This window comes from Aotus nancymaae, unplaced genomic scaffold (genome assembly GCF_030222135.1).
Source record: "Aotus nancymaae isolate 86718 unplaced genomic scaffold, 86718_ANA_hifiasm-v0.15.2.pri h1tg000090l, whole genome shotgun sequence".
In the NCBI taxonomy this organism is placed as follows: Eukaryota; Metazoa; Chordata; class Mammalia; order Primates; family Aotidae; genus Aotus; species Aotus nancymaae.
The window spans coordinates 5,016,565-5,135,534 of record NW_026988505.1 but is presented as its reverse complement, the minus strand read 5'-3'; the positions used below and the strand labels follow the sequence as shown (position 1 = coordinate 5,135,534).

Here is a 118,970-nt window from a genome sequence, read left to right as displayed (position 1 = left end):
TACTTAATGGTGGGCTGAAGGGGACAGAGCCAGCTGAGGGTGGAAGAAGAAAACAGACACAGAAAGAAAATGGGAAGAGTGTTGCAGGAAGGGGTGGGGGTCAAGTGGACCAACTAACGGGGTGAGGTCAGGTAACTGGAGAGCTGAGAATGTCCTGTGGATTTGGTGACACAGAGGTCATTGGTGGCTTAGAGCTATTTTGGTTAGTGATGTGATATCAGTAGAAGGGAGGTTGGAATAGGGTTAGTGGAAAGTGAAGAAATGGAAAAAATGTGACTATACACAATTCTTTCAAGAACACTGTCTGTGAAGAGAGAGCAGCAGTTGGAGGAGAAAGTGGGTCTGAGAAAGGATTTTTATTGTTTGCTGTTTTTCAGTTTAGGAGAGACCTGAAAAATATTCAAATAATGATGGGAAGGGACCCAGCTGAGCAACAGAGATGCAGTCATGGAGGACACAGGTGTTAGGGATGGACCGCATCCCCATCTGAAGCACCATGAAGGAATGGAGTCCTAAGGTCAGGGATGTCAGCCTCTTGGGGAGAAGGTAGTTGGGATAATGGGAAGTTGATGGAGATCCTATGTTTGGCTTTAGTTGACTTTGTGGATTAGGAGAGGAGGTTATTTGCATAAAGTAAGAGGGAGTGACTTTTGATTGAAACCTAGACATTTTGGGTAGTATGTTAAGAGACTCTTGATTTTATTTATATTGCTGTATTTTAGCAGGCACCATACTGGCAGAGGAGAGAGGTGCTGTCTCATTACTGCAGGCACATGATCAGATGGGCTGGAAGTCCAGGCTCCCTTATCAGAGGTGTGTGCGGCAGGGACACCTCTTTCCTGCTGGGATTCCCACCAAGTCTCCACTGACACCACCCAGGCTGTGTCACTCTCATTTTTGAAAGAACTTTTTTTTTTTTCCTGGGTATAGGATTGTAGGTTGATGGTCTTTTCTTTGAGTATTTAAAGGTACTGTGTCGCTGTCTGTCCGTTTGCATCATTTCTGATGAGAAGTCTGCTGTCATTCTTATCTTTGCTTCTCTATATACATACACTATGTTTCTTTTTCTCTTCCTGTTTTAAGGTTTCCTTTTAATCACTGGCTTTAGGCAATTTGATTATGATGTGACTTGGTGTAGTTTTATTTGTTTCTTGAGCTTGATGTCTGTTGAGCCTCTTGTACGTCACAGTATTGCAGGAAGCTCTGCTGTTTCCTCTGCTTCTCAACAGCAGCCCTCTTTCCTCTGCCTTACCTTCAACCCAGCCACAAATCGTCAAGTGCCCAGCGATGGAAAGTGATGTACAGAGAGAGTGCCCACTTCAGGAAGCACAATTCTCACTAGGACTGGCCCCTGAAATGCTGGCTGCTCTCACAGCTGTCTTGTGTATCATCTGTCTATGTATCATCTATCTGTTTCTGTCTCTCTATCTATCTATCTATCTATCTATCTATCTATTATCTGTCTCCATCATTGATCTGTCATCTCCATCATCACTCTATCATCTATCACATATTATCTATTTATCTATCATCTTTCTATCACTCTATCATCTGTCATCTAATTTATATATTATCAATCTCTTTATCAATCTATCTAACTTATCATCATCATCATCTGTCTGTTCTCCTGCTTATCAGCTAATATGTCCATTCACTTATCTGTTTGTATCTCTTTCTTTCATTACTCTTTGTCCATCTCTGACTCTGTATTTTATCTGGATTGTTCATTGTTCTGGATAAGAATGTTGTCTTACTAAAGCAACTTTATCACAGATACAAGTGCAAGTCTACTTCAGACATCTCACATCTTACATATTACCCACCAGATAGAGTTAGAGTATTAAGACATGCAGATACTCTGAGACACACTAAACACTCAATAAATATTAATTTAAATATACTTAAAAGTATATATATTTTAAAGTGTCTGTATCTGTATCTATCTATATCAATATCTCTATCTATCTATCTTATATAGTTTTAAGCTGAGGTAAAGAATTACTAAATATGGCCTTGCTTTGTCAATTCTGTATATTTCTGTTTAGTTCTGAGCTACTATTAACTATTAAACAATAGTAATTAATTCAAAACTTTATTAATTCAAAACTTTATTAAGCACAGAGAATGTGCTACATTTGGGGAGGAGCAGCTCACACTTTGGTGGTTGCTGTGGTGAGAATGTCTAGGGAAGAGTAAGATGGTGCAGTTGGGGAACTCTTCCCTCAGAAATTGATGTGTAGTTACAATAATATTGGCCTCAAAAGAGGTAGCAGGTAAACTTACGAGGGAATATAAAATAAAGTCAAAATTATGTAGAAAAGGAAAAAGAAGCAAAGGAAATATAAGCATTTATTTTCCTACTTTCCTAGAAAATGGTTCAGAAATGGTGGAAACATTGAGTTTGTTCTAATTCACATCAATAAAGGATTCCTCACTACTGAGCTGCTGCCTTGTGTGGACACGGGTTTAACTGAGTTAGAGTGAAATACTAGAAGGAAGGCGCTTCCTCGAATGTCAGCGACCCATTGCATCAATTAATAGAATCAGCACGGCCTCCAAGAGACATCTATTGAACTTCTTGGAAATTAAGTAGGTGACGATTTTATTTCTCTAAACAAGGTTACCCTCACAATCAACATTTTCAGAAGGTTCACATTTAAACATTGCAGTTAATTCATCTAAGCGGATGTGATTTTCTTCAGGTTTAAATTCTAAATACAGACCTGCACCAGCATAATTAGGAAGAAAGACATTCTAAAGACAGAACAGGAACAGGGCTGGGTATGGTGGCTCACGCTTGTAATCCCAGCACTTTGGGAGGCTGAGATGGGCAGATCACTTGAGGTCAGGAGTTTGAGACCAGTCTGCTCATCAATATGGTGAAATCCTGTCTCTAGTAAAAAAAAAAAAAAAGTTAGCTGGGCTCATGGGACACACTTTTAATCCCAGCTACTTGGGAGGCTGAGGTGGGAGGACTGCTTGAACCCAGGAGGTGGAGGTTGCCACTGCACTCCAGCCTTGGCGACAGAGTGAGACTCCGTTAAAAAAAAAAATAGGAAAAAAGGAACAAAATGTTCTCTTTAAAGTGGGCCTGTTTCCTGATACCAGGTTTTAAGGGTTTGGGAATGAGAGGCAGTGCTGATTCGAGCTGATGCTCTCAAGGGAGTTTTCTGCCGCCGAATTTTCCAGCCTCCCTTCTGCAGCCTGTGACACGTGCTCTGTGGGGAATTGTCTGCCTCATCGCCCCCTGGTTTGGGAGATTGTGGAGGGCGACCACCTGCCCCTGCCCCTCTGTGCTGTGGGAGAGCGTGGAGGGCCGGCACCTGCCCTTCCCCTCTGTGCTGTGGGAGAGCGTGGAGGGCCAGCACCTGCCCTTCCCCTCTGTGCTGTGGGAGAGCGTGGAGGGCCGGCACCTGCCCTTCCCCTCTGTGCTGTGGGAGAGCGTGGAGGGCCGGCACCTGCCCTTCCCCTCTGTGCTGTGGGAGAGCGTGGAGGGCCGGCACCTGCCCTTCCCCTCTGTGCTGTGGGAGAGCGTGGAGGGCCGGCACCTGCCCTTCCCCTCTGTGCTGTGGCTGCAACTGCAAAGCCTCTTTGAGGTGAGCCATCCTCCTTTGAGCCTTTCCTTCTCTCAGAGAGGCCCCTCCCTGGGTGAGACTGTCCCCTCCTGAGATGCCAGGACTGTGACCCAGAGGACTGAGATGCCACCTGAGGGGGTGGGGCACCATCACTGCCCTCCCGTGTCAGCCACACTCAGAGGCAGGAGGGCAGAGGGGCTCAAACGGAGGCCCCTCAGGTCCCTGAGAACTGGATTCCCTAGGAGAGGAGATGCAGATAAGTGGGAAGGAAACACCGCTTGCTCTGGTTTTGCTGTTTGCACCCCCCAAAATACATGGGTTAAAATCCTAACCCCAAAATGATGGTGTGAGGAGGTGGGCCTTTGGGAGGTGCCAAGGCCATGGAGGTGGAGCCTCCTGAGTGGGATCAGTGTCCTCACACAGAGGCCCCAAGAGTGGCCTCACCCCTCGACCCGGTGAGAACACAGGGACCGCGCCATTCCAGAACGAGGAAGGCCCTCGCCAGACAGCGCCTGCTGGTACCTGGACCTTGGACTTCCAGCCCCCAGAACTGTGAGAAAGAAACTCCTGTGTTTTATAAGCCACATAGACTATGGTATTTTGTTAAAGCAGCCTGAATAGACTAAGAAATCACTCAACAAACACTGATTAAATTAAATGTTAGGCCATTGGAATACGGAGGGGAAGAAGACACAGAAACACGTGCCTCCAGACCCGGCATCCAGGGCACTCGGAGGCACGACTGGAGGCTGTGCTCACATCTTTCTAATATCCGATCTTTGCCTCCATCCACCTGCTCGCTGGGTCTCGACTGTGCCCCGGATGCCGTGGAGTTTCTTAAGGCTCCTAGGCAATTCTCATGTAATAGTTTCTCTAATTTCCACAACAAACTTGTAAGAAAGTTGCTATTGCATGTGCTTTAGAGCTGGGGAGCAGGGCACCGTGGGTGGGGCGGCACGCTGAAGTCATCAGCCCAGCGGTGAGGCGCAGCTGGAGTGTGGCTCTCCCGGTTCTCAGGTGGGGATGTCCCCTCGCGGCCCCGCCTCCTGACCAGGCTGCAGTCCTGCCAGGTGTGTGTTATTTATATTTGGACACACGCTGTGCAAAACGACAGACACCCTGCAGTTATCCGAGTGGTGTAGACGCGGTGTACATCTTCGGTAATGGCTATAAATAAGCCCCAACTTGCCGACTAGGCACCACTCCTCTTTCGGGTAGGCAGTTCTTGCTAAAATAGCCCTAAGATACAATCAAGTGAAGACCTGCCACAAACACACGCACTCACAGAAACCCGTGGGTTTGCGCACCTTCCCTCCTCCACAGCTAACCTGAACTCCAGCGTCCAGGCCTGTGAACGGCACAAATGCTTACTGAAATCCAAGTCATCATTGAAGACTCCTTCGGGAGTATCCGTTAACGTGCCAGGGAACCTGCAGGTCAGAAGGATTGAAGGTACGTCTGAGAGTTCACACCTGAAGATTAGAACGAGTGGAGGAGAGTTGCAGGGAGGAGTGTGGGAAGTCAGTGCCCTGCCCTTTCTCGCTGGCTCAGGGGCTGAAGGGTCACGCCGGGTTTCCTGGGTAAGTGCACTTTGGGGCTCAGAAAGGACACTTTCTACTTTTGAATTGTGACTTCCCCCGCCCTCAGTTTGAATAAGAAGTTTTTCCTCCTGAGGTCAGGCTGGTGATTTATGATGCGGCTATCAATGTGGGGAGAGGCAGCCCTGCGTCTATATATAGCAGCTCCTCAGGCCTTAAACGGGAGGGAGGCACCGCTTCGGAGGAGCCAGCTCTGCCTTCCTCAGCTGCAGCGTGGGTGGCTTGCTGAGCCGGAGGCCCGGGCTCCTCTCTCCTCCTTGTGATTTTCCTTTCTGTCTGAGTAAGTGTCTTTCTTTTCTTTCTTTTTCTAATTTGCGGCTTTGTGGGGAGCACTGGTAACTTCTGCAGAAGCTGGTTGCACTCAGGTTTTCTAAGTAGCTCTACCTCAGAGTCAAGAAGAGAGAGCCAGTGCACCCCATCACCCATCACAGGCATCCTTCACCACGGAAAACAGAGCGATTTGTGCTGGGCTCTGTATTTCTTTGACAAGATTTTATGCTCAACTAATATTTTACTTCCCGCAGCTGTGGCCTTTGCTAAGTGCTGTTCAGCACCCTTGAGGCGGGTGCTTTGGGTCTTAACCCTGGTCTCAGCATGGCAGTTAATGAATTGATGTCTGCAATTTTCATGAGATTCTCAGAAATGAAAGCCTCCTCCGAGGAGAGGGCTGACTTGTACAGGTGTGAAATAATAAAACTGCATATTTTCTTAAGGAAAAAAGAGTTGAGGGTCACTCAGCTTAGACCTAGACTGGATTATCCAGGGTGTGGGGAAGAGAACAATCCTTGTCAGGACTTTGAAGTTTTTCCTGAAAATGACAGTGTTCTCATTGATGGCTGTTTTCTTCTTTGTGCTGTTGGGTGCGTTGTGACACTGGAGACTTTTTCAGCTCCCTTTTGCTGATAGAGGCTGTGCCTTCTCAGGGCGCATTCTTGAAACCAAACCTGCCGTAGAAAGACAGTGGGGCTGGGTGGTGGCGCATGGAAGGCACCGGAGGTGACACGGAAGGAAGGGGTTTGCCGTCACTGGGGACACCTGGCCTTTTCCAGTTCTCTATTTCACATTCCTTTCTTACTAAGTAGAAGTAAAACAGGACTCAAAGAAAGCGTACAACAAAGATAATTTAAGACGTCATTTAATAAACCAAGTCCCAAGCTAAAACCTGTCTTGGGACCAAGGGCTCAGTCACTTGGCACACAGGCTGACAGTGTGTGTCCAGGAGTCCATTTCCCCTCTAGAAATACTTTAATTTGGTATATTTGTCGACTTTGACATTTTTAACTGTACAAACAACTTCCTTCATTAAGTGGAAGTCAAGGTTTTGTACTCCAAACATTTTCGCAGATTAAAACCCATCCTGGTGACATGAAGAATGGGTTCCACAGATTCCTCACAGGAAGGGATTCAGATGGGGAGATCGGATGCACAGTCCCCTGCACTTGAGGCCGGGCTCACGTTTCATCCTGGTGTCATGATCCCTAAACGTGTCAGGAGCGTTCCGGGAGTGGCTGGGGGGCTGGGCTGTGGTGGAAAGTGGGCTGGATGCCGTCAGGAGACCCGGCTGGCACCTGGGTTCAGCCGTGGCCCTACCGGTGACCCAGGCGAGTCATATTTCCCTGGGGACGGTCCGTGCTAACAGCACAGCGTGGCTCCAGGATTATTTACACACAGGCTGTCTGAGCTGGGGGAGTGTTAGCTGCCACCTTGCTTAGCACCCCGGTTTTACAGCAGAGCAGGCCGAGGCCCCTGAGCTCAAGGTCAGCAGGTCCCTGCTGGAGTCCCAGCCTCCCAGTGCCCCTGAGCCCCAAGGGACTCACATCAGAAACTGCTCTGCGAGGAAATGCTGTATTTTCTCTCTTTCTCTCTCTCTCTCTCTCTCTCTCTCTCTCTCTCTCTCTCTTCCTTTGGTGTGTGTAGGGGGTGTTGAACACATCTGAGATAGTTCCTTAAAAAGGAAAATAGCTTTCTACCTAGATGGTGGAGGGACGCTGAGGTGCTGATTGGCCCAGGTGCTGCATTTTCTTGATATTGTCATAGATAGTATAGGCTGGTCATTTCAAATCTGATCAGAAATCCAAAATGCTCTAAATTCTGAAACTTTCTGAGTGCTGGTATGACTCTCAAAGGAAATGCTCATGGGAACATCTCAGATTTCAGATTTTTAGATTTGAGTTGCTCAAATCCAAAGTAAGCATAAATGCAAATACTTCACAGTCTGAAAAATAAATCAGAAACTGGAATGACTTCTGGTCCAAGCATTGTGGATAAGGGGCGCTGGACCTCTAGGGTGCATTTGGGTAAGTTCTATCCAGGGTTCCCTGCCACCAGAGCTGCAGTCACCCAGCACATGCTGAGCCAGCGGGGATTTGCTTTCAAAGACATCATCACACCCAGCCAGGACAGGAGGTGGTGGCCCAGGCTGGGTCAGGGACGCTGGGAAAGTTCTAATGTAGGAAGTCCACGGAGGAGTGAAGAGATTGCGGAGGCTCACACATTCAATGTGTTAGGCTGAGCGTGTCATCCTGCTGGTTTTCTGGGTTGGGCATGAGACTGGTAAAAGTGGAATTGAGGGCACATTGGCACTGGAAGTCACGTGCACAGAAGACTTGAGGTTGCTACTCTCCCGAGCCAGTAGCTCTAAGGTGTTTCCATTGCTGAAATCCAAGGGTTCTGATTCAGGCTTGGCTGGTGCAGGGCAGGTGACCCCATGCTTGTGGAAGGAACTGAGGGTGATGGCTTTTGCAGAGCCTCTGACACCTCCTGATTTTGATGGTCCTGAGCATGAAGTGAGCAGGGAATGCATGTGGGGATAAAAGTAGCAAAGTGCCCTATTACCCCCATCGAAAGTCACCTCGGGGAGCCCTCCACAGTCAGGTACAGTGGGAGTGAGGAGAGCAGGAGATGTGCGCACTTGATCCAGCTCTGCCTTGCTAAGCACCACAACGTGTAGCCCCTCGCACATGAAGTGTTTGAAGACTTCCAGGCCACAGGCCCGGCGTCAAGTCAGTGATACATGCGGTGCTGCTTGTGCACACATGTTGGATGGGACGTTCCAGACTGGTTGAAGGGTAGCTAGTCCGTGGGCTGTAAAGACTTGAGCCATTTCACATTGTTCCAGATCTTAGGACTAAGGAGGATGAATTCGATCCAGTGTATTCTCCTTTTTTCAATGTAGCTCATTCTCTCCTTTGACCTAATAGGTCATATTTGACTCTTCCCTTTGCCAAGAAATATAAACACATATGAAGTTTAACTCAGCATAAATATAAGTAAATATTGTGATGAGACATGACCTCCTGGTGCCACAGCAGGTGCTCGGGATTGTTCATGGGTCTGCTGGAGTGGAATTGCCCTGTATTTGTCAGGCCAGTCCCAGAAGAACCTTGGAAAGGAAACTGGATTGAAGCTGAAACGTGTTCCCCAACCTTGGTCCAGCTTCAGTTTGGTGAGCTCTTCCCAGCATCCTGCTGGTGAACTCCAGAGAGAGTAAATGGGCTTATAAGCAGGAAGCATTTATTGAAGACCCACCTTGATTAACTCATTGGAAAGTCCCACTGAGATGCAGCTGGGGAGATTTCAAATAGTAAAACAATACATGGATTTTGTCAGATACCTTTTCCTCTCTGCGGAATTCCTGACCTGCACTAATGGCAGCAGTGTGTCAGAGACAGCTGCCAGTTTGGTTGTGTTACTTGGTGCCGGGGCAGTACCAGGTGTGATGCAGATTCAATATGGAACATCAGAGCAAGAGGAGCTAGAAGCTACTCTAGGCCTCATCAGAGTGCTGGAGCCAGAATTTGATCCCAGGTCTACCAGACGTCAAAACCTGGGCGCCTGACGTCTTCACTATGATGCCGCCTTCAATATCGGGGCGGGCGGAGATGTGCTTTTATCGTGTTCCATCGGGTGCAATGTTCTGTCATATCCTTGGAGTCGAATGCATACTGGCACACTCTAAAACACAGCTGGGCCCTCCAAAGGTGGTGGTGGTTGGTTGACTAATTGGGTTTTAAGAGGCAATATTGAGACAATTAGTGTGGCAGAGTGTAAAAGGCCCAGAATTAGGTGTTGATGGCCTTGGGGCAGGGGCAGCCTCTTTGACATGCGTTTGGGGAAGCAGTTTCTCCTTCTGGCCCTTGTGTCCTGTTTTCTTCCCTGTAGAATAGAAGTTTGGATAATCCCTAGGGATCCTTCCAAGTTCTATACTGTGATTCTAGGACATCACAGAGTTCAGAGGAAACAGATCATAAGCAGCGTCCTTGGGGAAATTTATATGTTGTGATAGGTTTTCTGGCACATGCCCTGGAGATCTGAACAACGACAAACTCATCTCTGAGTGGCCCTTTGGCGTTTTCCACCCAAATTTCGGTCCCATGGCCCGGGATGTGGGTAGCACCCCTGGGGCTGTGCCATGGGACCTTGCCGAGGTGTTCCCTCTTTAAATCAGGACAGATTCTCCTCATTTAAACAGAAAAGACAAAAATTGAGCCCAAGTTGGGAGTCCTTTTGCACTTTGTTTGGGAAATTAATGACTGTGAAGATTGAGGAATACGGTCTCTATGTAACTTTGTAGAGATGATCAAGTAACTCAGCATGTTGGTGTTTTATGTACTTTGGGTGAACGTGTGCAACAAATTGCCATGTCTAATACCTGTCATGCTGGGAGATCCCCGAGAAAAGGATGGAGCTCGATTATTTCTTGTTTGGGGAGAATTTCACCCACATGTTCGAATCTCCCCACATCCCCGAAGCTTTGAGGCCAGGCTCAGTCCTCACTTTCCCGCTCACCTCCTGCCACGCTTGTCTACGTAACCAGCGAGACTTCAGATGCCAGAGTCCAGGGGGCACCTCCAGCCAGGCGCTTTTTCCATGTCCCCCTTTGCATGATGGGCAACTCCTGGCTCCCCAGGCAGACACCGGCTGCCTCCACATGTGGCTGCATCTTTCCAGAGTGATTTCTGGTCACATCCCCTGCAAGTCTCCCACGATCCTGGACTCTCCGCCCCGACATTTGCTCACGGGCCGCCCTCCTTTCCTGCTTCCGCCTGGCAGTCCCACTTGTCCACCACGGCTCCTCTCAAATGTCATCTGCCTTGTGGGCCGCTCGGCTGTCCTCTGCTCCTGCGGTTCCCAGGACACCTTTTATCTCCCCTGGCTCTTGGCTCTTATCAAACCTTCTCTTGCATTCTAAGTGTTTGTTTACTTCTCTAATCTGCTTTAATTATTTTTGTCCTTCCCACTCACCTTGCTTTGAGCTTTGCCCTGAACACACCAGGGATTCTAGGAATACTTGTTGAGTTCACAGTTAAATGAAACACTCAGCCCAATCTTCCAACTGTTATGGAAGAAAACAGAAAATGAAGTTGAGTCCCTGGGAAGTTAATAGGCTTCCTGACTGCTGGTCTAAGGTGATTTCTGCCTATGTAATCTTTCATTTTTTTCCCTTCCCACGTGGGTTTCATTAGCTGGAGTTCATTTTCCCCTTTGGAATGATGCAGAAATTGCAGAGGGCCCACGATGCTTTTGAGGGAGCTCAGTGCTGTGTGTGACTCTCTTTGTAGGAGCACGCCAAGATGTCACTTGTGGCCGTCCCCTTCTACCAGAAGAGACACAGGCACTTCGACCAGTCCTATCGTAATATTCAAACACGCTACCTGCTGGACGAATATGCGTCAAAAAAGTAAGCAGACATTCGCTGATGAGGCTCACAGAGCATTGATTATGGGGGTCTGACATTTACAGGCCTTTCCAGTTCCATCAACCCTGGGAGGCACTGGTTTGCAGGGAGTCAGAGAGCAGGGATGGCAGCATCTTCTGTGCTTAGGTCCTGCTATGGAGCAGCACTGCGTGGAGCTGGTGCCATGTCCTGGCAGGTCCTGCTGGCCCAGCTCTGAGCTCCTGGTTGAGGTGGGGAGGCAGGAAGTCCTTTGTATGAGCTCATTGAATTTACTGCTCATCACATACCTTCCAGAACTAGGATCTAAAAAGCCACCAACAATAAAGAGCAACGAGATTGAAACTAGTGGCAAAGGCTGTTGGTAGGAGAGAAGTGAATGGGTGGCAAAGTAAAGATGGAATGGGGGCGATATTAGTGATTTTGCTGCATCAATCATGGATGTGCCAAGGTCAACGAATCGCTGCCTCTGGGGCTGGTGTGCAGCTGTGCTTTCTGGAAGCTTCTCGGGAGGTCCAGGACGGTAGTACATGCCCCCATGAATGCTGTTTGTGTGGCAGCGAATCTGCAATTGTAATGGGCTGATTGGAAGGCTGTGGTGAAGAATGGGAGGGAACGCGGGCAGGCATTCTGCAGCCCAGGTGCCCGCCTCATGTCACCCACACCCTATATTTAGAAACGCTTAGGGTACTTTCATTTAGTTGCCATCCCTCGTACCAAACAAAGCCAAACATTTGCAGCCCCTCCCAGCAGCCTTGGGGAGTCTCAAATCCCTTAAGATATATATAATCCTGGCATGGAGCCAGAAGGACTGCGGCTGGCACTGGCTGGCTCTGAGGGGAGCTGGCACCAGCCACAATGAGCTCAGGGAGAAAGCACCCAGGGCGGGTGTGTGCGGGCGTGTGGGTGTGGACACACAGGGACACGGGCTTGGGTGTGCCTGTGTGCAAGTGCACTTGCGCGTGTGTAGGTGTGTTTATGTGTGCACACGAGTGTGTGTGTGTGCTGGTGGGCAGGCGTGTCCCTGCGGGCAGCTGTTTCCCTGCATTCATGCATTTATTTGAGTACACATGCGTATGCGTGCATTGTATGTGCGTATGTGTGCATGTGTGTGCACGTACACGTGTGTGGGTGTGTGCATGTGTGCGTCTATGTGTGTAGCTCATGCCTCTCATATGCCTGTGCGTGTGTGCTTGTGTGTGCTCTGTGTGTATGTGTGGTTTGCGGTGTGTAGAGAGAAAGTGATGCATGTCAAGATAAATTTTCGAACTGTGCCTGCGTGTGCGTCTGCTAACGGTGTCCGTGTTTCTGAAGGCGAGCTTCCACCCAGACGTCTTCCCAGAAGTCCCTGACTCAGCAGTCATCCTCGGAGAGAGCCTCCAGCCAGACGTCCCTGGGAAGAACCACCTGCAGGATCTGCGCGAAGCGGATAAGCACGCAGGAAGAGGAGGAGCAGGAGAGCAGAAACAGGTGAGCGCACGGCTTCCCTGACTCTGCCGGTGCCCTGCGTGGGGTCGCAGTGGAGGGACAGTGGGGCAGGGAGGGAAGGGCGACCTTAGCTGAGAGGGAAGGCCGATGGAACACAGGCCGGGTCTGCGGCGAGAGGGAGACCACTGCTGTTTCCCCATCACCTGCTTCTCTTTACCACCATTATCTCAATTAATCCGAACAAGAAAACACTGGGCACGAGCTTCCCACCATTTTGCAGAAGAGAGCATTGCTGTCCAGAGTGCTCATGACACTGCCCAGGGTTCCACGTTTCACGCGTATCACAGCCGGGCTGAGAGCTCCAGGGCCTGTGGCTTCGAAGCCGAGCTCGGCCCCTTTCCACAGAGAGCAGGATGAGCACACCTGACAACATCAAGACCTGGCCACGTGAGATGAATTCTGAATTTCCACTTGCGGCCTTTGCAGCTATGCAGGAACAGCCGTGAAGGTTGCAGATTCAAGCAAGGTCGTCTTCTGAAGTGGGAGCCAGGGTTTTAAACAGTTGTCATGTGGAAACTAAAAAGTTGGGAAGGGATTCTTTAAATTGTCATGCTTTACATTTCAACAGAGGCAGCTCATGGGGTGAAGTGTCATAGGAACAGGGCGGGTTAATAAAAATGCCAGTCTTAAAATTATTTCCAGATGACGGAGAAACAGATGGTGACATTACTTTGATCTTTTAAGGACAAAATGAACGGCTTTGTTTCATACCTGCTGCTTTTCCCTCATCTCCCTACTACTTCTGGGAATTTTCTCTATATCTTCAAAGCACTTGAAGCTGAAGGACAAATGAGATTTGAGGAAACATGTTTCATTTTGAAAGTTTCAGAATGATGAAGTAATCTGTTGAATATCAACAATGTATAGCCAAGAAGATTAACCTTTATTTTAAAACATTTTAACTATGTTTAAGTGTCATAGGATAATTTTGCCACGTAAATAAGTTCTAGTGTAAAGTGAAGATTTCTTTTGTGAAAGAATCTTTGAAAGTAGACGTTCAGACAATCCGGATCTTGATGCATTGGACTACTTTTAAAAGGGTTCTTCTACCTGTAGTTAGGTTTTGGGGGCTACCATAGAACCCTTGAGCTTATCATTTTATTTTTATCATTTAGACATTGATGTGACCTTGAACATATTGCATAAACTTCCTATCGCTCAGTGTCCCCCCGGTAAAGTGGTAACTTGAACGGTCGGTGAGTGGCTTGCTGTGATTCACATGGTTTCCACAGCAGTGACTTTCATGTCAGCCTTGGCTGTTGGAAATTGTATTAAAACATGCTGGACTATGCTCTTACAATACCAAATTTCACTCAAAGAAGAGACTCGAGTAACTGGTGATGGGTTGTGTTCTCACTGCACCTCGGGTGCTCACGTTAAATTCCAGTCTCTTGTACGTAGTAGAGGCGGGGACCAAGGCCAGGGACTGTCCCAGCTTTGTGAGCCCACGCCTCATGCTCTCCATGAGATTGTTGTCAGCAGCCCCACAGCATTGTATTGTCCCAACCCACGTGCATGACTTCCACAGGGAAGATCTTTTTGAAATCAGTTCTTCCCTCCTTTAAAAGTAAACACACGTCGTTGGGATCTCAATGAGTTGGACAAGCACGAATTGAGATTTATTGTGAAGCCTGGTCTATTACCATCGTGCAGAAGGGCCTGGAGGGATGAGTGGGGCCTGTGCTGAGTGACATGAGCAGCTCCATGGATTCCAGCCCGTATTGGAATTCACCACTCTCACTGGCTGCAAGTGTCATCGCCAGCATGTATTTATCCCTGACCTCTCAGGGTGGATATTAATTTAATGCACTGGACAAGTTGGTCCTTTGCAAAAGATGAAATTATGGGCTCACTGATGTGAGTTACAGCTGATGTCCCTGTGTAAAATAAATACTGAAGAGACATCAGTGCACTGAAGGCACTCAGCACATCCTTCTGGAAGATATGACCCATCGGAAACATCCCTCGGACGTCTTCCTTCAGTCTTGGTGAAAAATGGGCCTCCCCGACTCTTGCAAGCCGCCTGTCCCAGGGCTAGTCATTTACAGTCAGTGCAAGACAGATGACGTTACTCTGTGCACGTGAGCTAGCGTCACGGTCAACTGATCACCAGCGGCAGGAATATTTCCTCAATGTCCTGACTTGGGGCTAGGTGTGGGAGGAATTCCAGACCAAATAGTTATTCTGAATCATAGAGGGTTAGGGGATGAGGGAGCTGTTGACTTAAGATTTAGCTGAGGCTCTCTTAACTCAAACATAAACAGCCCATAGAAAGGTAAACAGTGACAAGAGAAGATGTCTGATCCTTTGAGCTCATCACAGCACTGAGTGGCAGTGACCAGGCTTTGTCTTCTTGGTCCCTGCAATTCAGTGGGATTCACTCCCAGTAAGAAGGCTTGTTCCCTGCAGGACCTCTGAGGCCATGTGACGTCTTCGCTCATTCCTTGAGCATGTATTCCTAGAACTCCTTCTGGCACCTGGATACTGGGGGATCCAAGTGGGCATTTTCCCACTTGATTGGGATTCAAAGGCACAGGGCAGGGCTCATGTCATTCAACACGCACACACATGTGCGTACAGCGGTGGCACGAGCTCTGCAAGGGGAGGATGAGGAAGCATGAACGACACTGGGAGGGCTGTGATTTGAGGGGCCACAGGAGAGAGTCTCTGAGGGAGAGACCCTGGGGCTGAAAACGGGAGGAGCAGATGCCAGCCCATTAGGAGTTGGGAGAAATCTGTCCCAGGCAGTGGGCGTGCAGAACAGCTGAGGCCCGAAGAGACGGTTCCCTAAACACTGCGGGGAAAGGCAGTGTGTCTGATCGGGAGCGGGACAGGGAGGTGCGGGGTGAGATCCTGGATTCCTAAGGAGGTCAATCAACATTCCTTGCATGGTTATATTTTATGGTTCCTCCTGCCTCACTTTTGTCAAAGAGGCTGCAGAGTTTTCTGCAATTCTGGTTGCGAACTTCCCAAACGCCTAACACCAGGCCTTATTCTTATTGGCTGCTGGGGAGGCGCTGGACCATCATAGCTGTGTGGGGTTGGGGAAGGACCTTGGACAGAGGCCCCGCACCCTGGTCTGGGACAGGCCTCACCACCAACCCACAGCGGCTCTCCCACTGCACTCCCCACATCTCTGGGCAGCCGTGATGCCACAGTCCCCTCCAGCTCCGATACTGGGACTTTCTGTGCGATGAGGCCTGGCCGAGCAGCCTCTTGGTAGCTCACACAGTGCCACAGGCAGCGCTTCTGCGTGGCCACCTTTCCCTCTGCCACCTCCTTCCCAGACTGGCTCTGCAGCTTCCTGTCCTTGCCACCCGGGAAGGAACCTTCCCCGGCCTAACTTGGACTACTGAGTATTCATTAGGCATCTTCTGTGCACTGAGTCTGGGGAATACAGAGGTAAGAAGTAGCCAGTCCTTACTTCTGGGAAGGATAAAATGTATGCAAATTATGACCATAAAGGCCATAAGAGAAATACAAAGAGGTCTGGGGTTCAAAGCAGAGGGAGGAGGATTAGGAATGTTTCCACGGGAGAGATGGCACTGGAGAGGGGCCTTGAGGGAGCACAGAATGTTGATTGAAAGGGATGACAGCGAGACTTTTCCGACAAGTGGGACAGAATCCAAGAGGGCAGCAGAACAGTGAGCGTCCTAATTTCCATGGGACCTTGGGAAGGCAATGGCGAGGGTGGGAGATGAGGCTGGAAGAGCCGCTGCGAAGTTCCAGAGCATCTCAGAGCATGGAGCATGGAGGCAGCCCGGGCCTGCCCGTGTTGGAGTGCGATTTGTGGGGTTCACAAGATGTCATGTGAGCCATGAGGGATATGAACATTTCTCAGTCCCTATGGAGTGAAGATGCTGAATCCCTTATTTAATCCTTTATTATTATTGCTATTATTTTTGGCATTCAGACATTTCTTATCTGTATTTTTTTAAACTCAAAAGACTTTAATTCCGTCTTAAAATCACTCAGAAACTGCCTCCTTCCCAGGAAAACAAATGGTTTTTATTTACTGCCCTGCAGAGGAAAACTCACACATGGGAGCTCACCATCTTCCTAAATTTTCAAATCATGGAACTGAAGTCAAAAGCATCTCCAGCCCAGCAGCACCTAACTGCTGAATCTCAGACCTCTGAAAGCACCAAGGCCTTTGTTTTGTAAATCCAGAAAGGTTCCCTGATTTCCTGAGTTGCCGGGTTTTTACTGAGCACCTGCTGCATGTGAGTTTCTGTGCACACGAAGATGAGTAACCATGTCTCCATTTTTAAGAGACTCAGATTAACTTCCTGACTCTCTCAGCGCGTGTGGTTACCTGTTGTTTTTTGTGCCTACAGCAATTCTCCAAAGCATCTCTTAGGGCCTCCAAGCGGTTGCAATTGCGCACTCTCAGTGGTGAAAGAAAGTTGGGGGCGTGTGGCTCCTGTATTTTTTATTAATAAATCATGTACATGTTCTTCTTTACAACTTCATCACGCATGGTATTCACACACCAAAACATACTCGTAAAAGGAAGAGAGATACAAATGAGCAGAAGTAGCATTTCTCCTGTTTTCTTCTTGCACACACTTAAGGAAAGCCCAGGGGAGGGGACGGCCTGCTCTTTCCAACCTTCAGGGCTCACGTGCTTTTCTCTGCGATTCCTGAAAATGAGTCTGCTTCTTGGCTCCTGCAGGTACCATTCCCTGGTGGCTGCCTATGGCGAGGCCAAGCGACAGCGCTTTCTCAGCGAGCTGGCCCACATGGAGGAGAATGTCCACCTGGCACGCTCCCAGGCCCGCGACAAGCTGGACAAATACGCCATTCAGCAGATGGTAGGAGGGTCTCTGGGTGGCTGGGTCCCTGGAACGCGTGGAACGGATCTTAGCTTGTCTGCATGGTACAGATCTTAGCTTGTCTGCGTGGTGCCTGAGTGGCCGCGGGCAGAGTGTGTCTCTCTGCCTGAAAACCTGACCATCCTTGCTTCTCGGGGCAGGTGGAGGACAAGCTGGCCTGGGAGAGGCACTCGTTTGAAGAGCGGATAAGCAGGGCTCCTGAGATCCTGGTGCGGCTGCGGTCCCACACCGTCTGGGAGAGGATGTCTGTGAAGCTCTGCTTTACCGTGCAGGGATTTCCCACACCCGTGGTGCAGTGGTGAGTGGCTCTGTTCCCAGGGGGTTTTAAAGAGCTGTTCTGCCTTTTCTTTAAGGAAGATCCCTATTAAGGAGACAAACACCGTTGAGCCTGTGCTGGCAGCCACTTGGCTTGAAACTCTATGCAGAAATATGTTTATAGAAACTCTGAACATCTGCTTTAACTAATAGGCAGACATGTTTATTCTCATGACATTGAATCAACAAATTGTTCAGAAGGTTTTTTTTTTTTTTTTAATTCTTGCTCTGTCACTCAGACTGGAGTGTAATGATGTGATCTCAGCTCACTGCAGCCTCCACTTCCTGGGTTCAAGCAATTCTCCTGCCTCAGCCTCCCAAGTAGCTGGGACCACAGGCATGCGCCACCATGCCTAGCTAATTTTTGTATTTTTAGTAGAGACAGGGTTTCACCATATTGGCCAGGCTGGTTTCGAACTCCTGACCTCAAGTGATCCACCTTCCTTGGCTTCCCAAAGTGCAGGGATTACAGGCATGAACCACCTCGCCCAGCCCACAGGGTTTTTATTTAAAAGTCACTTCCTTTAAATGAATATGGCTCTTGTCCCCTTTGCAAGGGTGAGTGCATGATTGCTGATTGTATGTAAAGCCGAGAGTCTGCTTTTAAATATGGAACACTCCTAAGTGGAAGGCGTAAACTGTAAAGCTTTGGGACTGCAGGGCTGCAGTTAATCAAAGTTTGTGACAATTGAAGAATTATATATTTAAGCCCTTGAGACCCTTTTTATATCCCTGTGTATTGCTAAAGTTACACATATGTCTATGCGCATTTACGTGTGGGGTTGAGACCCTGAGCCACAGCCAGGCCCGTCATGCTGATGGCTGGATGCTGCGGTTCTTTGGAAGGCAGGCTCAGGAGGCTGAGATTCGCCTGCTTCTACTGCGGAGGTGCTGGGGCGGATGTGGTCCTGCCCCCGCCATGGAGCCATGAAGCCACCTTCCTTTCACCAGGGTCGGTGCCTTGGGTCCTGCAGAGCTCCCTGAGACACGAGCTACACTGCAGCTTAAGTAGGGACCCAGCACCCTAGGTTTTCTTATGGAATGACAAGTCCTGAATTCCTAACAAAGCCCAAGCAGATCTTGGATCGAGCAGGTTGGGAATCCCTCGAGAGTCTGAATGAGGCGATGCTGCTCTCATCTCAGAAATCAAAACCAGAGTGAGCTTGGGGCCTCACCCCCAGGGCTCTGCCCTCCTCCCGCCTGAGGCTCTAAGGGAAACGTGCAGAAATGGGGCAGCAGCACTTCAGAGGGCGCAGGGGAGCTGCGGCAGAATTGCACACACACAAAATAGAACCCTGCCTTCAAACTAAAAACATGCTTCCCTCATGTAGGTACAAAGACGGCAGTCTGATTTGCCAGGCGGCAGAACCGGGGAAGTACAGGATTGAGAGCACCTACGGCGTACACACGCTGCAGATCAACAGGTATGGGCGGCCGTGCTGGGGCTCTGGACTCCGGCGTCCGGTTATCAGCACTGCAGACCCCAGGGAAGGAGTCAGATGGGTAACTGAGGCCAAATCACACCAGTCTGTTTGCCCTCTGGGTGGCTTTAAATAGCATTTATGAGTTAATGGAACTGGTGTTGGAAGCTTCCCTTTGTTTTTCCTTAGTGTCTGGCCAGAGGAATGCAAATCCTGGGAATAAAGACCATCGCTAGCTTAGGGAAGGGTAACAGCATCTGTGGGGAGGCTGCCGTGTGGTACAGGAAGGTTTCACTCACACATGCTGCCAGGTTCCAGTAACACACCCCAAGTTCAGACTCTTCAAAGAATGATCACCTTCATTTTCTTTCTAATAACAAATCAAAAAAGTATATGAAATCTAGTCAAATAAAAGAAAAACAATCATCCATACGTCCAGCACCTGGTGTCAGTATGTGGCCGTAAAGCTGGCATTTCTTCATTTCTCATGTGACACACACCCTTCATTTTTAAAGTAAAAGTGAGACCCTGCTGTTCTTTTTCTGTTTCTCTGCATACATGGTTTTTACTTTTCACAGAAGACCCTGCCATTACACAGTCAGCTTTTTTCATCAGTAGTATATCGTGACACTTTCCCACGACGCTGATGTTAATTTTTCCAGCAAACATGACTGCCTGGTATAGTTCCTGATATAGTAGAACTTATGGAGCACACCCTTGTCCAGCAGCCAGAAAGCCACATTTACCACGTGACTCTGGATAAGCCACTAATGCCTCATGAAAACAATTATCAAGAGGCAGATAGTAACAAGTTTATCTTCTCTTTAGGACTGACAAAGGTTTTGTGAGACTTCAATAAGAAGCTGCACGTTATGTTGATATGTTTATGTATCATGGGAGGTGTGGAGTGTGTGTGCTTGTGTGTATAGCAAGTTATGTCAAATCCCTTCTAGGAAAATGCGAGGGATGTTTGTATAAATGACGTAAAAAATAAGTGAGACATTGGAATATACGGTTTCATTGATTTTGTTCTGACTAAACTGGAAAGCAGTGAGTGCATCATGGTTAGGCCTCATTTCTTCAGAGGAAAAGGTGCCCACTAATTCCCAGAGGGAGCTCGGAGGAGCACAGGGCGGTGAACGCAAGCCTTGATCAGCCCTGCCTCTTCTCCCCAGAAGCCTGCTGAGAATGAAAGTCTTGTTTTTTCTCTTAAAAAGCTTTTATATATTGGATCCTGTTAAAAAGTTATCCTGACGCTTGTTAATGACAGTAAGGAAGACTTCAAGACTTCCTTCAGGGACCACAGTGAGGGGGTCTTTCCCGGGGGGAGAGAGACCAGGCTCAGCTCTGAGTGGTGGGGAGACCAAGGAGCAGGTGGGGTGGATGGGAAATTACTAAGGGGAGACATGGGGTGGGGGGGTCCAGGCCGAGCCCACCCTTCAGCAGGGTTCTGGCTGAAGGCAGGCCGTGGCCATCAGACATCCTTGGGAATAGAGGGTTGAGGAGCCCACCTGCTGTCCAGAGAGGGGCTGGAGCTGGGCTGAGCTGCTGGGATTCTTACTCTTGAGGGCCTGCCGAGCACAGGGCATGGTTGAGAAGAGGGTTCAAAGGAGCTGCCTCAGGTTTAGTGGGGAAAGGTGTCTCTGTCCCCTCCAGCCTGGTGTTTAGTGAGGGAGGGCGTCTCTGTCCCCTCCAACCTGGCATTTGGTGACTGGCATTTAGTGAAGGAGGGCGTCTTTGTCCCTTCCAGCCTGGCGGAAAGTCGGGCTCTGCCTGGCTTCTCTCCTTCTGCCTGGCTTCCGCCCTGTGCCCTCCCCCCGGCATCCTCAGCAATTCCCTCTCTTCCTGCCTTCCCTTCCTCCTGCTTCTGACTCTGCCTGGGGCCGTGGCTTGAGCCAGCCCTTCCTGATGCTCACCCCAGCAGCCTGAGCATGGCATCTGCCAGGTGGTGCCCCTCCCTGAGTCAGGGGGTCCACCAGCTCCTCTGCGTGTGGGACCCCTTCCTGCCTCCTCCTCCCAGGAGCCTGCACGGGGCCTTTCTGCTGCTGGAACCGTCACTCCCTCTGCAAATTCACTAGAACCGATTGTTAAAAGGTGATAGTTGAGATTGAAATTTGCAGGGCATCCTACCTCGTTTCCCCACATGAATCTGAGTTTCTCTAGGAAAGCTCTCCTTCCGGCGGGCTCCTTGGCCCTGCTCACTGAGAACCTGCTCTGCATCAGGGGCTGTTCTGGAGGCTTGGGAGGCTTCTGGCCAAGACCAGGACGCCGCCTTCCAGGCCCCACTCTTTGGCATCAGGAGGCAATCGATGAGTGAATGACACAGCCAGCCACAGCAGCAGTGCTGGGCGCAGGGAGGGATGGGCCCATTGCATTGTGAAATAGACAACAGGTGGACCTTCATGGAGATGTCACATGAGGAAGGCCTGAAGGCCAGGAGGGGACCTGGAGCTGTGGGGTGGGGGTGGGGCCTGACACAGAGGCTCTGAGAAGTGAATCAGGGGCCCTGGGCTGCAGGGTTGGCAAAGGACCAGTCATCATAGGCATGGCTTATGGCCCTGCAAATCATGGGGACCCTGCAGGCCATTGTAAGGACAGTGACTTTGCTAGAGGGAGGCCAGGAGACCCCAGAGGGCTGAGGGGAGAAGGAGGGAGCCATCTTCACCTCTAGGGGATCACCCTGACTGCAGACAAGCTGCAGGGCCTGGCAGGCCTGGTGGGGAGTCTTTGCCAGAACCCAGAAAGGACCACAGGCCTGGGAGCGGGAGGGAGCAGGGAAGCGGGAAGAAGCGGATGCTCTGGACGGATTTTGAGGGTAGAGCCAGTGGGATTTGCTGCTGGGCTCGACTGGACATTAGTGAAAGAGACAGGTCCAGGTGTTCTCAAAGCTGTGACCACCACAGTGGGGTAAGCCCTGGGCTAGGAAGCGGAATTGGGCACAGGCGCACGGGGACACCGTGTCCCAGCCTCTCTGAGTCTTTCAGAGAGAAGCTTTCTCTCTTTGGATTTCCCAAGGTTGTGGGAGTTTTCATAGACCGTACGCCATCATCTGGGACAGCTTGTGGATGTGTGGGGCTGTCTGCTTTCTCCCCTGTGTGTGCTGTGACTGTTTAGGGTAAGTAGGTCGGTCTGAGTTCCTGAGCAGCTGGCTCCCAAGCTGTACCGTGATCATTGTTTTTAAAAGAAAAGAACAATTTTCCTTTCTCAAAAATGAAAACTGTCACGTTGACGCTGGTGTTGGCGACATTTAAACTTTACATTGGGAACTGTATGGGCTTTGAAGAGAATGGACGAATGTGTGAAATAAAGTTGTTTAATCCGCCTCGGAATAACACGACTCAGTGATCTGCCAGTGTAGGTCCCCTACGATGGACTTGGATTTTGCATGAATGTGCAAATATTTGGGAAAGTTGGGAAAAGGAAATTTCCAAGACCAGCTTTTCTCTCAGTGTTCTTGTTGGTCCTGGGAAGTTTTAAACAAATGAAATATTAATATTCTTCAGGAAAAGAGCAATGAGATAAACCCACAAATTACAGCTTGTCTCAGCTGTTCATACCAAACTGCTGAGCCACCAGTCATCTGATCTGTGGCCATTTTAAGTGGCGGAATGTGTTGGTGCCCGTGTCTTGATTGGCTCAGGAATGAGCTTTTCCTTCTGTGACATGAGTGACATTTATTCCTATGAATATTTCTTGGCCACTGTGGCTGAATTTTTAAAGTGCCGAAAAAGGAGCTCCCCCTTGGTACTATTTGATTTTAAATTTGTAACTGACACTGCTTTATATGCTCATAAGAGTTTCTCATGGGACTTACAATGTGAGCCCTTGTTCTTCAAAGAATAAGATACTCTCATATTCTTATAAAAGTATCTATATAGAATAATCTATTTGGTTTTCTGTAAGTAACATGCTCACTCCCCACTCACTCCTTGCTGAATGATTTTAGGGCAAAATGTTTCCTGTACTTTATTTTTAGAGTTTGATATTTAAATTTTGATTTAATTAAATTATAAATCCAGTGTCATCACCAGTTATAATTTGAGGACATGAGGCTCCAGCTGCCCGTGAGAATCGATATGGCATTTAGCCTGCATCTCCCCATCTGTAAGACAGAACAGAACAGCTTCATCCAGGGGATTGTTTTGGGGGCCTTTAAACAGAGACTCTGGATGCCAAAGTGCCCCATGGACGTTTGTATAAATTGAGACCAGAAAGACTCTCTATCTGTTCTAGGAAGCTGTCCAAACAGGAAATAAAACCCTTGCCTCTCACTCACTTGCTTGCAAGTTCTCACAGCATGAAGCAAAGGCTGGAATTAGCCTGGGGGTGAGCCCAGTGCTTGTGTGGGGCCTCAGAGAGGGGAGGAAGACCGGGTCTTTTGGGAGGTGCACATGGGGCAAAGCTGTGATTTGCCTCCAAATCCCCAGGGGACAAAAGCTAAGTTGAGGAATTCTCTGCAAGAGTGGCCGCCCTTCCTCCGAGTCTGCTGCATCCTCTGCCCAGACCCCCTTCTTCCCAGCCTTGGGGCAGGCAGAAGGCAAACCCCATCCAACCCCGTTACGCCCTCACCTCCCTCCCTGGGCAAGTCTGTGTGTTTGTGTATAATCTACACAGGGACCTCTGTTCTGACAGACCTCATGCAGCAGAGAACAAGTACGAAAGAGAAATAGAAAAGGGTGAGGTAGCGGGGACCGTAACCAGAAGGCCTGACTTACCCCTGCCCACCCTGGGGGTGACCAAGCTCCTTAGCAGGGCGCACCCTGCACGGATTGGGGCCACCGCCATCAGCCAGTGGGTTGGAATGTTTTCTCGGGTGATGGGCTTCTTTAAAGAAAGAAGGAGCGCGCTCTCCTGGAATCAGTGCTCACAAGCCCCTGCGTTTTGCAGTCCCTGTGGAGGTGAAGCGGGTGGAGGGCTTCTTCCCAGAGTGGCTCCGGCCTCTGAGCATCTAGTGCTAATGGGTGACTTGGGAGCTAATCAGTGCTAATGCGCGAGGCTGCATGCCCCTGGGATCTTAATGCCTTAAGTCAGTTGAGAAACAAGCTCCCTGTCCTTTGGGAGAGGCTGCTGGCTGGCGAGGGGGCCGTGGCCTAGGGAACACGTCCCCCTCCTCCTTCTCCTCTTCTAGGCACCAATGGTCCTGTTTCCTCCATTCTAAAACAAGCTTGCTCCCCTGCCTGCAGCCCTCCTAGCTATCCCCCACCGACGAGCTGTGAAACAGCAATTAATTGCAGTTCTCAAAACGCTTGGAAATTGTATTGCTTTATCGGACTTGGAAATTGTGTTGCTTTATCGGACTATAAGGGCAGGGAGGGGTTTCCATGCAGGAGAGGCCAGAGGGAATCTTCTTTGAACTTTGGTTCAGGAATTCAGCTAATATCTGTTAATTACTAATGTATAAGGTTAACATTATATGATAAAACTACAAAGTGTTTTCAAATACATTTGTTTCATTTAATCATCAAAGTCACCCTAGTAAAGTGTGGGTACTCAATACATGTATTCTAGAAGTTTAAAATATGCATGATATGTTTATTATGAAGTCAGTAGGTAAGGATGATCAGGCTGGTCCCATGAAGGCACAGATTTGGAAGGAGAACCTGAGGCTGGCGGCTGCAGGCGTGTAAGAGCCTCAGCAGCTATTTTCCCCCTAGATTTTCTTCTTCTTTCTATTGCCCAATATTGAAAAAAAAAATACTGAATCACAAGGACAAGTAGTTGCAAATGAAAACATTTTTACCTTGACATCTCAGAATATTATCCAATTCCACAGAGGTGGTGGGAGAAGCTTTGCCTGAGGCCCTGGTGCCCGTGAGTTACGTGGCCATGTGAAGTGTGTGTGTTGGGCTTCGAGGCCTGACTGGTGGAGGATGTGCTGAGTAGACACATCACAGATTAAAAACGGCTCAAACACACACAGAAGAAACGTGCAGCACACGTGGGAGAGCCGAGTTGGAAGGCAGGGAACACAGTGTGGACACCGTCGCCGTCACGTTACAGGCAGCACAGGGTTTTGGAGGGTGGCTCTGGGGAGGACTCAGGATTCAGGGGACTGACTGGAGCCCTGTCCATGTAGTCCATATTCCCGCTCCTGGAGGACGCAGGTGGGTCAAGGCATTCAGCCCTCCTCACTCAGGAACTGGTCATGACGGTGATCTGCTGGGCCTGGGGACAGCCCATGCTCCGGTCCAGCCGGGTCACGTTCCGTGAGTCCAGCATGGGAACTGCCCGTGCACCTGCTCTGTGCTTCTCTGGTTTACGGCTCCCTCCTTGTGAGCCTGAGTCCACCTGGCTTGTGTGTTCACAGCACAGGCTCCACCTCAGCAGATTCCGATCAAGCAGTTTTTACAGACTGCCTTGCTCACTTCATCTACCCTGGCACTGGAATCCTTCCAGCTGTGCCTGTGGGAGGCTGTCACCCTTGTTTCTCTCATCTGCTGTGTTATTGCTAGTGGGGGCGGGATTGCTGTGGAGGAAGGGTTCGTTAGGGTGAATCCCAGAAGAAGAATCTCTCTGGGTTTGGAGAATGCATTTATGAAGACATAATGGTTTTATTATTTAGAAGAAGGAACCCAATCACAAAGTAAACAAGCAAAGTGCAAGCAATGCCCAAGGGTCCTGCAGAGAAGCAGTTTCTCCTTCCACCCGGGCCCCAGGCCCAGGCGTGTTCCGAGAGGCTGCGGCACATTGCACTCCCTATGGGCGTGTGTATGCGTGAGTTATACAGTACATCAGCACAGGTTGTTAACGCTTGGCATTGGAGAAAGCCTTGACCTAGGGGATTTTTGTGTGTTTTACACACACTGTTACTTTGTCCCTGGGGACATGGCTGTACCTGTGGCGAATCTGGAAATTGTATAGCAGAGTAGCTTCTAATGAGTTCAGGCTAGAATTATAGCCTTGCTGATGGGCTTTGTGGTTCAGCTTCTATTCCTCCAAGGTGAACTAGAAGATAATGTTCTTAGTTTGTAAATCGACCCGGCCTGTGCTCTGCTTATGTGATCTGTCCCTTGAGCAGTGGCAGTTAGGGAGGCCAGATGACTTTCTGTGACATCCTGAAACTGGATGTGAAGTTCAGGAGGAGGGGAAGGAGTTCTCGGTAGGTAGCACAGGTCTGTGACACATTCTTTCCCTTTTTGTTGGAGAAATGGAAATTTTTGGTCTAAGAAAATATTTTCAGCTCCTAGTGGAACAAGAAAATAAAATTACTAACAGCTTCCCAGGAATGAATTTTGTCTCTGGAGGCATAGGCTTCTTAATGCGTTTGGAAAGTAAGACTTGAGTAACTCTTGCTTTTCTCAAAAGTGGGGACTTTTTGTGTTGTTTCTTTTCGTAATTAAGATTCTGCCCAGGTGTCCATGGCTGGGAGAGAAGCTACCAGAAAGAATGCCGTTCTGGAGTCACATGGACCTTGATACCTAGCTTCTTACCGTGTTGACTTCTCACCATCCTAGTGGGATAATTGAGTCTATTTTCCAGGCTACTTGAGGATGAACGTGGAACAGCTGATGTGAAGTGACCTGCAGAGGGCTTGGTGTTGAGTAAAAGCTCAGCCGATCTTAGCGCCTCTTCCTTACCCTGTCTTGTCTCCGTTTCCTGGGGAAGCTGGTGGGAAGACAGTTCACAGCAAAGAAAAGCAGCTTTAGTTTTAGCACCATGGGTATGGGGAACCAGAAGACCCATCCCCATAGGGACTTGGGTTTGTGAGCCTGGGGTCTTTTGACTATTCCTAAGTCATGTTTTTTTTCCAGAGATAAGCACACATTAGTGTCTCAGCTGGGGTCCAATTCAGACATTTCAGTACACCCTTAAGTGGGTGATTCGTGTCTGGGGATCGTATTACTTTTAAGATTCTGAAGATTCTGGACGTTGCCTTTTATTAGCATGGTAATGCTACTGGGGAGCTGGGTGGGGTTGTAGAATCTGCTTTTGGAACAGGGCATTTGTCACTTAGAAGTTAATCAGTCTCTATTTGCACCTTGGAACCCTTTGTGTGTGCCAGGCACAAGCTGCGTTGAGGGCTTTGATGGGTTCTCAGTGGCTTCATTCTGGGATTCTTATCTCAGGGGCAGTAAAGGATGGAGAGCATCCAGGTGCAGCCCCTCAATGCCTGTGCACCCCAGGTGGAGAGCATCCAGGTGCAGCCCCTCAATGCCTGTGCACCCCAGGTGGAGAGCATCCAGGTGCAGCCCCTCAATGCCTGTGCACACCAGGTCGAGAGCATTTCAGGTGCTGCTCTTCAATGCCTGTGTGCACCAGGATCACGTGGGAGAGTGAAGCAAAGCTGAAGCTCCGGGACTACCCTAGAACTGGCACGTGATGGACTCCCTGCATGGGAACAACTCCCGTGTGCGATGGACTCCCAGCCATGGCTCAGGGCCTCCCTGAAGCAGAGCTCTGCCTTCTTCTGTGGCAGCATTCTTGCTCCTACACGGAGCAGGTCTGCGGCTCTCCCAGGCAGGCTCTGTATTATCCCGTCGTGAGTGGTTCTGTTGGAGCTCGAGGTCACGGGAGGCTGTTCATGGACAAGATGAAACCCTGCATTCTACAGAGGTGGAAAAATAAGACCAGAGTGGAATCGAGGCTTCTCCTTGAGAATGAGCAAAGGATTTTCAGAAGTGCCAGTACCTTTTTATTCTTAAAGTCAAAGCTGCACCCTCGTCTGGGATCCAGCCTTCATTTTGTCTATAACTAATACCGAGTGCTACCTCGCCGTTCCAAGGACAGAGTTGGCATTGTTCTCGCACAGATCACTCAGGGACAAATGACCCACGTGATATGGTTTGCTTTCGAGGAATCACTGACTTTCACAGAACAGTCCTGCAGACTTTCTCTTGTTTTTCTCTCAAAGGGCAGACTTCGATGATACCGCAACCTACTCGGCAGTGGCGACCAACGCCCACGGTCAGGTGTCCACCAACGCGGCAGTGGTGGTGAGAAGTGAGTGCCAGGCGGGCTCTCGCGGGGCGCCCTCCACCTCCTTTTCTCGCCCGGGGCGCCCTCCACCTCCTATTCTCTATCTCTGCCGCACTCACTCTGCTGTCTTGCAGGGTTCCGGGGAGATGAGGAGCCGTTCCATTCGGTGGGACTCCCGATTGGATGTAAGTGGTTTTGGTTTCCTTTTTGTGCAGTGAAATGTTTAGTGACATAGTGTGCAATTTGAAAAAGAGGTTTCCTAAAGGCCAAATGTATTTACAAAAATTGTATTTCAGAAAACGCTTCCAAGTTTCTCCTGGCCAGTGTTAGCGTGCTGACATTTTGTTCCCATGTAATTCTACGGTTAGGTGGTATTTTTAGACTGGTGAAAACATCACTTGGAGAGACTTTACATTTTTGAATTGGAAAAAAAGAGACATCCAGAATTTTGACCTGAATGCATCATGTTGCTGTGTTTCATGTTTAAAGATACTTTTTTTTTTTTTTGAAAGGGAGTTTTGTTCTTGTTTCCCAGGCTGGAGTGCTGCAATGGCACAATCTCGGCTTACTGCAAACTCTGCCTTCCAGGTTCAAGCGATTTGCCTGCCTCAGCCTCCTGAATAGCTGGAATTATAAGCATGCACCACCACGCCTGACTAATTTTTGTATTTTTAATAGAGATAGGGGTTTCTCCATGTTGGTCAGGCTTCTCTCCAACTCCTGACCTCAGGTGATCTACACACCTTGGCCTCCCAAAGTGCTGGGATTACAGGCGTGAGCCCCCCTGCCCTGCCAGGATACTTTTTTTTTTCTCCAAAGTCTCTTGGTCCTTGTAACGAATGACTTCAGGTCAAAATGAGGGCAGTACAGCAGGCTTTGGTCCAGAAACCTCCCCAGGCCTGGGAACTGCTATGGCCCTGAAAGGAGGCCAAGCCCTCTCTGGCCCCAGGCTGGCTTCATCCTAGCAGTCCCATGTGCTGGGTGACCGATGTCAGGTGAGGCGAGGAGGTCCCCATGAGGGCATCTTGAGGACTGGGGCATGATAGATGCACTTTTAGTGCAGCTTGTTTATGGCTTGGGAGTGAGATTTAGATTGGCTTGAACTTCCCAGGGAGGAACTGTACATTCTGATGGAAGCACTGATTTTACTGTAATGTGAGGCTTAGATGCTCCAGGCTACGTGCTGGGAGTGGAGAGTTGACCAAAGTGAGGATGGAGGGAGGAGCCTTCTGGCAGCTGCTGGCCTCTCTGGGCGTGGCCTCTGTCTGCTATTTCTGTGTGAATTTTATTGCTGTGCTGTGTCCAACACTCAGTGAGCTTCCAAGATCACCAAAGGGCAGGTAGGGACCAGGACAAGGTGAGCCTGGGAAGGCCTGGAGATCTGGGCATCCGCGTGTAGACCCAGGCCTTGGGACAGCATGGAGTCCATGTGGAGAGTTGCCCCAGGCACTGATGAACTGGGCAGGTCCTGGCAGTCACCTGGTCCCATCCCCGGGCCTCTTCTATCTATTAAAATGTTATCCTCCCAAACAAGAACTGTGGCACAGTTACAGCATAGATCACCATGTAAGAATACATATGTTCATCACCCGAGTTTAACAGAGGGAAATATCTTGCTATTTTGCTTCAGTTGTTTTTCATTGCAGTCAAATTTGCATAACACAAAATTTACCATTTTACGGTGTACAGTCCAGGGTAGCTTTGATTATTTTCCGAGAATGGAAACAATCACAGCGATGATGAAAGCACTCTATGCCACTCTGTGCCACTCCACTCTAAGCACCCTGTGCTGCTCGTGCCCATCTCCCACACCCTTGGGAGGAAACCACCCTCCTGATGTTTGCAGTGGCTTTTTGATTTTTTGTTTGTTTTTGAGACAGGGTCTCACTCTGTAGCCCAGGCTGGAGTGCAATGGTGAGATCTTGACTCACTGCAGCCTCGATCTCCCTGGCTCAAGGAATTTTTTGGCTTCAACCTCCCAAGTTGCTGGGACTACAGGTGTATGTCACCAAACCTGGCTCATTTTTCTATATTTTGTAGAGATGAGATTTTACCATATTGTCCAGGTGGTACCTGGGATCAAGTGAACCTCCTGCCTTGGCCTCCCAAAGTGCTGGGATTACAGGCATGAGCCACCGTACTGGCCTGCAGCTGTTGTTTAAACTCCCCTACATGCATATATCTGTAAATCATACAGTTCTTTTGGTTTTAAAAATTCAGTATAGATTTTTTTTCCTGACACGTATGTACTTCTCCACCTGCCACACATATTTTTGAAATGTAACTAGGCTGACAGCTCTGGACCCAGTTAGTCCATTTGGGTGCACTCTAAATGAAACTACGGATGAAAATACCACCGTTTGTTTTGAAGATGAGGCAGCCGTAGCCTCAAAGTCCATGTGGCTTGCCAGAAGCCACAGCTTGAGGCTGAGGTAGGATTTATTTCAACCTTCACTCTTCACACACAGTCAGGTTCTCAGCCCTGCCTCTAACGACAACACAAAATTGACTTTTTGACATTTAATTCTTCAGCAGTGGCTTGTCTCAGCTTCAGCTGCTGGAACAGCACACCATGGCAGGGGCAGTTTACAGACAGCAGGCATTGACACTCTCGGTTCTGGAGGCAGAATCTGAGACTCAGCAGGCATGGGTTCTGGTGAGAAGCCTCCTTCTGGGTTGCAGATGACGCCTGCTCACGGCGTCCTCACATGAAAGAGAGGAAGGTCTGCCCTCTTCCTCCTTTTCCAAGGGCGCTCATCACCCTGCCCTGGGGTCCCCACTCTCATGACCTCACGTCACCCTCATCACCTCCCAAAGGCCCCACCTCCTCATACTGTCCCATTGAGGGTCAGGGATTCAACACTGGAATTCTGGGGGACACAGACATTCCATCTGGAGCATGGACATGGCCATGGGTGTTCCATGCCGTGTGGCGGTGACAAAGACGTGCTTCTGTGCTGGCGGCCTGAGTGTGCCTGCTGTCAAACGCTCCTGCCCTTCGGCCCTGAGAGTCTCCATTGTTTTTGTGCAGTGCCCCTGTCGTCGGTGATTCCGTACACGCACTTTGATGTCCAGTTTTTGGAGAAGTTTGGGGTCACCTTCAGGAGAGAAGGCGAGACGGTCACTCTCAAGTGCACCATGCTGGTGACGCCTGACCTGAAGCGGGTGCAGCCCCGTGCCGAGTGGTACCGCGACGGTGAGTAGGACAGGGCCCAGACCCGGATGCACAGCAGGAGGCTTTTGGGTAGAAATGTCCTTTAAACGTGGGTGTCAGTGTGGCCTTTGTCTCTGCTGCTGGGTCAGCTCCAGACAAAGTGAGGGACCGTGGAGAACCTGGCTGCCCATCATTGACCTTGAACCTCATCTTGGAGTATCCTGAAGAGGGAGACCCTGAATCTAGAGCAGTCACTTAGGGACTGACTGCTTGTACAATGACAGAAGGAATGACCTGGTGTGATGTCGATTGTGTTTGATGCACATTACTGCGTGGAAGGGGCTGGTTGGAGCGTGCGGTGCTGTCTCCATTACTGCGTGGAAGGGGGCTGGTTGGAGCATGCGTGCTGTCTACATTACTGCGTGGAAGGGGGCTGGTTGGAGCGTGCGTGCTGTCTCCATTACTGCGTGGAAGGGAGCTGGTTGGAGCGTGCGTGCTGTCTCCATTACTGCGTGGAAGGGGCTGGTTGGAGCTTGTGTGCTGTCTCCACACAGAAACGCTACCTCAGTAGTACTACTCTTCTTCCTGCCAGTCATTTTGTTTTAGCATTTGATGATGCGGAGGGTCTATGCTGGGTTCTTTGGAGATGTGAGCCCCTTTAGTTGCCCACCCCTGTGATCCCATCATGGGCAGGAGGAAGCTGGGTGGGGCAGCGACCGACCAGGAGAGAAGCAGTGAGCCCCCAGGTGAACCCAGCTCACCTGAGGACAAAGTTGGCGGCCGCTCGCAGCACGTCCCACTTTTACCTGCTCAAGTAGCAGCCTGTGTTCTGGGCTGTGGCTGCTCCATTCACACCTCTGCTTCTGTGTAGTTGGGATTTTACCAGGTCAGTTCGGGGCTCTGTGGCTTTCGTGGTGTCTGGCTCCACTGTCCTGTCCCGCCATGAGATGGCGCTGGTGTCCTCCAGGCTTTCTTTGCCTGCTGGGGTGATTTCGGATGCAAACCTTCTGTGTTATCGCTCTTTCAGACGTGCTGGTAAAGGAGTCCAAGTGGACGAAGATGTTCTTTGGAGAAGGCCAGGCTTCCCTGTCCTTCAGCCACCTGCACAAGGATGACGAGGGGCTGTACACCCTGCGCATCGTGTCCCGGGGTGGCGTCAGCGACCACAGCGCCTTCCTGTTTGTCAGAGGTGCGGCAGCAGGGTTGTCAGGGTGCAGACCCCAGGTGTGCCCGGGGACGGGAGGTGGCCCCGGGGGGAGGGAGGCGCTGGGAAACGAGTCAGGAGGGTGTGAGACCACTTTGCTCCTTGGAGACCCCCGTGTGGTGCCAACTCTCCCTCGGTGCACAGACATGCCAGGTGCTTCCTCCAGACAGCAGACAGAAGAATCGGGATGCAATCCGGAATAGATCAGAATTGTCATTGTTTGATCGTTCGTATACTTGTTAGCATTTGAAAAGTGATTCCTAAGAGTGAGTGTACCAGCTTCACTCATTCTCAGGGAATTTAGGCCAAGGATAAAGAGGGCCACAGTGTTGGATCCCAGGGAAGAGCTTCCTTAGTCTCTCGCTAGTGACTCATTCCCTCTGGACTTTGGCTTTGGAGAAACAGACATGATGACGACAGGCAGTGCCGTGACCTCCACCACCCACTCCAGTGAAACTCGTGCTAAGACATTTGTGGCCAAGACAGCCAGCCATCACCGGGAGCTTTATGTCAGGCAGTGTGCTGGGTCCTGGGTGCATTTTGTCCTCACAGCAGACTCACCTTGGAGGCTTCACTAATTTGAATTTAGGATAAGAAAGACAAAACTTGTGAGATATATATATATATATTTATAGATATATATATTTATAGATATATTTATAGATATATATATCTATATATAAAATGTCTGTTGTATATAGCCTATAGGTGTGCACATGTATGTGTGTATATTACATAAACATCCATGTGTATGTAACGTAGGATTCTTACAACAATAGCAAAAGGAAATACTGTTCTCAGTTTTCCAAATGAATCCATGGAGCCTCAGAGGCATGAGGAATGTCTCTAGGGTAGAGAAGCTGGGATTTAAACTTAGTTGGAGCCTGGAGCGTGAGTTCCTGCTGTAAAGTTGTAGTATTTTTGGCATCATGTGACTAAGCAGAAGGGGCCCACCTACCTTTTGTTTTGTTGTGTGTTTTTTTTTTTTTTTTTTTTTTTTTTTTTTTTTTTTTTTGAGACGGAGTTTCGCTCTTGATACCCAGGCTGGAGCGCAATGGCGCGATCTCGGCTCACCGCAATCTCCGCCTCCTGGGTTCAGGCAATTCTCCTGCCTCAGCCTCCTGAGTAGCTGGGATTACAGGCACGCGCCACCGTGCCCAGCTAATTTTTTTTTTTTGTATTAGTAGAGACGGGGTTTCACCATGTTGACCAGGATGGTCTCGATCTCTTGACCTCGTGATCCACCCGCCTCGGCCTCCCAAAGTGCTGGGATTACAGGCTTGAGCCACCGCGCCCGGCCTGTTGTGTGTTTTTGAGACTGAGTCTCACTGTTGCCCAGGCTGGCATGCAGTGGCCCGATCTCAGTCATGACCTCCACCTCCTGGGTTTAATCAATTTTCCTGCGTCAGCCTCCCAGGTAGCTGGGACTACAGGCGTGTGCCACCACACCCGGCTAATTTTTGTATTTTTAGTAGAGACAGGATTTCACCTTGTTGGCCGGGCTGGTCTTGAACTCTTGACCATAAGTGATCGGCCAGCTTTGGTCTCCCAAAGTGCTGTGATTACAGGTGTGAGCCACTGTACCCGGCCTTACCTATGCTTTCATCAGTGTCTGTTCCACTCCTCTCCCACTCCTGCCTGGGCTGCACCTCAGGAGCCTCTGGGTTTAGGGGCAGCCTCCTTGCTGAGGCACAGCTGACCTACAAGGAAGGCGTCAGAGTGCCCCTGCGCTATGTGGCTGCTGCTGCTCTTTGGGCTCCCGTGCTCCCAGGTGCATGCTGATCATCCTGACCGTCCTTACCTGCTGCCTGGGTTCTCGCCTTCCCACCTGCCTCCAGCTTCAGGGGGGTGCAGGAAGCATCTGTACCTCAACATGATTATTTTTTCCATTGCTTCCGCTAGATCAGGGCTTAAAGGAAGGACTGTATCATTAAGGAATATTTCACTGAAAAGAAATAGAACACATGTCAACCAAATGCATCTCACCTTCCTCGTTTCCCACAAGATAGCATAAGCTTGCAAGTCTGTGAGGTTAGACACTTCCACCAAGTTCCACTGCTGTTATTAGGTGGGTGCTAACTGTCCCTTCCATCCTCTGCATATGCCTGCTGGTGTGACGGTCCGTCCCATAAAAAGGCAGTGAATACAACATGGCTCAAATCACCTTGCTCACTCAGCACCACCAACAGGAAGAAAATACAGCGAGGGTGGAGAGTTTAACCATTTTCATCGCTTTCCGAGGGATTTGAACGTGAGAGGAAACTATTTGGCTCAATGTCAAGAAATCCTTAGCTGTTAATACACTGAGGATACATGAGCAGGAAACTGGATAGTGCTTACACTGCTAAGAATGTATCACAGGACAGCCACGGTTACCAAATAAATACATATTTTAGATAAGAAAATAAACATTCAGTGTATTAACTTTCTAAGTTGCTCTGTTGGTTTTCATGCAGCTGTTATTAAAATTTAGAAACAAAAACTTATTGCCATATGGTCAATAGACTGAGAAATGAATGATACAACGTTGTCCCAAACATTTGCTCAAAATTGGCGAAAAGAGTAAGTCACCTAATTGTCTAAGGATTCTGAATAGAAGAGTGTCTCAGGTGATATTTCTCAGGTGTTGGAAATGCCAAATTGTTACTGTTTTGTCCGCTCATGTTATGCAATATAACACGACCGGGAGAAGATGACCTTTAACTTGGGATCTAATGATGGAAAATTTTAGATTTGAGTGTTTTGTCGAGGATTCTAGGTTTTGAAGCTTTTTAATTCATAAATACTATTATATTTCTTGTCACCAATCTACCAGAGTAAGAAATATTCTAGTAATTTGAACACGAGGATTAAACAGTGGATGAAATGAAGTGGATAGAATTGGAGCTTGGAGGAGCTGTGAACAGGCTGTGCAGTGACTGCAGCCTTTAAATGACACGCATGTGCCTTTTCTCTCCTTGCCCCAAGACGCTGACCCACTGGTCACAGGGGCCCCCGGTGCACCCATGGACTTGCAGTGCCACGATGCCAACCGAGACTACGTCATCGTGACCTGGAAGCCGCCCAACACCACCACCGAGAGCCCCGTCATGGGCTATTTTGTGGACCGGTGAGTGCCTTGCCTTCTTCTGGTAGTGAAAATGTTGCTGCATTGAATCTTACCATGGACGATATATTGGGAAATCTTTCTCAACGCAGGTTGGGGTTCCCATTCTAGGTATATGGCTAATTGGTTGTGTAAAGTCCTGATTAGGTGATTGGTAAATACGCCAAGTGGGCTGAGCCCGGCAGAACCACACTTGGTTTCTTTTAGTTGAAGGTGGAGCCTTGTTTGCCTGTTGCACACCCAGGAACCAACCCCATCAATGTCCGCAGGCTCGCTCTGAGCCCGGTGCTGTGATTCTGCTGAGGTCTGGGCTGCGCCCCATACCAGAGAGGGCCCTGGCTTTAGGAGAATTGAGGTTTGGAACTGTCCTTCCCTCCTGAGAGACAAAGTGGCTTGAAGAATCCCAGCTCATTTCTACTGAAGCTCTATTCCTTTTTTCTGTGGAAGAGTAAGGTGTTCCTGTTTCCAAGTAAAAAATCCAGAGCTTCAGAGTATGAAATATTGGAGTTCGTGTTTGAGTTGATAACTTACATTTAGGTCATCGTTGGAGCCAGTGTGGTTTTAACTCTGACTTCCCGTATTGGGGACAGTGCTCAGTGCCTGGGAAGCATAATGAACAGAGTCAGTGGGTTTACTGGATGTGCAATTTATGCCCTAAATGCAAATTCCAGTTATTAGAGTAAATTATAGTTAAAGAAAATGAATTTAGAAAGGAGACAGATAGTGTAAGAGGATGGTTCCTGGTAGAAATGTAAAATTTTATATGTATATTAAACAGAAAAATGAGGTGATTATCTCAGGAAAAAAAAGAGGAAATTGGCTTTTTTTTTTTTTTTAACTTAATGCTGATTAAATTCTCTTTTCTCTTCCAATGAAGCTGCTTGTTGGGCTGAAATGTTCGCCATCAAAGTAATATTTTGGGAATAGTAGTGAGTGCTGTTCAGGGCTTACCTTGAATTAAGCAACAATAAAAAGAACAAGAAAAACAAACCCTCAAAGTGGTCCTCTTTTCTCCTGGGACAGCTGATTAGTTTTCCGGCCATGTTGACAAAAACCATTTCCTGCGCCATCTCAGTTAACAATCCACACGCCTCCTCTCATTGCAAAAAGAGCAAACGTGAAAATCAAAGGAACAGAACCTTTTGGAAGTGGGGGATGCAGCTCCTCCCCTGCCCTTCCTTCAGGCTTGCAACTTGCCAGCTGTTGCCTGAAGTTGAAGGTTTTCCTGCCAGACTTTTGATTTCAACCTTGTCATTCTCTTTGGCTAAAACAGGCCAGGGCAGGTGGATCAGCGAGCTTTCATTAAAAATGCTGGATGCTTGGGGGGAGAGTGGTTTTTTTCCCCCAGATGAAGACACCACTCTGGGGTTGAAGTGCAGCCTCCAGAGGACTGATTTTCTGAACTGGCTCTTTTCTGGGGATTTAACATGAAGATTATTATTTTTTTTTGAGACAGAGTTTCGCTCTTGTCACCCAGACTGAAGTGCAATGGCGCAATCTTGGCTCACTGCAACCTCCACCTCCTGGGTTCAAGCAATTCTCCTGCCTCAGCTTCTGAGTAGCTGGGATTACAGGCACTTGCCACCATGTCTGGCTACTTTTTGTATTTTTAGTAGAGACAGGGTTTTGCCATGTTGGCCAGGCTGGTCTCGAACACCTGACTCCAGGTAATCCGCCCACCTTGGCTTCCCAAGAAGGTTTTGTTTTTACATTTTTAAACCTGTGAATAATGGAGGTTAATCTTTCCTATATTTTTAGGTTTCTGGTCAGGAATTAATATTTTCAAAAGACTTCCAAATTCCACATGAGAACCATTGTAGAATGTCCTAACGTCATTCCAGGAGACTGTAAGCCAGCTTTCCCGGGGAGCCCATGCCCTTGGCCCCACAGAGAGGGACGGGAGCTGGAGGCAGAGGGGGCTGAGCCTGTTTCCCTGGGGGTGCCATGACTATGTCGCGTAAGTTGGAGAAAGAACTGTTCAGGATATGGCTAAAATAACTTTGAGGACATTTTTGCCTAACTGTGTTTGATGACAGGAATTGATCTTCAGCTATAAATTATTAAGATTCATGGGTATATATTACATATATAATAGATATTACATATAATATATGTATTGCATTTTCTAAATAGCTCTGTCTTTTAAAGTTTATCTATACAAGTCAGTATTTTAGCAACATGGATCTTACCGGTGTGAGATATTTTCCTGTTATAATTGGTGTGTGTATATATGTGTATACCTATATATATTTAGTAGGTTGCCACATTTGCCCTTCTGTTTTTTTTTTTTTTAACTTGAAGATGTGAAGTAGGAACGAACAATTGGGTTCAGTGCAATGATGCACCAGTGAAAATCTGCAAATACCCAGTCACGGGGCTTTTTGAAGGACGGTCTTACATATTCCGAGTGAGAGCAGTGAACAGTGCAGGCATCAGCCGACCCTCCAGGGTGTCGGATGCTGTGGCTGCTCTCGACCCCATGGACCTCGGAAAGTTACCAGGTAGGCCGCTCACGCCTAGGTTTTCATGGTGCCCGGGAAGCTTTGGCTGTTTGTGTGTGATTTATTCCCTCTTTCCCTCCCAACTCGATGTGAGCTGTAAGCACGCCCTGTGTACAGAGCGTGGCACAGGCCGTGTCACTGTTCTCTGACATCTCTGCTAGCGTCGCTGTAGGAATGGGGACAGCCAGGCTGACATTTACACTCTAAAATGAATGTGCCTCACCTCCAGAAAGCTCTTTGCTGGAATCCCAGTTAAATTGGCTCAGAATTAGACCTTTATATTCCATGAGTGATATAATTTCAGCACATAATGACACTTAGAAGGCCGTCCTGTTTCTGAGTTTTAATTTTGCATGACACAGATTCCTTAATGGGATTGGGTCCTTTATTGTGGTTTTAAGTGAGCCACTCTATTTTTCTTACCCACATGGTCCTTTGCATCCACCACAAAGAGCTGAGAAGTGCTAACTATTACCAGGACACTTCTATAATCAGCTAGGATGGCCCCAGAGGACTCACAGGTTGTAGTCCTAATGCAGAGGTGATGCGCAGCAGGCACCGAATTAGGGAAAATGGGGGATTTTTGGGAAACCTTTGCATGTCAAATCAAGTGACAACGTTTCTTTTCACAGCTGTTCATTTGGAGGGAGAGGAGATTGACATTTATCAGGATGACCTTGAAGGTGAGTAGCTCCCCACTCACTCCAGCTGCTTGACCCCTGGGGATTTGGAATTGTAGTTAGAGATGGGAGAGATGGATAGAGAACATCCCCTGCTGGGCACAGTCTCTGCGTGGACAAATGAAGACTGCAGGTTGGGCCTGCAAGCCCAGTGTCCACAGAAATCAGAAAAAGGAAACACACAAAAACAAGAAAGACAGAGGGAAAAGGGTGTCGGGGGCGGGTCTCAGACTCGCCTTTCACGTGGGGTTACGAATGTGCTCCTTCGGGGACTGGTAGGGAAGAAACGAGCCTAAAGCTAAATGTGGGTGTTGGCTGATGTAAGATCCTTTCTCACAGATTGTGTTAGTGAAATCGTGTGTGTAAAAAATTCGCTTTACATTTTCTAAGCAAAAATTTCATTCCTGACATTTTAATTGAAACGGTCTTTCCTGCCAAAGGATGTTCTTGGTCCTTATTTATATTTGATTCTGTGGATATTTTCTCCCTGATATTCCTTTTAGAGAGCTTTAGAAAGAATGATATGTTAAGGAGAATCCAATATTATTAACTAGAAATGAAAAGACTTTAATTGGACTTAGAATTAGAGTTCATAGAGTGCCATGGGTGCAAGCTTATAAAGAAAGATTTTGAATCAGTTTGGAGCCACTAGCTAAGGAGGGGTGATTCTGAGCTGCTCTTTAAAATCAGAGCCGTGCTCTCTCTCTCTCCTAGAGCTGTGGACTCAAAAAAGCTTTTTCTTAATTGATTTTCTACATCTGAAGCAGATATGTCCCCAGTTGATATCCACACAATGCATTTTCTGCCCCATAAAGATTTTTCTCTAGGATCTCAAAACTAACATATGTCCCAGTGTATCCCATGAGGGACATCAACTCCCCAAAGAGGACCATTAAGAGTTCTGGTCAAGCCAAGGTAACCTTTAAAGCCATCGTCAAATCCTCTGGCTCCAGAAGGACCCGGAACTCAGGAAAGACGCTCTGCACATAAGGAATGGAAGTGAAGACTTTGGGGAGGGCGACTTCGTGCAGCTTCCTGGGCACCGACTGGTTGACTCACCTGGTATTCTGTCCCATGCATGATAAACCCTCCCCATTTTTTTGGTGATTAAATCACAGACATTTGAATGATGAAAAATGGCTCCAGAGTCTATCGGAAGGGAAGCCACGCTCGAGGCAGGCCAGCCTGTACACAGGCTTGGTTTTGGGACTCCGGATGAACAGGCAGTCCCCCTTCTCACTCCTCGTGGGCAGACAGATCAGGGAGGAGATGCGCAGCCTGTACCACTCTGAGTGGGTGCGTGGGATTCCAGCCTGGCAAAGATGACCCACGGTGAGACGCCGTAACTTACTTTACAAATGTCATGGATCTGTGGTAAAATTTGCCTTCTGTAAAGGCCATTGTGAAGAGCACTGGGGAAGGGAAATAATGTAATTGAATGAAACTTCCCCAGGCAGAAACCCTGCCTTTTTGGAGAGACGGTCTATCTTTCTAGCAAGACATGATCGTGGTGGAATATACGTAGCCCGCTGTTCATTTCGTGTCAAATGAAGAAAGAGCGCACGTCCTGAGGCTTGGTTTGCCAGCTGGTAAAATGGAAGTTTGGTGTCCAGACACAGTAGCTGTCATTTCCGCCTGGAGTAAAGACTCAGATGCTACTTTCTGTGGCCTTGTGTCGTCCTTGCTTTCAGCAAGGCAGATTTCTGGCTCCCTGGGCCTGCGCCCCCACTCTGAGGCAGTTGCCAAAGTGGCGGGATTTATTCATCCTCAGGGAACTTTTCCGAGGCTGTGCGTGTGCAGTGGGAAATGGGAGGCAGAGGGTGAGAATCTCCGGTGGAAAACTGCTTGACTTGGGACTTGGAAACTGCCTGAGGCATAGCCTCCTGGGCTTTGGTTCTCTGGTGTGACGCTTTGTGTACAGCGAACAGGCAACGTTCGTGGTCAGAAACAACCTGGGTATGAAATCGAAATTCTGCTTGTTGATATGGGGGTTCCCCTCAGCCATTTTAAACAAGGAATACCTCCTCTAACTTAAAAAACCTTTGGCGAAGGAAAGAGATCCATAATATTTCTAAGCGAACCATTCTGGGGTTCACAAATTTGCTATTAGGAAGTTCCCTTTTCTACCCGTGTCTTTTTTCTTCAGCTGATTGTTTTTTCTTTTACCCTTGCTTTAGCCAGAAAACACTTGGCAAACTCCACTTGTTTTAATGAAACAGAAACTCATTACTGTTGTTGGCTAAAAGGGGGTCCTCTGCTGTTTCTGACTTTCTGCTGAGTTTTTCTCATCATTTTAATCTTGGGCAACGTCTTCCTCCAAACGTCTAAATGGTGTCCACGCTCTTTCCTTACTATCAGCCAACTTGCCCAGTGTTTCTTGAATTGCTGCATTGAAAAATGGATACTCTATTCTTGGAAAGGCCAGAATAGACTCTGTCAGAAAATAACGAGAGTGTTTTTACTCTACTGTTCTACCATTTGATTCTCTCCTGATTACATGCGCAGGCGTCGGTGGTGCTGTCTTAGGCCGGGTCATCTGCAGCCCACGTGCTCAGTCACCTGCTCTGCCTTCGGCCCAACTCACTCCTGTTGTCGGGTACCTCCTTGAATTCCACCACATCTGAAATAAACTTGGTGTTTCATTAACTTAGAGAAAAATCTCCTGGGGAGGTTGTGGTTTTCCTTAGGTGGATGAGGGAGCAAAATGCAGAAGTTGGAAGCAGAAGGCCTAAGCCTGGACCCCAATCCAGCCACCCAGTGGCTGTGCGGTCTTAGGGAAGTGCTGCGTTTTCATGAGCTCCATCTCTGGATTTTTAAGTGGAGACCAATAGTATCTTCCTCCATACATGAACAGAACCCAAAACAAGATACTGCATGTGAAAGCTTTTTAAAACAATAATATGTATTATATATTGATAATGTACATAACATGTAATAATACAGAAAGTACGTGTGTTTGTACACATCTCACTGTTTTCATCTAGTATTGACTTGGCCCATTGGAACAGGGCTAGGGAGCCTTCAGGGCTGAAGCAGAGATGAGGGCAGCATCAGTGCCTTGGGGGTAGAACCATTTGCCTGTGTCTCGCATGTGCTTAGTGATGTCTCACACGTGCTTAGCAGTGTCTCGTGTGTTCGTGTGTGCTCAGTGGTGTCTTGTGTGTGCTTAGTGATGTCTCATGTGTGCTTAATGGGGTCTCGTGTGTACTTAGTGGTGTCTAATGTGTGCTTAGCGATGTCTTTTGTGTGCTTAGTGGTATCTTGTGTGTGCTTAGCGGTGTCTCGTGTGCTTAGCAGTGTCTCCATGTGCCTAGAGCATCTCATGTTTCATGGTATCTCACATGTGCTTAGTAGTGTCTCACGTGTGCTTAGTGGTGTCCTGTGTGTGCTTAGCAGCTTCTCACATGTGCTTAGCAGTGTCTCGTGTGTGCTTAGCAGTCCTATGTGTGCTTAGTGGTGTCTCACATGTGCTTAGCAGTGTCTCACGTGTGCTTAGTGTCTCCATGTGCCTAGAGCATCTCGTGTTTCATGGTATCTCACATGTGCTTAGCAGTGTCTCGTGTGTGCTTAGTGGTCTTACGTGTGCTTAGTGATGTCTTGCGTGTGCTTAGCACTGGCTTGTGTGTGCTTAGTGGTGTCTTGCATGTGCTTAGTGGTGTCCTGTGTGTGCCTAGTGGCATCTCACATGTGCTTAGCAGTGTCTCATATGTGCTTAGCAGTGCCTTACGTGTGCTTAGCAGTGTCTCATGTGTGCTTAGCGGTGCCTCACGTGTGCTTAGCAGTGTCTCACGTGTGCTTAGCGGTGCCTCGTGTGCTTAGTGGTGTCTTGCATGTGCCTAGTGGCATCTCACATGTGCCTAGCAGTGTCTCACATGTGCTTAGTGGTATCTTGCATGTGCCTAGTGGCATCTCACATGTGCCTAGCAGTGTCTCACGTGTGCTTAGTGGTATCTTGCATGTGCCTAGTGGCATCTCACATGTGCTTAGCAGTGCCTCACGTGTGCTTAGCAGTGCCTCACGTGTGCTTAGTGGTGCCTCACATGTGCTTAGCAGTGTCTCACGTGTGCTTAGCGGTGCCTCACGTGTGCTTAGCAGTGTCTTGTATGTGCCTAGTGGCATCTCACATGTGCTTAGCAGTGTCTTGCATGTGCCTAGTGGCATCTCACATGTGCTTAGCATTGCCTCATGTGTGCTTAGCAGTGTCTTGCATATGCCTAGTGGCATCTCACATGTGCTTAGCGGTGCCTCACATGTGCTTAGCAGGGTCTCACGTGTGCTTAGCGGTGCCTCACGTGTGCTTAGCAGTGTCTCACGTGTGCTTAGCGGTGCCTCACGTGTGCTTAGCAGTGTCTCGTGTGTACTTAGCAGTCTTATGTGTGCTTAGTGATGTCTTGCGTGTGCTTAGCATTGGCTTGTGTGTGCTTAGTGGTGTCTTGCATGTGCTTAGTGGTGTCCTGTGTGTGCTTAGCAGCTTCTCACATGTGCTTAGTGCCTCACGTGTGCTTAGTACCTCACGTGTGCTTAGCAGTGTCTCATGTGTGCTTAGCGGTGCCTCACGTGTGCTTAGCAGTGTCTCACGTGTGCTTAGTACCTCACGTGTGCTTAGCAGTGTCTCGTGTGTTTAGCGGTGCCTCACGTGTGCTTAGCAGTGTCTCACGTGTGCTTAGTGGTGCCTCACGTGTGCTTAGCAGTGTCTCATGTGTGCTTAGCAGTGTCTCATGTGTGCTTAGCAGTGTCTCATGTGTGCTTAGCGGTGCCTCACGTGTGCTTAGCAGTGTCTCACATGTGCTTAGTGGTGCCTCATGTGTGCTTAGCAGTGGCTTGCATGTGCCTAGTGGCATCTCACATGTGCTTAGCAGTGTCTCACGTGTGCTTAGCGGTGCCTCACGTGTGCTTAGCAGTGGCTTGCATGTACCTAGTGGCATCTCATATGTGCTTAGCAGTGTCTCACGTGTGCTTAGCGGTGCCTCACGTGTGCTTAGCAGTGTCTTGCATGTGCCTAGTGGCATCTCACATGTGCTTAGCAGTGCCTCATGTGTGCTTAGCGGTGTCTTGCATGTGCCTAGTGGCATCTCACATGTGCGTAACGTTCATTTGCTTTCTCTTGGCTCCCCTCTCAGCTGCAGGCTCATCACTCATTCCCACCCCTGTGCTTCCCTCTCCCTGGCTCATGGGATCCTTTTGAGTCATTTTCTCAGCTCTCCATGGCTGGAGCATCTGCAAATCCACAGGGCTCCTGTGATTACATTGCCCAGGGTGATGAAGAATGTGAAGAATAACCCAAGTGTCTTGCCTCCGCGGGGATCCCCTGCTGACAAGTCTGTATTCTTTCTTCTCACCTTGTCATCAAAGGAAATGTCTCTCACTCAACTTTCTCTGGGCCTTTTGCTACGTGCAGGGGCAAAGGCAGCAAGACATTTCTGAAAGTGTGAATTAGATTCCGCTGTCAGCTCACACCTGCTCACTGCTTCTGTTCTTTGCCTTGTTTCCTCTGTCCCCTTGTTTGCTTCCCTCGTTAGCACCTCTGAAAATTAACCAGAATTCAGTTTTGGAATTTCAGTGTGTATTACAGGAAGATGAGTTTTCCAGGTCTTCTCTATGTAATGCTTTTTTCTGTGGGTCTTGAGGTATGGACACGGTGCATGGGTGGAGAGCAGGCCCGTGGGGTGTCCCCTGCCCTGGTCTCCCTCTGTGCTTTCTGGAGACATGCTGACTCTTTGTTTGAAATTCAGTACTTTACTGGAATGATCCCAGTTCAGCCTGCATTGCCTCGAACACACAATGCGCCGTGCAACAGGACTCAGGAAGCAAAACTCAGTCTTGCTTTGTGCTATTTCCATGTTCAGTTTCTGGCCTACCACAGAGACCTGAGGGAGAACTGGGTTTTAAGAAGGGCTCAGAGATGTCCCAGAAAGGTTTCAGACCATTTTAATCATGTGCTAATCTAATTGGAGGCTCATAATATTTTGTATCACAATTTCAAGAACTGTGGGTCTGGAAAAACCTCCACTTCCACTCCTTATGAGCATCTCCTATAAATTCAAACAGAAATCCCCACACCTCACAGTATATTTTAAAAAAATAGATGTATGTCAGAAAAGGGGAATATGGAGCATCTCTGACTGCAAATATTCTAGCATAGTTATTTGCAAAGGGCTTATCAACATCACTCCAGAACTCAAATATGCAGGCGTAGAATACAGCGCCTGTGAATATGGGACCTGTCTTCTGAGGGAGGAGCAGGCAAGGTGCTTTAGAAGTAAGTGTATAACTTAAGTGCTCTGAGGGCACACAGTATAAAGAAGGAACCCAGAGAGGATCCTTCGAGGCGGGGCCACCTGGTTCTGCCGTGCTTCTGTACTACGGAACATGGACTGCGAATGCGTTCTCTGCACAGATTCCCAATATGGTTTGAGGAACTCCATTTCAGGTGCTATCCCTGGTTTCTTCTGGTAAATCCTTCCCCCTCTTCCAGAAGAATATCTGGAAGACTTTTGGTTGCGATTCTTTTTTTTTTTTTTTTTTTTTTTGATGGCGTCTCAGTCTGTTGTCAGGCTGGATTGCAGTGGTACGATCTCGGCTCACTGCAGCCTCCGCCTTCCGGGTTCAATCAATGCTCCTGCCTCAGCCTTCTGAGTAGCTGGGACTACAGGCACACACCACCATGCCCAGCTAATTTTTGTATTTTTAGTAGAGATGGGGTTTCACAATGTTGGCCAGGAGAGTCTCGATCTCCTGACCTCATGATCCACCTGCCTCAGCCTCCCAAAGTGTTGGGATTACAGGTGTGAGCCACCATGCCTGGCTGAGATTCTTTTATTATGAACTGGCTTATTTCTATATTGGAAGCCAAAATAACTGGGTATCTTTAATGGTTCCTTATCCTCTGGCTCTGAAGAAGCAGTCCTTGGGGTTTGTTTGCTTTGCCCAAATAGAAGCAAAATGAAGAGCAACACCCACCTCTCAGAGTCCTCCAGTGCCGAGAGGTGGGCTGCAGTGGCACTGGCAGGGTCCTCCAGCACTCACTGAGTTTATTATTCCTCCAGGTGATGTCCAGATTCCAGGGCCTCCCACCAACGTGCACGCCTCTGAAATCAGCAGAAACTATGTCGTCCTCAGCTGGGAGCCACCCACTCCCCGCGGCAAGGACCCACTCACGTACTTCATCGAGAAGGTAAGCTCCGGGCCTGTGTCCTGGAAAAGCTGACCTCTGCGTGGCCTCACACCATCGTGTCTGCTGGGTTTTAAAAATGATTTGTGGGTACAGATGCTTCACTGTGGCTGGGGAAGATGAGGTTAGGGCTGAGGTCATGCCACAGCAGGGCCGTTCTGGGGTGGAAATTGGCCCCGGGGGCTGGGCTGCGTCCTAGCCCAGTGTTGCCCCTTGGTGTGAGCAAGGAGCTGCTTCCCTCTCTGGGCGCCTGTGTTCTCCACTGCCCTGCAGATGGCTGACCTTTTCCTTCCTGCTGCAACTTCCCAGGCACCGACCTGCTGGGTATTCTAGATTCCTCACTGGCTTTGCTTGTGTACGAGCCATGTGGCCATTGGGTGGCAGTCGTGTATAGGAAATTCACGCAAGACGGAAAGGGGTTGGAATCACCAGATCATCTGCTGCAAGGCTTCTATTTTGACCTGAATGCATACAAAGAAATACAAAATACATTGTACATTGCAGTTCTGCAAACACTTACACAACAGACACAGGCACATGTGTATGTATGTAACCTAGAGAATCTCGCAAATGATTACCTCACCCAGCATGCATTCTCTCTTTAAGCTGGTCTGTTCTGTGGCATTAAAAACACAGGTTGTGACCCACTAATCTGACTTGGTGACCCTCTGTTGGGTTGTAGGCCATAGTTGGATAAGCCTCCAACGTCCTACAGAGACTGTCACTAAAGTTTATATACTAATATGTGATACAACATATAGTATGCACGTGATGGAGAATATAACATATCTAAGCTTATGCCATCTAATACAATAATCCCATGTAGCACCACTCAGTACAGCATGGCAGAAACAGAAATGGAAATGGACCATATTTCAGACTCCAGAATGAAGGAGGACCCTCTGGCCTTCTCTGCTCATCTGCAATGCATGGTATCTGGGGGGTAGAAAGTGCAATAATTTCAGGGTAAAGCATTACATTATAAATTCTGGGTGACAAAGTGTACTTATTTGCATTATGAAAATACAAGTGGCCAGTCCCTCTGTGGGGCTCTCCTAGGGCAGAAGCCATATTCTCAGGCCCCTCACTCCCCTCATCTTTGGTCACTACCGGAAACACCAAGTTTGCAAACGCATTTTTATTTTTGAGACCAGTTCTCATTCTGTCACTCAGGCTAGAATGCAGTGGGGCAGTTGTAGCTCACTGCAGTCTCTACCTCCTGGGCTCAAGCACTCCTTCTGCCACAGCCCCCTGACCCCCAGAGTAGCTGGGACCACAGGTGTGCGCCACCATATCCAGCTGATTTTCAATTTTTTTGTAAAGAGGAGGTCTCGCCATGTTGCCCAAGCTGGTCTCAAATTCCTGGCTCAAGCAGTCTTCCTGCCTCAGCCTCCCAAAGTGCTGCGATTACAGGCATTTTAATGTGTTTGCAGGCCAGGTGAGCCACGACACCTCACCTGTGAACACACTTTTAGAGCGAGGACTCTACCGGGAGTTGGTGTGTGGGCAGACTCTGTTGACATCCCTGCCTGCTGTCAGTATTGATGACATGACAGGCACACTTTATTTTTTTTTTTGGTAAATTTTATTATTTTATTTTTCCATAAGTTACTGGGGGTACAGGTGGTGTTTGCTTACATGAGTAAGTTCTTTAGTGGTGTTGGTGCACCTGTCACCCGAGCAGTGTACACTGCACCCCATTCGTAGTCTTTTATCCCTCGCTCCCCTCCCATTCTTTCCCCCAAATCCCCAAGTCCATTGTCTCCTTCTTATGCCTTTGCAGCAGACACACATTTTTAAGAAAATGTAATTTCAACTTTTATTTCAGCCTCAGGGAGTACCTGTGCAGCTTTTGACAAGAGCATGTTGTGAGACACTGATTTCGAGGTGCAGTTGATCTCATCACCTAGCTGGTGAGCACAGCGCTCCCTAGGTAGTTTTTCAGCCCTTGCCGTATCTGGTAGGCCTGGGTGTCTACTGTAGACATCTTTGTGTCCACGTGAACTCCCACTTGTAAGTGAGATCATACGGTATTTGGTTTTCTGTTCCTGTGTTAAATCACTTAGGATAACAGCCTCCGGCAGCACCCATGTGGCTGCACAGGACAGGATTTCGTTCCTTTTTATGGCTGTGTAGTATTCCACGATGGGGTTGCACTGCATTTTCTCTATGTAGTCCACCACTGATGGGCACCGGGTGGGGGGATTCCGTGTCTTCACTGTTGTGAAGAGTGCTGCGATGAACACACAAGTGCATGCGTCTTCTGGTAGAATGATTTATTTTCCTTTGGGCATATCCCCAGTAGTGGGATTGCTGGATGGAATGGTACTTCTGTTTTCAGTTCTTTGAGAAGTCTCTAACCTACTTTCCCCAGTGGCTGAACTCATTGACATTCCCCCAGCAGCGGATAAGCATTCCCATTGTGGGTCCACGTTCCGATGTAGGAGAGGAAGCTCTCCTGTAGCCACCTGGACTGCGGTTGCTTGGGGCTGGGAGGGTCTCAGGCCCATGATGCTGTGGGGTTTCCACCACCGATGCCTGGGGCAGATGCAAGATGGCGACTTTTCACATTCACCAAATTGAGAGAAAACTCCTTCAAATACGAATCTGATTTCTAGAAGTCTGGGTCGCTGTCTGAAATTTTCAGCAGACTTAGCAGGGTCAGTGTATACCCAACTTTTACTACCACAAAACTACATTCAAAAAAGGAGTTTTATCTCTATGTGCAAAAATAAAATAAAACATGTAATCAGGGTTTTTAAAGTAATTACAAAAGACAAAAATTAAGCAGTATATAGAATTTGGGAAAGACAGAGAAGTTACATGGAATGCAATTAAAAATCAACTATAATTCCATCATATAAAATAGCCATATTAATATGTGGTACATATATTTATAGTCTTTTTCTCCATAGATTTTAATGTACTTGTTATATTTGCATTTTCATTCTGTGTTACATTTCACAAAAATAACATAATTCCTCTTATTAGACTAAAGATCGTGATACAATATTTAGGTGGCTATGTGGTTTTTAATCTAGGCACATATAATGTGTTTTTCCATATTGACAGTCATTTAGATTGCTGACATTTTATCACTACCCCAAGTAGCCACACTATGATAATAATTTTAAATTGAAATGCGACCCACTGAGTTACGATGGAATTTTACAAATATACTCCTAAATTATCTTTCATTATTTGCAGGTTAATTCCATTTTACTAAAACTACAACCTAGGTATTGATTCCCTTATGTTTTCTATGGTTGAATAATTTAATGGAAAAAAAATTGTATTAGTAAACCTTACCAACTTTGGGTAATTTACTTCCTTCTCCAAATTGGCATCATGTTTCATACAGCTCAAAAAAGGCAGGCTGCAGTGGCTCATCCCTGTAATCTCAGCACTGTGGGAGGCCGAGGCAGGCAGATCATGAGGTCAAGAGTTCGAGACCAGCCTGACCAATGTGGTGAAACCCTGTCTCTACTAAAAATAAAAAATTAGCTGGATGTGGTGGCGTGTGCCTGTAATCCTAGCTACTCAGGAGGCTGAGGCAGGAGAATCACTTGAACTCGGGAGGTGGAGTTTGCAGTGAGCAGAGATCATGCCACTGCATTCCAGCCTGGGCAACAGAGCGAGACTCCATCTAAAAAAAAAAAAAAAGGTTCATGACCATCCTCTGTGTGTGAGACGCAGCGGGAGCGCCTGGTGGACCTGCAGTGGCGGGAACTGAGCTTTCTTCCACACAACTCTGGGAACCACTCTCTTTTGACTTCCAGTCTCATTTCTCTTTGTAGTCCGTGGTGGGGAGTGGCAGCTGGCAGAGAGTCAACGCCCAGACGGCTGTGAGGTCCCCGAGATATGCCGTGTTTGACCTTATGGAGGGGAAGTCATACGTGTTCCGAGTGCTGTCAGCAAACCGGCACGGCCTGAGCGAGCCGTCAGAGATAACGTCTCCCATTCAGGCCCAGGACATAACTGGTGAGCCATCACCCTGGGTGCCCCCAAGTCAGGACAGGTTAAGAGTGGGATGACACCAAATAGCCTTAAATTGTGTGACTAAAGACATTAATGTTGTAAGCGAGTTGAAGTTCAAGTTGACTTTAAAATCACTTTATGAGAGATTAAGAGCTCTCTGACATGTTTTGTTTGGTTCTTGACATTTCTCCAAAGCTCCATCTTCTTTTCATGAAACCGGTAAGTGAGTTGAAAAATGCGTTTAGGAAATAGTCACTTTAATTGTTTTATTTAAACTTTTTTTTAACTTTGTTTTAGGTTCAGGGGTCCATGTGTAGGTTTGTATTATGGGGGTGTGTTGTAAAGATTATTTGTCATCCAGGTACTAAGCCCAGTAGCCGTTAGCTACTTTTCCTGCTCCTCTCCCTCCCCCAACCCTAGACCCTCTGAAAGGCCCCAGTGTGTGTGGTCCCCTCTATGAGTCCACGTGTTCTCATCATTTAGCTCCCACTTATAAATGAGAACACTTGGTATTTGGTTTTCTGTTTCTTCATTAGTTTGCTGAAGATAATGGCCTCCAACTCGACCCGTGTTCCTGCCGACGACATGATCTTGTTCTTTTTTATGGCTGCGTAGTATTCTGTGGTACCACATTTTCTCTATCCAATCTGTCATTGATGGGCATTTGGGTCGATTCCGTGTCTTTGCTATTGTGACTAGTGCTACAATGAACACCCATATGTCTTTATGGTAGAACAATTTATATTCTTCTGGGTATATACCCAGTACTGGGATTGCTGGGTTGAATGATAGTTCTTTTTTTGAGGAATGACGACACTGCTTTCCACAATAGTTGAACTAATTTCCATTCCCACCAACAGTGTATAAGTGTTCCCTTTTCTCTGCAATGATCACTTTTAAAGTAATTCAAATTTTAAGCACACTAGGGTTCTTTTGTGTGTGTGTGTGTGTGTGTGTTTTAAAAAAACTGTTTTGTGCATTTCACCATCTTGCCCAGGCCAGTCCTGAACTCCTGAACTCAAAGAATCCTCCCACGTTGGCCTCTAAAAATGTTGGGATTCCAGGCGTGAGCTAGTGCACCCAGCCAGGCACTAGAGTTTCTTGCCCATCTGGCTTGAGGGTCCCTCTTGGAGGGTTTCAAATACAGATTACAGAAATTTTGAATTGTAATCCCTGAAGTCATAACTCCTTCATGGATTGCAGTTAACTAGCATGTAAGTGGAGGCCCCATGGAAGTCCCCAGAAGCCTTCATGGGAGGCATGTTGGTGTCAGGAACGCAGTTCTGAGTGCCTGGGTACCCTCCACTCTCTCTCTCTATGCCGTGTTTCCTGAGAAAGCCAGATATGGAAATGAACAAGGTCATGAGGCCAGCTGCCTCCAGGGTGTCCTCAAGTTTCTACCTGGTTCTGGTTTTAATTGAAGTTCTTAGAACTCATACCCAGAACCACAGGATTGATGACACCAGCTGTCTCTCACAGGTCCTAGCCTTCTTTGGATTTATGACACATGTGGAAAATGACCATGAGCATAATTGAGAAACGCGGTGGTTTTGGCCCAGATGGCCGGCACAGAGGACACGGGTGGTACCATGGCCTGAACAGACCCCGATCCGCAGTCCACTAGTGAGGTCTGGCATGAGATGAGAAGATCTGATGGTCACGTCATGATTGAATTTTGAGTCCCCCTGGGAGATTCCAAAAGATCTGATAAAAATGAGTCTTACTTTCTTAAAATTGGTAATTTCCAGTCCAAAAAATAGTTGTTACCCAGGCAGCCTGACCCCCAGTGCCAACGGAGGATCTTTTTAAAGCTCTGCTGGAGGACGGGAGGCTTCAGGATGTCATTCTGTGTCTCTAGGAGTTGTTTGGAGCTTGGGAAGAGATAGGAGTGGCCAACCCCTCCCAACGTCCCTCAGGTGGTTGGCCCCAGACTCGGCTCCTGCTCTCGGACCCCTTGTTGAATTTCTTCCAAACCCCCAACTGGCTGTCCAGTTCCCTGTGAAAAGGTCAGGGAGATCTCTGGTGTAGCCTCCAAAGCTCTGATGCCATTTCATCACTCCTATTGTCTCCTATGTAAAGTTGTCCCTTCTGCTCCTGGTCGGGTTCTTGCATCCCGAAACACCAAGACGTCAGTGGTGGTTCAGTGGGACAGACCCAAGCACGAGGAGGACCTGCTGGGCTACTACGTGGACTGCTGCGTGGCCGGAACCAACGCCTGGGAACCCTGCAACCACAAGCCCATCGGATACAACAGGTGCGGTTTCTGCCTCCCATCCCGGCCCTGGAGTCAGCCGTGAAATGAAGCACGGGAAGCAAGACCTTTTAGGTCCCGTGGCCCCCAGCACAGGGAGAACCACGGTCGCCAGGCTTCTGCATACATGAGCCTCAGGCATGAGAGGGCTGTGTACTTTTAAAGTTTGACCACTTGGATGAGCTGCTTACGACACATGCTCATCTTCACCGAAATGATTTATTTATGAATTAAAGGAGAGTTCCAGAACCTGTTTTTTTTTTTCTGACGTAATTAGCACTTAAGCCTTTTCTTTGACTAGGAGAGTTAAAAATAGCGACTATGATGTGAAAGTCATTTTATTTTTTGTATTGATTTTTTTGAACTTTAAAGTTGCTTTCTTCACGTGCCTCGGAGTTCTGTTCTCCAACTCCTGATGGAGACCCCGCCAGACCACACTGTGCTCGTGGTGGGGGCAGCTCGGGGGATGCTGGTTGGCTTTGCAGGCGAAAGCCAGTGGCCCCGCCTTTCGAGAGGACTTCCTCCTGCTGCCTGCTGTGTGTGCGGGGATGTCCGAGGTTATTAGGTTTCTCTGCAACACGCTTCTTAGGAAAATGTAGGCAGCTGCTAGAATCACACTTGTGGACAGATGATCAGTTATGGCTCAGCCATTTCTCCTTTTAAAATCTTAAAAAAATACACTGTAAAAAGCAGTGGCTAACAAGGAGAGATGGCATTGAGAAGAATAACAATTAGATGTTCTTCTCAGTCCACACCAAGTGCAGAAAGATCAATCAAAATAAGAAACTTAAAACATTATTCCAGTACAGGGAAATGGTTAGAGAATATTTATTGACTGTATGTGATGAATAATCATTACTTACAGGTACTGAGTATCTACCCTGCACAAAGCACCTGTGCTAAGTTCTCTACCTAGAGTTTTCCATGTAGTGCCTGCAACAATGCTGCGAGGTAGGGATTATCATCCCCATCTTACAGATAGAAAAACAGTCTTACAGGGGTTAAGAAACTTGATTAAGGCGATAACATCTGTTAGGTGTCAAAGCCAGTATTCCAGGCTAGTCTATCTGACTTCAAAGGCTTGTCCTTTAGCCACTGCGACATGATTACTGCTCATTACATTTTACATACATGGGTTCTTTCAGATAAGAAATGGCATACTGTTGGATAATAGACCTTTGATCCAGACGAGGCCCAGAAAGTGCAAAAGCAAAGGTGAAGTCACAGAACAAGTGGCTTTGACACCATGTGTACTCACTCCAGCTGTAATTGGGTGCCATGACCTTACTTTCAGGCTCTAAATGTTGAGCTAATTAACTAGAACTGGAAATGAAGGATGTATGTGATGAATAAAACTTTTGCATGATGTGTTCAGCATGATTTCTGCTTCTGCTGCGGGAGAGATAAAGCAGAGCTTCGCAGTTCTGACCCTGGTCTCTGTGTTTCTCAGGTTCGTGGTGCACGGCTTAACCACGGGAGAGCAGTACATCTTCCGGGTCAAGGCTGTCAATGCTGTGGGGATGAGTGAAAATTCACAAGAATCGGACGTCATAAAAGTGCAGGCGGCACTCAGTAAGTCACTCACGACTGTTCTGTGCCGATCGCTCCCGTACACTGTAATTTCTGTATGAAGAAACATTTATGATGCCATTTGGAATGTTATTGGAGGAAAAAGGAGACCAAATGGTTGAACAGAGAACATGCAGTTCTTCAAAGCCTCTCAGCTGGCAGCTTGTCTTAGAAATGATAGTGCGAGAGGCAGAAATGATAATATGCCAATAAAGTGCAAATTAAAAATAAAAAACATTATTAGAGGTCACATGTGTTGCCAAATACCTGTACTCACATTAAAATATATGCTGTAGGGGATACATTTCTCTTTTCAAAATATATGCTAAAATACAGCAACATCAGTCACCTTACTCAGTTCAAGGAACTTAAGTCATTTCAGGGAATGTCACGTTTATAGAACTTTGTGACTTTGTTCGTAAATAGAGGTGCTTACAGTTTCGATCAAACGAGACAATTGGGATCCTAGGTCTCAGGGGCCGTCCGCAGAACAGTTGCTCTATAAAGCTGTGTTGCATCCCTGTGGCTGTTTCCTTGTGAAACGCACCTCACCAAGAAAGCACACATATTCAGGAAGATTTTGAAACACGAATGCCACATATGACGTATTTTGACTCACAGAGAGAACAGTTTTGCTCTTTAATGATTTTTCATCTCCAACTAAATTTATAATATTTTGAGAAATTAAAACTTATCTTCTAATGATATTGCTGCTGGATTTCCAGGGAATGTCAATTGTGATGACACCTAGCCAGGTACAATAGCACTGACTCTTTTGTTTTAAGATGACTCTAATCTCCTCTCAATTTTTTCAGAGGGATTTTCAAACATTCCCATTTTCCTTTTTACGTCACTCCTACTAAGTGAAAGCCAGTCACTCCTTTTTTTTTTTTTTTTTTTTTTTTGAGATAGAGTCTCGCTCTGTTGCCCAGGCTGGAGTGCAGCGGTGAGATTGCAGCTCACTGCAGCCTCAACCTTTTTGGGCTCAAGCCATCCTCACGCTTCAGCCTCCTGATGAGCTAGGACCACAGGCACACACCACCATGCCCAGCTGAGTTTTTAATTTTTTTGTAGAGATGAAGTTTCACCATATTGCCCAGGCTGGTTTCAAACTCAGGAGCTCAAGCAGTCCTCCTGCCTTGGCCTCCCAAAGTGCTGGGACTACAGGCATGAGCCACTGCGCCCGGCCTGTTTTTATTCTACAGTAAGAATCACTTACTCTAGTCACCTGTGTCTCAGGTAACGGAGGATGGCCATGTTGAGATGACTCAGAGCTGGGGCAAAGCTGACTCAGGCCCATCCATTCTAGACCTGATAGCTGAAGGCGGTCTGTTTCAAATGTCCTGCTCAAACAGGGAAACAAGAATTCATACTCATTTGAAGGAATCTGAAGTTCCTATAACTGTGCAGGAAATTAAAATAAGCTGGAATAGTGTCTGTTGTCTCTGGCCACAGATGCAGAGTAGTTGCTCCTTACGGTTGTAAAGGCGAAAGCTCCTCTCCAAGCTTCTTTTAGGGACAGGGAGGACAGGACATCTGCTCTGTCAAATGTTCACACCAGATTAAACTGTTCGGTGCCCTTGTCCTATGGAAACCTTAGCAGATACATTTAGAATAGCAATAAATATATATGAGATAAACTGTTATTTATTTTTATACTCATCCCCTTTAAAAAGGCATAAAGATCAGAATGGTTAAATGTACGTCGAGAGGGATCAGAGGGCACAGTGTCTAGGCCCATCTCCACATTGCTTCCTCCTCCCTCTGCCACGCTAGAGCTGGCGGCCCCGGGACAAAGCCCCCAGCTGAGGTCCTTGGTAACTTCCTGGCTGTGCTTCCTTGCAGCCGTGCCATCCCATCCTTACGGGATCACGCTCCTCAACTGTGATGGCCGCTCCATGACCCTCGGCTGGAAGGTCCCGAAGTTCAGCGGTGGCTCACCCATCCTGGGCTACTACATGGACAAGCGCGAAGTTCACCATAAAAACTGGCACGAGGTCAATTCCTCGCCCAGCAAACCGACAATCCTAACGGTTGGTTGGTTTTTGTCTGTTTTTTCTTGCCTGGGTGGTTCTTTTACATTTTGGGCAGTGTTTCTGAGTTTGGTGACATTAGATAATTTGATACAGACACAAAAATAGGTTAAAAAATGGCATCATGAGATCATGAAGCTTTGGAGCTGAAAAGATCCTAGGAATCATATTCTTTTTCTTTCTGAGAAGCAGTGAAGAACAGAGCTCAGTGATGGAGTGGGTCTGACAGTGAGTCAGTGACCTCTGGTGTGACCAGGACCTGGTCCCGGTACCCGTGATAACGTCCCTTGTTCCAAGCTCTGAGGCCTTGAGGGTAGGGATGCAGTCTCACAGGGGTGCCCGAGGGGAGAGTCATGCTGAATGTATGTTTAGGAAGAGAGTGACATTGACTCTCTGCCTGTCACCCACCACTTCCCTGAGACTTGCTTGTATTTCAAGCCTCCAGGGAAGTCCCTTGCTGCAGTGCCCATGATGCTCAGTTGCACGGACATGGACACAGAGCTCAGAAATCTGGGGTCAGATCCAGACGCGCCCTTGGCAACCACGGTCCTGTTTCCCTGTCTGGCCCTTGAACCCTCATCTGAGCATGGATGAATGACCCTCACCTCACACTGCAGCCCCCGTCCCAACCCCAAGACAGCCACAGACCCCTGGAGAGTCTCTTACACTCCAACAGGAGGGCTTTCTTTTTGGAGGGGGCAAGGTCTTCGAAGAGCTAATCTTTGTCTACTAGAAAATTCTGCTTTATAAATATATCTCTTATAATGTGTAATATATTTTTAATATTTTATGTATACATTATGACATATGGGCAACTTTCCAGTTTATTGTGACATTATTGATATCTTGCCCACATTCAATCTGTGTTCCGATGCCTTAGAATGTCTAAATGTTCTCAACTTAAAAATTATTTTATTTTTAATTGACAAATGACAATTGTATGTATGAATGGGGTACAATGTAATATTTTAATATTACATTATGGATTATGGGTACATTAGCTTGATTAAATCAAGCTAATTAACATCTTCATTGCCTTTCAGTACTTATAATTTTTTGTGGTGAGAACATTTAAAATCTGTTTATTTATGTATTTATTTATTTTTTGAGAAGTGTCTCACTCTGTCACCCAGGCTGGAGTGCAGTGGCACAATCTCGGCTCACTGCAACCTCCGCCACCCAGATTCAAGTGATTCTCCCGCCTTAGCCTCCCAAGTAGTACAGGCACGCATCACTACACCTGGCTAACTTTGTATTTTTTTAGTAGTGACAGGGTTTTACCATGTTGCCCAAGTTGGTCCTAAATTCCTGACTGACCCCAGGTGATCTGCTCACCTCAGCCTCCCAAAGTGCTGGGATTACAGGTGTGAGCCAATGTTCCTGGCCTAAAATCTATTCTAAAATTTTTTTGAAATCCATCTACAACACATTATTATGGGTTACATCATCTCCGTGCTGTGCAAGAAGTGCCAGAACTCGCCCCTCCTGTTCCTGCTGGAAGTTTGTCCCCAGGTCCAGCACCTTTGTCCCTCTGTCCAGCGCCTCCCCAGCCCCGGGCCCACCCTTCGGGTCCCTGTCTTTGTGAGTGCAGCTCTTTTAGATTCCACGTCTGAGTGAGATCACACGTGTCTGTCCTTCTGTGCCTGGCTCATCTCACTCAGCAAAACAGTTCTTTGCTCCATGCGAAATTCCTGGGAAAAACACCTGCTTCCTTTCTGAATGCTTCGCAGCTACTTCAGTGAGGAGGATGAAGGCCCTCGCCTTGGACTGAAGCAGTTTATCCTTAATCATCTTGCTATGGAAGCTATTTTTTGAAACAGTGTTTACCTAGAGAGTGTTTTTGTTCCACAGGCCCTGCAGAGTGAGGCTCCTGGAGTTGGCCAAAGGCCTTCCTAGAGATTTGTCCCCCAGCCAGGCAATGTCCTTGAGGGCCTGGGGGGTGGCCCAGGACTGCAGCACCCCAGGGATCTTGGCAGCCCGGGGGCCCTTGCTCTGCGGAGTCTGAGTAGGGAGGACATATCAGGCTCCATCTCCAGGGTGACCCCCTTGTGTCCAGAGCAGGGCCTACTCAGGGGACAGCATGTGGCCTGAGTGCCTGTCTCCTCCAGGTTCCTGCCCTTGCCTTGGCTCTGGGCGACGGTCGCCTCTCTGGGCCTCAGTTTCCTTACCTGCTCCTGGGGTATTACCTGTCCCCTGCCCCCCGTAGGAGCCTTTGGGAATTGAGTGAAGGATACATGTAAGGTTTCACGCAGCTGCAGCTTATCAGATGCATCAAGAGCCTTCCTGAAATATTTGCTCCAATTTCCTGACAAGGTTCCTTGCTCTTATGTTTTATTTCACAAGCCAGTTATAAAAACTCCTTTCCCTCAGTGGGTTGAAATTCATCCTTTATCTCACGTAATCATTTAAACAAAATCTGAATAGGTGGACGGCTTGATGGAAGGCTCAGTCTACGAGTTCAAAATTGCTGCCATCAACCTGGCCGGCATCGGGGAGCCCTCAGACCCCAGCGAGCACTTCAAGTGTGAGGCCTGGACCATGCCAGAGCCCGGTGAGTGGCTGCCCCCAGGACACCTGCCTTCTAGTGCACAGGCTGGCTAGGAAGGGGCCTCTGCGGCTGCGGCTCAGGCCTTGCCAGCCTTTACAACGCATCTTCTCCTCTGACACCTGCAGCCACAGAGCCATTGTGTGCCAGGCACTGTGCAGGACTGTGAATTGAGTCGGGCACACACAGCGTCTAGTCTGGGGCATGTGTGGTCCAGAGGCTGATGATGAGGGCAGAGTGGGAGGCCCTGAGGTGAGGCAGGAGGGAGCACAGGAGGACAGCCAACCCAGACCGTGGGGAGAGGGACGGCTTCCCATGCATCCCCTGACCTATGACAAGGACTTGGCCCAGGTTCCCTTTACCCAAAGGAGCAGAGAGGGACCGAAGGGCAGGCAGAGAGGGTCTCAGGTCGGGGGGAAGGTGCCAGGCCCCAGCTGGGAGGCCCAGCAGGGCTCTCATTTGTGGGTCACCTCCTGCTGTTTTCCTCTCAGACCATTTGGGGATCTCCGGGCTTCCAGTTCTAAAAGGCATAATTGTTGCAAATCTGCTTTGATTTAGCTCGCACTCCACTCATTTTTCATTTTGAGATGAGGTTTCTCTATGTTGCCCAGGCTGGTCTTGAACTCCTGGGCTCAAGCCATCTTCTACCTCAGCCTCATGAGTAGCCGGGACTCCAGGTTCACGTCACTGTGCCCTGCTCACACTTTCTGTCTGTTTTCACAAGTTCCCAAGTGCCAGACATTGATTTGTCTCTAATGTATCAGGGATCACATGCAATGGATAATATATGCATTCTTCGACAAAGTAAAACCTGAGAGTTGAAGCTGAAAAAGTTGAAAGTTCAGAGTGTTTTCCAATGTTATGGCCGGAGTATACTGCCTTTCTCCTTTCAGTCAGCGTCTTTGACTTAATAAATCAGCTGCTAAGAATCCAGATAAAAAAATCCTTCCCCTCCCCTCCCCTCCCTTCCCCTCCCTCCTTCCTTCCCCTCCCTTCCCCTTCCTCCTTCCTTCCCTTCTCTTCCCTCCCCTTCCTTCTTTCCTCCCTCCCCTTCCTTCTTTCCTCCCTCTTTTCCTCCCTCCCTCCCTCCATTCCTCCCTCCCTTCCACATTCTTTGCTACCTTCTTTCCTGCTTTCCTACCTTTCTTGTTTTAATGAAATTAATTTGTGGACCTTAGAAAACTAATGACAAAAAAAGCCATTATAGTTTCCTGAGCCTTTTTGAGAGTTGATAGGAGGCGGCCTCTCGAGGCGCAGGGCCGCAGTAAGACTGGCTGAGGATGGTGGAGGGGCTGCCTCTCTGTTCCCCTGCACCACCTGGTGCTTGCCTGGACCTGGGTTTCAGTGCCACACTCCCTCAGAGTTGCCGTGGGTGTTTGTAGAGGGCAGAGCTGCAGCTGTGTGCTGCTGGCCAGGTGGGCAGGCTCTCTGAGTGACTGTGACCCACAGTCGTCCAGTCCCAGGGAGGGCAACTTAAGAACCCGTCCTTTTCTGCACACTGTTCCTCTCTGTGATAGTATCTACTGGTCCTGCAAGTGCAGCGTGGACTTCTGGATGATTCTACATGGATCCACAGTTGCCCCGATGCCCACAGAGGGGGTGGCAGGAGCGTTAGGCTGGGCCGTCATCCTCCACCCCCAACATCATGCAAGCACCCTCCTTACCATGCTCTCCAAGAGAGGCTGATAAGCATCAGATGGGGAACAGATACCCAGGGTCCTGATGGGGGGCATCCTGGAGGAGCAGCAGGTCCCCAGGGCTGGAGCGGGTGTGCAGGACTGGCTATGTACACAAAGGCAAGGTGGCATCTGACGTCGCAGGTCCTGCGTACGACCTGACGTTCTGTGAGGTCAGGGACACGTCCTTGGTCATGCTGTGGAAGGCCCCCGTGTACTCCGGCGGCAGCCCTGTTTCTGGGTATTTCGTGGACTTCAAGGAGGAGGATGCTGGAGAGTGGATCACTGTCAATCAGACGGCAACGGCCAACCGTTATTTAAAGGTGAGTCTTGGCTGGGTGCGGTGGCTCATGCCTATAATCCCAGCACTTTGGGAGGCAGAGGCGGGCCATCACTTGAGGTCAGGAGTTTGAAACCAGCCTGGCCAATATGGTGAAACCCCATCTCTACTAAAAATACAAAAAAAAAAAAAAAATTGCCAGGCGTGGTGGCGCCTGTAATCCCAGCTACCCAGGAAGCTGATGCAGGAAAATTGCTTGAACCCGGGAGGCAGAGGTTGCAGTGAGTTGATATTGTGACACTGCACTCCAGTCTGGGTGACAGATTGAGACTCTGTCTCAAAAACAAAACACAAACCAAACAAAACAAAATAAACAAAAAAAATAAAGGTAAGCTTCCGTCTTGGTGTTTCCCTTTGTGTGAAAGTCTCTGCAGGCCAGCACGGAGCCCTGAGGTGGACCTGTTCAGATGAGCGGGGTGTAGCTGCCGAGGACGTAGGTGCCATGTGCACCGCGGGTCCCAGCAGATGGCGGGACAGTGCCTTGAGAACACTGCGCCCTTCTCCCGTTCACACCACGGTGCTGTTTGCTCCAGGGGAACTGCACCTGAAGTGCCTGTTTTCTTTTATATTGCAGTCTAATAGCTGTTAACCGTTCATGGGCTATGTCTCAGCAGATGGCGGGACAGTGCCTTGAGAACACTGCGCCCTCCTCCCGTTCACACCGCGGTGCTGTTTGCTCTGGGGGAACTGCACCTGAAGTGCCAGTTTTTGTTTATATTGCAGTCTAATCGCTGTTAACTGTTCATGGGCTATGTCTCGGTGCTTTCCACAGGGATGAGATGTATTGTACTGCGTCCTTCCACTTCACGCCCTGCATTTAATTTACTTAATTCAAGTGATGCTTAAAGTTCATGTGATAAACACCACACACAGATATACACACAGCTTTCATAACTGGAGCAAAATTATAATGTGTCAATTGCTCCAGCCTCTCTGTCTCCAAATGTTTCTGCTTTTAGCACTGTGCTTCCTCAGTGACTGGGTCAGTTGTAAGGACTGTTTTGAGCCCCAGGAGGCCAACATGCTCCAGCTGTGTTGCCAGCTCCCTTAACCCAGAGGTTTTCTTCTCTGAGTGCTGGGCCCTGTGGTGGGGCAGGCCTGTGTCCTTCCCTACAGCACAGCCACATCTGGGTCCAGCACCCAAGCACAGGCCAAGAGGGCCTTCCATGGGTGACACCCTCCTGAAACCCTTTGACAACAGGAAACAGCCAGTTTCTTTAAAATGAACAAATCAGCGTCTAAGAATCAGCTACGTAAGTCAACTAGAAGCTTAGTAAATACATATTGATGTTTATCAAAGCAGATTATAATAGGAATAACCCATGTATGTACAAGTAAAGATGGGATTCATTTTGATGTCCCAATGATGATTTTACACAGTTCAATATCATACTCACAACAGTAGTTCGTTCCATAGAATTATGAACTAACTACTGTTATGGGTGTGATTTGAACCATGTACAACACATAACATAGAATTATTATGTGTCTATGTGTGGATGGGTGTATGGAAGTCTAAACACCAGATTATAAACTAGTGATATTGATTTTACTTCTGATTTAAAATAAGAGGTAAAAAAAAAAAGAAAGAGGTTCTGTCAGATTGGTAGCACATGTGTTTATTTCTCCAAAGTGAAATTCTGCATGACTGTGAATCTCCTCTTCCCTCCTTTTCTAGCTCACTAAGTATCATTCTTTCAACTAGAAAAATAAGCTATTTTTGAAAAGACCTATTCATAATAAAATGTGAAAAATTCCAAGGTCGTCTTTATTTTACCTTCACACATATGGTCTTTCCTCTGCCGTTTCAAGGTCTGTGACCTGCAGCAAGGGAAGACCTATGTCTTCAGGGTCCGAGCAGTCAATGCAAATGGCGTGGGGAGGCCCTCGGACATGTCGGAGCCCGTGCTGGTAGAGGCCAGACCAGGTAAGGCTTTGCCATTAGCCATTCAAAATAGCAAAAATTATGGAACCACAATGACTTGGGGGGAGAGTGTGCATGTATTATGTATGTATTTATGGGTGTGTGGATAAATGAATGGGAGAGTGTACATGTATTATGTATGTATGTGTGGATGGATGGATGGATGGATAAATGCATGTATTTGTTCATGTGTGGATGGGTGTACAGATAAATGAGTGGGAGAGTGTGCATGTATTATGTGTGTATGTGGATGTATGTGTGGATAAATGAATGGGAGAGTGTACAGTGTACATGTATTATGTGTGTATGTGTGGATGGGTGCACGGAGAGATGAGTGGGAGAGTGTACATGTGTTATGTGTGTATGTGTGGATAGGTGCACGGAGAGATGAGTGGGAGAGTGTACATGTGTTATGTGTGTATGTGGATGGGTGGATGGATAAATGAGTGGGAGAGTACAGTGTACATGTATTATGTGTGTATGTGTGGATGGGTGCACGGATAGATGAGTGGGAGAGTGTACATGTGTTGTGTGTGTGTGGATGGCTGTATGGATAAATGAGTGGAAGAGTATACACGTGTTATGTGTGGATGGCTGTATGGATAAATGAGTGGGAGAGTGTACAGTGTACATGTATTATGTGTGTATGTGTGGATGGGTGCACAGATAAATGAATGGGAGAGTGTACACATGTTATGTGTGTATGTGTGGATGGCTGTATGGATAAATTGGTGGGAGAGTGTACATGTATTATGTGTGTATGTGTGGATGGGTATACGGATAAATTAGTGGGAGAGTGTACATGTATTGTGTGGGCATATATGGATAGGTGTGTGGATAAATGAATGGGAGAGTTATATGTACACGTATGGATGGGTATATGGATAACTGGGTGAGCATACATGTATTATGTGTGCTTGTATCGATGGGTATATGGATAAATAACTGGGCGAGCACACATGTATTATGTGTTCATGTATGGATGGGTATGTGAATAATAAATGGGAGAGTTATATGTGCATGTATGGATGGGTGTGTGGATAAATGAAAGGACATCTTGTCATATTTTTAAAAAGATTTGGATGGGTAAATGAAGTATGCTCTTTAATGTCTGCCTGTGCACTAATGACCCTGGAGTAGAAGGAGAGCACATTGGGTCGTGAAGACATGGTTGGCAGGGATTGTTCTTGGAATAGTCAAGTCATATGCAGGAAGGATGGTGTTTTTTAAATATTATTGCTGGATTTTTATTAGAAAATTTTAAAGCTGTTGGTAATTTTCTTGGTTCCAATGAATAGAACTTCCTTGGAGTCAACCTTCAAAGGGCGAGTACTTCTGGAGGCAGGACACACACTCACAGGATACATAGTCTATTTATTTTGTGTTGCTGGATAATTTATTTTAAAAAGTTTGTTTGGCTCGTGATTCTGGAGGCAGGATCTAAGAAACACAGTGTCAGCATCTGCTGTGATGGCTCCGGTGAGGGCCTCCCACTGCCCTACAACATGGAGGAGAAGTGGGCATGTACGGAAATGGACACAGCATGGGAGGCAGCCTTGCTTTATAACACTTGCTCTCACTGGAATGAGTCCATTTCAGTTCAACCAGCCAACCAACAGCCAGGGTTATTAGCAAGAATCTTCCAGAAAGACATTAGTCTATCTTACCAACCTCATCACCTCTTTTAAAAATATTTTTATTACTTTATTTTTTATAGAGACAGGGTTTCACTCTGTTGCCCAGGCTGGTCTTGAACTCCTGAGCTCAAGCGATCCTCTGGTCTTGGCCTCCCAAAGTGTTGGGATTACAGGCGTGAGCCACTGCCCCCAGTCTCCAATCACCTCTTAAAGGCCCCCCCCCCAACCATTGCACTATTAACATTGCAATGTGAGTTTTGGGGGGATCGCCACAAGAGTGTGACCTAAATAGCTCAGCGGAGCCTCAGGAAGCAGTGGAGCCTCAGACTGTGAAGGTCCCAATGGCTCTCTGCGGTGGCCTCTCACTGCTTCATTTCACCCTGACGCCTGGTTTTCCTTGCACCTCTGTCTTGTTGGTAACCTGAGAGCCCTTACACTTCATGGCCTCAGTCCCACTCACCAGCAGAGGCTGAGCTGTGTCTTGTCCAGTTCCTAACTCCTAAGAGATGAATTCTACCTTGCACATGATCTGATGTTCACCTGGGTCAAAAAGTAGCAAATAAACCACAAACAACCGCTGCTTCCAAACAAGACAAGGTAAGGCCCTATGGAGAAGGCAGAGCCGTGTGAAGGGGGAGCTCAGTGGTGGGCACATGGCTGCTGGGCTTCCCTGTGAGGGTCAGGGGCGGAGATTCTAGAGAGAACAGGATCCTCAGGGCCTAGAGAGGCAGCCCTGAAAGGTTTTCTGCAGTTGCATGGGATGCAGAGGTGGAAGTGGGCAGAAATGTGATAAATTTAAAAAATTAGCAGCAACAAAACAACCAAGCCCCTCCAGGTACTCCCTAAAGTGTTTTCTCTCTTGTGATTCTCTGATCGGTTCTGGGTCATTAAATACAACTGATGGTGTGGTATAAGATGAGGTCTCTGCTTTGGCTACCCCTCTGGATTAGTCCGTTCTCACACTGCTATGAAGAAATACCTGAGACTGGGTGATTTATAGAGAAAAGGGGTCTAATTGACTCACAGTTCCGTATGGCTGGGGAGGCCTCGGAAAACTTAGTCGTGGCAGAAGGCACCTCTTCACAGGGTGGTAGGATGTTGTGAGTGCCAGCAGCGGAAATGCCAGATGCTTATAAAACCATCAGATGAGGTGAGACTCACTCCCTATCCCCACGCTCCAATCACCTCACTCCCTCGGCATTTGGGGATTACAATCCGAGATGAGATTTAGGTCGGGACGCAGAGCCAAACAGTGTCGCCCTCGCCAGAAAAGAGTTCAAAGGACACCGTGTCCCTACGCCGCTCACCTCATGTTCTTTGTGTGTAGGCACCAAGGAAGTCAGCGCCGGTGTCGATGAAGAAGGCAACATCTACCTGGCCTTCGACTGCCAGGAAATGACGGACGCCTCTCAGTTCACCTGGTGTAAATCCTATGAAGAGATTGCAGATGACGAGAGGTTTAAAATCCAAACAGTGGGGGATCAGTAAGTCTGGCCTGGAAGTTGGATATTACAAACTTTTAGAAGCTCCTGCAAACAGAAGCAACCGACATTCACCTACTCTTCTTCTGTTTTAGCTCCAAGCTGTACTTTAAGAACCCAGATAAGGAGGATTTAGGGACTTACTCGGTGTCTGTAAGTGATACAGATGGAGTGTCCTCCAGTTTTGTTCTGGACCCAGAAGGTAATATCTACATGGCAGAACCTTGCCTATTTTGGTTTTATCACACTTTGAAAGATTGACACCAACATGGAAAAGACTTACTTGCTTAGAAAACAGAAGTATGTTTGCAGGAGTCTGGCTGTGGGGGATTTGTATATAAGCCAAAGCTTACTTCAGAAATTAAACAAACTCCAAAGTTTATATGGTTTCCATCAAATAGTCTCTGACCCAGACACATTGCTTGTATAGCCTCCAACCTGTACTTTTAAAGTCCAGTCCTAGCCCCATTTTAATAGTTTGGTATGCAGAGGGTAACATATTAGCAAAGAAATCCATAAAATTACCGAGAGGCCTACAGATGGAAGAGTCTTCCCTCCCTTCCAACACTGAGAAAACTGGTTGAACAAAGAAAAACATTTTTTATGCATGTAAAATAATTTTTAACTGCCATAGTGAAAACCTGCTGCTCTCTTACAAATGGAAGACAGCAGAGAGAAGTGAGAAAAGTCTGTCTAGTAATCAAGGGGAAAACAATAGTTTTCTTAGGTAGGTTCACAGATCTGAGTTCATCAGGCACATGTGCTCAGGCAGGCAGGGCTGAGTTTTTTTAACTGCCTGGTATCATGTGTGTTTATGTGGCCCCTCATCTACCCCACCCACAGGACAGAGTCAGCCTTAGACATTTTCAAACAAAGGGGCAGGGATGCAGCATGAAGTTGTAGGACTGGTTGGTATCCTCAGATCTCTTTGGGTCTTTAAGGCATTTGAATTTCCAAAAGTTTTCTATGAAAATGCTCTCCAGGGGTGGCATAAATGATCTCCAGGGATGCTCTAAGATTTACAAGCAGATCCTTTAGTTATCAGTCACTGTCCAGGTTGACAGGATGCAGAGGGTGTGACCTGAGAACATCTGACCCAGGATGGGTGCTGAGGGCTGGGCAGGTACCCACAGGGGCAGGAGGGGGCAGCCAGAATCAAACCCTCAGCTTCTCCCGGGTGTAGATCTGGCTCAATGTTGGTTAAATTCTGGAAAGCTCATGCACATTTAACAAGACACAGCTGGACAAATGAGGAGGCCTGCACTGTCTCATTTTTCTTGGGTCCTTAGTTCACCTCTCACGGGCAGGGCAGGAAGGACCCAAAATCTACATGCATGCTTTTAAAGCAACCTCTGCTGGCCCTGCCTCCAGGGTCTTGACACAGTTTTGTACCTTCAAGACATCCTGAAGGAATTTGGAAAAGCTATGCATTCCTCCACACCATTTCAAAGTTTCCATCTTAATTTTAAATATTTGCAAAAGACAAAAATTTTGCCTTCTCTTATATTATGTATAGACTTCAGATATATTTGAGGCAAAACTTTGAAGTTGAAGATTTAGCTCATTCCATTTATGGAAATTCCTACCGGAAGATTTAACTGGGAAAGCCAGTGCTCCCTGTCAAACCAGTTGCCAATGTGAATTTACTTTTGGCCAGAAAAATCTGACTTCGTTTTGAATAGACATATTCACGAAAGGCTCGGAGACCAGCATCTCATTTCTGATTCTAATTTTAAGAAGGAAGGAAGGAGAAAACTGAAGCGGCTGAGAGCCTCCGATTTTCTTGCCTTGCTCTTGGGGCTTCCTTAGGAAAGCAAAATGCAATGTGTTTTGTTTATTTTTTTGTTTTTTTTCTTCCTTTTTAAAAATTCATGGTAATACACTTTCGTGATGGCATTAGTGGTATGTATATTTTTCTTTAATGAGATTGAAGAAGGAAATCTTGAGGGGGAAGGAACGTCACAGGCCACAGGCACATTCTCAGCCAGTTCAGTCAGTTCTAGAAAAAAGCTCACATGAAATTCAAGGATCTGGAAAAGGGTCACCTTAACCTTTCGCCTTCCAAGTCTTCCTTTACTCCGGTATATTCCAGCCCCTGCCCCCAGTGCCTTAGTCCCCATGACTGTGCCCTGCCTTGCCCTCAGCTGCCCCTGTACTAGGTGGACTAGGTGGGTTCTTTAAATGGTGAAGGTTAAAACTGTCCTCTATGTCCCTTAGACCTGTAGTTAAAATTCCTTTCGTGTCCTCCAGTTAAATCCTGGGTGTGTCCAATCCTTGCTTGTGTGAAGCCTTGCTGTTGTCTGCAGACTTCTGAATGTGCAGGTCCAAATCAATAGAAATACTTTTTCTTTGTTTTAGAGCTCGAACGTTTGATGGCATTGAGCAATGAAATAAAGAACCCCAGTAAGTAAGCCTCCAGCCCCACACCTCTGCCTGCAGCCACTGGCTGGAGGGCCCTGTTCATTAATGCATGAGCTTTTGGAGGAACAGCTTTGGGGAAGGGATGGCCTCATTTCCTGATCCTGGCTTACAGGATTGAAATCTATTGATTTAAAACAAATACTAGCTTATATTATAGCTCATTGAAACTTGCATTGCATACAGAGTGATTTGAATTTTGGGTTTAGTATAGCTGTTCCTAATCCAAGTGAAACCCAAGATTTCATTTCTATCAAACGAAATCTTCTGTTATTGAATTGCGTTAAATATAGAACGAATCCAGGCGTCTTTACTTGCCGAACACATCCGGAAAACTAACCTCACGTGGCATGAGGCTTTAGAGGCAACAGCAGGCTAACTGAGGTTTTGTTTTTTATTTTTGGTTTCCACAATCTAATACTCGAGGGTTTCACGTTCTCAAAAATTTTAATAACTAGGATTGATATTTTCCTCCAGCAGCTATTCTTCCTCACAAGGATTTATGCATTATTGACTTGCGATTTCTTTTCTTCCTGTAGCAATTCCACTGAAATCAGAATTAGCTTATGAGATTTTTGATAAGGGGCAGGTTCGCTTCTGGCTCCAGGCTGAGCACTTATCACCAGACGCCAACTATCGATTTATTATTAACGACAGAGAAGTCTCTGACAGCGAGGTGAGTTCCTGTGTGAGTGATCTCTGGCTTTGCAGGGAGCCCTGTTCTGTTGTGGTAGGTCAGTTACTGAATGTCAACATTCTTTTTCTATCCCTTTTTGAGCCTTAAAGATTGGGGTGTGGAAAGTTGACAAGATGAATGGAGATGGTTGATTCTTACAATGTTCAGAGGTTTGATCTGGGTTAGAGACTCCATCAGGAGTCTTTTAAATCCTTGCCCACTGAAATTAAAAATGATTTTGTGCTCGTTTTGTGAAAAGGTTCAGGCCACGTGGGGAAAGGAATAGTCTTGATGAATCAGTTCACTTATTCTTGATAATGGTTTTGAAGGTGTCTATTTTTTGCTCTATTGCGAGAGAGGCCTCCCTGCGTTCTCCCCACACCGACAGCTTCCCGTGGAAGGCATCTCTGAGGAGTAAGTTTCTGCGGCTTCCCTACCTGTTTGGGCAGCAATCTTGGTGTGGTAGACTGACCTGACAGTGTGGCTGTCAAGAGCAATGTTATGGCCAGGCACAGGGGCTCTTGCCTCAAATCTTAGCACTTGCAGAGGCCAAGGTGAGAGGATTGCTTGAACCCAGGAGTTCAAGACCAGCCTGGGCAACATAACGAGATCCCATCTCTTCAAAAAAATTTAAAAATTAGTTGGTTACGGTGATGCTCTCTTGTAGTCCTAGCTACTTAGGAGGCTGATGTGGGAGGATCACTTGAGCCTGGGAGGTCCGAGCTGCAATGAGCTGTGATTCAACCACTGCACTCTAGCCTGGGTGACAGCAAGGCCCTGTCTCAAAAAAACAAAAAAAGACACATGTTCTGCCACACTCCAGACACTGCCTGTGTTCTGCCTTTGATCATATAAAATGAATCTTAACAATGATGACAGGTGCTCCTGACTTGTCTGGAGAATATTTGAGAAGCCATCGGTTGTGTTTGGATAAGTTTCCTCTTTTCTAATCACAGCATGCCTGGGACTCAATTAAAGGATGGCCCTGGTTAATGGGGATTTTATTGTTCAGTGATGGCCTGGGGTTCTCTCAAAGCCCCCAACTTCACCGCTTCTGCCCTTTTTCCTTTAACGCCCAGTGTATAGTGAGGTTGGCAACCTTAGCTGCATACTAAGTCCTCAGTGTTGATTGGTTTGTTCATTACACACATGTTAGGGGAACTGTGGGTTGCAGGAGTCTCTACTGCTTGCAGGAAGCCCACACACTGTAATACGTCTAAGCTGGACCCCTTCTTGCCGTCCAGCCCTTGTGTCTGCTGGGCATTTAGTAGTGCTCAGTTAGACGAACGTTGATCAGACAGAAGTCTTGTGTGCACAAGGATCATCGAATTTTCTTCTCCCGGCCGTCTTTCCCATGAGAATCATGACATACTTTAAGATTCACTCCCACATGGTAGAGTTGCCTAGAAAGTAGGAAACATCTAGCTTCTTTGGGCTGCAGAAAAGCCCGTGGTATAACTATTGCCTTTGGGAGACTTAAAATCTGATCCAGATAATTGGAGAAATCTTCTCTGAGCAGAGACCATGCTATGAAATGAAATGGAATTTAGGGGAATTGTGCTTTATTTGCAGGATACCTTTTGATGAACATTTCCTACCTGCTTGCTTTAAGGATGGGTGCCCTGGCTCCATGGCTAATCTTTTGGACTGTGGCTGTACTATTTCACTTCTTTAATTAGCAACCCACAGGTGACTTTTACATTTGAAGACTGACGCTATTTTGTGGAAGTCACATAAAAGCTTGTATTTATGGCACTCGTAAAATCATTGAATTTCATCTTGCCGCATAATGGCATTAGCAAGAAGCCTAATTATTTTCTAAAACCTGCCCAGACACCTCAGCGCAGCTTCTGAGAAAATGGAAAAGGCTACCATATTGCTAAGAATCTAGTTGGTGAGAATTATACCTTTCTCTTGGTCAGAGCTAGTCAGGGTAAGTTTCTGTCATTCTTTCTCTACTCATACATGCTTGAAGCGGGGATAACGTCATACAGATACGGGCAGGGCGTTTGTCTGACCAACCTAAAGTTTACTCTTGATATTTGAAAGTAAATACTCCACACTGTAAAGAAACCCGAGGTCCATGGAAGGGTGTATCCACTGGAATCTCAGGTCCCTCTCCTGCTCATGGCACTTCCAAGAGTGACATCAGTCTTCAGGGATGGGGACAAAGTTGTGCTTCCTGCAGTTGAGCCTGCCTGCCCGCCCGCCCTCCTTCCCTCCCTCCTTCCCTCCCTCCTTCACTCCCTCCTTCACTCCCTTCCTCCCTCTCTCCTTCCCTCCCTCCCTCCTTCCCTCTCTCCCTCCTTTCTTTCTTTCCTTCCTTCCTTTCTTTCTTTCTTTCTTTTCTTTTCTTTTCTTTCTTTCTTTCTTTCTTTCTTTCTTTCTTTCTTTCTTTCTTTCTTTCTTTCTTTCTTTCTTTCTTTCTTTCTTTCTTTCTTTCTTTCTTTCTTTCTTTCTCTCTCTCTTCCTTCCTCTCTTCCTTTCTTCCTTCTCTTTCCTCTCTTTCTTTCTCTTTTCCCCTCCCTCCCTCCCTCTCTCTCTTTCTCTCTCTTTCTTTTCTTCTTTTCTTTTCTCGCTCTGTCACCCAGGCTGGAGTGCAGTGGCACCATCTTGGCTCACTGTAACCTCTGCCTCCTGTGGTCAATGATTCTCCTGTCTCAGCCTCCTGAATTGCTGGAACTACAGGTGCCTGCCACCACGCCTAGCTAATTTTTGTATTTTTGGTAGAGACAGGGTTTTACTGTGTTGGCCAGGCTGGTCTCAAACTCCTGACTTCAGGTAATCCACCCACCTTGGCCTCCCAAAGTGCTGGGATTACAGACATGAGCCACTGCACCTAGCCTAAGCCATTTCTTAAAATAATCTTCCTCCCTCAAAAACAGTCTGAGGTCATACCTTCTCATTTATTTCTGTCTCTCTCTTTCATTTTAGGTATACCAATTTCCCATTTAGAAAAAGTCTCAGTGATCTTACACAAGTATATATTGTGTGATTTACATCTATGAAATAATATTGGAATTTCTAATTGTGAAGGTGATTTTTGTGTTTACGGGAAATCAAAACCTGGGGTAGGGGTGAGGCAGACTTTATTCACATAAGCCCTGAAAGTCAGATTCAACTAAACAAAAACTGCAGCATCCTCAGTCCTCTTCCTTTCACAGTAGACAGCAGTGCTTGTCTGCACATCACCTGTTGATTATTTGCTTGGCCAATGCACCGGCAGGGACCGAACAGTCAGGTGTGAAGCTGCCTTTATGGAGGCTGTCATGGAGTCGAAGAAATACACCTTCAATTAAAGGAGGACAGAGAAGAAAGATAGAACCCAGGATATATTAAAACAGTATAGTAAACACTAGCAGAATTCAGAGCAGGCAGAGAGTTGAAGAGGCCGAAGTAGTCCAGGAACAATTTCAAGGGTAGAGGGTTATTGAAATGGGTGCCAAGGTGGTAGAAATCAGGTCGGGGATGAGAGGGAGAGAATGAGACGTTCCAAGCTCCTCAAGGGCACAGAGAGCCGGGAATGACCAGGGAATAGCAACGCAGGGACGTGGAAGGTGGGCTCAGCAGAGGGGGCTGCTTGCCTGAGTGATCTTAGGAAATATTGTTGGGGAATAGGAATGGGGTCAGAAGACACAGGCTTTGAATGTCAGGCAGAAGAACTTAGAAACAAAGCTGAGGAAAATGAACACACACAAAGACAAACGGAACCAAGTGACTAATAATATTCATCTGCTACAGCTTCTCCGGTGGCACTGGCAGGAGCAGTCTTAAAACAGAAATGGAAACTCAGAGAGAAAGAAGGACATTGCGAAAATAAAGGTGCAGGTTTATCAGAAAAAGGTTGCTGATTTTCTGGCTAAACGCATGTTGTTACCTACAGATAGAAATTCTCCGTAGTATTGCTGCTGAGGCAAGGGTTTAGGAGGAGTGTGGTTCCAAGGGCTGATGGAGTCTCGTCACCCTGCCCCTGCCTCACGTGCTCAGCAGCACAGATTATTCATTTTTTGTTCTGTTCACATGGCTTCGAGAGCCTCCCTCGGTCATGGGTAAGATCATTATTCAGGTTGGAAAGCCTTTGCCCCAATTCCAGCTAGGATCAATCCGAAAGGTAGATGATAATTTGCAGAAAATATTGACAGCAGCTGGAACTGCCATATTGTTAACTCTGGATGCCAGGAAGCCGAGGCCGGGCGTCCGTACTCCCGTGACTCTACAGTGGTGTGACTGGGGCGAGTCCTGTGTTGGACGTTGGACGCCCTCCACACCGTCCTGCCCTGCATTACTGCTGCATTTAGGATGAGTCACACATTAGGATGTGGTCGTTCCACCACCAAGACCCTGCTCATGTCAGAGACTATCATCCAGGTGAAGTAAAATGCATCCACTGACAGCCGTAAAACCTTTCAGTACCTGTTAGCGCATCCCAAATGCTGAGCGACCAGAGGTGTGGGGAAGGAGAGCTGGGAGCAGGTGATGGCCTTGGGATGCCTCTACCCCAGATTCCGCCTGGGTTGGGGCCACTGTGCCCGGGATGTGGCTGCACCAGGGTAGGGAAGTCGAAAAGGGTGGTGGAGGGGGTTAGCTGTTGAGGAAGGGAGGTGACAGGTGCAGCCGGGGTGGAGGAAGGACCGGCTGAGACAGGTTCACAGTGTTGGCTGATGGCTGATCTTGAAGGGAAGGTCTCAGTTGATTAAGAAGGCTTTGCCAGATCTGCAGTGGGAAGGATGCTCAGGTCCTGACCACATCCACAGGCTCTCACCTAGAAGGATAATCTTCTCAAATTGCTCAGTGTCACTCAGTAGTGTCAGAGACCGCAGCCACCTCAATGCCATGGACTGCAGGATGAACTAAGCCCCCTCCAGCTGGTTTTCTCTTCAGAACCTTTATGGACGTGTGTTTGGTGTTTCTTGCTGCCAGGCAGATGAGAAGCGTGGTGTGAGGCTGTGGGATGAGTAGGCAGTGCCCACTCTCAGAGGCTCATTGCCTAGTGAGACAGACAGAAGGCAGGAGAACAGGTGGACCAGGGAGGGTGCTCCCGAGGGGAGGGTGTTCCCAAGGGGAGGCAGGGCTGTTGGGAACCCCAGAAAACACCAAGCCTCACCCCAGGGCATCAGGGAAGTCTCCCTTAGAGCCAATCACAGGGCTGCTTTTGGGTGAGGTGGCCACGGCAAGGGTGGGCAGAAGCTTCACTGTCGCAGAGAGGCCTGCAGAGCTCAGAACTGTCTGTGGGGCATGGCCCTCAGGGACTCGAGGTGCTGGCTTGCCAAGGCATGAGATGTTTCCCTGCTCCCATCCCCAAAGCAGCTGAGAGGCAGGTATAGTCCAGGCTTCGGTGGACTGTTCCTGTGATACAGTGTAACCTAGAAATCATGAAGCAATGCAATTTAATGTTCTTAGAGCAACCAAGAGCCTCCCAATCTTTCTCCCATGTTAGCAACAAGACAGCTGCATGGCAGGCAGGAAGGGGGAATTGTGTGGGCAAATGTATGTAGTTTGGTTGTATGCATTGCATATGATAAAATTCCTTTTCTTCCCCTTTCTTTTGAGACAGAATCTCACTCTGTTGCCCAGGCTGGAGTGCAGTGGCATGATCTCGGCTCTTGGCAACCTCTGCCTTCTGAGTTCAAGTGATTCTCATGCCTCAGCCTTTCGAGTAGCTGGGTTTTTAGGCATGCACCACCATGCCCAGCTAATTCTTGTATTTTTAATAAAGACTGGGTTTCACCATGTTGATCAGGCTGGTCTCGAACTCCCGACCTCAGGTGATGCACCTGCCTTGACCTCCCAAAGTGATGGGATTACAGGCATAGCCACTGCACCCAGCCTGACAAAATTTCTTTTTTCTTTTTTTTTGAGACAGGGTCTTGCTCTGTTGCCCAAGTGATCCTCCTGCCTCAGCCTCCTCTGTAGCTGGGACCACAGGGATGTGATAAATTTATATACTGCTACACAGGAAAACTTGTTTTCATGATTACAAAGAAGAGATGGTCTAATATAATAAGAACATATATTGGTAAAGACCAGTGCCATATGAAATTGGTTTGAAACACCTCTAAAAATTACATAGGCTGATTGATGTTTTAAAAAGTTGCATTAGAATTAGAGTTATTTAAGTGAAAAAGTGAAATTTAAGCACTAATATTAATTTATAATAATTTTAATAATTATCAAGAAGCACAAAAAAGTAAAAACATCAAGCCCCCAAATAAGGAAAGTAACAAAAAAAAAAAATAAAAAAGAGAAATAAGCATTAATAAAGGCAGGGGAAAATGGTTTCGGTGACGTTAAAAAGTTAATAAATAAACATCACAAAATCAGAGAGAAACGAAAGATCAAATTTGCTCAGTTCACCTGTGTGTTAGAGAAACACTTGCTTCTTCTGCTTGTAGGATTACCTAAATAAAATGTATTCATATGTATCTGTGCATGTACTGTAGAATAAAAAGAAACTTTAAAAAAAATAAAAGTAAGAAATCAAAAGTGATCAAAAAAGTCAACACCTGTTGAAGGTCCATTTATCCTTTCCTCACTTGAACCCCTGCACCCCAATGAACCGCAGCAGGCTGGGGCTTGTGGGTGCTGGGTCCCAGGAGCCAAAGATGACAGGGCTATGGAGATTGCCTGTTGTTGCTGTCATGTGGGATTCTGTCATCAGCTGGCGATTGTTATAATGCACATCATTTGCATATCATTTTATTTTCTTCTGTGAATTCTATCTGCCTCACATTAGGAGCTCGTTCTTGGGTAGGTGTGGAGTGTCTACCTAGAAGGTACATGGTTTGCACTCTCAGATCACCTCACATAGCGAGGCTTTGTCGCAGAGTGACAGCTAGTACCTGCCGTTTGGTCCTTGTTCACCCAGAGGTTTCCTTGATAAAATTTCATTTTCATTTCTTCCTATCACAGTCCCTTACGATCTCATGGCTGATGCAATTCTTAAATGTAGTGAGGGAAAAGTAGGAGAGATTTCCTTGTATAATTCTCTATTTTCCTTGTTGCTTGCAGGCACACAGAATTAAATGTGACAAAGCTACTGGCATTATTGAGATGGTGATGGATCGATTTACTATTGAAAATGAGGGGACCTACACTGTGCAGATTCATGATGGAAAAGCTAAAAATCAGTCTTCTCTAGTTCTTATTGGAGATGGTATGCTATATCAAATATTTCCATATGTCCTAAAAGATAATTCAAAAGAAATTCTTTTGACTGGAGAGAAGCCAACATGTTTCATATATATTTTTTTTAAACATTGAATTTAGCATTCAGGACTGTGCTGGAAGAGGCTGAATTTCAAAGGAAAGAATTTCTCAGGAAACAAGGTGAGTCACTGAATGGCTCTCTCACCCCCAACATAAAGCAAAGACTTAGGATTGGAGTATTTGTCAGAAGCAGATTCTATATGATACCAAGTGACCCTAGAGGCTGTTTTAAGTGATTAAGAGGTTAGGCCAGGACAGGCATGGTGGCTCATGCTTGTAATCTCAGTACTTTGGGAGGTCAAGGTGGGAGGATCACCAGAGCCCAGGAGTTCACAACCAGCCGAAGCAACATAGGGAGACACTGTTTCAAAAAAAAAACAAAACAAATTCTAAAGAAACCAGGCTTGTTGGTGCATGCTTGTAATACTAGCTTGAGCCTGAGGTCGAGGCTGAGGCTGCAGTGAGCTATTATCACGCCACTGCAGCCTGGGCAACAGCCTGTCTAAAAAAAAAAATTCTTAGCTCTAGAAATGTGTATACTTTTCTGTTCCTTGTCCTTTACATGTATTTTGCCTGCATTTAAAAAAATCGCTTCTACCTTTAAAAGCCTCAGACTCATCTGTTTAATGTTCATATTTCCTGTAATTGTCTTAAGTCAAAGAAACAATCAATCTAACCAGGCTCTGTGGCTGACTTGCTGACTAACTCATCTCTTCTATACGCTGCTGGGAGGTGGTTCTTCCAAAACATTTATTTCTTTTAAGCACCCTTTGCATAAAATACTTCAATAAAACTCAATAAAGTGCACCAGATAAACTCAGGTTTTCTATAACCTGCACCCACCACTTAACCAGATTTTATTTCCTACCATGAGGACAACTTCCTGGATGGGCCGGACTGACGTCTTCACCTTCCCCCTTTCCCGGCACCCATGCCTGTCTCTGTGGTCTTGTCTCTCCTGAGATCTTTCCAATCTGATGTCCAAAGTGGGTCTTCCCATCTCCCCATAGCCTTCCTTGCCTTAGGGGCCCCTGATGTTCCTTTTGGGGGCTCCCTCTGAACCTTCTGAGGGGCTGGTTGTTACCCTGCACTCTGGTGGACAGGACAGGCAGCTCTTCTGTTGTTTGCTGCATTCCTGACACTTCTCGCACGGCTGAGCACCTTGTAGGTGTGTGGGGCTTACCGACTGCATGGGAAGGGAATGCGCTTTATAGCCGGGGAGTCGTGAGGAAAGCGTGCCTCTAGCTTTAACGTCCAGATGGAGTCCAGCAATTTTAATGAAAAAGAATAAAGAACTGGGGTGGAGGAGTTGGGGGCATCACTAGGCTTTGAAATGTAGAGAAGGCAGTAAAGGCTGTTCCTATCACCAGGAACTTGTTCATTCTACTTAAGATTGTGTGTGAGCTTTTAACCTTCCTAACTACAAACAATATATTTTAAATAGATTGCTTTTACAAATACATATTAACTAGATACAAAGGAAAATGGATGAATTTTGGATTCTCAAATGTAACCCAAGGGCTTATTCAAAGAATATTTTTATATATAGGATTTCTATGTTTCTTGAGAATAATTAGAATATAAAGTATGAAACATAAAATCAAAACATTCTTTTTTATTTTTCATTGTTTTTGTTTCTAACAGTTACAAATATTTTACCTATTTCCACATTTTGAACTTTTTTGGCCAACTTTGTAGGATGTATTTATGTATATGAAAGAGATAAACATATTTTCCAAATCTGCTTTCTATTTTTGCATTGAATGGCAAAAGGGTATTAGTGTATGACTTATTCCTACATGTGCTTTAAATAAAAATGATTAATATTTTAAAAAAACCTATATAAACCCATCTTTGATTTTGAATGCTACTAAATGTATTTTACAAAATTGCTAGGTCAAACTGTTTTCTTCATCTCATGTCTGTTCCTCTTATTACAAGGTATTATATAGCACGTTGCTGAATGTTCAGTTAGACATATACTTTGGGAAACAAAATATAATGATTTCAATAGCCTCCTTTCTAAAGCGCAATAGATGTGAGATGTCAGTAAGAAGGAGCGATCAGACAGTATCTTCCTACCAGGAAGCACAGATTCCAGTGGAGAGTCAGTGTTAACACGTGTCAACATCCCAGGCCTGAAAATTATCTGTTTCATTCTGTAAAGCTATTGTCTTCTACCAAAAATGCGTTACATAAGTATATATAGTACATGCTTATGTATTATATATACATACCATGCACATATGTGTGTGTATATATAATAGCTATATATTTATTTATTTTACTTTTTCCTTTTTTAAAAGTTGTTTTCCCTTGTTTTCTCCTTAGGCCCTCATTTTGCTGAGCACTTGCACTGGGACATCACAGAAGAATGTGAAGTTCGACTTGTTTGCAAGGTGAGAAGCCCGGTTCTAAGAGGACTAATAAATCTCGGTCTGCTTCATATCAGAGAGGCCTTTCAGGGAGCAGCTGTGGCCACATCCATGAGGCTGGTGGCGAAGCGTGCAGTGTCTGCATAAGTGTGGATGGGCAGAGTGTATCCGTGAGGCTGGTGATGAAGCGTGTGGTGTCTGCGTAGGTGTGGATGGGCAGAGTGCATCCATTAGGCTGGTGGCGAAGCGTGCGGTATCTGCGTAGGTGTGGATGGGCAGAGTGTATCCGTGAGGCTGGTGATGAAGCGTATGGTGTCTGTGTAGGTGTGGATGGGCAGAGTGCATCCATTAGGCTGGTGGCGAAGCATGCAGTGTCTGCATAGGTGTGGATGGGCAGAGTGCATCCGTGAGGCTGGTGGTGAAGTGTCTGGTGTCTGCATAGGTGTGGATGGGCAGAGTGCATCCGTTAGGCTGGTGGCGAAGCGTGTGGTGTCTGCATAGGTGTGGATGGGCAGAGTGCATCCGTTAGGCTGGTGGCGAAGCGTGTGGTGTCTGCATAGGTGTGGATGGGCAGAGTGCATCCGTTAGGCTGGTGGCGAAGCGTGCGGTGTCTGCATAGGTGTGGGTGGGCAGAGTGTATCCGTGAGGCTGGTGGCGAAGCGTGTGGTGTCTGCATAGGTGTGGGTGGGCAGAGTGTATCTGTGAGGCTGGTGGCGAAGTATCCGGTGTCTGCATAGGTGTGGATGGGCAGAGTGGCCTTTGGGTCCTGTGCATTTTTTAGTACTTGAACTTTAGTGCTTGTCTTTTCTTCTTCATGAAAAGATTACAGTGTTGTGGTGTGCAATGAAAGGTTGGATTATAAAAATTATACTTAAACTATTATTAAGTGAGTTTATGAGAAAGCACACTGTGGTGAAATCTACCTGGAAGTGCTGCTCACATGATTTTATCAGGAAAGAAAGGTATGCTTTGGAGACAAGATGCTTTTTTCAGTTTCATTTAGCAATTTAGTAAAACATTTTATTATTACTAAATATAAAAATCTCTCTTTTTTTTTTTTTTTTTTTGAGATGGAATCTTGTTCTGTCACCCAGGCTGGAGTACACTGGTGTGGTCTTGGCTCACTGCAACCTCCTCCTCCTGAGTTCCAGTGATTCTCCTGCCTCAGCCTCCTGAATAGCCAGTATTACAGGCCCCTGCCACCACGCCCGGCTAATTTTTGTATTTTTAGTAGAGAGGATTTCACCATGTTGGTCAAGCTGGTCTCGAACTCTTGACTTTGTGATCTGCCCGCCTTGGCCTCCTAAAGTGCTGGGATTACAACAGGCATGAGCCACTGTGCCAGTCCTAAAAATCTGTTTTTTAAGCAACAAACCTTCAGTTTAATAACTGTCTGCTATTTGACTGTCTCAGTATGAGAGGATGGAGGAAAAAGATCAATAATGCATTATTTTTATCCCCAAACTGGTTTTTTATTGTCCACTGGATAAGAGAGAAAAGCAAACAGATAATTTGAATAAAGAGATGATTCCTGAGGTGCCAGTGCCAAGGGGACTAAGAATTAAGCAGGCCAGTGAGTGGGAAGAGATGGCTCCAGGAAGATGCCGCAGCAGCGAGGGACAGAGAAGCTGAACTGTACACTTAGAAGTAAAAACAATAGGCTGGGCGCAGTGGCTCATGCCTGTAATCCCAGCACTTTGGGAGGCCAGGGCGGGCGCATCATGAGGTCAGCAGACCGAGAACAGCCTGGCCAACATGGTGAAACCCCGTCTCTACTAAAATACAAAAAATTTAGCTGGGTGTGGTGGCGGGCACCTGCAGTCCCAGCTACTTGGGAGGCTGAGGCAGGAGAATAGCTTGAACCGGGAGGCGGAGGTTGCAGTGAGCCGAGATCACACCACTGTACTCTGGCCTGGCGACAGAGCAAGGCTCTGTTTCAAAACAAACAAACAAACAAAAATAAAACCGCAAGGCTGGTGGGCAGGTGGGGGTTTCTCCCACAGGGCCCAGAGGCTAGCTGTGGTCTGCAAGGGCGCAGAGGCCCTGAGGGCTGTTAGTGCAGTGACAAGGGTTGCTCGTTGACAAGAAAGGCGGGAGTTGGCAGGGCTGGAGGATGATGCTTCAGCAGGCTGCTGAGAGATGGTCACTCCAGCAGGGCAGTTTCATTTGCACAGAGAGAAGATTTAGAAGACATATTCAGCAGTTAAAACTAGCAGAGGTCGGCAGGCAGCTGGGTGTGGGTGAGAAGGCAGTATACTGGGGGACTGGGTGGGTGGGTGATATTACCTGAGCTCAGCACTGTGCTGGGAGGGCCAAGTGTTAGGGTTTTGGGAATAAATTCAGTTTCACAAAGATTTAGTTGTATCTGTGGAATGGGCGATAAGGCGTGACCAGCTCACAATGGGCTACGTGAGCCCAGCAGCAATGGAAAAGTCAGCAGGAGCGAGTGGGTTCCTGCGATACGGGAATGCGTGGCTGTGGAGATGACGCAAGTGGGTCGTGCTGCCGAAGGACAGTCTTTAGAGACAGGACCGTCACGGGTGACTGGGGCGTTTTGGAAAATTCAGATTGTCAGAGGACAAGAGGAGAGCAGCTCTGGGATGATTAAGCAGAAACCATCAGAGAGTTCAGAGGGAAAGCAGGTGACTCGCTGGCCGCTGGGAGGGAGGGCCTTCCGGAGTGAAGCCCCGGAGGGTGTGGTGAGGAGGGGCGGCTGGAGGCAGCATAGGCCACGGGCTGGGTGGTGGGCTTTCCAACGCCACTCTGTGGCAAGGCAGGGTCTCTACGTGGTGGGCTGAGGAGTTGGGAGACAAGGGGCATGTGAACAGATGTCTGACAGTGAGGAGGGCAGAGGGCTTCAGGGCTGGCTTCTCTCTCCTCCTTTCTGGATGGGAACACTCAATCCTATTTACCGGTGAAGGGGTCAATGGAAGAGGAGCCACAGGAGAAGGAAGGGGAGGGCATGGGGACGCGAGAGGGGCAGTGCTGGCCTGGAGGGAGATGAGCCCAGGAGGTCAGCACAGCCGTGCAAGGGGCTGCTCGGCCCCCAGGGCAGCTCCCCATGAAGGACCACGGGGGATTTTGAAAACCAGGGCAGAGCAAGCGGCAGATCCAGCAGTGCAGCCCGTTGGTTTCAGCCTCTCCAGTGAAGGGTTGGAGGTGTTGAAGATGAGGAAGGTGGCCCACGCGGAGGGGGGTGGCAGGAGTGGGCTGTGATTGCCACTGAAGGAGGCACGACAGGAGCTCCCTACTGAGTAAGAATGGAAGTCATTGTTGAGGGCACCAACGTGGAGACAGCTTGTAGTGGCCCAAACAGGTGCATTGGGGTTGATTTTTCCAGATGTGCCCAGCAACCCTGGTGTGAGTCAGGGGACGGACTCATGATTGGGGTCTTGCCGGTTGGATGTTGCAAGAAGGGAAGATGGAATAGGAGCTCTGGGTCTTGCTTAACTGTTGCTTTATTGGTCAACCAGCTGTCTAAGTTGAGCAGGAAAGCGAGGCCAGGCAGGATAAATGGAGAGGAGAAAGGGCTAAGCATTGGTGATCGCCACTGAGCCAACTCGGTGGGGACACTGGGGTGCGGACTTGTTGATGTGGGTAAGTGTCAGGTGTGGACCTACCGTGAAGAGGAAGTGCATGCTGGCAGCATGGAGGTCTGTAGTGCGTGCCGGAGTGGACCCGGGGATTTGCAGGAGGGCGGGGTGTGGGGGTTTGGAACTAGGTGGGTGTTGAACCAGGTTGCTCCTAGAAATTCATGTGATGAAAGTACCTGTCTTCCTATTCTGACCACCCTCAGTATTGGTAATTAATTTGCAATTTGATTTCCTGTTTATATATTTTTTAGTGATAACTAGAGCTAAGGCTTTGATATCAAACATGCTCAAAGCTGTGATACATTTATTATAGAAAAATACTTAGATTTATTTTTGGTAGTGAATTTCTTGGACTAGTATATTTAAAAGGAAGATTCAGAAATGAAAACATTTATGAAAGAAGAGAAGGTTACTTGCAAGGAAGCTGCAAGTGAGATGGTCTTTAGAAGTCTTGCTCAACAAATGAAAAGAATAATGAATATTTAAAGGGAAGAAACTTGCCAGGTGACTGAGGACAGGCTGTGTGTGAGTCTGTTTATGCTGGAAAAATAACTTTCTCAAATGTTTTGTGTAAGGTATATTGCCGAGTTAAAATGAGGAAACTGAGGCCAGTGAGAAAAAATGAGAATCCAATTTATTCAGCTCCCGGGCAAGGTTCTGTGGTCCAGGAAGGGGCCAGAGAAGCCGCAATGGGCTTCTCAGGATGTGGGGTTTTATAAGAAGTGGAGGTAGTTGATTGGTCATTGGGAAACAAAGAGCAGACAATTTCATTGGTAAGGAGATTTGATTGATTGTTAGGGAAACAGAGCAGACAGTTTCATTGGTAGGCTGACTGGCTGGGGAGGTTAATGTTAAACTGCCATTGGACAAATCTTCCGCGGGCTTTTTAAATTTTGAAAGGGTTGAGTGAGGAATGCAGGAGTGGGTGTGTGGAGCCTGCATGTAGAAACCAGGTAGGAGCAGGTGTGGGGAGCCAGCACAGAGAGATAAGTGTGTCCATTTGGCTCTTCAGCGAGGCAACCGGCCTTACATTTTGCCCTATGCAGAAAGGTATGTTTCTTCATAATTTTAGACATCAGCATTGCAAAAATCAGTTCATTAGGGAGTCAGCAAGTCAAAAACCAAAACAAGTCAGGGTGACTTAGTTGTGGTCGGTTTATTCATTTTTTTCGTTTGTTCTGACTGTGCCATAAAAGGTGCGCTGTGCACTCCTCAGGGCAGTGGTGAGAACCCCGAGTTTTGCTTTCTGCAGACTCTGATATCATCTCAGTGGATAGAACTGTCTATAAATATTTAAAAATATTTTAGGTTCCGTGACTAAAGTGATTCATAAATCTTTAAACACAGACATTGGGAAAACTAATCTTACTTGAAATTTGAGAATTTTTTGGTGCAATTTAATACATTTGATTTACCTACTTGTGTCCCTATAAAGCCGTGATTCTGTGCGCCATTTTGTCCACACAGTTTTCATTTAATAATGTGGTGCAGAAATTTTAAAAATTATTTACGTGAAAAAATACATGTAGAAAAATTTATGCAAGGAAACCTTCACATTGTAACTTCAGAGCAAACCATTTTTAAAAGTTTAAGACACAGAGAAACCTCATTCACAAACAGAAGATCTGTTAAACATTTCTTACACAGTAGATGTGGAGAGTTAGGGCTGACTCTTAGGAAGTGTGAGTCAGGCATGGGCCATATGAAGCCTAAGAGGTGATGTCATTTCTTTCCTAGACCTTCATGTACAGTTTAGGTGCCCATATTTTAAGGAGTTTATGGTAGAGAGAAGTTGAGGGAGTGCAGAGAAGAAACAAATGAGTTATTTCGGGAAATTAGAACCACCTCCCCCACTTATAGGGCAAATACGTTAATTACAGATACTTATTTTAGAAAATAGAAATTGAAGTTCATTGGAAAGGTATTTATTAATTAAAAGACCAGCAATGTAAAATTGGAAAGGACCAGCAATGTAAAATTTCTTTGAAGAAAAGAGGAAGGGAAAACAGTATTGATTTAAGAGACAGTAAGCAGGCTGGGTGCGGTGCCTCATGCCTGTAATCTCAGCACTTTGGGGGGCTCAGGTGGGCGGATCACGAGGTCAGGAGTTCAAGACCAGCCTGGCCAACATGGTGAAACCCCATCTCTACTAAAAATACAACACTTAGCTGGGCATGGTGGCGCACGCCTGTAGTGCCAACTACTCGGGAGGCTGAGGCAGAAGAATTGCTTGAGCTGGGACCCGGGAAGCGGAGGTTGCACTGAGCCAAGATTGTGCCACTGCACTCCAGTCTGGGCTACAGAGTGAGACTCCATTGAAAAAAAAAAAAAAGAGAGAGAGAGAGACAGGAAGCAATTAGATTGATTTTGAAAATATACACCAAAGAAAATTTTGAAATGTTAAAGGGAATTGTCTGTTAGAGCTGTGGAACCTCAGCCTCAGTCCATTCTAAGATTCGTTATTAAGGAGTGGTTCTGACTTTAGAAGGAAGACCTTACTTTGCAGCTCAGCAGGATACCTTCCGTCCAAGTATTCCACAAACATTGATGGGATAACCCCTGTGTGCCAGGCAGGCAGCCATGCACTTAGGGACAAGCATTAGTGAAACAGATGAAACCCCTGACTCACAGAGATTAAATTTCATGCAGTCAAGAATGATGCCATTTCCCATAGCGATTTGGAAATTCTAAGCCACGTTGCACTGTTACTCTAGCAGAACTTGTCACACTATCGAATCATTTGCACTCTGTTGTCTTCAACATCATTCTTCCTGAATCCACATGGGATGTGAACCTAGAATTGTCAGACTCCTATAATCCGATGGGAGTCATACATTCTGGCATGCCGAATCAGAATTCTTCCTTGTCCTGCAGGCAGAGCGTGTGAATTGGGATACTCACTTGTCTTTGGAGTTCCGCAAAGCTTAGTTTATAGCCAGTGACTGAACTGTGAGGAATTTCAGTAAAGGGAAACTCCTCATTTCTAGTGGGTGTTTTGTGTTAAGGTTTCATTTTCTTTGTTCCTGAAATGTTATGCTGCAAAAAAAAGCAGCTGCCAAGCAACTTTATAGACCTCTCAGAATATTCCATTTTATTTAGAAATCCCCAAATATATTGCTTAAGACTTCATTAATGACATTTCATATAGACCAAAAGATCTTTATGCCATCTAATTTCATGGACTAGAATGATGAGAATCATTTGTCCTTCTGTGAGCCACTGTGAGGACTTAATTGTTTTAGAAGCTAGCATTTAGAAATGTGTTTGACGTTATTAGGAGTGACAGCTTTTCCATAAGCCTTTGTCTGAGACTGTATATAGTAAAAATTAATATTTTTTTGAGGGGGCTCTGTGATTTAAAATTCTAAGAAACTTTCTTTTCCTCATGAGTCAGAATGATTTACATACTAAACTTAAGATTTCTATCTCATAGGTTGCAAACACCAAGAAAGAAACAGTTTTTAAATGGCTCAAGGATGACGTTCTGTATGAAACTGAAAAAATGCCTGACCTGGAGAGGGGAATTTGTGAGCTGCGCATCCCAAAGGTATGAGGCATTGAGTAAAACAGGACAAAAGCGAAACAAAAATGGCATTTTCAAATAACTTGTAAATTCCTCATTCCTCTAATTTGCACCCTGAATTTCAGTGGTTTGAAAAGAAAACGTATTAGAGTTTATTACATTTTCTACTGTGGTATTAATTTGACATAAATATGGAATGTGTTTTCTTTGTAGTTGTCAAAGAAGGACCATGGCGAATACAAGGCAACCTTGAAAGACGAGAGAGGACAAGATGCATCCATCCTTGAAATAGCTGGTAAAGGTAAAAGAAAACCTCCTTTGTTCTGTGAGCAAGAAATTCATCTCACCAACAGGATGCAATGTGTTCTGAAGGCACTTCTCTCTCTGTCCTCAGCTATAGCACACATTGTTTCTTTAGCAGTATCACTGTAGAAGAAAATCTATTTGTTCTTTGGCTGCCTTCAGAGCTTTTTCAATGTTTTAGAATAATGTATGGCATTACTCTGGGTTTACATGAAATGTGATTTCAGTCCATTATCAGAAGCCAAGTTTCGTCCCATTACTAATGCAGTTAAAATGATGGAAACACTGAGGCTGTGATTCAGTTAAATGTGGAGTTGGATTTATGTTGAGTCAAATGTTCTTGATCCTTGTTTAAAAGCAAATAGGTTAGAAGGATTTATCGCACACATAAGCCTTTTATGGATAAATATTGCCATTTTAATGATTCATTTTTTTAACTGAACATCACAATTTCCTGTCTTGATTTAATTAAACATTGAAAATGCTGCTTTCTCTTAAAATTACACAGTGTAATGGTACGTATCCCTTCTCATTTTCAGTGTATGATGATATGATTTTGGCAATGAGTAGAGTCTGTGGTAAGTAAATGCCTTTTAATTTTCAAGTCATTTTGGGTTGCTGAAATCATGATTTCCTGAGATGGTCAGTCTCTGCTGCAAAAGAGGATGCGATGGAGCTGCCATGGGTGTTCTGTTCGAGGCCCTGGATTGAAGGGCAGGGCAGTGATCTGCTGCCAGTGACCCCCCTCCTTTTTTTTTTGAGATGGAGTCTCCCTCCATTGCCCAGGCTGGAGTAGAGTGGTGCGATCTCAGCTCACTGCAACCTCCGACTCTCTGGTCCAAGGGATTTTCCTGCCTCAGCCTCCAGAGTAGCTGGAATTACAGGCACGCGCCACCACGCCCAGCTAAGTTTTGTATTTTTAGTAAAGACGGGATTTCACCATGTTGGCCGGGATGATCTCCATCTCCTGACGTCGTGATCCACCCGCCTTAGCCTCCCAGAATGCTGAGATTACAGGCATGAGCCACTGAGTCTGGCCTGGTGGTGATACTTTTTATAGGACTTTCCGGAGTTTTGTCTGGAGTCTGAATTTCACTTTAAGAAACTCAGTTTTGGCTTCCTGATTAGCCACTTCTTCTATCCTGCCTTAGGTTAATGGAGATGATTGCTTTGTACATAATTGCTATCAGCAGCTTTTTACACGTGTTGAATAGCCATAATGAATTTTGAAACCTCTCACTTTGCCTCATACGAATTAAACCATATGTTATCTTTACAAATAAATGCCCAGAGGTGGGATTGCTGGATCACATGTCAGTTCAGCTTATTTTTGGAGGAACGTCCACACTGTTTTCCATAATGGCTGTATTTATTTACTTTGCCACCAACCGTGCACAGGCGTTGCCTTCTCTCCTCGACAGTATTTTGTCTTTTGTCTTTTGATAATAGCCATTCTAACAGGTGTGAGATGATATCTCACTGTGGTTTTAATTTGCATTTCCCTGATGATTAGAGATGTTCAGCATTTTTCATGTATCTGTTGGCCATTTTTCTGTCGTCTTTTGAGAAATATCTGTTCAGATCCTTTGCCCGTTTTTAGTGGGTTATTTGTTTTCTTGCTGTGGAGTTCAGCTCCTTATGGATTTTGAATATTAGTTCCTTAGCCAATGCATAGCTTGGATTATATTTTCTCCCAGTCCATGGGTTCCTTCTTCATTCTGCCAGTTGCTTCCTTTGCTGTGCAGAAGCTTTTGTGCGGTCCCGTTTATTTACGTTTGCTTTAGTTGCCTGTATTTTTGGCATCCTATCCAAGAGATCACTGCCCAGATCCATGCCGCGAAGATCTCCCCTGAGCTTCCTTCCAGCGGCTTCGCAGTTTCAAATCTTAGTTTAAGTCGTTTATTCAATTTGAGTTGATTTTTCCATGTGGCTTAAGTTAAAGAGCCAGTTCCACTCTTTGGCATGTGCAAATTCAGTGCTCCCAGCGCCATTTATTAAAGAGCCTGTCTTTTCCTGTTGTGTCTTCTTGGCACCTTTGTTGAAAATCAATTGACCATCAGTATTTGGTTTTATTTCTGGGCTCTTGATCCTGTTCCATTGGCCGATCTGTCTGTTCTCATGGCAGTGCCATGCTGTTTTGGCTTCTGTAACTATATATTTTGAAATCAAGGAGTGTGATGCCTCCAGCTTTGTTCTTTTTCCTCAAGATTGCTTAGGCTATTAGAGGCTTTTCTTTTCTGGTTCCATATGACTTTTAGGATTATTTTTCTATTTCTGTGAGAAATGACATTGAAATTTTGATAAGAATTGCATTAAATGTTTAGATCACTTTAGGTGGTAAAAATGTGGCTTTATTCTTATACTCATGGAATTATTTTGTGTTAAAATAGCTCATAATGTGCCCAGAGGCCTCTCATGGATAACAGAACTGACCAGGAGGTCATGAAGAGTGAGTGTGTATAAGACAAATGCAAAAGGCTGAGTCCTCCCTGTGTGCTCATCACCTTGAGGCATACATATATACAAACACACACACTCACATCCCCACAGTCACACAGCAGTCACACATACACACACACACACACACACACACACACACACTCACATCTTCACACTGGGGGAGGCTGATAGAGGCTGGGGGAGCACTGGGGGAGGCTGATAGCAGCTGGGAGAGCACTAGAGGAGGCTGATAGCAGCTAGGGGAGCAGTGGGGGAGGCTGGTGGAGGCTGGAGGAGCACTGGGGGAGGCTGATGGAGGCTGGAGGAGCACTGGGGGACGCTGATAGAGGCTGGGGGAACACTGAGGGAGGCTGGTGGAGGCTGGAAGAGCACTGGGGGAGGATGATGGAGGCTGGGGAGCACTGGAGGAGGCTGATGGAGGCTGGAGGAGCACTGGAGGTGGCTGATGGAGGCTGGGGAGCACTGGGCGAGGCTGATGGAGCCTGGGGAGCACTGGGGGAGGCTGATAGAGGCTGGGGGAACACTGGGGGAGGCTGGGGGAGGCTGGAGGAGCACTGGGGGAGGCTGATGGAGGCTGGGGAGCACTGGAGGAGGCTAATGGAGGCTGGAGGAGCACTGGAGGTGGCTGATGGAGGCTGGGGAGCACTGGGGGAGGCTGATGGAGCCTGGGGAGCACTGGGGGAGGCTGATAGCAGCTAGGGGAGCACTGGGGAGGCTGATGGAGGCTGGAGGAGCACTGGGGGAGGCTGATGGAGGCTGGAGGAGCACTGGGGGAGGCTGATAGAGGCTGGGGGAACACTGCGGGAGGCTGATAGCAGCTGGGGGAGCACTGGGGGAGGCTGATGGAGGCTGGGGAGCACTGGAGGAGGCTGGAGGAGCACTGGGGGTGGCTGATGGAGGCTGAGGAGCACTGGAGGAGGCTGGAGGAGCATTGGGGGAGGCTGGTAGAGGCTGGGGGAGCACTGGGGGAGGCTGGTGGAGGCTGGAGGAGCACTGGGGGAGGCTGATGGAGGCTCAGGAGCACTAGGAGAGGCTGAGGTAGCTGCTTCTGGTCTGCCTGCTTTGCTCTCAGGCTGGTCTGACCCTCCGTGTTCTGCCTGGTTAGGGTGGTGTTAGTCTCATGAGTCAGTGTCAGGGAATTTGAGTGGAGGAAAGTGGGTCGGATGGGGGAATATGGCTCTGCAGTGTGTGGACTTCACCCAGTTCCCAAGCTGTTTTTCAAGTTGTGATTCCTTGACAGGTGAACTCCGGTCTCCTGGTAGAGGAAACAGAGTCCCACCTGACTGGGGAGGGGAGATGGTGGTCAGGGATCTCTGCCTCTTACAGATTTTCAATAACCTTCCTGCCTGCAGCCAATTCAGCTGTGGGACCCAGGCTCACTCCGTTCCCTGGGCACTTTTTGGCTTTCTTCGCCCCACCCTTCCCCTCCACTTCATGCTCCTCCCTCCACTGCCCAAGACTCCAAGCTCAGGGTGGGCTCACAGTCTGTCATTTCCTCCCCTTTTGTCCTTTGGGTTCCTGCATGTTTTCCTCCTTTGCAGTGGACTAGCGGGGTTTAGGGAGGTGTGGAGGTCCAGGCAGGCAGCACCTTGGCATGACGCGGGGCTGCGGCCGCAGGGAGTTCACACAGGATCTCTTCATTCTTCCCGCAGCTGTCAGGGAAGGGGTCTTCATTTATTTATTTTTGGTTGATGTTCTTTCTTTCCCCAAGTGCATTTAAGGATGAAAAGAAAACAAAGAGCTTCACCATCATGACAATTTTTATTTTGTTTCTATTTCTTTACATAGTTGGAGTCACAGATACGGTTGCTTTTTTCCCCCCACATATCTTGTAATAATTTTCTTTGTTTTATATAGACGCTACATTTACATTCAGTTTCAAAAATAATTACATATTGTTTCATGGAATCATGCTATCATGATTTAAACTCTTTTCTATAAGGATATTAATGAGTTTTCATTATTTTAAATAATTGTACAATGCACATCTTTGGGCAAAAAAGGCTTTTTTCAATACTTAGGAATATGTTCTTTGAGTGAACTCCTAGAAGCACAATTACTGTGTAAAAAACTAAGACTCTTTTTAAGATTCATAATATAAATTTCCAGTTGCTTACCAAAATGAAAAACTACTATTTAAAATGCCTCTTTGCTACAACATCCTCCTCAACAGTTGGTGATCATCTTATTTTCCATTATCTGTGCTAATTATGTAAATGTAGTTTTCTAGGTAACCGTAAGTGAATGTAAATTTCCAAAGGTTGAATATCTGATAACGATCGCTACTTCCAGTTCAGAGCTTCTGCCCTCATCAATGCTGCTTCCTCATCTCCTCCTTCCTGATCTCTGACCCACAGATCACTTACCTCCATTGAATTAGTCTACCTTTCAATTCCAGGCACTGTGTGTGTGTTCTCATTTCTTTCATTTTCTTATTGCTCCTGGGGTTTATTCTGCCTTCCTTTCTCTGACCCAATTTTCATTTGTCTTGAAGAACCAACCGAGGTGCTCCCATCTCCTTGACTCCCACCTGAAGGAGTTCTGCTGAATGTTAATGTCCCTTTTGTTCATTTTCTACACTCACGTAGCATTTGCCATGTGCCTTGTTATTTTCCTTCCTTTTCTTTTTTTTTTTGAGACGGAGTTTCGCTCTTGTTACCCAGGCTGGAGTGCAATGGCGCGATCTCGGCTCACCGCAACCTCCGCCTCCTGGGTTCAGGCAATTCTCCTGCCTCAGCCTCCTGAGTAGCTGGGATTACAGGCACGCGCCACCGTGCCCAGCTAATTTTTCATATTTTTAGTAGAGACAGGGTTTCATCATGTTGACCGGGATGGTCTCGATCTCTTGACCTCGTGATCCACCCGTCTCGGCCTCCCAAAGTGCTGGGATTACAGTTTCCTTCCTTTTCTTAAACAAAGCTGCTGAGGGACAGATATCAAATCTTTTTAGACAATTCTGTGTCTTTTACAGTATTCTGCAAGGAGCTTTTCAGATAATTCTAGCATGGTAAGAGCTTGTTTAATGAATGGCTACAGCATGGCAATAGAGTGTAAGGATGTGTGGCTGGCCGACTTGAGAGACACACATGAGAACAGGATTGCAGGTGGGGACAGGAGGGCTTGCCGCTGTGACACCTTCCGTGATTGCATAGCACACACTGCTTTTCCTAGATCTGAGGATGTTTTGTTTTCTGTAGGAGCATCTGCTTCTCCGCTGAAGATACTCTGCACCCCAGAAGGAATACGACTTCAGTGCTTCATGAAATATTTTATGGAAGAAATGAAAGTGAACTGGTCTCACAAGTAAGTACGATAGCAACCAATGGAGGCCGTGCCATAGAGGGGCCAAGCAGGGCGCACAGCTGGGACCAGGAGCTCTGTGGGGAACAGCAGGGCACTGTCATTTCCTCAACATTTTATTATGTTGAGCAATTGTGACAACCTTTAGTTCAGGGAAGGGGGCCCTCACAGAAGTGGAGAGGACGTGGAAGAAGGAGACAGAGAGAATATAAGACCACGTCTGAATACATATTGTAATATCCCTGAATACAGCAGGGTTTTCTGTATTTCATGCTTCTCTAGGTCAGGAAGGGTCACTGAGAAAACTCCCAGAGACTTTTCATGCAATCTACAGCACTGGGCAGGTCCCTGCTGCCCTGCCCTGGGGTCTGGCTCCTTCCTATCCAGAGCACAGGCTGACATCTGAAACAGCCAGGCAAACTGCTCGCTGAATTGAGGAGTCCCTAAAACAGGACTCGTGTCAGGGTCGCCAGCCCCTTAGACATAACCACAGTCGAAAGTGGACTTCAGACCGAGCAGACAGTGGCTTTTTACCGATCTCTACACTATCCTAATGACAACATGTTCAAGCCAATTATTTCATGGTGTCAAGATACCCAAATGTAAACGCTTCTCAGTGCACTATACCCAGGGCATCCACACCGTGCATTTAGATATCATAGTTATCTAATGAATATTTCCAAAGGCAAGTCTATGGTTATGACTATTTCACTTTTAATATCACTGGTTTGCTTCATTGACTGTATTTGTAAGTAAACTGAAGTGCTGAAAGCATATATGTTCTTAGTTTGTTTTTTTTTTTTCTATTTCAATTTTTCACATAGTATGCTTTTGTCTTATAATAGTCAGTACATCTTGGAATCGTGCATGTCTTTAATTTTACTAGTCTGGTGTTCAAACTCAAATGGAGTCACATAGATCCCATGTTAAGGGTTTGGTTAGGGAAGTGTATTAAAGGCAGGGTCTTTTTTTAAAGGATTGTGATAACAGGAGCTTACAGGACTGGAACTCTCGTGTGTCTTTGTAATACAATTGTTTATCAGGATTTATTTTCTAGGGCAATGAGTAAATCTATGTTTCTAGCTGAATCCTGGAAAAGGAGGATTAATCATCAGCATCTTTGAGCTTGCTTGTTCTTTACGGCGTATTGTCTTGCTGTAAGTTGTACACAGTTTTAATGTGTGTCCTGCTGACCGTTGTAAACATGTTCATCTTCTGGGAGAGGCCACCCCCTCTTTAGACTTGTGTGGATCACAGTGCAGGCTGTGTGCTATGCTGGCTCTGGGGGTACAGAGATTAAACACACACCCATACACAGGATTAAACACATGCCGTGTGTGTGTGTGTGTGTGTGTGTAGATATAGGTTGTGTCAGCATCAGCAAGCAGGTACTTTGTGTTACACATTCAACACGTTATTCCATCTAATCCTCACAAATGCCCTGTGAGTTCGGTATTTATGCCCACATTTTACAGATATGGAAACTGGGGTTCGGGGTGAGAAACATGTCATTTTGTCAGTCACACTACTAGTAAGTGAAAGAGTGGGGATTTGGATGGTGGCTGGTGTGGTCCTAATCAGTGCTCTCCCGAGAAGCTCCAAGCCCAGTAGATGGGATGCCTAGACAGGCAGGCAGGTCAGGGCGCAGCTCATGCATCTGACTCATTAGTGACCCTGGATCAGAAGAAAGCCTCCCTAGATACAAAAAGAGGAGGAAGTGTTACTGTAAATCCTACAGACTCGTAAAAGTAACATTATTATTATTATTTTTGAGATGGAGTTTCACTCTTATTACCCAGGCTGGAGTGCAATGGCGCAATCTCGGCTCACTGCAACCTCCGCCTCACAGGTTCAGGCAATTCTCCTGCCTCAGCCTCCTGAGTAGCTGGGATAACAGGCACGCACCACCATGCCCAGCTAATTTTTTGTATTTTTAGTAGAGACGGGGTTTCACCATGTTGACCAGGATGGTCTCGATCTCTTGACCTCGTGATCCGCCCGCCTTGGCCTCCCAAAGTGCTGGGATTACAGGCGTGAGCCACTGCGCCCGGCCCAAGTAACATTATTTTTATGTTTACTCTTCCCCAACAAATTCATTATATAATAGAAGAGGCATTTCTTTAGTACCTTTATAACTAAACTATACCTTTAAGACCTCAACTGGGTATATACACTAAAAGTCAGTAACTTCTGGTCATATCTTACTATTTGACTATTAAACAACATGAAATATGTTATGTAGCCATCATGTTTGATTGTAATTCACTGCTTGACCAAATGCATTCTTATCAGATGGCAACTGGTAAAAAAGAATAATATGAAAATTTGTTGAAACATACTTTAGCCATTTGAGGCTAAATAATCCACTTCACAAAACCTATGACACCAGGGAACGGAGCTGTCGAAGACTGGTGCTGTGGGTCCTGGAATATTTTATGTTAATGGGTGACATTGAATCAATAGAGTGCAATGAGAATTTTGTGAAATGCAGACGTAAGCAAAGGCAATTGTTCTTTAGTTAAAAACACTGAGTAATCCATCAGAGGCTGTAGAAAATGTCACTTTAAGGGAAGGCTGGAAACTTACTCAACATCAGTTAGAAGCAGGCAAAGAGAAAATCAGCAAAAATGGTCTTCAGAAAAAAGATTTTGTTCTCTTACTCAGAGGTAAGATTAATATATCATCTAGACATGACTAGATCTCAAATTCTTAAAGCATTGATCACTGAAGTCTTGGAAGTATCTCAGAAACTAAAGAAATTTCACTCACTAGCTCGCTCTCTTTTTTTTTTTTTTGGACAGAGTCTTGCTCTGTCACCCAGGCTGGAGTGCAGTGGTGCCGTTCTAGTTCACTGTAGCCTTGAACTCCTGGGATCAAGTGATAGTCTTGCCTCAGCCTCTTGAGTCGCTAGGATCACAAGTGTGCACCACCATGCCTGGCTAGTTTTTATATTTTTTTTGTAGAAATGGGGTCTTCCTATGTTGTCCAGGCTGGTCTCCAACTCCTGGGCTCAAGAGATCCTCCCACCTCAGCTTCTTAAAGCACTAGAATTGCAGGCATGAGCCACCTTACATGCCCCACAGTGTCTTCATGGCATAAAAAGAAGCACATGCTTCAAACTCCAAATGTGTATTTAATTCAATTCAGGAGATTTCACACACACAGTCTGACTTTGTAAACACTCTCCTAAAATCTCAACTAACCCTTGAACTAACCGGGAGGAGAGATGACTGGCTGACACCTCAGACACCTTCCCCTGCCCATCTTCGTCCTTATGTCCACGGGTTGGGTGGGAGGGGCCGTGGCAGGCTGTGTCTGGCTGTGTCTCCAGTGGGAAGGGCTGGGTGGTGATGGGACCTTCCCTCTGACTTGGCTGTGGCTTCAGCCGATGTGTGGGGTGCCTTGTGGTCATGGCCTGTGACAGCTGCAGGGGTGGGAGCTCCAGGTGTGGCCTCTCAGAAAGCACAGGGCATCTCCAATTCTCTGCGTGTGTTCTGATGTTCACTATTTGGATAGCAGTAGCAAAAGGCTGCTGGACATGGGAAGGTTCCTCAGGCTGTCCCATCTTGTGGGGCTCTTCCTGCAGGAGGTCTGTGTTTCTCAATACTGTCTTCTCCAGCCTAGAAGCAAATACTTCCTAGCTTTTGGGAATCTTTCCCTTTTAACTACATTTCCCTTCAAAAGGGGAGTGAGACCTAGGTGGAGTTCACTTGAATGTCGCACGACATTGAGAAGAGCAAGTCTTACTTTCAGCTGAGACACCGCAGCACTATTTAAACCTTAGAGCTATTGTCAGTAACGGCCTTCAGTTGACTCGCCAGAACCACCGCCTCTGAGGCTCTGGCTCTGTTCTTGTGCTTCCGTCAACCTGCCTCTGTCAGTCATTCTTATTATTACTATTATTTTGAGACAGAGTATTGCTCTATCTCCCAGGCTAGAGGGCAGTGGTGTGATCTTGGCTCACTGCAACTTTTGCCTCCCGGGTTCAAGTGATTCTCCCACCTCAGCCTCCCAGGTAGCTGAGATTACAGGTACCTGCCATCATACCCAGCTAATTTTTGTATTTTTAGTAGAGATGGGGTCTCACCTTGTTGGCCAGGCTGGTCTCGAACTCCTGACATCAGGTGATTCACCCACCTCAGCCTCCTAAAGTGCTGAGATTACAGGTGTGAGCCACCATGCCCAGCCTGTCAGTCATTACTAATTGCAAACTTAGTTTTTAGATTTTTGCACTTGTGTTACTTCTAACCATTTATTTCAATGTAAATAATATTCATTTACAAATATATAATATTTCTAAATCATTCACTTTGAAATAATTTTAGACTTGTAGAAAAGTTGAGAAGAAAGTACAGAGTTCCCTTACATCCTCCAACCCTCTTCCCCTGAGGTTAAGGTCTTGTGTAGTCACCTTATAACCATCAAAACCAGGAGCCGATCGATAGTGTAATGCTGTTAACTCAGCTACAGACCAGTTCAGATTGCTCCTGTTTTTCCAGGAACGCCCTTTTCCATGTTCCAGTGTTGAATCTCAGGTCCCATGTTGTGATCAGATGTCCTGGCCCCTGGTTTTCCCAGTCTTAGATAGTTCCTCAGGCGCTCCTTGTCTCTACCTGGGTGCCTTGAAGTGTTCTGTCCGTCACTTCAAAGCACACCCCTCCTTTTGGGTTTATCCGATGTTTCCCATGTTGGATGGGTGACTCAGTTTTAGCTGGAACACAACAAAAGCCATGCTGGTATCTGATCACTGGGTTAAGGCAATGTCTACCCTGTCCGTTTCTGGGAAAGTTACTATTTTTCCCTTGGTAATTAGTGTGCGACCCTGGTTGTGGGACCCCGACCCACGGAGGCAGGCAGGCGCTCGACCGACACGAGGCAGGAAGCGTGGTGACCAGTACCGACTTTATTGGGATCTCCGGGCGACTCTGGCGGGCAGGGAGGAATCGCGTGCGCTTTCTTTGTTCAATCTGTTTTATAGGGGCAGAGGGCCTGGGGCGGCGGGAGAGCTGATCTGGCAGGTAGTGATAGGCTAGGGGGAGTTGACCTGGTGGGTAGTGATTGGCCAGGTTGGTTGCTAGGCAGGAAACCTGCCGGGCGGGAGTTTGTGGGAGGGGAGGTTACGGGAGAGCTGATGGGGTGGATGGTGATTGGTTCAGTGACCGGCCGGGCGGGAAGGTTGCTGGTCTCGGGCCAGGCCTGGATGGAATGAGATAAGGGCCCCTCCCTGCAGGGGAGGAAGGGCTACCTTTGTCGGGAATTAGGCCCCTTCCACATGGCCGGGGAACGGGGCCAAAAGTCCCCTACCAGACAATTAGTAAATACTTTAGGATTTGGCAAGTCTCTTGTCCCTCCCCAGACCTGTACCCTGGGATGTGAGATTCAGCATTGAATCTGGCCTGCAGTACTGATTTCTGAGGCTCTGGGTCGAGGGTGATTTTCTAGCTCCCTCTTGCTCCTACATTTACTCTGCTAGGAGGTGCTGGCCTCGCCTCTGTGCACCTTCTCATTCAGCTGCTTGGCTGAGTCAGTTTGGACTCAGGGATGCTGATTTTATTCTGTGAGCTGTTACTTCGCTCAAATTGTCCCACCTCTGGCCCTTGGGAGCTCTTTCCAGTTGTCAGCTGCCTGCTCCTGCATGCATGCCTGCGTCTTCTTAGGAGAAATTCCTTATTTTGGGGTCTGTAAAACATTCCTGACTCATCGTGTATTTCCTGCCCCAGTTCTGGAATCCCAGAAGCCCTGGCTCCTGAACCAAGGGTGGTATCAGGGACTATCTACCAGTGTTGCAGGGAGCCGCGGCTCTTGCACACTCTGAAGACAGGGCTGGGTGACATGTGGGTGCAGGCTGAGGCACCCAGGGTCGTAGGGAGCTGCGGCTCTTGCACATTCTGAAGGCAGGGCTGGGTGACATGTGGGTGCAGGCTGAGGCACCCGGGGTCGCAGGGAACTGTGACTCTTGCACGCTCTGAAGGCAGGGCTGGGTGACATCTGGGTGCAGGCTGAGGCACCCGGGGTCACAGGGAGCTGCGGCTCTTGCACACTCTGAAGGCAGGGCTGGGTGACGTGTGGGTGTAGGCTGAGGCACCCATGTCCACTTCTGCATCTCGCGTCTGTGTACTAGACTCTGATGGATCCCAGCCAACTCCACAGGCTTCATTCAAGCCTTTCCCCTTTCCTGGGCTGTAACTTGGCTCCCCAGGGAGAAGCCTGGGTCTCATCTATTTACTTTTTTTTTGATCTTAGTATTTACATCAAGCAGTTTCAGAATTAGTAACCCGTATCTCTGTGAGAAACAAGTGTGCAAACGAGTTCAGTGTTTCCTGCAATTAATTCCTTTCATCTTTAGCCTTACAGTATGAAATCTAAATACTGCTTTCCAAAGTTGCTTTGTTTCTTTACATTCTCGGTGGTAAGCAGTTCATTTGCAACATAGTGAGGTTCCAAAGTTACTTCATTTCTTTAGGTTCTGAGTGGTAAGCAGTTCATTTGCAACATAGTGAAGTTCATTTGTTGCTGTTTGTGTTTTGTTTCGGTGCTTGGGTTGATGTTCCTCCTTTATGTTGGGAAATGTGAAAGGCAGTGTGGTTCTAAGAGTCTGAGCTACAGACCTGGAGCCCTGACCTCTCCTCCTCCCTGCTCACCAGCCCTGTGCCCCTCACCTGTCTCCTTCCCACCTACCCCGTCGCAGGTGACCAAGCTGCTGGTTGCTTTTGCACGAATGAGCAGATACATTTGTGCTTTCGTCTGCCCTCCTCTGTCTTTTATTAATATGAACATTTTAAGTTTAATTTGGAATGAAGGAATTTGGTCATGTTTCGTAATCAAGTAATACAAAGAAGAGATTTTGTCATATTTGACCCATTTATGTCTCAAAACAACGATAATAATTTTTCAACCTGTATATGTCCAAGTCATTGTCTAGGTAAGACAACAGTTATAATTAATTCTGCGGTCGGATAGTCAAAAAAGTTAACAGCTATTTTTGAACCCTGGGATTTGCTTGGCCCTCTTATAAGTTGCTCATTCAGGGGAAGCCAAATGAGAGGGCGTGGGGTCTAGGGTGAGACCCTGAAGCTGGGAGTGGGAAGCTGGAAACCGGCATTTGCCCTCAAGGTGAGCAGCCAGGGCTGCAGACATCTGGGGCAGCCGGAGCCTCTGCTGGAAGCTCTGCTAAGGGCTGTCCATGTTCTGTGAGTGGCTTCATCTGAGTTGTATTGAGGGAACAGAATCAGAACCCAGTCCAAGAGAGAGAAACCGAGTAGGAACTCCAACGTGGGCAGCTCGAAGCTGGGATTAGGGTTTAAGGCAGGCTCCTGATCCCAGGCTCACGTCCGCTTTCCTGCCACTGCAGCTCAGGGAAGGGTAGTGTCGCAGCTGAAGGCTGTGGGGTCTTGGCTCAGGGCACCTTGCATGCTTGCATACGTTTACCCAGAACCTGGGGTGGCAGTGGAGCCTGCACCTCACGAAGGAGGTGGGGCCATAAGCATGTGGGGTCCTAGAAGGGCACCAAGTGGGCCCGTGTGTGATTCGGTGTTCAATGGACCCCCATTCCTTCCTTCCAGTGGGTTCACCCTTTGTCACTGGCTGAGATTTAGGTTCAAGTGGCCTTCCTCCAAATTGTGTGGCTGTTGTAAAGAAACCCTCATTGAAGTAGAGGGTCACTTTTTAAAAGTGAAACTTGAATGATGAGTCACTCCAAAGGCCCAGGGCCATCAGCATGCCAGTGAAGTGATTGTTTGCAGGGGGGGGCCCTTGTCTTCACTGCTGCCCAACCAGTATGTCCATTACATCAAAGCCAGGAGGCCAGCTGGATGCATTTACAGCTACTTTATGAATGCTCGTTTGAAGGTATTGTAAGGTTTGTTCTCGCCAAGTTAAAATGAAGAAACTGAGGCCAGCACAAGAAGATCCAATGCAAAGGAATTTATTCAGGCTCCCGGGTGAGGTTCTGCGGTCCGACAGGAGGGGCCGGAGAAGTCGCACAGACTCCTCTCAGACATGGGGTTTTTATAGGGAGTGGAGGTGTTCGATTGGTTGTGGGAGAGCAAGACTGCTATTGGGTAAGTTACAAGCCTTCAGCTAGGACTTGGCTTGTTGTTGGTTGGAATTACTCGGCTGCTATTGGTTGTTAAGACTCAGCTGCTATTGGCTGGAAAGACTCGGCTGCTATTGGTTGTTAAGACTCGACTGCTATTGGTTGTTAAGACTCAACTGCTATTGGTCAATAAGGCTTGACTGCTATTGGTTGGCAAGAGGCTAGGGTTACAAGACCTTGTTTGCATACTGGGTTCTTTAAGGGAAGGCCAGGCTGTGCAAGCATGGGAGAAAGGAACATGCCTGAGCATGTCTGAGCTTGCCTGAGCTCGTCTGGGCTTGTCCGGGCTTGTCCGGGCTTGTCCGAGCTTTTGAAAAAGAAGGGGGGTGGTATGCGTCTGAGCTCCTGGCAAGGCAACCGGCCTTACAGGTATTGCATCTTTTTCCCTTGGCACCTATATCAAAATAAAAGTATGTTTATTCTGTAAGCAAGTTGCTAATTGTGTGAGTGGAGCAGATCACCATTGGAATGGGACATAGTCCAACAGAACATAAATGCCACAGAGGCTAAAACGCCCGCTACTTCCTGAAGCATTTGCAAGGTGACTATGTGGCCTAGTGACTTTCACCTGTTGGACAAAGCTGTGTATGATGTGACTGATAAGCTGGAAACTCCACTAGCTTTTCTTCATGGCTCTGAGTCTAAATAATGAGATTTGGGGGCTGTTTGCAGCTTTACCCCTGGAAGAAATTCTAGTCAGTCTCTCTCTCTCTCTCTCTCTCTCACACACATACACAAACACACACACACACACACAGACACACATGCACAAAGCAGAGGTTTAAACATCTTCATCTGTACATCTAGGATGCAGTAGTTTGTGTGCATAATTTAGCTCTTTGAAGAGGACATATTTGAGTTAATGGAGTTTGAGAAAACATTGTTTTCTGCCTAACATCCACGTGGCAGGTGGCAGGATGAGATCACACAGGGTGGCAGTGATTGTTGTTTTCTCTCAGTGAGACTGACCGGCGTTAGCACGAACACAGCGTTTGGTGCAGGATGCAAGACACCAGACATGATGAAAATCGTCCCCTTCTTCGCAAGCTTGGAGCTCATCACAAGTTCCAAAGCAGCATCCAGGCTTTTCAGGGCAGGGAAGCAGGTGGCGGGCCAGGCAGGACCAAGGGCCTTATTGATGTGTGGAGGCCAGGCTGCAATCCTGGTCTGTGTGTGTGTGGGAAACACACAAAGCCAAGTTGGCAGTGCCTGATTTTGTGTATGTGTGTGTGTTTGTGTGCGTGTGCATTTGTTTGAACTTTAATCCTCATCAGTTCCAACAAGACAGGGTGACAATTCCAACAAGCGAGGGTGACAAGATGACTACAGCCCATGAGTGTTGGCAAAACCAATTTTTCTGACTCTCACCAGAAGAGTTCCACACTTATATTGACCTCTATTTCCTTGGATGGGGAACATTTAGTCAACACACAACTACAGCGGGCTCAGTTCCCTGCTGATCTGCAATTTCCGACTTGCTGATTGGTCTGTAAAGTGTCCAGTTGTAAGTGCATACTGGGGATAAAGAAGTCTTTCTCAATCGAGCTGTGATGTCCCTGTAGCGTGTCAATGTCTATTTACATCAGGTCTCTGCACAGACAGGGTTCTTGCTGCTCCTGGCAGAGCCAGGGTTTGGGATTGATTGGCTAATCCACTGCCTGGTATATCTTCTATGAAAGGTTTTTCTTTTCTGTAGAGCTAAGCATCACCATGGAAAGTCTAATTTCCCTTTTGTACACAGGGATGAGTAGGTCTGAGTGCTGGAATGGCCCATCAGTCACTTTCATAATAGCAACCTGGTGTGAGCTCACAAGATGGCCTTTGTGGCCGCTGATGCTCCCTGCCCTCGGCCACGCCACAGATGGAGAACCTGGCGGGTCCATGTCACCTGGAATGTGAACGCCAGGCAAACATGGCACTCTCGGCCCGGCCCGCTCTAACTGCTGAGTGCTGGGGTCCTGGGGTCATGGCCTCATAGCTTCTTCCCTCTCCTGCTCCCCACACAGACCGTGCTGACTGTGAACTGAGAACAGCCAGGCAGAGCACGGGGCTCTGCTGTGGGCTCAGCCTTCGTGAGGCCCCCAGGTCAGCAATGTACAGAATTCCAGATGCAGAACTAAGACATTCCTGAAGGATTGTCCAGTTCGATTCTCCCGCCCTTTTCCTGCGAGGGGCAGCTTGTGGGAAAAGGGAGATAATTAACGTAGCACAAAGGGCTAAAGGGGTAGTACATGTGTATTCTAACACAATTTTTAAAAGTTTAGATAAAAGCAAAGTGCTCACACTGTTCCTGTCCTCTAAGGCAGCAGGAGCTCGTCCCCACATCGGCAACAGGGGAGGCCAATCTATTTATTGTAGACAAATGTGTATCAATTATGTCCTAAAGTTGCTTCAGTAGATATTGAACATATCTTCTTGGATTCCTAAAACAACCCCATGGGGGAAGTGTTAGATCCTCCCTTCTCTGTCCAGGATCTGAGAGGCTAAGTCTTGGACTGAAGCCAACCCCACACCCCATCCCTGGGAGCCACGGTTTTGGGCTCTGCCCACAGAGTGTACCCCAGGATCCTGCTGTGCCCTCACGGAGCTCCCACTTTCCATCCGGGCTGACTTGATTCTGACACATACTGTCAGCACTACCACCAGGGCCATTTCTATCTCCAGAGACCGGGACACAGAGCTGAGCATTTATGTTTCCATATATACCTTTTGAGACAGGGTCTCGCTCTGCTGGCCAGGCTGGAGTGCAGTGGTGTGATCACAGCTCACTGCAGCCTTGATGTCCTTGGGCTCAGGCAGTCCTCCTGCCTCAGGCTCCTGAGTAGCTGAGACTACAGGTGCCTGCCACTATGCCTGGCTCATTTTTTTTTTTTTTTTCTTTTTGTATTTTTGTAGAGATAGGGTCTTGCTTTGTTGTCCAGGCTGGTCTTGAATTCCTGGGCTCATGCAGTCCTCCTGCCTCGGCCTCCCAAAGTGCTGGGTTATAGGCATGAGCCACCATGCCTGGCTGAGCTGTGCATTTATTATGGGCTTAAGATATATTTGTCGAAGGAAAGAATAACAGAGAAAAAGGCTATGATGCTGGGGAGGGCTGGAGAATTCATTTTCCCAATGGAACTGAAGGCATTCTTGGTTGCTGGCAAGGGTAAGCAAAGATGCCACAAGCGCCACAGCCAGCTCTCCGTGCAACCCACTCAGCCAGCTTCCTGAGCTCTGGCTGTTCTGGAGCTGGCGCCTGAGAGAAACAGGTCCACCTTCCAGCTCTTGCGTGGCCTGGAGTCAGTCCTGTTTTCATGCGCCGGTGACTACAACTTCCACAGATCTCTCAGGCTCTCTCTGAACTGAAGTAATGTTAGGAAGTAACTTATACACATTTGTCTGCAGTAAACAGGCTGGCCTTATTCGTTGCAGATGTGGGAACCTTAGAAGGCAGCAATGGGATGAGCACTTGGTTTTTATCTAAACTTTAAAAACTTGTGGCATAATCCATGTAATGTAAAAGTTACCGTTTCAACCATCTTTAAGTGTACAGTTCAGTGGTGTTAAGCACATTCATGTCATCCTGCAGCCACCGCCATCCAAGCCCTTTTTACTTTCCCAAACCGAAACTCTGTTCCCACTAAACACTCGCTCCCCGTTCTCCCCCAGCCCCTGGCACCCACAGTTCTACTTCCTGTCTCTGTGAATCTGACTACCCTGACTTCATATGAGTACATATTTGTCCCTTTGCAACAGGATAATTTTACTCAGCAGAATGTCCTCAGGGTTCATCCACACTGCAGCGGGTGTTGGGATTTCCTTCATGTATTTGTGGACCACGTTCTGTTGATCCACTCATCATCAGTGGATGCTTGGACTGCTTCCCACCCGGAGGCTGTCATGAACAATGCTGCTGAGGATGTGGGTATCACAATATCTCTCCAAGACCTTGCTTTCAATTCTTCTGGGTAGCTACCAGAAGTGCAATTTCTGCATATAGCAGTTCCAGCTTTAACTTTTTGAGGAACTACCATACTGTATAGGGTTTTGTTAAGTCCATTGTGTTGTGACAAGTACATTAAATAATAATACACCTTTAAAGATTAAGTATTTAATTTTAGAAGGCTTTTAGATCTGTTACTGATGTGATCAGTACCTTTGTAACAGTGAGAAAAATCTATTGGGCTATTGGCATCAGCAAGTTAGAGAAGACTGTCACAGCAACAGGACATTGCCCTGTAGATACTGTGCGTATGATAAGGAGACCCTAACTCAAATATGTTCCTGTTGCTATTTTAAAGAGATGCTAAGATCTCGTCCAGTGAGCATATGAGAATCGGGGGGAGTGAAGAGATGGCTTGGCTGCAGATATGTGAGCCGACAGAGAAGGATAAAGGAAAATACACTTTTGAGATTTTCGATGGCAAAGATAATCATCAGCGTTCCCTCGACCTGTCCGGACAAGGTAAAATAATTATTTGGCATTTAATAATTTCCTATTTAGAAATCCATTTAGATGCTGAAAGCAGGGAACACAATATGAATACAAGAGATAATATGAATTTATGATGTTCATTTAGAGAAAATAAAAAAATCAGTTTATTAATTTTATGTATCAGTTTTCATGAATCAGATTCACTGGTAGAATATTTGAGTGAATAAATAAAATCTGAACACTGAAATGGTTAATAATGTATGAATTATTTTCCTACAGCATTTGATGAAGCATTTGCAGAATTCCAGCAACTCAAGTAAGATTTGCATATTTGGTTATTATGACATCATTTTAGGGGCAATTGAGTCCCAGTCATTTTGGCTGCATGTGGGAACCTATATGGAAACCTTGGTGATCCAAAGAAAGAGCCATTCCTGGGACAGAAGTGGCAATTTAAGCAATGCAATATGTGGAGGGCAGGCACTCTCCCAAACCAGAAATGATTTATAAATCAACTGTCCAGAGTCATAGTAACCCCGGGTGAATTTCAGAAATAGTTATTGTAAGAGTTGAAGAAAGAGAAAAGAAACATGGAAAGCGGCCTAACAGTCAGACAGGTTTATTTTGGAGAATAAACCTGAGGGGGCCTTCTGGCTAATTTCCATCAGGAGTGCTTTCTCTTACAGACCAAGGGTATTTAAGGGTCTGGGAGCGAGATCTTATAGCAGGCTAGGAATGTTTCTGTGTGGAGGAAAGTTTTATTGTGGGATTGGAATGTTTCTGGTTGGAGGGGAGGATATCTCAGGTTTGGCATGTTTCTGGTTGGAGGTGTCATTTGTGGTTTATGGTCATGCTGACATTAGCCATTAAGCTGATGTTTTCAGGCTGGATTTAGGCGATTTCTAATCAAGGAAAACTTAAAATGGCAATGCTTGTCCAAGATGGTGATGCTGCTTCTCTGTCAATTATCACCAGAGCAGTGCATCACGCAGAGCAACTTTTTAAGGAAATTTGGGGATTTTTCAAATGTACGATAGAGTTTTTGCACATCCGAAGCTGACCACAGTCCAATAAACATTTGCTGATTGGGTGCAGGGATGAGCAAGACAGATCAGAAACTGACAAGTTCAGGAAAGATCTCAAGTCTCTAGGGCAATCTGGTGAATTTGTGAAAAAAATAAATCACTTCAACCTGTGAGCTGGAATGCTAAACTTTTCTGTGGGTTTTAGCATCTGGATAATAGGGCATTTTCTACCTCAAAATCAGCACTGGGAACCATCAGGAAAAATCTATGATATCCATCCTGGGATCCTGTGACCTGAACATGTTCTTCTAAGAGAATGCAAATGTATTTCCTTCTTTCTTTTGTTCTCATTGCTAGCGAACCTCTCAGCTGTGCATTTTGTTGGAAGCACTTTCTCATATTCTCTTTTCATTCTCTCCTCTCCGCCCCCTTTAACTTTTAGGGCTGCTGCTTTTGCAGAGAAGAGTAAGTACCTGTTAGATTATAACCAGAATGGCGTATTATTTTGGGTGGGGCAAAAGGGCTTGCATTTTAGAGTACCAACTTTGTGTATTAAATAATAACCAGCAATCCCCCACCCTGATATAACAAAGCCACCAACATTGCACCCTGTCCTGGAGCCCCACGTCCTGCACCACTGACGCCTGCACTGCTTTTGGCCTTAGCTCCTTCACCCCTTGGGCCCCCTCCCTCCTCTCCTCCGTCCTCCCTTGCAGAACCTGCAGCCCAGGCCCCCAGGACCTCTTCACTTGAGACAGAAGTCTTGCACTTGTAGCCCAGGCTGGAGTGCAATGGCATGATCTTGGCTCACTGCAACCTCCGCCTGCCAGGTTCACGTGATTCTTGTGCCTCAGCCTCCCAAGTAGCTGGGATTACAGGCGCGCACTACCATGCCTGGGTAATTTTTGTAGTTTTAGTAGAGATGGGGTTTCATGTTGGCCAGGCTGGTCTTGAACTCCTGGCCTCAAGTGATCTGCCCACCTTGGCCTCCTAAAGTGCTGGGATTACAGGTGTGACCCACCTTGCCAGGCCAGGACCCCTTCACTTTCTGCCCAACTCAGGGACACACGCGGCTCTCTGGGCCTTCAGTCCTCAGTGAATTCTTCACCCTCCCCCATCTCACATTTCCTCTGGAGTGTTTCGCCCCTTGCCTTTTCACAGAGTCTGTTACCTCCTCACCTTTGTTCCCTTGGCTTTGGTTTATCCCTCAATTGTACACATATAAATCATTTTCTTTGGTGCTCTCTCCTGAGCATAAGCTCCTTCCTGTGTTCACCTTGGTATCCGCTCCTTCTTACACAGCCTCTGCTCTTGGTTAGATGTTTTCCTAACCAAGGTGATTTCCCATTGCAGATCGTGGCAGGGTGATCGGCGGTTTGCCTGACGTGGTGACTATCATGGAAGGAAAGGTGAGGATTCTAAACTAGGCCGGGGCGGGGGGTGTCAGCACGGTGCAGGTGCAAGGGATGCAACCCCTCCTCTTGGGGTAAAAGAGAGGGAACCCAGCGAGGGGCTTCTGTGTCCTCACCCAGCCTGCAGGGAACCCAGAGCTCCCCTGACTTTCTTGCCCCTCCTAGACGGCCTGGAATAACCCCTGTATTCTCAAAGGAAAGAATCGCTTAGCATTCCGAATTCACAAACCTGTGGTCACAGGGATGTGTTGTGCCGCTTGGGCACCTCAAGGCAGGCGCTGTGGCTGTGGGTGTTTCTAGGCCCTCAGGGTCTGCCAGGGTCTGATGCTACCTGCCCCTGTGGCCATTCACCCAGAGGAGCAACTGCAGGATGAGGCAGCCACACCCCCCATGGCCCACCCGCCTGTGTGAAGCTGCAAGCCACCTGCTTCCAGTGTGAAACAGCACAGCTTTTACAACATGAAAGAAAAAAAATCTCTGCTCCTATTCTCAAGGTCATTATGGAATATGTCGTGGAAACCACTTATTGGAGTTTTAATTTGTTGCCTGTCAGTAGAATTATTGATATCTAATTGTACTTCTCTGGTTGCTTCAGTGGTTCTAACTCAATGTCACGGGGACACAGATACTTGAGAGAATTTTATTAGGCCAAAATAGAAAAATTTATAGACCTCTTCTTTAGCAGCCAAGGAAAGCCTAGAGGACTCTTGAGATCTCATCTTAAGGATGTAATTGAGAAATTAGCAATTGTTTTACTTTATCCTAGGCCAAAAGCATGTTTAAACTAAGCTTCAAGAATATATATTTTTTTGTCTCCAATTTACCAGTTATAAGACAATGTATTCATTGGATTTGCCAGAGGAACTGGTAAGAGGGATCCATAAGTCTAAATATAAAGGAAATTTAGTAGCAGGCTGGATTTATCTACTATAAAACATAGAGCTTAATTAAATTACTTTCACATTCTTTAATTGACATAGGGCTTGGATAAAAGCTGAGAATACACAGGATGCATTCTCACTGATTTGTTTTGTGAGCTCCCTTGTGGAGGGGTGCACCTGGGCCCTGGCTGGCTGTCCTCTGGCTGCTCTGTCTAGAGTGGCGTTTACATACAGAAAGACTTCTTGCTAAACAAATGACTGAAGGACCCATAAGTTCAACTGAGTGTGACCTGGAGCACATCGTCTCGGGGGATAATACAACTTACCTTTTTCTAACTCTTCCTTCTCCACCAACCTCTTCCTTCCAAAGACCTTGAATCTGACCTGCACGGTGTTTGGAAACCCTGACCCCGAAGTGGTTTGGTTCAAGAACGACCAGGACATTGAGCTCAGCGAGCACTTCTCGGTGAAGGTGGAACAGGCCAAGTACGTCAGCATGACCATCAAAGGCGTGACCTCTGAGGACTCGGGCAAGTACAGCATGAACGTCAAGAACAAGTATGGCGGGGAGAAGATCGACGTGACGGTGAGCGTGTACAAACATGGAGAGAAGATCCCGGACGTGGCGCCACCCCAGCAGGCCAAGCCCAAGCTCATCCCAGCGTCTGCCTCAGCACCAGGCCAGTGAAGGCACCTTCCCAGCCTGGAGACGGGGAGCAACACTTGGCAGAGACAGGAATGCTGTGGGCTTGTTCCAAGTGAGCGGCCGGCGTCCGAGTGGCGTCCTGTGTGAGCCGATAGTTGACCATGCATTGTGCTTTGATTTTTGCGTTTGGTGCTGATTATTTTATATCCATCCAAGGGGGAAAGCTAATGTTTTCCACTAGACTAAGCAACATGTGTTTACACAAGCGTAGACGGCAGATACTGGCAGAGGGTGGGTTGGCAGATGACATGAGCATTTTCACAGGTGTAGACACGTGGGCGTGACACCCAGGTGTGTGTGTGTGTAGCATGTGGCGGTCTGTGTGAAGCCACCGAGAAGCCACTGTGCTGTCGCTTGCTCTTTAGGGGCTGTGAGATCTCCCAGCGCTGGAATCCTGGCTGTGGAGCCTTTGAAGCGTGTGTTACCTGGTGAAGCTTGTCTTCTCTTGCTTTAGTCAAATAAAACTTTAAAAATCACCTTGGTGTGGTTTTTCTGTAGCAAATCGCACCTGCCTGCACCTGCTCACCCTCCTGGCTTGTTTAATTCTGTGTCACCATGCACTTTCATGGCCAGTGGGGTGCAGACAGCACCCTCACAGTCCAGAGAGCAGGGCAAGGTGAATCACACCCCAAAGCCCCTCCGACCCGTGGGGCTGAGTAACAGGGAGCCCATAGCTGGCCCCAAGTGGCACCCAAGACAGCACCAGTCCTAAGAAGTGTGTATTTCGTGCAAGGCTTAGAAGGTCACCTAGTGATTATACTGCAGGCCTAAAAGTCTCTGTAGAGGAAAATGCTGTGTGTAGATGACTCTGTTCTTTTTAAGTGTGTGAATGAATGAGGAAGGGATTTCAAAAGAAAGAAGCACTCATTTGGAATGATCACTGTAGCAGCCACAGAGGAAAAATAAAATCCTGGCTGCCTACACAAGGCCTCTTGGTGAAGTTTAAAAAAAAAAAAAACCTTTTAGGAGGAACATACCCTCTCTTTGAACTTTTTCTTCCTTTGTTCAGAAAGAGGCTGATATTCCTCTGGCATAAAAATCCAATTTCAATATTTTAGTTTTAGTGTTGCTTTATAAGAGAAAATGCTTTGATAATTAAGAATGTTTTACCTTTCTGTGTCATTAAGGAAACCCAAATTGTACAACATTTTGTTATATTTTTCCAAGGTAATAATACAAATCCTGAGAATTAAATATGTCCCCAGTAACATAAAGCCGGATGAGCTGGTTTCCATGGCAGTGAGGTGAGTATCGGCGAGAATTTGTTTTTATGATTTCTGCCTTCTCTGCCATGCAGGTGAACTCCAGCGGAGTTTGTTCTGGCTGCATGGTGGAGCCACATTTTCCAAAGCACGCTTGGCCAGAGTGGGCACAGACAGGCTTGTCTCTATTTGACCTTGATTCAGTTAAACAGACTTTGTATATTTTCCAGTTTAAGCAGTCATTTGGATTTAGCAGTGGTGCATCATGGGAAAGAATTAAAACGGTTGTGAATTTCTTGAAGCCATATATACTATTTTTAATAGACTCTTATTTTAGAGCAGTTTTAGGTTCACAACAAAGTTAAAAAGAAGGTAGAGATCTCCACTCCAACCACTACCTCCACCACGGCTTCCCCCACTACCAACACGTCCCACCAGAGGGGTGTGCTTGTCACAGCCGCTGCATCCACATGGACGCGTCACCATCACCATGGGCTGGAGTTTACCGTGGACTCACCCTGGTGCTCGTTACAGCCGCTGCACCCACAGAAGCGTCACCGTTGCCACAGCCGGAGTTTACCGTGGCTCACTCCTGGTGCTGTCAGCCGTGTGGGTTTGGTTGGGTGATCAGGACTCACATCTCCCACCGTCGCATCAAGCACAGTCTTTTCTCCACCCTAAAAATCTTCCCCTCAGCCCCTGAGCATTTTACTGCCTCCATAGTTTTAGGTTAAAATATTTTTTAAAATAATTTTTTTAACAAAATGAAATAGTCTTCAATATGCAGCAAAGTGTCTTCACAACAGTGCAGAAAGCTCCAGTGGATTCCACGCAGTCTTCTGTGGTCAGCCTCTCCTGTTTCTGTGGGTACAACCGTGGCCTCACCTCCAGGTGGCCTTCGGACCTTGCTGAGCTCCCCAGTGCAGATTCTCTCTGTCCCAGGACCCATCCAGGACACCAGATGCATTTGCCAGTCATGTCTAAAGCCCCTCTGGCCTCTGACGGTCTCTGTCTGTCCTTGCCTTACATGACCTCGGTGGCTTTGAGGAGACTTGCTGGGTATCTTGCAAGACATTCCCCAATCCGGGTCCCTAGTCTAGGGAAGATGATCTTCCCATGATTAGACTGGGCGTGTGTGTGTTTGGGAAGAAGACTCACGTGATACTACAGTGCGCGACGTCCGCTCACCTTCATCGCTTGCTGAGGCGATATCTGCTTGGCGTCTCCCTGTGAAATGCCTGTTTTCCCTCTTCTTCTATTCCTTGGGAGTCTGTCTCAGTCCAGGCCACCTGCAAGGTAGTGAGAGTGTGGAGTCACGTTCACCTCTCAGAGCAGGAGCATCTACCTCTGTTATCTGTGATTCTTCTGCAAGAAAGATCGTCTCCTCTCCCTATTTATTCATCCTGTCATTTACTGACATCCATGTGGACTCGTGTGCTCCGTTTCACCTCTGGGTTGTGACCCCCACTCTGCTGTGTCCGTCCTTCCTTCCTTCCTTCTTCTCTTTCTTCTCCCTCCCTTCATCCCTCCCTCTCTCTTTCTTTCTCTTTTTCTTTCTCTTTTTGTTTTTCTTTCCTTCCTTCCTCCCTTCTTTCATCTTTTCTTTCCCTCTGTCTTCTTTTTTTGACAGACTCTCCCTTTGTTGCCCAGGCTGGAGTGCATTGGCATGATCTCAGCTCACTGCAACCTCTGCCTCCCAGGTTCAAGCGATTCTCCTGCCTCAGCCTCGGCTACTTTTTATATTTTCAGCAGAGATGGGGTTTTACCATGTTGGCCAAGCAGGTCTTGAACTTCTAACCTCAGGTAATCCGCCTGCCTCGGCCTCCCAAAGTGCTGGGATTACAGATGTGAGCCACCGTGCCCAGACGACTTTCTTGATCAGGTTTTTCCAGCATTGTTCATGAGGAGCCCTTTTTGCTGGCCTCCTGCATCCATTCACAGCTGCCTTGTTGGGCACAGCCTGATTTTCTGGAACTGCAGGACACCCAGGCTCATCTGTGTGTTCCCTGCTCCAGTACTAGACCTGTTTCTCCAAGGATCCCTGGTTCCTTTTACTGGAGAGTGGGATTAGAAGCCAAGATCTGGGCACCGCTGTGTTTATGCAAATGACTATCTCAAGATACAGGTGATACCACTCAGATCACCCAAGGCTCCCTCAAGGGCAGAATGTGGAGAACTGAGCACTGGGAAAGACATCTGGGTTTCCCACTGCCTGTACCTGGAAACACTGGGCTTACCTCTTTTGGAGGAAGTATTCCACCCTTTCATCACTTTTTTAAAATATATATTTTGTTGGGTTTTAGGTTCTGGGGTATATGTGAAGAACATGCAAGATTGTTGCATAGGTACATACATGGCAATGTGGTTTGCTACCTTCCTCCCCTTCACCTATATCTGGCATTTCTCCCCATGTTATCCCTCCCCAACTTCCTTTCATCACTTTTTAAGAATCCGTGCATGAGGCAGTGGAGTCAGTGAAGGCTCAGCACGGGGTGGTTGGAGCTCGGAGCTCACCGCCTGAGTCAGGGAGTGAACTGGGCCTCAGGGAGCTTCACCTCTTCCCTCTGCGTTGTGCATATCATTTGGCATCTGAGGATGACACAAAACAAGGAACAGGAAGACTCCAGGAGGGTAGAGAGTCATTTGCCGAGGTATTGATTTTGTGAAGAAAAAAAAAAAAATTATATTTTCCTAGAGCCATTTGGAAATACATCTTGTACCTCCTTGGCATCACGCTTCTCTGTCCCTTAGCACTTGGGCTATTTCCTAGGAACAAGGACCAGTGTTCCTGGTGTTTCCACAGCACAGGTCTCAAAGTCGAGGGACCCGAGTGTCACATAGCAGCTTGATCTGCAATCTGTATTCTAACCTTGCCAGTCATCCCCACAATGTCCCTGGAGGGTTTCCCCGGCTGGAGTCCAGGATGTATATGGTGTCTGATAAGGGCCAATTTTATCCCTCTGACTGTGGCTATCTAGTTTTCCCAACACCGTTTATTGAGGACACTGTCCTTTCTCCACCTTTGTCAAAAACCGTCAACCATACGTGTGTGGGAGTATTTCTGGGCTCCCTCTCCTGTCCCACTGTTTACCGTTTATCTTCACCAAGTGTTTATGTGGAGTCTGGACCCCTCCTCCGTGCCTGCCTGTATGTGGTCTTATACATGCTGACATGTGTGTCCCTTCTGTCCTTAGACTTCCTCTCCACATTCGCTTTTTAAAATAAGGCTGTTGGAAAGTTGGGCTTGTTCCTCATTGCTTTCAAAACTGTTTTATCCCCCTGGGAGTAGAACATTGACTTTTGCATACATTGCTGGCAATAATTAAAATAACACAACTGGTCACAGTATGTATCTCCAACACAAACATCTAGATAAAACTACAGATGACATTTGTGGTTCCCATATAAAGTAAATTACCACCGGACGCGGTGGTGCGTGCCTGTAGTCTCAGCTATTCGGGAGGCTGAGGCTGTAGGATCTCTTGAGTCCAGGAGTTCTGGGCTGTAGTGTGCTATGCCGATCGGGTGTCCACACTAAGTTCGGCATCAAAATGGTGACCTCCCGGGAGTGGGGGACTACCAGGTTGCCTAAGGAGGGGTGAACCGGCCTAGGCAGGAAATGGAGCAGGTCAAAACTCCCGTGCTGATCAGTAGTGGGATCGCGCCTGTGAATAGCCACTGCACTCCACCCTGGGCAACATAGCGAGACCCTGTCTCTCTTAAAAATAAATAAATAAAATAAATTACCTTTGTCTATCAGGGGCACACATACACCACAGCACACAGGAAGTGACTCAAGGTGGAGCCTCAGTCAGCAATCTGCCACCATCTGTTAAGTCAACTCCAGCCCATTCCCCCGCCCCCACCTGTGTGCTGAGATGAGATACCTCTGCTGGCCGCTCCCTCTCAAGCAGCGTGACCTGGAGCAGGTGGGCTGGATGGTGGCTAATTACACGGGGCTTTGCGCTTTCTTCTGAGACTCTCAGGCTGAAAGCGTGGGCCACCTGGGGTGTTTTTGTTCTTTTTTTTTTTTTTTTTGACAGAGTTTTGCTCTTGTTGCCCAGGCCAGAGTGCAATGCTTGATCTCGGCTCACTGCAACCTCCACCTCCCGGATTCAAGTGATTCTTCTGCCTCAGCCTCCCAAGTGGCTGGGATTGCAAGGGCCTGCACCACGCCTGGCTAATTTTTTGTATTTTTAGTAGAGACAGAGTTTCACTATGTTGCCCAGGCTGGTCTTGAACTCCTGACCTCAAGTGATCCTCCTGCCTTGGCTTCCCGAAGTGCTGAGATTACAGGTGTGAGAGCAGTTTTTAAAAAATATTTGCTTCCCTTAGATCACCTTTGATGCCCACCTTGTTAGAAAAAGTACTCTGTATGAAAGCCCTTCGAAGGCTAGTTCACAGTGGCTTGGAGTTTTGAACTTGACAGAGGGTGGCAGTTTATGGGAGAGCTCTCGGTGGCTTCTCCGTGTCCTCAAATGATTTGCCCAACGCTTTCCTGTGGACACTGCATCTTACCTGGTTTCTCTCTGCACCCCTTGGGAGTCACATTATAAGGTAATGGTGCCCTGAGATACTCTCATTCTCAGCTTTTAAAACATTCTTATGACTAAATTCAGTGAATGTGGACAAAAGTCCTCCCACCTGCTTCACTCTGCTCCAGGCAGGGAAGCCTCTAGATGTCACTGGGAGAACAGACGGCTAGCACCCGCCTGCGCCACCAAGCCAGATCAGTCTTTTTCATGCAAACACATCACTTAGTGAATGGAAGATTATTAAAGGCATTATACTTACCCCAGTGACAAGGACGGGTCCAGCAAATTACAGTTTCCAGGAAATAGCAGGTCATTTTGAAGGCAATAATAGAGCTTCTTAATCTGCACATGATACACATTAGGAGGGATAAAACGTATCTTTTGAGATATTACAAGGCTCTTATTACATCTGTGAAGTCATAAAAATGTGTGATCTATCTATACATTAAGTTTGAGTATGAATTTTAAATATTCCATGTTTCAAAGAGGCATGTCAAAGGCAGCAGGCTCACTCGTTTTTCAAAGCAGTAAATTACAGCATTGAAATATTTCACATTAAGTATATGATACTGCAGAGCTATCACAGGGCGAGGCAGGACCTGAATCAGGAGTTTCTGGGTCTCCAGGGAGCTGTGTTCACCCCAGTGTCCTGGTATGCCCTTGAGCATTTTCTTCATGGTGTTTCTGCCTCTCCATTATCAAAAAGACTTTCTCATGTTTGGGAAAAGCAGTGGCTGGAAGCCATTAGAAACGTCTCTCATCCTTTGATTTGCAAAGACCGTACATGGCCAACACTTGTGGTCTTTAGTTTTTTAATTGCCTTTTTGAGCTGTGGTTAAATAATGAATGGAAGGAAAGATTAAATATAATAGTCTCATTTTTCACTGGCTTAAAAATAAATTAATATCCTACTTAGACATCATTTTACCTGCAGAATCTTGACCATAGTTTTTAAACAAAGGAGGCATATTTAAAAGGCATATTGAAGGGGAATAATAAGAGTGTATTAAAAAGGTACATTAAAATGAAAATTAAAATAGATAATCCTAAACTGATTGAACTTTATGACACTAAAAGAAACACCCAGCCCCTACATCCTCTGCACTGCTTTAATTCCTGGATTCCACTCTGGTTCATCATTCACATTAATTCATATCTGCTTTTACGTTACTAAGATGTGAGTCTACTTCCCAGTAACACAAACATCATTTCTTTTAATATATTGCTGTAAAAAAGCAATGAACCCAGAGTGCACTGGGAAGAACACAGAGTCCAGCTTTGGTCCTGGCTCTGTTGGAGCCTGGACTATGCACCTGATGGTGTGTCCCCGCTCATATCTCACCTTGAATTGTCATCCCCAGAATCCTCAGAATCCCCACCTGTCAAGGGAGGGACCAGGTGGAGGTGATTGAATCATGGGGGTGGTTTCCCCCATGCTATTTTCCTGATAGTGAGCTCTCACGAGATCTGGTGCTTCTACAAGGGGCTCTTCCCCATTCACTCGGCACTTCTTCTTGCCGCCTTGTGAGGAAGGTGCTTTGCTTCTGCTTTGCCTTCTGCCATGATTTAAGTTTCCTGAGGCCTCCCCAGACATGCCAAACTGTGAGTCAATTAAACCTCTTTCCTTTAAAAATTACCCAGTCTCAGGTGGTACTCATAGCAGTACAAAAACAGACTAACACTGCACCCTTGGACAAATCGCTCTTCTTTTTCTGTGCCTCGGTTTTCTTCTCTGTAAAAGTTGGGTTAGCAGTTCTCAAATCAAGCTCCATTCACATGCCCAAGGGGATTTTGCTTTCCCTGCCTGTGGTCCCCACTCCCCAGTCACACTCCTTGGTCACGTTCCCCCAATCACACCCCCCAGTCACACCCCCGGTCACACCCCCTGGTCACCCCCTCACCACACCCTTCTGTCACAGGCTCGGGTTTTGTCTTATATGTTGCTCTTTCCCATAGGGTTCCCTCCCACAGGTTCTTGGTTCTTTGTTTTTCAGTTGGAATCATATAGTTCAAAGGTTTTCTAAGCTACTTCTCAGATCTTAAATGTTAAGGCATTTTAATTTCTGTCTTTCTCATTTTGATGACTAGCAAATTCAAAATCTCTGCTCCTAACCTTTAGTTGTGCTGAGGGGTAGGAATAAACACACCCCATGCTCTGGGCCTTCTGTGCTGACCGCTCGTGGCTCCCTGTCCAAGTCAGTTTGTAGAAATCTCAAGTCCATTAGAGAGCTTCTCTTGGTTCAGTGATAGCAGATGCTGCACCGTCAATTCAGACACCTGACTGTAACAGCAGCCCTCACCATTTGTCTATTTCCTCTTCCTTCCCATGTCCTAGTCAAACCATTAACAACGTGTAAAGTAACAGGTCACTATACTAACAAGGATGGCTGGCCTCTGAGTGCCCACTCAGAATCTAAGAAGCAGGTGGTATTTGAGCAGGTGAGTCCTGATAGTGCAGGACTCACCTGCAACCAGCAGAAATCAGGCCCGGACGGGAGAGAGAAGCGCCCAGGAGCCAGCCCAGGTGAGCTCGCTAATGAGCCAGAGCATGCTTCCCAGGCAGGTGCTGAGGAAGTGCCAGGCTAGATGTCAGGACGGTGGGGACGGCAAAAGGTGCTATGATATGCATGCATGCGGGATAGACCCAGGAGCAAAATAAGATTCAGGCCAGATGTGGTGCCTCCCGCCTGTAATCCCAGCACTTTGGGAGGTCAAGGTGGGCGGATCACCTGAGGTCGGGAGTTTGAGATCAGCCTGACCAACATAAAGAAACTCCGTCTCTACCAAAAATACAAAATTAGCTGGGCGTAGTGGCGCAGGCCTGTAATCCCAGCTACTCGGGAGGCTGAGGAAGGAGAATTGCTTGAACGCGGGAGGCAGAGGTTGCAGTGAGCTGACATCACACCACTGCACTCCTGGGTGACAGAGCGAAACTCCATCTCAAAAAAAAAAAGAAAGAAAGAAAAGAAAAGAAAAAAAAAGACTCAGTCTTCTGGGGCTCTGGCACCAGCGACCTCAAAGCTCCCTGGAGGCACAGAAGGGAGCCCGGGCCCAGAGTGGATCTTCTTGCTGGGAAAGGGATTGTGTGCCGGTTGTAGAAGCCCCAGGCGGGCTGCAGCCAGCCAGAGACTGGGAGCCCAGCCACCTGCTTCAGCGGGTGGGCGGGGCCCTCTATCAGGTGGGCGTGGCAGGCTCCGCCGGGTGGGTGGGGCCTGCACCCGGCAGAGCCTGCTCCATCAGATGCGCAGAAACTGCCCCAGAGGTGGGCACCTTCCCGCCCCACCTCCAGGCTGCCGTTTGCTGCTACAGAGTGGTTCTGTTTTCAGTGGCTTCTGTTCTTTTGCCCCCAATAGAGGAAACCTTGCAGGTACGTATTTCCATGTTTTCTCTTTTAAAGATTAAAACAATGGAAAAGAAAAAACAAGTCTTTCTATTTATCGGTCAACGAGGCTCCCTGAGTACAAGGAGGGTTTTATTTGTATTTTCATATATTTATTTATTTTGAGACAGAGTCCCCCTCTGTCGCCCAGGCTGGATTGCAGTGGGTCAGTCCGGGCTCCCTGCAACCTTTGCCTCCCAGGCTCAAGGGATCCTCGTGCCTCAGCCTTCAGAGTAGCTGGGATTACAGGCATACACCACCGTGCCCGGCTAATTCCTGTATTTTTAGTAGATACGGAGTTTCACCGTGTTGCCCAGGCTGGTTTCTCCCGGGCTGAAGTCGTCTACTGGCCTCTGCCTCCCAAAGTACTGGGATTACAGGCATGAGCCACCGTACCTGGACATAAGCAAGCTTTTAAAAACCGTTCCATGTCTACACCATTGCTACCTGCTTTACAGTGTTTTGAGACAACACATCCTGCCTCTTTCCAAGCAGTGACACCATTCATTCATTCCATCGCTCATTCCCTGAACATTTGAGACCACCCAGCCCTGGGCTCCTCTGCCTCTTAGTGCCATCAGGGCACAGACTAGCTGCTCACTAGGGGTTGGAATAAAACAATGCATCAGTTGGGGGATACTGCATCAATTACAGCAAGAGTTCAAGTTATTAACTGATAACACAGTGATGGTGCAATATTTTTGGGGGGCCCTTTACCGTGAAATGTGAGAGAACTTAGTTTGGCACCAAGATAAATTTTGCTTAGAATTATCCATGAGCAAAGGATTTACTGAGAGAAAGAGTGAATGTGGACAAGGTCATAGAAGAAATATTTACACTCACTAACTCTGTTTTCCAGTAAACTTACAGCAGTATTGCAAACACGCAGGCAATTAACATGCGAATCCTTACTATTTATGCGCTAGGCAATTAACACGTGGAATCATTACTGTTTATGCGCTGTGGCTCCATGAGGGCAGCACACCTGTGTTCTTCGCTGCTGCAACTTTGCTCTGAGAGTCCTGCCTGGCCCGCGGCAGGTGCTCCATCAATATTACTTAAAGTATAAACAAATCGAAGCAGATCACCTCAGAGTTTCTGCTAGATTCGTCCTTATTAGCCCACCTGGCATGACTAGAGACATCCGAGGAAATATCTAGTTAAAAATCATCTGTAAATCTGCCCTGGCACATATTAAAACAAACATAGCTGCATATATTATAATTTATCAACTCAGCTGAGCTTGTTCTGTTTGTACATAACCAAGTCAACAACAATTGTGCTGCTTTGTAAATTTTAAAGGATAATTGTGGCAATTTTTGCGGGGTACTCTCTTTTTGTTTTTCTTCCTTCCTTTTCTCTCTCTCCATCTTTGTTTACTATGCATTGATGTATTTTAGTTTTATTATTAAAACTTTAAAACACTTAGAACACTTCCTAAAAACATGTGAAAGAAGCATACATGCGCATGTATACACACTTAAATATTAGAGGTAGTTAAACCTGGACTCTCATCCTCCTCTCTTCCACTCCAGAATTTACCACCGTCTTGCTTGAAGTTGGTACATAATATTCTATTGCCTGTTTTTATTCTCTCTCTCTCTCTCTCTTTCTCTTTCTTTTGAGGCAGAGTTTTGCTTTGTTGCCCAGGCTGGAGTGCAGTGGCACGATTTCAGCTCACTGCAACCTCTGTCTCCTGGGTTTAAAGTGATTCTCCTGCCTCAGTCTTCCAAGTAGCTGGGATTACGGGCACCTGCCACCATGCCCTGCTAATTTTTGTATTTTTAGTAGAGATAGGGTTTTGCTAAGTTGGCCAGGCTGGTCTCAAACTCCTGGCTTCAAGTGATCTTCCTGCCTTGGCCTCCCAAAGTGTTGGGATTACAGGTGTGAGCCACCATGCTGGGCCCTCTTTTTAAGCTTTATCAGCCTAAGTAGTTCTACATTTTTCTACTGAGAAATAATTAGGTTGTTTTTAATTTTGATACTGTAAGTAGAATTCAGTAAGCATCTTTATTATCTCTGTGAATATTTACGAGAGTTTTCTACAGTGTAAGTGTAAATGTGGAACTGCTGAGTGGAAGAAATTATGCACCAGCTTCAGCAGGTTTTGCTGAATTGTTCTCTGGGAAGGCTGTGAACTTTCTGTTGTGGCCCCTGTGATGCTTTATGTGCACACAGAGGTCTCTGCATTCTTGAAGACAGCGGATACATGTGACCCAGCTGATGACCCTGGGATGGCATTGTCCTTGTCATTGCTTTACCTGTGGGATACCATCAAGTGGATGCACATGTTATTGGAGTTCCAGAAGGAGAAGAGAGCAGGGCAGGAAGCTTATTCAAGAAAATAATGGCTGAACACTTCTGAAACATGGGGAAAGAAATAGGAATCTCAATC

At 47.0% G+C, this 118,970-nt stretch overlaps 1 protein-coding gene across 2 annotated transcripts; it reads left to right on the top strand.

Moving 5' to 3' along the window:
• The first annotated feature begins 4,921 nt into the window (after nt 1-4,921).
• Nucleotides 4,922-107,935, top strand: MYOM2 (myomesin 2). 2 transcript variants are annotated; one of them, XM_021670185.2, is made up of 37 exons: nt 4,922-5,027; nt 10,735-10,853; nt 12,162-12,317; nt 17,011-17,149; nt 17,311-17,468; nt 18,817-18,909; nt 27,758-27,846; nt 27,957-28,007; nt 30,854-31,018; nt 32,004-32,165; nt 35,148-35,289; nt 37,588-37,787; nt 38,420-38,470; nt 45,514-45,641; nt 49,436-49,619; nt 51,696-51,870; nt 53,318-53,439; nt 55,282-55,469; nt 57,894-58,020; nt 59,835-60,013; nt 61,843-61,957; nt 64,919-65,075; nt 65,168-65,274; nt 67,431-67,475; nt 68,030-68,166; nt 75,175-75,319; nt 75,433-75,492; nt 77,704-77,771; nt 84,774-84,887; nt 85,077-85,164; nt 85,706-85,744; nt 90,824-90,929; nt 103,302-103,465; nt 103,715-103,751; nt 104,903-104,925; nt 105,814-105,869; nt 107,124-107,935. In XM_021670185.2, exons 2-37 carry the CDS (start codon nt 10,747-10,749, stop codon nt 107,439-107,441), a joined length of 4,395 nt encoding a protein of 1,464 aa, XP_021525860.2. In that variant the 5' UTR covers nt 4,922-5,027; nt 10,735-10,746; the 3' UTR covers nt 107,442-107,935. The 2 variants fall into 2 exon arrangements, with proteins under 2 accessions (XP_021525860.2, XP_064225853.1); XM_064369783.1 differs by lacking the exons at nt 4,922-5,027; nt 103,715-103,751; nt 104,903-104,925; nt 105,814-105,869; nt 107,124-107,935 and adding an exon at nt 5,321-5,453 and having other exon boundaries at nt 103,302-103,649.
• Nucleotides 107,936-118,970: the final 11,035 nt, after the last annotated feature.

Excerpts from the sequence above, each read along its gene's own strand:
- MYOM2 (XM_021670185.2), top strand. The coding sequence starts at position 10,747 with ATGTCACTTGTGGCCGTCCCCTTCTACCAGAAGAGACACAGGCACTTC. Across the intron at positions 12,318-17,010 it reads GAGCAGGAGAGCAGAAACAG|GTACCATTCCCTGGTGGCTG; the intron begins GTGAGCGCACGG and ends TGGCTCCTGCAG. Across the intron at positions 37,788-38,419 it reads GGACCTCGGAAAGTTACCAG|CTGTTCATTTGGAGGGAGAG; the intron begins GTAGGCCGCTCA and ends TTCTTTTCACAG.